This window comes from Pleurodeles waltl, chromosome 9 (genome assembly GCF_031143425.1).
Source record: "Pleurodeles waltl isolate 20211129_DDA chromosome 9, aPleWal1.hap1.20221129, whole genome shotgun sequence".
Classification (NCBI taxonomy): domain Eukaryota; kingdom Metazoa; phylum Chordata; class Amphibia; order Caudata; family Salamandridae; genus Pleurodeles; species Pleurodeles waltl.
Genome location: NC_090448.1, coordinates 677,536,085 through 677,645,688, shown reverse-complemented (window position 1 = coordinate 677,645,688; position 109,604 = coordinate 677,536,085). Strand labels below are relative to the sequence as shown.

At 48.0% G+C, this 109,604-nt stretch overlaps 1 long non-coding RNA gene across 1 annotated transcript; it reads right to left on the bottom strand.

Moving 5' to 3' along the window:
• Positions 1–13,203: 13,203 nt before the first annotated feature.
• On the bottom strand, positions 13,204–93,234 carry LOC138259849 (uncharacterized). Its single transcript, XR_011198766.1, has 3 exons — positions 92,982–93,234; positions 56,795–56,828; positions 13,204–14,016 (listed from the first exon to the last, which is right to left on the bottom strand). It is a non-coding gene; the product is annotated as an uncharacterized lncRNA (long non-coding RNA).
• Positions 93,235–109,604: the final 16,370 nt, after the last annotated feature.

The window sequence follows — 109,604 nt, the reverse complement described above, 5'->3', positions numbered from 1 at the left end:
GTGACAATTCTATTAAATGGCAAGAATGGAAAGAATATTTTCTAAATTATATTTCCACCTGTGATGAAGAAGACGAATTCACACATGCCAAGAAAAAGAAAATTCATTTGCATTGTTTAGGCCCTCAAGGTCTAAAAGTCTACAATCGTATAGAAAAAAAAAAAAAAACTAGATGGCCAAGTGTAGGAAGGTAGCCTCTTTCTAGCCTTGTTACCCTCACTTTTGGCCTGTTTGTGAGTATATGTCAGGGTGTTTTTACTGTCTCACTTGGATCCTGCAAGCCAGGACCCCAGTGCTCACAGTGGAAACCCTATTTGTCAGTGTGTTTGATATGTGTCACTGGGACCCTGCTAGCCAGGACCCCAGTGCTCATAGTTTGTGGCCTATATGTATTCCCTGTGTGGTGCCTCACTGTATCACTGAGGCTCTGCTAACCAGAACCTCAGTGTTTATGCTCTCTCTGCCTTTAAAATTGTCACTGCAGGCTAGTGACCATTTTCACCAATTCTAATTGGCACACTGGAACACCCTTGTAATTCCCTAGTAAATGGTACCTAGTTACCCAGTGTTTTGGGGTTCTAGGAGATCCCTATGGGCTGCAGCATTTCTTTTGCCACCCATAGGGAGCTCAGACAATTGTTACACAGGACTGCCACTGCAGCCTGAGTGAAATAATGTCCACGTTATTTTACAGCCACTTTACACTGCACTTAAGTAACTTATAAGTCACCTATATGTCTAAACCTCACTTGGTGAAGGTTAGGTGCAAAGTTCCTAAGTGTGAGGGCACCCTGGCACTAGCCAAGGTGCCCCCACATTGTTCAGGGCAATTTCCTCGGACTTTGGGAGTGCGGGGACACCATTAAACGCGTACACCACATATAGGTCAATACCTATATGTTGCTTCACAATGGTAACTCCGAACATGGCCATGTAACATGTCTAAGATCATGAAATTGTCCCCCCAAGCCAAATCTGGTATTGGGGTGCCAATCCCATGCATCCCCAGGGCTCCAGCATGGACCCTGGGTACTGGCAAACTAACTCTCTGGGGTTTTCTCTGCAGCTACCGCTGTTGCCAACCCTCAGACAGGTTTCTGCCCCCCTGGGGCCTGGATAGCCCAGTCCCGGGAAGGCAGAACAAAGGATTTCCTCTGAGAGAGGGTGTTACACCCTCTCCCTTTGGAAATAGGTGTTAAGGGTCTGAGAGGAGTAGCCTCTCCTTGCCTCTGGAAATGCTTTGAAGGGCACAGATGGTGCCCTCCTTGCATAAACCAGTCTACACCGGTTCAGGGATCCACCAGCCCCTGCTCTGGAGTGCCGCTAGACAAAGGAAAGGGGAGTGACCACTCCCCTGTCCATCACCACCCCAGGGGTGGTTCCCAGAGCTCCTACAGTGTGTCCCAGACCTCTGCCATCTTGAATGCAGAGTTGTGAGGGCACAATGGAGACCTCTGAGTAGCCAGTGCCAGCAGGTGATGTCAGAGACCCCTCCTGATAGGCTCTTACCTGGTTAGGTAGCCAATGCTCCTCTGAGGGCTATTTAGGGTCTCACCTGTGGGTTTATCTTCAGATAACGAATGCAAGAGCTCACCAGAGTTCCTCTGCACTTCTCTCTTCGCCTTCTGCCAAGGATCGACTGCTGACTGTTCCAGGACGCCTGCAAAACCGCAACAAAGTACCAAGAAGACTACCAGCAACATTGTAGCACCTAATCCTGCCAGCTTTCTCGACTGTTTCCTGGTGGTGCATGCTCGGAGGGCTGTCTGCCTTCACCCTGCACTGGAAGCCAAGAAGAAATCTCCTGTGGGTCGACGGAATCTTCCCCCTGCTACCGGAGGCACCAAACTTCTGCATCACCAGTCCTGTGGGTCCCCTCTCATCTTGACAAGCGTGGTCCCTGGAACACAGGAGCTGGATCCAAGTGACCCCGACAGTCCAGTGGTCCTTCTGTCCAAATTTGGTGGAGGTAAGTCCTTGCCTCCCCACGCCAGACAGTAATCCTGTGTACTGCGTGATCTGCGGCTGCTAGGACTTCTGTGCACTTTTGCAAGACTTCCTTCGTGCACAACATAGCCCAGGTCCCCAGTACTCCATCCTGCATTGCCCAACTCGCTGAGTTGACCTCCGGCTTCATGGGACCTTCTTTTGTTGTGTTGAGATGACCGCCGTGCTCAGATTTCTTGAACGCCTGTTCAAGTGCTTCTGCGGGTGCTGCCTGCTTCTGCGTGGGCTCTCTCTGTTGGTGAGCGCCCCCTCTGTCTCCTCCTCCAAGGGGTGACCTCCTGGTTCTTCCTAGGCCCTGGCATCTTCAACCGCGACTCTAGCAGCGAGCAAGGCTTGTTTGCGGTCTTTCTGCGTGGAAACAACTCTGCATCCTCCAGCACGCCGTGGGACATCTTCTGACCAAAGGAGAAGTTCCAGGCACCTTCCGTTGTTGCAGAACCTTTGGCTTCTTCCACCCGGAGGCAGCCCTTTTGCACTTTCATCCGGGTTTTAGTGGGCTCCTGGCCCCCCGGACACTTGTGTGAGTCTTGGACTTGGTCCCCTTCCTTTGCAGGTCCTCAGGTCCAGGAATCCGTCTTCAGTGCTTTGCAGTCAGTTGTTGTCTTTGCAGAATCCCCTATCTCGACTTTACTGTGTTTCTGGGGTAGTAGGGTAACTTTACTCCTACTTTTCAGGGTCTTGGGGTGGGGTTTCTTGGACACCCTTCATGCTTTCTTACACTCCCAGCGACCCTCTACACACTACACTAGGCCTGGGGTCCATTCGCAGTTTGCATTCCACTATTGGAGTATATGGTTTGTGTTGCCCCCAAGGCCTATTGTCTCCTATTGCATTTTATTGTGTTCTGCAGTGTTTGCACTACTTTCCTAAGTGTTTTACTTACCTGATTTTGGTTTGTGTGCATATTTTGTGTATTTTACTTACCTCCCAAGGGAGTATATCCTCTGAGATACTTTTGGTATATTGTCACTAAAATAAAGTACCTTTATTTTTAGTAACTCTGAGTATTGTGTTTCTTATGATATAGTGCTATATGAAATAAGTGGTATAGTAGGAGCTTTGCATGTCTCCTAGATCAGCCTAAGCTGCCGTACTATAGCTACCTCTATCAGCCTAAGCTGCTAGAACACTACTAATCTACTAATCAGGGATAACTGGACCTGGCACAAGGTGTAAGTACCACTAGGTACCCAAGATAAGCCAGGCCAGCCTCCTACACAAAGGAGATGTCTTTGCAAATGCAATTAAAGACCTGGACAAATACTTTGCACCAACGGAATGCGTCGGTATTGATAGATATAAACAATGGAAGGAGGAATCAATTGAAGATTACGTAGCTGCATTAAAGAATTTAGCATTGACTTGTGGTTTTGGAAATTTACATGATGAAATGATTAGAGACCAAATTGTAATGCATGCTGCAAACTCTTCTATACAAGATTGTCTTTGGGCTAAGGGGGAAGCATCATTATCAGAGGTTGTGGAGGTAGTGAAAAAAGCTGAACTTACTGGCAGGTGTGCGAAGGCAGTACTACTTAACGACAAAAAGGAGTCAGAAGACAAAGATCAAATTAAAAAAAATAAAAAGTGGTAAAAAAAAGTATAACAAGTTTACGAGACAATAATTCTTTACAAGACAAGTCTCTACAGTTAAAGAAAAACGAGATATACAAATCCACTGTGAAATGTTATAGATGTGGTCATTCTGGCCATTATGCGAATGACAAGAAGTGTCCTGTATGGAATCAAAAGTGCTCAGGATGTGAGATCATAGGACATTTTGTGAAGGTTTGCAAAAAAAGGAAAGAAAAGTCTATAAGAGTACTGGAGGATTCAGATCCAGAAGAGGATGACTTGAATATGTGGGTGTTCAACATTAGAGAACAATTGCAGTTGGAACAGTCCCCAAGGGAAAAACCTAAGTGTGACTTGTTGATAGAAGGAATCAAAGTTACTGTTATTGCAGATTCAGAATCACCATATACTATTATCAACCAAACTGTGTGGCTTGATAAATTTGAATCAAAATTGGGCAACAAGTAGGAGCCTCCAGACATTTCCCCAAAAAGTTTTACTGATGAACATATAGACATATTAGGGAATAAAAAAGTATGCTGTGTATTCAAAACCAGAGAAGCAGAATGTAAACTATATATTTCAAAGTTGGGACCATCAGTTTTAGGGTGGTGGGACCAAGGTAAGCTTGGAATTATTTTGAATCCTAATAGTTCTGAACCTGTTTCTGTGGTACAGGAAAGAGTTTGGACGAAGAAAAGATCAAATTAAAGTATTCTACTGTGTTTTCAGGTGAAATAGGAACGTTAACTGATTTTCAACATAACATTATATTAAAAGATGATGCTTTACCAGTTGCACATAAAGCTAGAAATATTACTATGGGGATCAGAACTGAAGTAAGCAAAGAATTAGACAAATTACTGCATGCAGGCATTATTGAGGCAGATTGAGGCGCCTGATTGGGTATCTCCCATGGTTGTCGTGAGAAAGGCCAATGATAAATTGAGACTGTGTGTAGATTTGAGAGATTTAAATAAGAATATTCTGGTGAACCAGTTTCCGTTACCAAAGATTAACGAGATGAAAGCACTCACAAAAGGTATGAATTGGTTCACCACAATTGACCTAACCGCAGCTTACCATTAAGGGTCGGTACATCCGGATAGTCTCAGGCTCACTGCATTTGTTACTCCATTTGGCTGCTACCAATTTGTAAGGGTACCATTTGGACTGGTGTCTGCTGCGGCCATGTTTCAAAGGTTGATGTTTAATTTATTTAAAGATATACAAAATGTAATGTTTTTTAAAGACGACATACTTGTTATGGGTAGTTCAAAAATGGAACATGATGAGAAGGTGGAAAAGGTTTTGGAGATCCTCATTGAGAAAGGTCTCACTGCTGAATATTCCAGGTGCAAGATTGCAAGAAATAAAGTTACATATTTGGGACATGAGATAAGTGTAAAAGGAATTGAGCCTAAAACAGAGTTGGTGGAAGCCATAAGTGGGGCACCAATTCCCACCAATAAGGATGATGTAGGAGCATTTTTAGGTTTAGCAGAAATTTATGCTAAATATGTACAAAAGTTTGCTAGTAAAACATATCCCATTAGGCAATTATTCAAAAAACAAAGTGGTATTTGAGTGGACGGAAGAGTGTCAAGAAGCTTTTCAAATGATTAAAAATGACGTTATTAGAGCACCAGCCCTTCAGGGGTTTGATCCCAATTTGCAATGTATGGTAACGACTGATGCAAGCAAGAAAGGTATAGGAGATTTCCTCACACAAGTAGACTCATATGGAAAGGAGTGTGTAATAGCTTCACTAACTGAAACAGAAGAAAAGTATTCTGTTATTGAATGGGAAACGTTGGAGTGTGTTTGGGGCTTGGAGCATTACAGACAATTAATTTGGGGTATGAAAGTAATTTTGCGCAGTGATCATAAACCACTAACAAAAATTCTCACCGTGAGTGGTTTGTTCAAAGCTTCACCACGAATAGCACGTTTATCTATAAAACTTGTGGACTATAAATATGAAATACAATATGTTCTGGGGTGAAAAACTTTATTGCAGATTTCTTAAGCAGATTGCCACTAAAGACACAGGGCTCTAATTTAGTTGAGACTGAAGGTGAGTGTGTGGCAGAAATAATGGAAGGTGTACAAAGAAATTTCAGAAGAAGAATGGTCAATGGCTATGAAGAAGGACCACGTTTCATCGAAAGTACATTCTTTGATTGTGGAAGGTTGGCCTAGTAAGAATGAGTTGGAACGTAACTTACGCATATCTTGGGAACTGAAACATGAACTATCCGTAGAGAATAATATGGTACTGCATGGGGGCAAAATAGTTCCTCCAGAAACTCTTAAAATTAAATTGTTAGACATTTGTCATGAAGGGCATTTGGGAATTTCCAAAATGAAAAATAGAGTGAAAGAATTATATTTGTGGCAGGGGATTGATCTGGCCATTGAAAGGAAAGTGAGAGATTGTGTGTTGTGTAACGAATCAGAAAATAACTTATTAACTTTTAAACCACCTCTTTGTCCGTTAATATGTCCTGATATGCCTTGGGACAGAGTAGGATTAGATATCACAGGACCAATTTATTAGAAAGGGGTTGCCAAATATATAGTGGTATTAATGGATGACTTTTCAAAATGGCCAGAGATGAAAATCACTGCAAGAATCGACTCTTCTACTATTGTGAAATTTCTAGATAAAATATTTGTGAGAGAAGGGTTACCTAAGGTTATACTGACGGATAATGGACCTCTATTTATGTCTGAAAATGTTAAAATGTTTTTGAAAAGGAATGGGGTGAGACACAGTACCACATCAGTTCATCACCCAGCTGGGAATGGTGTGGTATAACGCTTTAAGAGGGTCCTAAAAAATGCCATACAGTTAGCCAACAGCGCAAATTTACCATGGAAAAAAGAGGTATGGAAGACAGTTTGGTCATACAGAAATACACCTAGTGATAGTACAGGTCACAGTCCTTTTGAAATAATGAGAGGTAGAATTCCGTTGGGAAAGGATACTATAGGTTGGAAGATTAAGTCGAGGAGAAGTGATTGGTCTCCAGATTTAATCAAGAAAAATATAAATATCAAACAGAAGCATACAAAGAAAATGTATGATGCAAAATACAAATGCAAACAGGTAGTTGTTCGCATGGGAGATTTAGTTAGAGTGAAGATTCCTGGTTTTAAAAGTAGAGAAGAGGGAAGATTCTACCCATCACTTATGGTAAAAAAAATATTGTGCAATTTGGTTCTACTTAGTGATGGAAGAGTGAGGCATGTGAGTAGGGTTGCACCATATAAAGGTGGAAATAGATAGGGTGCAGAATAATACATGGTTGAGGAATGAAACAATTGGTAGTAAGGCACAAGTGATACAGAGATTGGATAAGGAGAGTGACACACAAGGTGTCATATTACCGCAAAGGAACAGTGCCCAGGAGTCCACATGGCAAAAACAAAGAACTGGTGTTGGTGTTTAACCTTCTAGTAATGATGATGGAGGGTTGAGAACTCACACTGATGTCAGTAAATATGGTCGAAAGAGATTTAGATCTAAAAGGCTAAAGGATTATGAATGTAAAGTGTAGATTGTACATGTACTACTCATATATTATATTGTTTTTACAATATTTGATGTATACAATGATATGTGAGAATTATTGTTCTTTAGATGTTTGTAGGAAAATGTTTATTGTAATTGTTACGTTGACTAGTAGGCAATGCATTTGTAGTTCTATGAAGGGGGGATGTGTTATGTTTATGTAGTATGGTGCACGCGGGGAATTGGAATGTGTGCACGCACGCATTAGATTGAGAATGCTGGGGTTGAGAGCCGTTGGCTGGGAGGAGACGGATCTGAATGCTGTCGGGCTGTTTTGTTGTATAATAAATAATAATCCAACTTAAAAGGAAAATCTGAACTTTATTCACAACACACCCTTGTTCCCTTCCACGTCTCTGGTGTGATACTCACTCCAAAAGCTGTTTCATGGTAACGGGCGCCTCTGCTTCCGCAACCATATAACGCTCACCAGCAGCATCACCAGTTGCTTCACGCCTCCGTGCTGTTATTTGAGTTCATTACTCACAATACGGGGCTCGCTCTTCATCGCTATCTGTGGTTGGGGGTTGTGTGAAACATGGACATGGGGTTTGTAATGTAATCAGTAACTAAGAACCTGCCATGCGTAGCCCAACAATCCTATATTTAATTAGCAACTCAACATCACAGTGTCATTTAGTGTGTCAGCAACATTAATTAGCAACATGACATCACAGTGTCAAACCAATTCAGCCAACCCAGAAGGGCAAAACCCTGACAACACCATCACTGTACCCAACATTAGCATGTGCTAATACTACAGGCAGGTGTTGTCATTAGGCCACATCTCCTCCCTATTACTCTTGCCTCCTTACTGGTGTAAAAGGGCACGTTAGACCTGGAGGAGAAACTGGTCTCTACTTATAACATAGAACAGAAAGTCAAGACTGAGCCAGTTTTTAGGCCAGTCTTGCCTCTGAGTCTCCTTTAGATGCACATTGAAAAGGTTAGCAGCTGTGCCTCCAAGTCACTGAAACTACTCTGACACCCTTACCAATGCTGTATTACCAATGGCAGCTTTTCCATCTGGGCATTGGGGTGGAACTTTACTAGCAGAGAAGTATAAGGAAATGCCTACTTTTAACATTTTCACCCCCACAGTTTTGGACTGATGCTGCTGTTTTTTTGACTCTGACAGTGCAGAGAGGCCTGCTAACCATACCTCGGTGCAGTGTTCTGACCCCATGCAAAGTATATGTCGAACTGGATACACCCCATTGGCAAGGCATGATTTATAAGTCCCTAGTATTTGATACCGAGGGCATGTAAGGCAGAGTGCCCTACATGCCATTTTTCACTGGGACTACCAAAACTGGGTCATTTGAGGTACAAAACTAATTGTGACATTAAATGCAATCTGACTCATGGGACGAAATGAATGTCACTATAAATGATTGGCCACTTTTAGAAAAGTGATCACTCGCGCTCTTCTCGTCCACAGGCTTCACAAAGGCACACACACACAGACAGGTTTTTGACCGCCTGGAGAGACTTGTGAATGACTCTTAGGTTCAGGGACAAGGGCAGTGCCGCAGCAGCAAAGTGTCACCTCTTCTGCCAGGATGACCTCTTTGGGAATTAGCCTGGATGTGTGTTTCAAAGGGAAAGACGCCTTTGATGGGATGCCTGGCCCAACACCCCTGAGCAAGATGCCTTTTGTCCCTGTAGACAAAATGGAAATATGGTCAGGGAGGGGAAACTCCCACCCACACCAGTTTCACCATGGGCATGTAAACACCCGGTAGCTACACCTCTAAGGTGGGCTACCTTGCTCCTCACTCCAGAGGAAAGGTCGAACTATCTAGAAGAGGGCAAGAATGTGGCATTCTGAGATAGCCAGATGCCACACATCACAGGACCTTTGTCACTTGGTAGGTGGGGTCCCAGTAGCCCATTGGCTAGCGACCATGTTGTCCCCTCAAGGCACTTTCTTAGTGTAAATATGGCACTCCTGGCAAGTTGACCCTCAGTACTCGCTGGACCTGGAAAGAGGTCTAAAAGAAGACCACTCTGCACTGGTTGGAAGCGCACAGAGAGGCTGTGATGCCTGAGTGACTGCACCTGCTGCACTTTGGGCTGGTGGAATTTGGACCCTGGTCTGCGTGCCTTGCTTGGGTAAATGCTGATCCCTGGCCCCAGTCCAAAGCAGAGACTCCAAGGGTCAGTTGGTTGGCCCCCCAGAACAGCACTGGGGACATTAAAGCTGAAGGAGCGCAAGTTTCCTCTCTGGTAGTCACCGCAGAAGTCTTGCCGCTACCTGACGCCAGGCAAACCCAAGGAGAATTCAGAGGTAGCCAAAAGGTGCACCTGTGTCAGCTGGACCGGTGAGTGTTGATTCTGAGTGGGTGCATCACCCGAGAGGGACACCAGTCTCCATCAAATATTTGCACAGTGACCGCTGTGTTGCAAAAGCGCAAGGCCAGAATTGACAGCCCTTGAAACCCTGCAAAGAGGACTTTGTGGGACCCCCAAATCTGTGGCCTGAGTAGTCCCCACTCACCTGTGGACCAAGGACTCAACCTGACTTCACCCCTGTGAACAACACAGCATCCGGATTATCCTTGGGCATCTTTGAGCCTGCATCCCTCAGCTTAAGGACCACTTCATTATCGCCTATAGTGGTCACCCTGTAAAATTTGTATCTTGTTCTAAAAACACTCTGGTGGCCAGGTAACTGTCCAAAGTATCATCTTTGGCCCCCGGACCACTGTCCTGCCGGACTTGGTCACCCAACTCGAGCCGGAGTTGCCGAACTAACTTTTCAAAAGTTTCTAAAGTTTTTGTTGACCATTGCTTGTTTTTTGGTTGATGCTAAATGTATTTATTCCTTCAGAAATCTATATATATCCGGAACCCTCCCGTGGACTTAGATTAACAAGGTCTCGAAAAATTCACAAAAATCAAATCTAGTTTTCTAATCTCGTGTCTTGTTTCTTTTGTGTCATGTGACTTTCTTATTCTGTTGTTTGGTGTTGGTAAATGCTTTAGACATTGTTCCTTTGTTAAGCCTTACTGCTCACAGCCACAGTTACACAGGATTGAGCTTAAGGTTGAGTAAACATACCTGACTGGACCCAAGATGGTATTTGTGAGTTTACTGCATGGTAGGGCTATCCAGCCATACTGTATAGTACACCGCAAATCCTCAAAAGGAAGGAGGATGTGAGCAGGCTGCTCTGCTATCCCATTTTGTGCCTAGAAGTCAAAGTGCAGCAGAATGGTGTACAGACGTACTTTGTATAAAGAAGTATGGAGAGAGAGAGAGAGAGAGAGAGAGAGAGAGAGAGAGAGAGAGAGAGAGAGAGAGAGAGAGAGAACAAGTGTGTGTTTGCGTGTGTGTGTGGGGGGGCACTGGCATTCTTTTTTGGAGAGGAGAATTAAATTGTATTCATTGGACTTTGACCCAGAACAAGAGGAAAGCAGCAAAAGTAGGGGGGGCAGGTGGATGAGGTAGGAAAAGATAGAAAAAACAGTGACAAAGGGAGAATGGTGGATACAAAAATTGTCTTTTCAGCTAATGCATTGTCCACTAGCATTGTCAGGTTGGACTGACCAGCTTCCACAGTGCCTTTGGTATTGAGGTGATTATGGGGTCCTCATGCGGTGCCAGCTCCTTGAAATGCCGCCACTGCAAACGAAACAGAGCGTCAGCCACCATATTATTGCATTCCGGGATGTGCCTAGCTCTCACTGCTAAGTTGTTACTGAGTTGGCATAGCACCAAATGTTGTAGTAGGCGCACCACTGCCGGGCATCTTGTGGTTCCCATAATTCAAGGCTTGTCCCACCCCGTGATTTTCCGATGACAAAGTAACCTGTTTGTTCGTGAACTCCCATATGGAAAAAGCCCCCACAATGGGAAAGAGTTCCATGAGTGCTACGTCCTTCGTTATTTCGCTCTGTACCCATTTCTTCAGTCAATGAGCTGCTACCCAGGCTGTGGCCAGGATTACTCCAAATCCTTCCTCCCATCTGCATCGGTGAACAGCTCCTGCTGCTCCGCTGTTACCTAAGGGTCCTGCCATATAACTGTGCCATTAAAGTTGGTTAGAAAGGTGAGCCACTGTTAAAGATCCTCCTTGACCCCCTGGGTGATTCTCACCCTGTGGTGTTGTTTAGCCAGACTCCTGCACAACCATGCTAACCTCCTTGCAAATGGTCTCCCAGCAGGTATCATCCTGCCTATGAAGTTGAGCCGACCAATGAGTTGTTGTAGTTCACACAGTGTTGCTTTCTTCTTTGAATTAACTCTCCTATATGCTGCTTCAGCTCAGAGACCTTACTCTGTGGTAACCTGCTTAACCCGCCTATGGTGTTGAGTTCTATCTATAAGAATGAGAGGCATGTCGTTGGGCCCTCAGTTTTCTCTCCCGCTTGTTGAACTCCGAGGTGCTCAGCCAGATCCAGAAAGCCTCACAATAGGTAAGCACAATCGGTGGTGCCTTGAGACCCAATGAACAAAAAATCATTGAGGTAGTGAGTCACCTAGCCTTTGTTATACTGCTTTCCCACTGCCCACTTCAGCAAGGTGCTAAACGTCTCAAAATATGCGCAGGAGCTGGCACAACCCATTGGCATACATCTATCAAAGTAAAATGAGCCGTCAAACTGGAAGCCTAGCAAGTGATAACTATCCGGATGCACTGCCAGTAAGAGGAAGGCTGATTCTATGTTTGTTTTTGGTCAACAGGACCCCTTTTCCCACTGCCCTGATGCAATCCAACGCATTGTCAATGCATGCATAAGACCCCGAGCAGCTGTCCTGTTCTAGATCATCATTCACTGACTCACGTGGTGGGAGCGGTGGATCAGTCTGAATTTCTCTTCTTCCGTCTTGGGAACAACCCCCAGTGAGGATACTACAAATGTACTCATAGGTGGTTGGGAATAGGGCCCCCCGACTCTGCCCAATGCAAGTTCATTCATTATCTTTTGTCAGGCAATTGCTAGGTTTTCCTTTACTGACTTTAGGTTACTGCACAAATGAAGCTCCCATAGGCCTTTGTATGGGAGTGTGAACCCATACTGGAAACCTTCCACTAGTATCTGCCTGTCCTTTACCTTAGGGTACTTGCATAATAAGCTCATCATTCGATCTAATCTAATGGGTGTGGGTAGTGGTATGGTGCCAACCTTGGTCTCGCTCTGAAGCCTCTGAGTTTTACTTCCAATTGCTGGTATCCTTTCCCTCGCTGGCCCATTTTGGTTTTCTACAATTGTGCGCCCCTGATCGTAGAGGGCACTGCCGTTCTGGCTACACGCCCGCTCTGTCCAGGGTGTTGTGAGAGGTACCAGGGCCCTCCTTGGTAGCTGTGACTCAAGCCCCTTCTGCTCCTTCCGCTGTGCTCCTTCCTACAGGCTGATCCATTTGCGCCTGCCTCTGCTGAGCCAATAGCTCCCTTGCCTCCTCCAGCAGCTTCTCCAAATCTGCGTCCAACTAAGGCCCTGCGTCGTACATGATCTCTGATTTCTGTTTTGGGGGTGGTGTGGGATCTGTGTCATCCCTAAAGCGAGCAGGGTGCTACTTTTCAGCGCCTCTGCCCCTCCCATTCCTTTCTTGATCCATTCTTTGTGAGGTCTTTGGAGCAGTTGCCCTTGTAGACAACTCTTAGTTTGGGGGTGAAGTGGGCAGAGGTCAAATAGTCTGCATTTAACTGTGCAGTATTGCACAGTACTAGACGTTCAGAGTCTGTAAAGATGGCTCTTTGTTTCCACAGATTCAGTGCCTCATCTGTCCTTGTCAACTATATTTAACGCTGTATAGCGGAAAGCTTAAATGCACACGGTCCATTTCACTTGTGTGAGGATGGCGGGCCGCAGAAATTACTATCGGGCGAAACAACGTACAAACCACCAACACTCAGACTTGGGGTTAAAAGGCTGCTTTAATAGAACAGGTCTGGGCAATAAAACCCTTGGCATTTAGCCTTACAAAACTATAAACAACTCACTAATACATGAACACATCCTAAACATCCACCCACACCCTCTACAAAACTTACCCCTCATCAATGCCCCCTTTCCATCCCCACCTTGCCCCGACCCAACCAGTACCCATCTGTCCTGCTGTCCACCTTCTGTATTATCCCCTTGCCTTTTCCTCCCTTTTGCTCCTTGTCAAAAACTCCCCGCCATCTCAACTTGGTGCATCCTTACCCTTCCCCCTCAAAGCGTATCTGTAAAGACCCCGCCACACAGGAAAACCCGACAGGCGTTTTCCTGCCCCACCAATGAGACATAATCGTAGTGATGATCCCATAACTTCTCCCCCAACAATTCTGATATCTTAATTCTAAGCTCCAGCAAGTAATACTCATTGCCCACGAATGATAAATGTACACCATCCTGTCTAAACAGATGTGGATCACCATGAACAATGTCGCTATGCTGTAAAACCGGAAAAAAATCAGCCAAACAAAAACCCTGCATCTCCCTATTCACTTTCCTCCTCTGTTTCACAATCCCTCTAAATGAATTTGCTCCCCTCCAAACCCTTCTAGGAACCAGTTCTGTCCAAACTATATGCATCGCCGCCCACTTCTATTTGATCCTCAACAGATCCATCTTCATGGCCTTCAACAGCCCTATACCTGATAAAGCTACCAAATCATTCTCTCCCAAATGCAGCAATAATAAATCAGGACACACCCCTTGAGTCAATCGTTTTGAAAGTACATACAACAATTCACCCCATCTCATACCGCTTTTACCGATCCAAGATACCCTAATTCTGGCCCCATCCAAACCCAACTGTCTTCCAAAGTGTCTTGATGATGCCTGCTTCTCCGCCCACCACGCGAACGATTGCGCCACTATCCAGACTGAACAAACTGCTCTGTGAGGGCCAGCTACACAACCTGCAAGCAGAAAAAACAGAAAAAACATTACCTACAAAATAAAACGAATTCACTACATCAGTAGTCCTCAAAAAGACTCATTCTAACATAGTACCTAAAACACTGAGACTTCCAATGCCCCAAATCCATTATTGCCCTGTCCGAGAACCCACACTGCCGAGCCTCTGTAGCAGCTCCGATTCTGAAAGAATGAGTCCCATAAAAACTTGGCTCCAAACCCAACCTCCTGAGACACATCTTCAAAACTGACAGCAACTGATGAGACTTCAATGAAGAACCATCCTCGTGGACAAATACCAACCGAGAACTTGCCGGCAACTTACCCGCAAAGGACCACCAACAATACACTGGCCCCTCAGGAGACTGCACCCCTCGCAATGCTACCTCCCTACCCCTGCCCAACTGATCCATTTTTTAAGCCCTTAACCACAAATAAACCCTACCTTGCCTTTCTTTGACCTCAGAGCACAAGATACCCTCCTTACCTCTTAAGCCCAGAAGCTCCAAAACTCTAAATACTCAGTGAAAAAGCCATGACATGCATAATGCCATTAACCTACCCTCCCACTGGGAAAAACAAACGTCCTTCAAAACCAACACAATTTCTTTTAACAACTGCGACGTTATCGAGCGTTGGAGATCTCGCAGCGCACCCCCCTCCCTAGCCCAACCCGCAATGATCCTCCTACAAATTTCACCTTCCATCGGGTCATAACCCCAAAAATACTTACCGTAAAACGAAATACCAGACAACGTACCGGATATACTTACAGCAGATAAACCCAACTCGATCTGCTGCATAATGAAACGAACAGCATCCTCCCTTCTTTCTTTCATAACCAAAACCCCACCAGCTCTTCTAACCGCCCCTGATTTTATTAATTCAGACCAAGCCTTATCATAACTTTTCTTCGTAGAAGGGGCTATAGACTGCTGAATCAGCTCCAGCATTCCCACATTCCCAACTCCCATAACGCCCCTGGAAGTGATGTCTTCAGCGCATCCGCTCCTGGTGCAAGACCACAGAATCTCTGCCACTGCAAACAAGATAGCGCATCAGCAACATCGTTATTGACACCTGGAACCTATTTGACTTTGAACATTATATTAAACTGCAAACATATCAGTAGAAATAAACGCAGAAGATGTAAAACTTTTTCGTCCTTAGCCTTCTGACCATTAACCAAGTTCACTACTGTCTGGTTGTCCATATTGAAAATCATGTTCCTATTAGCTAAGGCATGACCCCCAAATAGACAATGCCACCACCAATAGAAAAAACTCCAAGAATGCAATACTATGGTGAGCCTCCTTCCATGCTGTCGGCCAAGCCTCCGCAGCCCAATGCCGATCCCAAAAAACTCCAAAACCATGAGCGCCTGCTGCATCCGAAAAAATTTGGACTTGTCAAAACCAATCCGCATCATCCACCAGCATCGTGACTCCGTTAAACTCCCGTAAAAAGACAATCCACATCTTCAAGTCCTCCCGAACGCTTGCTCGCAATCGAACATGATGGTGAGGCAAGAACGCTCCCTTAATAGAAAAACCTAACCTCCTACAAAACGCCTTTCCAACTCTCACAACTTTGCAAGCAAAATTTAAATGCCCAAACAAGCATTAAACCTGCCTCAACTCCAACTTAGGTTTTTGTACCACCTCTTCCAGCAATCCAATCAATAACTGCACTTTGTCCGAAGGCAAGCGTTCTTCCATTTTGTGCGAATCCAATTCAATTTCTAAAAAATTCAAACAACTGGCTGGACCTCAGTCTTCTTAGGCGCTAAAGGAACTCCCAACTCCAACATGACTCTCTGAAAACCAGACAGCGCCTCCTCACAATCACTTGATTCAGAAGCACCCACAAAAAAGAAATCATCCAAACAGTGAGTCACCAGTTTATATCCTGTCCTGATCTGAAAATACCATTGAAGAAATGAACTGAACATTTCAAACAACGAACATGAAACAGAACATCCCATGGGCAACATCCTATCAACATAAACGGCACCTTCAAACTGAATGCCAAGCAAAGAAAAGTCATCAGGATGCACCAGAAGGAGCCTAAAAGCGGATTGAATGTCCGACTTTGCCATCATTGCCCCACTGCCACACCGTCTCACCAATGCAATTGCTTCATCTACCGACGGATAATATACAGCAGAGTCTTCTGTGGCAATAAAGTCATTAACGGATGCACCGACCGGCCGGGACAAGTGGTGGATCAAGCGAAATTCGCCTTGTTGTTTCTTAGGCACAACCCCTAGTGGGGAAATGATCAAATTCTCCAAAGGCCAACTATGAAATGGACCAACAATTCTGCCCAGCATAAGCTCTTTTCTCAGCTTTTCCCTCACAACCTCTGGATGGTCTAATGCTGATTTCAGATTCCTCGCCCACCTCCTGATTTTCGGCCCCTGATAACACAGCCTAAAACCAAATGAAAATCCCCACCACAGAGCCTTCACTTCAGACTCCTTCGGATAACTTTGCAACCACCAACTTAACACATCAAGGTTAATAGGTGTAGGGCCCCTTACCTGCCACGTGTTGCATGTGACCCCTCCCCCTGTCCCCTCCTCTTCCCTGCGATCCCTGCCAACCCCAGTGCAGGCCCCTCAAGCACTGGAAAACGGTATGTCTACCTCCACAACTTGAGCAGTCATGCCTAAATTTACACTGCTGCCTTGTGCACCCTCTGCTATTAAATGACCAGCAAGCCCCATTTTGTGGCAATTGACCCCTTGAGGTATTCCCCACCCCATTCTGGGTGGGACGGCTTTGAAACGGCTTGTACTGCAAAGGTAAACCGCTAGCTGTATGCATGACTGGCGCATTCCTCGCCGTCCTCAACCACTGCATCCATAATTCGTTGTCAATTTTGCCCCATTCCTTATCTGGATAGACCGCCATTCTAGCCCGAAATTCCTCATCGTAACAAAACCATCCAAAACCACCATAATCCATTTGAGCCCGTCGAACAATATCCATGTATTTAAATAAAGCCACACTCCTATCTGGAAAGAGTTCACAATATACGCTGGCAAAAATAAAAAAAGCCGAAGTCCAGTTCTCAATTGTAGTTGGTACTTTTGGCCTACGAGCCAACTCCCACTCTTCTTCCTTCAACCCTTCCTTGGCCTGAATCTCCCTGTGCAATAGTTTAAATACATCAATAAACTCACCCCTGCAGATCTTATCCTTCAAAGATTGAGTGAGATGCGCCCCCAAAGGCATAGACACTCCCTTGTAAGGAAGCTTTTTATTCTTCACACTTCCCCCGCACTTTCCACTTGACTATTGTTACCTTGATTCAGGGCCAAACGCTCCGGTTCTGCCTTACTTGAACTTGTCACCGAAACACTTACCTTCAAGTTTGCATCCTTTGGAACCACTTGATCCTTAGCAGAATTACCCGTCTGAACACCCATATCTTTGACCATTGTCCTCCCCACTGATGACCTTTTCTCCAAAATTACCCTTCTACCAATGCCCGAAATATCCATTCTCTCTTCACCTCTTGGTAAATTTCCGGGCGAGCAGTGTAACCGACTCTCTCCACTGTGACGATCGCTCCGGACCGTCGCCTTCCTCTGCTCCTGTAAAACACCAAAACTCCAAAACTTGTTATTCTCTTGCCCACCTAATCCCCCTTTGGCCCCAACCATTAAACCTTCAGACTCACTGACCTCATTGAAATCCAAAAGTTTGTCTCCAACACCGATGTCCTGGACCAAACCACCACCACTCCAGCTGGTAGTAGGCTCCTCATCAGCAACGCTCCATTTGCTTGGATGTGTTCATGAAGGTGCATCCCCCGACATCGGGTGAGCCGCTCTGGGTCTCACCCTCCCTTCTTTCCGGTGTCTTAGGGGTGTACCAACCCCCACCGCGTGTCCTTGGTTGAAGGCAGACCGCTCATGCTCTGCCCCTGCCATGTGCTCCTCGTGCCCGTCCAAGGCATGTGAATTGCCACACCCAGGTACACTAACTGAAGCACCAAGGCGCCAAAAATCCAACCTAACCTGAGCCCTGCCCGCATTGCCACTAACATCCGCTTCCCCAAATACTATACCTTTCATACCAATTTCACCTTTATCCATAAATTCAACCACCTGCCCTGTCTGAAATAATGTCCTATTTTCGACATCCCAATGTTGCACTTTGTGCAACATAGGACTGACCAACCTGGGCACAAATTGTACCTGTTCACCTTGACTACTCAAGGGGGAGGCCTCTACCATTCCCACCTCAAGCTCACTTCCAAAATCACCCCAGCAACCATCCTCATCCGAGTCTGATAAAATAAGGATCGGCTCCTGCCGATCCCCTATGTGCGCCGCCATCTTGGCGCCCACCTCTAAAACCTCCTCCCCTCGGTTGCCAACCCTTTCCGAGGGTATTGGGGCTTGTTTTTTTACTCACCTTTTTTAATGAAACCGGCGCATGCACACGCGCCTCAGCCCCCATGCGGCCAACAGCCGCCACCGCACACAACTCAGCAGCACCTCTCCCTCGAGAGGCTACTCGCTGCCTAATCGAAGCTCCTGCACGCCGCACGAACCTCGTGCCGCCCCTCCTGGCACCTACAATTCTCCAAGGTGAGTCGCTGCCTGCCAAACATTTCTCTAAAGCAAAATCACCGCCCGACTCTGTGTATTTACGCCCCATCACACTTTTTTGCTTAAACTTTTTTGAGGAGCTCAAAGGTGATGAACAGGCCATAACAGCCGCCGCCACGCCCTCCGAGGACGCCCTCTTAGGCCTCTTCAAGCCCACCCACTCCTGCTCCAACATGCCCTGCTGCAGAAGATCCTCCCTGCCCTCCTCCTGCAAAACCTTCAAAGCCTCAATAACCCAATTCGAAGCATCCATATCTGACTACACAAAAGGTGCCAATAACCAACTAACCTAGTATTAATTCTAAGGCCTACCTTGCAAGAACAGCCAAAACAACTACCCTGTGTGTGGCAAAACGACGAAAGAGGCCGCCCACACCCTGCCCCTTCCATATATAGCCCCCTAATAAGGCCCACCCTTCCGCTCCCTTACACCAATCGGACTTTGTGCGGCAGATTGTACCACCCACGCCAGATCTGCCCGAGGGGAGACCGGGCAAGCCCTCGCTCCCCCCAAGGCCCCATTCTGGGGCTGACGCCGCTGCCCACACTACCCACAAATGCTTTAATAACCGGTCGGCTCTTCCACAAACATATTGAGCGCCAATTAAACAGATTGGAGCATGGACCGCTTCAAACTGATGCACAGGGTACGCTTGCGGTACCACTTAAGGTCTAGGCAATCATGTTATGCTTAATAAAATAGCGCACTTGAGAATCTTTGACAAAGAAAGTTCCCTGAGTCTAAACATAACCAGGACTCACCTCGTTCTCCAGCATGCCGCTCACCTGGCTTCCTGGTTGGTTGGGCCCCTGGGACCTTGTGACACAGGAGAACACCACTCTCCCGTAGCGCCACTCACCTGAAAGCCTGCCGCTGCCAGGTTTGCGAGCCGATCCTTGCCCCCAGTCCTTCTCAGTCTCATGCCGCTTAACGGACTTCGAGCTGCCGCTGCTCCTCTCGTGCGCTGCTCGCCAGACTTCCTGCTACCACTGCTCCTCTGACGCCAGCTGTGGTGTTGACCGCACTGGAACATGGATCTGATAAAAATGTTCCTGGGGCCAAGCCAGAAACGATCTTCCAAAGAACGAAGTTCCAGGTGTTTGCCATGGGGTGCCCGCTGCTGCCCCCACATTTAGTCCCCAGGGTGAGCCTGGAGTGGTTTGTGTAAAGTACGCCCACCAATCCGGGTGCACCATTTTCCCAGGCTAACTTCAAACCCCCATCACATTTGGTGGAGTTGATCCATTGAGATCAGTGTGGTTTCATACCCCATCGCAAAAATTCCTGGCTGTTTAAGCCAGGTGAGCGGCATGCTGGAGAACGAGGTGAGTCCTGGTTATGTTTAGACTCGGGGAACTTTCTTTGTCAAAGATTCTCAAGTGCGCTATTTTATTAAGCATAACATGATTGCCTAGACCTTAAGTGGTACCGCAAGCGTACCCTGTGCATCAGTTTGAAGCGGTCCATGCTCCAACATAGCCTTAGTTCTCTTTATAAACGTTTGAAAGGCATCTGACACCAAACATTGGGAGTATCTTGTGACCATAATTGCACACACGAACCTCAGACAAGGATGGGACAAATGGGTCACTCTTTTATACCTGGGGACTATGCCAGGGTCCGCATGGGGCACTGTATATCTGAGACATTTGGAGTACACAGCGGCACTCAGCAGGGCTACCCTCTGTCCCCAATGCTCTTTGTGCTGGCAGTTGAGCCATTCACCTGCATAGTCCAGATGGAGATAGTCGAAGAGAAATCCCATTGGAGGACAGGGAGCATGTGGTGTCAGTGTATGCAGACATTACTCTCTTGTCCCTCAGGGATGCTGAGATGAGTATGTCATTGAGTGTTGAGCTGTTGGAAGGGCTGGGGTGAGTGTTGGCCTTCCTAGAACTGGAGTAAAACCTGTGCCTTCCTGGTAACTACTGACATACAAACCCTGCTACAGGAGGTGATGCAGGCAGGTATTAAATGAGAACCCAGAGTTCTACAATACCTGGGCATTAAACAGTATCACTCTGAGTCAGACATTATAAAGGTAAACCTGGGAGGGGCGCTGAGAGCTTTGAAGGGTAGCATACACTTTTGACAGTCTCTGAAAGTCCCCAAAATGCCACAAATTGCACTGTCAAGATGGTGATACTATTGTGCATTCTTCATTGCTTCATAAACTTGCCGATCTGGGTCCCAAAGGCTTGGTTCAGGGAGCTGAATATCTAGGTACTGGAGCAGGCCTGGAATGACGTAGTCATCAGAATTCCTTGGACATATTACGGTATGTTGTGGCTGAGGGGGGACTGGGAGTCACAGGCTTTCAGATCTACTTCCTATTGGCGCAGCTGCAGAGGTTGGCCTGATGGCTGGTGGGAATTCAGGTGGAGGAGATTGGGGGAGCTGGACAGCTTCAGAGAAAAGGGCACCTTATCATGTGGATGCTGAGAGTAGGAGTTACGCTGTTGAGGAGACCCACTCTTCTTGCAGTGGCAATCTGCAATTGGAAGGCAACAGCTAACAAAACAAAGCGATATACACTTACTGCACCTGCCATCCCCCTACCTACTGCCAGGGAAGGATATTTCACGTGTACGAGCCTGCGGAAATGGAGAAGAGTGGGGATTGAAATATCCGTACTGCTCACTATCAAATGCAGATTTTATACACATGATCTGGAGCTTCCCTAAAGTGGGGCAGCTCTGGCCATGGAATGCACACTTGCTAGGCGAGACCTGTTGGCTGTGGAAATATGCTCGGCTGGGCCGATAACCCTTGACAACCAGGAAAGAAGATGAGAAACAGATTCTAAGACCTACCGCTTGTGATAGCCCGCAAGGATATAGTACTGCACTGGCATTCAACAGAAAGACCACCACATTGCCGAGGGTGAAGAATGGTAGAGAGCTGGTAAGTGGTGGAAGGGGCAGCCTTACAAGCAAAGGAGATGAGAGGGGTACATCGACGACCAATCGAAATATTATTGCAACATATCAAAGCCGCCAGTCCTATATTAGGATTGTGCCTATGCCAACAGAGTGTTAAACCATTGCCAAGATCCAATGGTAGTGATAATACTTTACGTTGTGCTTTGATCGCGTGTAAGGGCAGAGATTCCAGCATTGTTAATGCATACGATTATTATAAGTGGTTTCACATACATGTCCCTCAATTACACAGGACAGGAAATTTCAAGAGACAAAAATGTAATCTATTGTCATCACACATCCTCTACGTTGAAAGGATGGTGGGTTTCATTCATCAATATCTGTATAGGACATAGTAGCTTCTAAATCAAACATTGCAAGTTAACCTTGGCATTTCTTCTCCTATTCAGTCACACAACAGAGTTATTTGTAATAATGTCATAATCCACACCGGACATGTTAAAAATACACTTCATGTTAAAGTCACCACAGACCACTACATTCAACTGGTTATATAGGTGCTATGCTTTTAAAGATGGAAGAAAATAAATTAAAAAAACACATACAATTGCTATTAGTATGTTCCTAAAATCATTATTGTAAAAGTCTATCAAATATATATACTGGCTTCCTTCCTCTTTACAAGAATTGCTTGATAGGCATGATGCGCAGTTGGTATCTCTTCCACATCTGGTCGTCAATTGAAGAGTCCTCAGGTGGATTCCAGCCTAGGCTTCATATATGTTGCGATAGCGTCATTCTTTTTGGCCTAAAAGCTACAGTGATAAATGCTTTATGAATACTAAAACCAGGCACCTCCAGCTCTCCCCTCCAGCTCCCCCTATACTGCTAAGAGCTACATAGCGCTTGCAACATAGTGCCTGCTACCTTTCCCAGGTTCAAGCCCCTGCAACCTCACCTTTGCCCTTCCTGCCTTTTTTCCCTCTACTTCAGGCCCCCCACGTCTGCTGTTGTTTTCCGCTCTGCTCACCCTCCTGCCCCCTGAGCCCTTCCCACTCCAGGACCTAATTAATAGCCGTTGCAGCACGACCCCACTGAGCAGGCCCTTCCAAATCCCCCCATATTGCATTATACTGATAAGCACTACATAGCGCTTGCAGCATAGCATCCGCTGCCTTCTGCATGCTACCCTTCCCAGGTTCAGGCCTCCGCTGCCTCCCCTTCATGCTTCCCACATTTTTCCTCCCCACTTCAGGGCCCAGCATCCCCCAGTTTTTTCCTGCTCTGCTCCCTCTCCCATCCCTTGTGCCCCTCCCATTCCAGGACCTACTTAATGGCAGTCGCTGCGCAACACCATTGAGCAGGCTTCTCCAGCTCCCTCTGCACTATACTGCTAGGTGCTACATAGTGCTTGCAGCATAACGACTGTTACCTTCTGCTGCCTTGTGCCTGCTGCCTTTGCCATGTTCAGGCCTCCGCCACCTCTCCTTTGCACTTCCTGCCTTTTTCCCCCAATTCAGGCCCCTGCGTCCCACAGTTTTTTCCTGCTTTGCTCCCCCTCCCACCCCTTCACACTTCAGCACCTACTTAATGGTGGTCACTGCATGACCCCATTGAGCAGGTCCCCCCAGCTCCCCTCGCACTGCACTATACAGCTAAGCGCTACATAGCGCTTGCAGCATAGCGCCTACTGCTGCCTGCTATCTTTCCCAGGTTCAGGCCCCTGCCACCTTCCCTTCATTCAGCCTGCCTTTTTTCCCCCACTTCAGGCCCCCCTTGTCCTGCCGATTTCTTCCGCTCTGCTCCCAGTCCTACCCCACCCCCACTCCAGGACCCACTCCAGCCCATCTGTGCCCATCCGCGCCTGGACCGTGTCCAGTACTCTTCCGTCGAGACCAAAAACCTCAAGCCGAAGACCCAGAACTCCAACTGCAGCCTTGCCTCACCTCGATCCACAAAAGGCCCCTTCTCCTGCCACAACCGCTATTTCTCCTGTGACGTAGAAACCACCGCAATCTCCATCCAGCAGAGCCCTGGCCACAAACTTCAACTCCACTGTACACTACTCAACGTCCGATACCTCTGCAAGCACGCCATAGAAATCTGGGACACCATTACCACCCTTGCACCGAACATAAATTTCATCACTGAAACCTGGCTCACCTCGAATCTGCAACAGACATCACCACACAACACCCCCTTGATATAAGATATTCCACCGCGACTGCCCATGCAGACACGGCGGAAGCATCGCCATCATCCACAAAGACTCCCTCTACTGCACCGCCTCGGATGACGACATAACAATAATCATGGAACACCTCAACTTCCAGAACAAACCTGATGCCAAAACCACCATCAGAGAAACCATTGCATACAGACCTCTTGGTCCCGTCACAGCTTCTGAAACTCCAACCCAGACTTCATTGCCCCACTGGCAATCGACTCCAACCACTATAGCTTCCTGGGAGACCTAGAAGAACCGGACGACACCAACTTCGCCGCACTCCTCGAAAACATAAGCATCACCAGTCTCTCTCAGCCGGTCACCGCCGCACGCACAGCACAGAACACACACTGGACCCCATTTTCTCCACCAGCGACAGAGTCAAGTTCTCACACACCACCGAGGTAACATGGACTGACCACAACATTGTCCACTTCATCATCAATGAACTACCTGAAGCCCTGATGAGACCCCAACAATCCCCTGCCGCAACTGGGGCAAAGTCATGGAAGCACCATGGATCGCTGCCCTCAAAGAAGCTAGTCCCATCCCCGCAGACACCCTCTAATGCGGAGTTCAGAACTTCTCCAATTGGGTCTCCTCAGCCGCCCACACCAGCACCCCCTCAAGAGCACTGCCAGCAGAAAGCCTACCAAGCAAGCCAAATGGTTTACCCCAGAACTCCTACAAGACCCCCACCGACCTCGATTTGTAGTGAATCCTAGTTTGTTTTAATGAGATACAGGAGTTAGCTTAGCCTTTGCCTTGCAGACTCGTGCCCCTGTCACCTAGTGACTTTTACCCTACTTAACTTGCTCGGTTTTAGCACATTTATTTAATTAAATCTTTTAAGGTGGCTGCCTTGTTAGGCCCATGTTTTAGTTTGCGTTATTAGTGCCACCGCGCTAAGGCGTCAATATCAAGCGACAAAGATAAACAAACTGTATGTGTTCACATTAGGTACTTTCCCTCCTCATGCTTTAGAGGGGATTGTTTATATAAATTACCGTCCCAAGCATGTCTTGTTATCTATTGTTTGGGAACAGACCTACGTCAGGGGGCCAAGTAGATCTGTATAAATACTCCTCACTCAAACAGATAGTCAGAGGGATTCCGACCAGATGCCATCGCTGCTATCGATGCTGCACGTCACCTTGACGCTGACCCAGTCTTCGTGTCTCTACGGAGTCTAAGCTAGAGACCTCATTCCAAGGTAACAAGGGTTGGGGGGCTCTTCTCATGGACATGGCATTGGCAGATTAGGATTAACATACCTAGCTCTCTTTTAGGTTAGAGATCAGGTACATGGCATTAGGGTATGAGGAAATCTCATACTTTATGTCATTTCATGTTTCTTGCAAGATGGTGGGGGTCTTTGTATTAATGACTCTTTTCTTTACCATTCTGTGTCTTGCACTGTTCATTATCCTAATCATTGCAGCCCATGCAATTTATCGCAGATAGCAGTTTTGCTAAAATAAAGCCTATTGAAACTTTACTGCATCTTCTTCATTGCCTGTGTTTGACTAAGACATTGTTTTCATGTGAGAAAGGGGTAATTTCTGTTTAACCGCAACACTCCCTGAGATGTCACACTTTTGAGTCCATGTGTAAAGGCTGCCACAAATCACCTTTTACTGTTTGGGTTTTTGGTGAGGTGCTGCTTGTGAGCCGGGAGGGATGGGATGACAGTTGCAACTTGTTATAGGATTGGCATAGTCATCTACAAACATAAGTACTGTCATCCTTAAATCAGCAGTCTTGCCTAGAACAGAGTCCAACTATGACAGATTCAGGTCTTCCCTCAACAGATACCACCACCTACTCATGGAGACCAAGAAAGAAGCACTCACCACTCGCATCAAGGCAAGCACCAACCACGCCAAAGAACTCTTTAGCATCGTCAGATAATTCTCCTGCCCCTCTGCCACAGAGAACACAATCCACCCCTCCCAAGCCCTCTGTGACACGCTATCGGATTACTTTCACCACAGGATCACAGACATCTACAGCAACGTTAACCCCATCCCACTGACCGCAACCACTCCTGCCCCCTAATCACTGAATGGAAGTAGCTCTCTACCGAAGACACCATCTCGATCATGACCTCCGTCCACTCCGGATCCCCTGTGGACCCATGCCCACACAGTTTCAACAACCTAGTAAGAGAAGTAATTGGAGCCTCCCTTTCACAGAAATCCTCAACACTTTCATCTCCACAGCCACCATCCCCCAAGCTTTGAAGCACGCTGACGTCAAGAAGCCCCTCCTGAAGAAACCCTCAGATGACCCCAACAAGCTCAAAAACTACCACCACATCTCGATCCTCCTATTTCCGGCAAACGTTCTGGAAAAGGCCGCCAACTGCCATCTCACAGACTACCTTGAAGACAACAACATGCTTGACCCATCTCAATCCGACTTCTAGCCTAACCACAGCACCGAGACCGCCTTGATCGCAGCAACCGTTGACATGAGATACCTCCTTGACGGGGGAACAGTGGCCCTCATCCTCCTCGACTTATCAGCATCTTTCAACACCGTCTCCCACCACCAGACTCCAAAGCATTGGCATCCAAGACAATGCCCTAAACTGGATCTCCACCTTCCTCTCCAGCCAAACACAGAGGATCTTCCTCCCTGCCTTCGTCTCTGCACCCAAAGACATCATCTGTGGTGTTCCCCTTGGATCCTCTTTCAGCCCAACCCTCTTCAACACCTGACTCCACGGGCAGATATCGCATGCACCCACAGGCACACATCATCTCCTAAGCTGACGGCACCCACCTTGTCCTATCCCTCACAGATAACACTGGCACCACTCAAACCAACTTCCAAAACACCATGACCGACATTGCCACCTAGATGAGGACCAACTGCCTCAAGCTAAATTCAGACAAAATGGAGATCCTCTTCTTCTGGAACAAGTCCTCCCCCAGGGAAGTCCCTCCAGCCTCTGTTACCCACCCATACCTACCCACCACGCATGAAACCTCTGGATTATCCTTGATACTCAACTGACCATGAAACAACAGATCAGCGCTGAAGGCTGTCTCACGTTCCTGCTTCCACATCCTCGAAATGCTCCGCAAGATCTTCTGATGGATCCCCATCTGTACCATTTGTGCCAGGCCCTCATGGCCAGCGACTCGACTACAGGAACCCGCTCGAAGCTGGAACCACGAAACAGCTCATGAACTTCCTCCTGACCATCCAGAACGAGGCAGCAAGGCTCATCCTTGACCTCCCCAGAAGAACCAGCATCAATCCCTACCTCAGGGCCATCCACTGGCTCCCCATCGAGCAATGATGCCTCTTCAACAACCGCCTCACATTCCACTGACCAACCAGAGAACTCAGCTCAGCTTCCCTCGCCTAGGCCCACATCCCCTGCATCATTAGAAAGCGCTTCGGAGGTCGCTCCTTCTCCCACCTCACCGGCAGGTCCTGAAACGACCTCTCCCTCCACCTGCGCACCTCCCCTTCTCTGAGGGACTTCAGAAAGCAGCTCAAGACTTGACTCTTCGACTGCCATCGCCAGCCGATTGAGGCCCGCAGCATCCCTCCAGCACCTGGAGACCACCTCTCTCCCCCGGGGTGACAAGTTTGTGCTCTACAAGTCCCCCTTTATTGATTGATGATTCCATACCAGCATAACAAAACATGACAAAATATAACATAACATAAGGTGAGGGTTCCTAGAATGATTATGACCATCCCCAGGCACAGCAGTTGATTTCCCTGATAAAACAGTAGCCGTCTCTCTGGCACAATGTTGTCCTTGGCACAAGGTAGCCATTCTTGGAGTGTTTTGGGCTTTCTTGACAATAGGACAGCCAAGCCTAGCACAGTGATGGTATAATGTCATAATCATAGTTATCCATGCCATAGTGATGGCTCAGGCATTAGGTGGGCATCCTTTATATATTGTGGACAACTTGCATATTGCGGTAAAGGAGTTCAGGCACCATATTAGTTACCACAGGCTTTATGCTGTGCATCCCTGTCAAATTGGTATTGAAAACATTACTCAATGTTGCCAATTGTTTCACAGTTTCTTTGGGGAGATCAACCTCATTACACCCCAGGAGATGGCAGGACTTGTTTGCACAGTATGACAGCATTGAATTATTTCATGAGAATGTCAGAGTGCAAAAAACAGTTTTTCAAATTAAGCCAGTTACATTTGGGCTCCATGGTTCAGCTTTTGGAGCGGAGTAGTTCTGATACGGACTTTAGTGCTCCCCAATTGGAATTATCACTTTAAATCAAATTGGGCCCCTATGTCACTGCTGAAACATTCTCATAAGAATGACAGACAAAATATATTTTTTAATGCTTTATGTATGTACTAAATGTAAAAATGCAAATAAAGTGCCATTGGCAAATTAGCAGCAAAGCATGTGGATCATAAGTGAAAGAAGTCAGTACAGTTCAGTATAAAACCCAGCATAGATTCGCTTTTTTTTTTTTGATAAACACATTTTTATTATTTTCAGAAGAAATAAAGAGGAAAGATTAAAGTAAAAGAAAAAGAGTGCGTAGAGCAGAGAGCGTTCATGGTACATTGTGCCAATGCAGTAAATACCAATAGCAGCAATAACAATAACAACTCCCCAGCGACAGCAATACTGGGACAGAAGTCCGGGCCAGGGGGTGGACCACAGCATAAGTTCCAGTGTGACAGTCTGAGACCTTTTCCCATCCTCTTTGATAGCATCATATCTACCCATTTTCCCCATATCTTATCAAATTTCCGGGGGCAACCTCTGGATTCGTATACCACTTTCTCCTGGCTAGCACACCAGTCAACTCCCTTTCTCCATTTTCGGAGTGATGGGCCTTCGGGAGAGCTCCAGGCCGCGGCTATCTCTCTCTTGGCGATCAACAGGGCTGTGGCTACCAGGGCCCATTGTGCCCGTGATCTTCCCATCTCATCCATCACCCCCAGCAGGACCAATTTTGCAGGTTTCTGTACCTCTTTCCCCAAGGTTCTCCCCAGCTCCTGGAGCACCCAGCCCCAGTAGGGCCGTATCACCCGACAGGACCAGACCATAAGGGAAAAATCAGCAGGCCCATTTGAGCATCGTGGGCACTGGGCAGAGGGGTGGAGGCCCGATCGATATAGCCTGGTTGGTGCTAATTAAGCACCATGTAGATAAGAGAATTGCACTGTGCGGAGCCTAGCCGACACCACCAGTGACCTGGGTGCCATCATGGCTTCCCTCCACTCTGTATCTTCCAGTGCCCCCACCCATGACTCCCATCTGGTTCTAACGGGTCCTAAATCTCCGGGAGCGTTGTTAATTAGCATTTTCTAGATTTGGGAGACACCTTTCCCCCCAGATTACCCATGAGTAGTTTGGCCTCCAAGGGATTGAATTCTGGGAGAGAGCCTGCAGCTGGTAAGTGGACCCTCAGGGCATGTCTAAGCTGGAGGTATCTGAAGAACTGTGTTTGGGCAAGTTTGAAGTCCCCCTGTAATTCTTGGAATGATTTCATAGCATCTCCCGACCACACATCCCCTACCAGGGAGATACCCACCAAGTCCCACTCTGCAAATCCCTCCAGTGCTGCAGTCGCGCTTAACCATTTCCCTCTCCACGGTGGTGTCTGGCAGTTAATAACGGCATTCCAGCGGGTGAATCTCAAGGCCGCACGCCATGCCAAGAAGACTGCCCTGGTTATTTCCCCAATTTCTCGGGGGAGGGGCCTTCCATACATCACATTTAGGAGGTGCGGGAACCCGAAGAGCTCCAACTCCACCCGATAGGCTAGGTCTCCCCATTCCCCGTTAAACCAGTTGTGGATCACTATTAATTGGGTGGCCAGATAGTACAGGTAAGGGTCTGAGGCACCCAGACCTCCATCGTATATCCCTCTTCAGCAGTGTTGGGCCGCTACTCAGTGTCTGGCCCCTTTCCAGAGAAACAGCCCTGTAGCGCTTTCAAGAGCCTTAAACCAGGAGCGGGGGATAGGTAGAGGAAAGTTCTGAAAAGTGTATAGGATCTTTGGCAGAATCATAATTTTGTATAGGGCCACTCGACCCAATACATTCAGCGGCAGAGTATGCCATCTCTGTAGGTCTGTTTTGATGCGTGTTAACAACGGCAACAGGTTTTTGGCCCACGTCATTTCAGGCAACAGGGACACCCAGATACCCAAGTATTTGAAGCTGAGTCTGCGCAGAGGTATCCTGTCCTGCCAGTCAAAGCAGACCTGAGAACCTGCCAGCGGGATCAGTATTGACTTGGCACCGTTCATCAGTAGTGCTGAAGCTTGCTCATAACGCCGTAAGAGATTAAGACTACGTGGACCCGTTATGCTGGGTTCCTCCATATATAGTAGGATGTCATCAGCATAGAGCGCTATTCTATCTTCTTGGGAGTGACCCCAGTTCCATCCTCGATTTATCGGGTCAGATCTAATCATCTGGGCTCGATAGCTAGAGTAAACGGATGGGGGGACAAGGGACATCCCTGCCATGTGCCCTGATGAACCCCCAAAGTCGAGGACAGGGTCCCATTGACCTGCACCCGGGCAGTAGGGTTGACGTATAATGCTTAAACCAGGCGACAGAACCTCGGGCCGAGGCCCGTACAACGAAGCACCAACAAGCGAAAACCCCATTCAACCAAGTCAAATGCTTTTTCAAAGTCAATGAGTAAAAGTGCAAGGTCTCGGGGTAGTCGGCGACGTTCGGCCAGGGCCAAGTGTAACCGACAGATACAGTGCTGGGTACTACGAGTGGCCATGAACCCACATTGGTCTGGGTGTATTAGTTGTGGCAGAACCCTCTTGAGACGGGCGGCGAGGATGGCGGCAAAGATTTTAATTTCAGTATTAATCAGTGAAATCGGCCTGTAATCAGCACAGTGCAGCAGGGGGGGGGTTGGGTTTTGGGGAGCACTACAATGGTAGCGTCATCTAATTCTCGAGGGAAGGTACCGTTGTTTTCTACGTCTGTAAATAGTTTTAGTAAATGTGGTGTTAACTCCTCCCTGAAAGCTTTGAAATATTCCGAGGGGAACCCGTCAGGTCCCGGAGTTTTTCCGGTACCTAGTGTTAAAATGGCTGCTTGTAGTTCCTCCGCGCTGATAGGGTCGTCCAAGACCCGCACCTCTGCCGCAGGCAACCGTGGGAGGGGGACCTCATCCAACAGTCGGCGGGCCAGACCCAGATCGACCAGTCCCGATGCTTGATATAGTGTTCGATAGTACGTGGCAAAGGCGTTCGCTATTTCGGTGTCTTTCGCGACGAGGTTACCGTCTCTGTCCTGAATTTCAGGGACGATCCTGAAGGCCTGGTGATGAGACACCAGCCAGTATAGCATTTTCCCCGTTTTGTCTCCCCACCCCGATTTTCGCCGTGTTTGCCCTCCACAAGTGTTTCGCTGCCTCTAGGGACTGGTCTCTTATTTCCTCACGGATTAGGAATAGTTGCCCCGTCACCCTGTCGCTTGGGTGGGTTTCTTCTTCGCTTTCAAGGCCCATGGCCCGAAGCTCCAAGTGTTCAATATGTTGGGCCTGCGCGTGCTCTTGGTTTCGTATCAAGTTTCTTGTCGTACCCCTCAGCACCGCTTTACTCGCCGCTCATAGAGTGCCTGCGGAGGCCACCGACCCCTCATTTAAGTCAAAGTATTCCCGTAATGCCTGTCGCTGCTGCTCAGTGTAGTTCTTATCTTGGAGGTACCAAGCGTTCAACCGCCACATAGGACGGGTCTGAGACTGCGCGGGACCCACATTAAATCGAAGCGGAGCGTGTCAGAGATTCCCCTTGCCAATATTTCAATGTGGGAGAGGGCTGTGCAGTCTGCCCGGGAGCAGCACCAGGTCTATCCTGGATTGTGAGCCATGAGCTGCTGAAGTGTGGGTGAATTGTCGCTGTCTTGGGTGCCATACCCACCAAGCATCACAGAGCCCTGTTGCTGAGAGCCACCCTGTGAGCCCCGCCACCGCCGTGGATGTTTGTCATGGGGAACAACCGGTGTAATAATATGGCCACCCCCCTCGAGCCTTGCCTGAACCCGACATGATATACCCTGTCAAAGCCTCTACGGATCAGGAAGGGGCAGCTGTCTCCCAAGAGATGAGTTTCCTGCAACAGGAGTACCTCCGGTCTATATCGGTGTATGTATGCGAACACAGCAGTGCGTTTAATCATGTCCAGGAGACCGTTAACGTTCCAGGAGATAACCTGTGTCTGACTCATGGGGGGCATGTGTTTGGAAAGCTTCTGTTGTGGCTACTAGGACTTCCCTTTGTTGGACCCGGAAGTACTGAGGAACCCTCGTCTGGGCCCTGTCCCTGAGGAGCATAGACCTCTCTGATGTCGGCGGAGTCTCTACTTTCTCTGCTCTGAATGCTAAATATAAAACAAAGACAGTGCCATAATCTAAACATAGGAACTTCGGCCTTTGGAACTAGGCCAGAACACCCTTGCCCCCCCAACTCCCTCCCCACCCCATACTTCCCCCCAGAAGCATCTGTCACCCATATACAGCATCTCACTTCTGAAACTAGTGAGATGAACCCTCAACTGATAGGGTAGCGGCGGCAGTAGTGATGGACCCCTCCATGTTTCCGGATCAAGTCTAAAAAAACACACAGTGAACGTTAGTAAGTCTCAACATAAGCCCCATCAGCCCAGCAATATCTTTCTACCTGAAAGATCCCACGCCAGCGGGATCATAGTACTGGACTGCGGGACAGGTCCATGTCCTCCAGAGGCCCCGAGCAGGTCCGTTCCTCCCCCAACGGGTCAGGATTTCTCCCGGCGTGTCCAGAGCCCCCATCCGAGCGCGGGCTTCGCGGTTCCGTCCAGGGGCCCCCCACCGGCGACCTCAAAGTAGATCTGTGTGGTGTCTTGCACCGTCGTGAGCGCATGCGACGGCGTCGGTCGGCGTAGGAAAGTACCATCTTGCCTGGCATGTTACCCCCATATTTCACTGTATATATGTTGTTTTAGTTGTATGTGTCACTGGGACCCTGCCAACCAGGGCCCCAGTGCTCATAAGTGTGCCCTGTATGTGTTCCCTGTGTGATGACTAACTGTCTCACTGAGACTCTGCTAACCAGAACCTCAGTGGTTATGCTCTCTCATTCCTTTCCAAATTGTCACTAACAGGCTAGTGACCAATTTCACCAATTTACATTGGCATACTGGAACACCCTTATAATTCCATAATATATGGTACTGAGGTACCCAGGGTATTGGGGTTCCAGGAGATCCCTATGGGCTGCAGCATTTCTTGTGCCACCCATAGGGAGCTCTGACAATTCTTACACAGGCCTGCCACTGCAGCCTGAGTGAAATAACGTCCATGTAATTTCACAGCCATTTACCACTGCACTTAAGTAACTTATAAGTCACCTATATGTCTAACCTTTACCTGGTAAAGGTTGGATGCTAAGTTACTTAGTATGTGGGCACCCTGGCACTAGCCAAGGTGCCCACACATTGTTCAGGGCAAATTCCCCGGACTTTGTGAGTGCGGGGACACCATTACACACGTGCACTATACATATGTCACTACATATGTATAGCGTCACAATGGTAACTCCGAACATGGCCATGTAACATGTCTAAGATCATGGAAATTGTCACCCCAATGCCATTCTGGCATTGGGGAGACAATTGCATGATCCCCCGAGTCTCTAGCACAGACCCAGGTACTGCCAAACTACCTTTCCCGGGGTTTCACTGCAGCTGCTGCTGCTGCCAACCCCTCAGACAGGTTTCTGCTCTCCTGGGGTCCAGCCAGGCTTGGCTCAGGAAGGCAGAACAAAGGACTTCCTCAGAGAGAGGGTGTTACACCCTCTCCCTTTGGAAAAAGGTGTCAGGGCTGGGGAGGAGTAGCCTCCCCCAGCCTCTGGAAATGTTTTGATGGGCACAGATGGTGCCCATCTCTGCATAAGCCAGTCTACACCGGTTCAGGGATCCCCCAGCCCTCCTCTGGCGCGAAACTGGACAAAGGAAAGGGGAGTGACCACTCCCCTGACCTGCACCTCCTCTGGGAGGTGCCCAGAGCTCCTCCAGTGTGCTCCAGACCTCTGCCATCTTGGAAACAGAGGTGCTGCTGGCACACTGGACTGCTCTGAGTGGCCAGTGCCAGCAAGTGACATCAGAGACTCCTTCTGATAGGCTCTTACCTTTGTTGCTAGCCTATCCTCCTTCCTAAGTAGCCAAACCTCCTTTTCTGGCTATTTAGGGTCTCTGCTTTGGGAAATTCTTTAGATAACGAATGCAAGAGCTCATCAGAGTTCCTCTGCATCTCTCTCTTCACCTTCTGCCAAGGAATCGACCGCTGACTGCTCTGGACGCCTGCAAAACCGCAACAAAGTAGCAAAGACGACTACTGCAACCTTGTATCGCTGATCCAGCCGCCTTCTCGTCTGCTTTCCTGGTGGTGCATGTTGTGGGGGTAGTCTGCCTCCTCTCTGCACTAGAAGCTCCGAAGAAATCTCCCGTGGGTCGACGGAATCTTCCCCCTGCAACTGCAGGTACCAAAAGACTGCATCACTGGTCCCCTCGATCCCCTCTCAGCACGACGAGCGTGGTCCCTGGAACTCAGCAACTCTGTCCAAGTGACTCCCACAGTCCAGTGACTCTTCAGTCCAAGTTTGGTGGAGGTAAGTCCTTGCCTCACCACGCTAGACTGCATTGCTGGGTACTGCGTGATTTGCAGCTGCTCCGGCTCCTGTGCACTCTTCCAGGATTTCCTTTGTGCACAGCCAAGCCTGGGTCCCCGACATTCTAACCTGCATTGCACGACCTCCTGAGTTGTCCTCCGGCGTCGTGGGACCTTCTTTTGTGACTTCGGGTGAGCTCCGGTTCACTCTTCTCCGTAGTGCCTGTTCCGGCACTTCTACGGGTGCTGCCTGCTGCTGAGAGGGCTCCTTGTCTTGCTGGGTGCCCCCTCTGTCTCCTCACGCAACTGGCGATATCCTGGTCCCTCCTGGGCCACAGCAGCATCCAAAAACCCTAACCGCGACCCTTGTAGCTAGCAAGGCTTGTTTGTGGTCTTGCTGCACGGAAACACCTCTGCAAGCTTCTTCGCGACGTGGGACATCCATCCTCCAAAGGGGAAGTTCCTAGTCCTCTTCGTTCTTGCAGAATCCACAGCTTCTACCATCCGGTGGCAGCTTATTTGGACCCTCAGCTGGCATTTCTCGGGCATCTGCCCACTCACGACTTGAGTGTGACTCTTGGACTTGGTCCCCTTGTTCCACAGGTACTCTCGTCTGGAAATCCATCGTTGTTGCATTGCTGGTGTTGGTCTTCCTTGCAGAATTCCCCTATCACGACTTCTGTGCTCTCTGGGGAACTTAGGTGCACTTTACACCTACTTTTCAGGGTCTTGGGGTGGGCTATTTTTCTAACCCTCACTGTTTTCTTACAGTCCCAGCGACCCTCTACAAGCTCACATAGGTTTGGGGTCCATTCGTGGTTCGCATTCCACTTTTGGAGTATATGGTTTGTGTTGCCCCTATACCTATGTGCTCTCTATTGTGACTGTACATTGCTTACATTGCTTTCTATTGCTATTACTGCATATTTTTGGTATTGTGTACATATATCTTGTGTATATTTGCTATCCTCATACTGAGGGTACTCACTGAGATACTTCTGGCATATTGTCATAAAAATAAAGTACCTTTATTTTTAGTATATCTGTGTATTGTGTTTTCTTATGACATTGTGCATATGACACCAGTGGTATAGTAGGAGCTTTACACGTCTCCTAGTTCAGCCTAAGCTGCTCTGCTAAGCTACCTTTTCTATCAGCCAAAGCTGCTAAACACCTCTTCTACACTAATAAGGGATACCTGGACCTGGTGCAGAGTGTAAGTACCCCTTGGTACTCACTACAAACCAGGCCAGCCTCCTACATTGGTTGTGCAGCAGTGGGATAAGTACTTGCAACTACTTACCACTTTGTCATTTTGTACTTTTCATAAGAGAAAAATATACAAAACAAGTTCAGTATATGTACACCTAACCAGAAAGTGTTGCTTTTCTTCTCTTACTCTATTACTAAGTGCTGAAAAGTACCTCTAAAACTTTCAAAAAGTTTCTTAAAAGTTGAAAACGTTTTTTTTCTGTTCCTTAAAAAGTTCTGAAACTTTTTCTTTCTTTTTCTGTCCCTTAAACCTTTTTCTATCATGTCTGGTACAGGTCAAAATCTGGATCTGACCAGCACTGCTTATGACCACCTTAACTGGAAAGGTGCAAGGAGTCTCTGCATTGATAGAGGTTTAGGGGTAGGGAAGAATCCCTCTAGAGAATTGTTAGTTAATATGCTCATAGAAAATGATAAGGCCTTAGCTGGCACATCAGGTGACAGATTAGCTGATGGTTCACACTCTGATTCTGGGGTAGCCCCAGCTAAAGTGTTATATGAGAATCTTCCCAACCTGCCCCTTAGGAGGCCACCTAGCATAGCTGGTACTAATGTGAGCTCTCATTACATTAGGAATATCACTCCTTTAGGCAAGGTTGTTAGAGTGCCATCTGTTAGGGACAGGTCTCCCTCTGTCCATTCACACCATTCTTCTGTGTCTAAGCATGCCCAACCCACCCACCCTGATGACAGAGTGTTAGAAAGGGAACTCAATAGATTGAGAGTGGAAGAGTCCAGGCTGAAGCTTAAAAAGCAACTGCTGGATCTAGACAGGGAAGCATTTGACTTAGAAAAAGAAAGGCAGAGGTTGGGGTTTGGACCCCATGGTGGCAGCAGCAGTATTACAGATAGTAATCCTGTGAAAGAGCATGATTCTAGGAATCTGCACAAGATAGTTCCCCCTTATAAGGAGGGGGATGACATTCACAAGTGGTTTGCTGCACTTGAGAGGGCCTGTGTTGTACAGGGGGTCCCTCAAAGGCAGTGGGCTGCTATCCTATGGCTATCTTTCAGTGGAAAGGGTAGGGATAGGCTCCTTACTGTGAAGGAAAGTGATGCCAATAATTTTACAGTTCTTAAGAATGCACTCCTAGATGGTTATGGCTTAACCACTGAACAGTACAGGATCAAGTTCAGGAAACCAAAAAGGAGTCTTCACAAGACTGGGTAGACTTTGTTGACCATTCAGTGAAGGCCTTGGAGGGGTGGTTACATGGCAGTAAAGTTTCTGACCATGAAAGCCTGTATAACTTAATCCTGAGAGAGCATACTCTTAATAACTGTGTGTCTGATTTGTTGCACCAATATCTAGTGGACTTAGATCTGACCTCTCCCGAAGAATTTGGAAAGAAGGCAGACAAATGGGTCAGAACAAGAGTGAACAGAAAAGTTCATACAGGGGGTGACAAGGATGGCTAGAAGAAGGATGGTAAGTCTTCAGACAAGGGTGGGGACAAACCTAAAAATGAGTCTTCATCAGGCCCACAAAAACACTCTGGTGGGGGTGGTGGGCCCAAATCCTCTTCTAATCAAGTAAAGAAACCATGGTGCTATTTATGTAAAGTAAAAGGCCATTGGACAACTGATGCCAGTTGTCCAAAGAAAAGCACCAAGCCTCCCACCACTACAACCCCTGCTGCTACACCTAGTGCCCCTAGTAATAGCAGTGGTGGTGGGAGCAAACCTACTAATAGCCAATCCAAGGGAGTAGCTGGGCTCACTTTTGGTAACTTAGTTGGGGTTAGTCTTGTTAGGGAGACCACAGAGGCTGTGTTAGTCTCTGAGGGGGCTATTGATTTGGCCACCTTGGTTGCTTGTCCCCTTAATATGGATAAGTACAAGCAACTTCCCCTAATAAATGGTGTTGAGGTTCAGGCCTACAGGGACACAGTTGCCAGTGTTACCATGGTAATAGAGAAACTGGTCCACCCTGAACAACACCTACTTGGTCACCAGTACCAAGTGACTGATGCTCATAACAACACTCTTAGCCACCCCATGGCTGTTGTGAATCTCAACTGGGGGGGGGGGGGGTGTTTACTGGTCCAAAGAAAGTTGTGGTTGCCTCAGATTTACCTGTAGACTGTCTACTAGGGAACGATTTAGAGACATCAGCTTGGGCAGAAGTGGAGTTGGAGGCTCATGCAGCAATGCTGGGCATTCCTGGGCATATTTTTGCTTTGACAAGGGCTCAGGCCAAAAAGCAAAAAGGACAGGGTGACTTGGATCCTGGAACAATGGACCAAGTGCTCCCTAAAGCTAGGGTTAGTAAAGGTAAATCACTACCTACTATCCCTCCCTCTACAGTGGATTCAACTTCTGAGGAAGAAGAATTTCCACCCTGTGCAGAACCTTCACCAGAGGAGCTGGAAGCAGACACTGCTGAGCTTTTGGGTGGAGGGGGGCCCGCCAGGGAGGAGCTGAGTGTGGCACAGCAGACCTGTCCCACACTAGAGGGTCTAAGACAGCAAGCTGTCAAACAGCAAAATGGGGATGTCAGTGACTCTCACAGAGTTTACTGGGAGGACAACCTCTTGTATACAGAGGCAAGGGACCCAAAACCTGGAGCTGCCAGGAGATTGGTTATTCCCCTGCAATACAGAGAGTTCCTCCTAACTCTAGCCCACGACATTCCCTTGGCTGTACATTTAGGGCAGATGAAAACATGGGATAGGCTTGTCCCCCTGTTTCATTGGCCTAGAATGTCAGAGGACCCAAAGGAATTTTGTAAGTCCTGTGAAACCTGTCAAGCCAGTGGCAAAACAGGTGGCACTCCAAAGGCTCCCCTTATTCCACTCCCTGTGGTTGGGGTCCCCTTTGAAAGGGTAGGGGTTGACATAGTTGGGCCCCTTGACCCTCGTACTGCTTCAGGCAATAGGTTTATTTTGGTGGTAGTGGACCATGCCACCAGATATCCTGAAGCAATTCCTCTAAGGACCACTACAGTTCCTGGAGTGGCAAAGGCCCTCCTGGGAATCTTTTCCAGGGTGGGCTTCCCAAAAGAGGTGGTATCAGACAGGGGTAGCAACTTTATGTCTGCTTACTTAAAGGCTATGTGGAAGGAATGTGGTGTAACATACAAATTCACCACACCCTATCATCCACAAACAAATGGACTGGCTGAGAGATTTAACAAAACTCTCAAAGGAATGATAATGGGACTCCCTGAAAAACTCAGAAGGAGATGGGATGTCCTGTTACCTTGCCTCCTTTTTGCTTACAGGGAGGTACCCCAGAAAGGAGTGGGATTCAGCCCCTTTGAACTCCTATTTGGACACCCTGTAAGAGGTCCTCTAACACTTGTGAAGGAGGGTTGGGAACAACCTTTAAAATCTCCTAAGCAAGACATAGTTGACTATGTACTTGGCCTAAGATCCAGAATGGCTGAGTACATGAAAAAGGCCAGCAAAAACCTTCAGGCCAGCCAAGAGCTCCAAAAGCAATGGCATGACCAGAAGGCTGTTCTGAATCAGTACCAACCAGGGCAGAAAGTGTGGGTCTTGGAGCCTGTGGCCCCAAGAGCACTCCAAGACAAATGGAGTGGACCCCACATTATTGTTGAGAAAAAGGGAGAAGTCATCTACTTGGTTGACTTAGGCACTGCCAGGAGTCCCCTTAGGGTGCTCCATGTCAATCGCCTGAAACCCTACTATGACAGGGCTGATCTCACCCTGCTCATGGCAACAGATGAAGGACAGGAAGAAGAGAGTGACCCTCTCCCTGATCTCTTCTCTTCCACAGAACAAGATGCTCTAGTGGAAGGTGTAGGTTTGGCAGATTGTCTTACTGCTGAGCAGAAAGACCACTGCATAAATCTCCTGGGTCAGTTTTCTGAACTCTTTTCTACTGTGCCAGGCACCACTTCTTGGTGAGAGCATACTATAGATACTGGAGACAGCTTGCCTGTCAAAAGTAAGATCTATAGGCAGCCTGACCATGTAAGGGACTGCATAAAACAAGAGGTTCAGAAAATGCTTGAACTGGGAGTGGTTGAGCACCCTGAAAGTCCATGGGCCTCTCCTGTGGTACTTGTACCAAAACCTCATTCCAAAGATGGAAAGAAGGAAATGAGATTTTGTGTTGATTACAGAGGTCTCAACCAGGTAACTAAAACTGATGCTCACCCTATACCCAGGGCAGATGAGCTAATAGATACACTGGCATCTGCCAAGTATCTAAGCACCTTTGATTTGACTGCAGGGTATTGGCAGATCAAGTTATCAGAGGATGCTAAAGCAAAAACTGCATTTTCGACTATTGGAGGGCACTGCCAATTCACAGTAATGCCCTTTGGTTTGAAAAATGCACCTGCCACTTTTCAGAGGTTGGTGAATACAGTCCTGCAAGGATTGGAGGCTTTTAGTGCAGCATATCTAGATGATATAGCTGTCTTTAGCTCCACCTGGGATGATCACCTGGTCCACCTGTGGAAAGTTTTGGAGGCCCTGCAAAAGGCAGGCCTCACTATCAAGGCTTCAAAGTGCCAGATAGGGCAGGGGAAAGTGGTTTATCTGGGACACCTGGTAGGTGGAGAACAGAGTGCACCACTTCAGGGGAAAATCCAAACTATTATAGATTGGGTTCTCCCTACAACTCAGACCCAGGTGACAGCCTTCTAAGGCCTCACTGGGTACTACAGGAGGTTCATAAAGAACTATGGCTCCATTGCAGCCCCTCTTAATGACCTCACTTCTAAGAAAATGCCTAAAAAGGTATTGTGGACAGCTAGCTGTCAGAAAGCTTTTGAGGAGCTGAAACAGGCCATGTGCTCTGCACCTGTCCTAAAAAGCCCTTGTTACTCCAAGAAATTAATTGTTCAAACTGATGCATCTGAATTAGGGCTAGGGGCAGTCTTATCACAACTCAATTCTGAGGGCCAGGATCAACCTGTTGCTTTTATCAGAAGGAGGTTGACCCCTAGAGAAAAGCGTTGGTCTGCCATAGAGAGGGAGGCCTTTGCTGTGGTCTGGCACTGAAGAAGTTGAGGCCATACCTGTTTGGCACTCACTTCATTGTTCAGACAGACCACAAACCTCTACTTTGGCTAAAACAAATGAAAGGTGAAAACCCAAAATTTTTGAGGTGGTCCATATCTCTACAGGGAATGGACTATACAGTGGAACATAGACCTGGGAGTACCCACTCCAATGTAGATGGACTCTCCAGATATTTCCACTTAGACAATGAAGACTCATCCGGTCATGGCTAGTCTTATTGTCCTTCGTTTGGGGGGGGGGGGGGGGGGGGGTTGTGTAGGAAAGTACCATCTTGCCTGGCATGTTACCCCCATATTTCACTGTATATATGTTGTTTTAGTTGTATGTGTCACTGGGACCCTGCCAACCAGGGCCCCAGTGCTCATAAGTGTGCCCTGTATGTGTTCCCTGTGTGATGACTAACTGTCTCACTGAGGCTCTGCTAACCAGAACCTCAGTGGTTATGCTCTCTCATTCCTTTCCAAATTGTCACTAACAGGCTAGTGACCAATTTCACCAATTTACATTGTCACACTCGAACACCCTTATAATTCCCTAGTATATGGTACGGAGGTACCCAGGGTATTGGGGTTCCAGGAGATCCCTATGGGCTGCAGCATTTCTTGTGCCACCCATAGGGAGCTCTGACAATTCTTACACAGGCCTGCCACTGCAGCCTGAGTGAAATAACATCCACATTATTTCAAAGCCATTACCACTGCACTTAAGTAACTTATAAGTCACCTATATGTCTAACCTTTACCTGGTAAAGGCTGGGTGCTAAGTTACTTAGTGTGTGGGCATCCTGGCACTAGCCAAGGTGCCCCCAAATTGTTCAGGGCAAATTCCCCGGACTTTGTGAGTGCGGGGACACCATTACACGCGTGCACTATACATATGTCACTACATATGTATAGCGTCACAATGGTAATTCCGAACATGGCCATGTAACATGTCTAAGATCATGGAATTGTCACCCCAATGCCATTCTGGCATTGGGGAGACAATTCCATGATCCCCCGAGTCTCTAGCACAGACCCGGGTACTGCCAAACTACCTTTCCTGGGGTTTCACTGCAGCTGCGCTGCTGTCAACCCCTCAGACAGGTTTCTGCCCTCCTGGGGTCCAGCCAGGCTTGGCCCAGGAAGGCAGAACAAAGGACTTTCTCAGAGAGAGGGTGTTACACCCTCTCCCTTTGGAAAAAGGTGTCAGGGCTGGGGAGGAGTAGCCTCCCCCAGCCTCTGGAAATGCTTTGATGGGCACAGATGGTGCCCATCTCTGCATAAGCCAGTCTACACCGGTTCAGGGATCCCCCAGCCCTGCGCTGGCGCGAAACTGGACAAAGGAAAGGGGAGTGACCACTCCCCTGACCTGCACCTCCCCTGGGAGGTGCCCAGAGCTCCTCCAATGTGCTCCAGACCCCTGCCATCTTGGAAACAGAGGTGCTGCTGGCACACTGGACTGCTCTGAGTGGCCAGTGCCAGCAGGTGACGTCAGAGACTCCTTCTGATAGGCTCTTACCTCTGTTGCTAGCCTATCCTCCTTCCTAAGTAGCCGAACCTCCTTTTCTGGCTTTTTAGGGTCTCTGCTTTGGGGAATTCTTTAGATAACGAATGCAAGAGCTCATCAGAGTTCCTCTGCATCTCTCTCTTCACCTTCTGCCAAGGAATTGACCGCTGACTGCTCTGGACGCCTGCAAAACCGCAACAAAGTAGCAAAGACGACTACTGCAACCTTGTATCGCTGATCCAGCCGCCTTCTCGTCTGCTTTCCTGGTGGTGCATGCTGTGGGGGTAGTCTGCCTCCTCTCTGCACTAGAAGCTCAGAAGAAATTTCCCGTGGGTCGACAGAATCTTCCCCCTGCAACCGCAGGCACCAAAAGACTGCATCACCGGTCCCCTGGATCCCCTCTCAGCACGACAAGCGTGGTCCCTGGAACTCAGAAACTCTGTCCAAGTGACTCCCACAGTCCAGTGACTCTTCAGTCCAAGTTTGGTGGAGGTAAGTCCTTGCCTCACCACGCTAGACTGCATTGCTGTGTACCGCATGATTTGCAGCTGCTCCGGCTCCTGTGCACTCTTCCACTTTGTGCACAGCCAAGCCTGGGTCCCCGACACTCTAACCTGCAGTGCACGACCTCCTGAGTTGTCCTCCGGCGTCGTGGGACCTTCTTTTGTGACTTCGGGTGAGCTCCGGTTCACTCTTCTTCATAGTGCCTGTTCTGGCACTTCTGCGGGTGCTGCCTGCTGCTGAGAGGGCTCCTTATCTTGCTGGTCGTCCCCTCTGTCTTCTCACGCAATTGGCGACATCCTGGTCCCTCCTGGGCCACAGCAGCATCCAAAAACCCTAACCGCGACCCCTGCAGCTAGCAAGGCTTGTTTGCGGTCTTGCCGCACGGAAACACCTCTGCAAGCTTCTTCACGACGTGGGACATCCATCCTCCAAAGGGGAAGTTCCTAGTCCTCTTCGTTCTTGCAGAATCCACAGCTTCTACCATCCGGTGGCAGCTTCTTTGCACCCTCAGCTGGCATTTCTTGGGCATCTGCCTACTCACGACTTGAGTGTGACTCTTGGACTTGGTCCCCTTCTTCCACAGGTACTCTCATCTGGAAATCCATCGTTGTTGCATTGCTGGTGTTGGTCTTCCTTGCAGAATTCCCCTATCACGACTTCTGTGCTCTCTGGGGAACTTAGGTGCACTTTATACCTACTTTTCAGGGTCTTGGGGTGGGCTATCTTTCTAACCCTCACTGTTTTCTTACAGTCCCAGCGACCCTCTACAAGCTCACATAGGTTTGGGGTCCATTCGTGGTTCGCATTCCACTTTTGGAGTATATGGTTTGTGTTGCCCCTATACCTATGTGCTCTCATTGCAATCTATTGTGACTGTACATTGCTTACATTGCTTTCTATTGCTATTACTGCATATTTTTGGTATTGTGTACATATATCTTGTGTATATTTGCTATCCTCAAACTGAGGGTACTCACTGAGATACTTTTGGCATATTGTCATAAAAATAAAGTACCTTTATTTTTACTATATCTGTGTATTGTGTTTTCTTATGACATTGTGCATATGACACCAGTGGTATAGTAGGAGCTTTACACGTCTCCTAGTTCAGCCTAAGCTGCTCTGCTAAGCTACCTTTTCTATCAGCCAAAGCTGCTAGACACCTCTTCTACACTAATAAGGGATACCTGGACCTGGTGCAGAGTGTAAGTACCCCTTGGTACTCACTACAAACCAGGCCAGCCTCCTACAGTCGGGCCGCTGATCCCTTTGTCGATTCGACTGAGACCCCCGCAGGGGTCCAGCCCCGTCTGTGCAAAGGGACCTCTTCTGTCAACCAGGTCCAAGCTGTGGTCGGGTGGTCAAAAAAGAAAAAAGTGGGTCTTGTTTCTGTCGACTACACGGAGTAGCGCTGGAAACAAGAGACGGTATTGGATGTTCATAGCTCTTAGTTTTTGTTTCACTTCGGTGAATGAGCGACATTGTTGTTGAACTTCTCTTGTGTAGTCTGGGAAAAGGAGGACTTTTGATCCGTTGCAGAGGTCTCCCTTCACCCGTGCCTCTTGCAACACCGCGTCCCTGTCTTTAAAGTTTAAAAGACGGAGTATCACTGATCTGGGTGGGGAGCCCGGAGGAGGTTTCGACTGCAAGGCCCTGTGGGCTTGTTCGATCGCAAACCATGGCGTGAGGAGATCAGTCGCCATCCAGGAGCGGAACCAATCTTCCAGGTATTGGGCCACAGAAGATTCTGCCGTGTTTTCAGGAAGGCCCACAACGCGAAGGTTGTTGCGTCTGTATCTGTTCTCTGTGTTTTCGGCTCTCAGGTGTAGCTCTGAGGTGCGAGCGGTCAGAGCAGAGACTTGAGCTTTGAGGGCGGCCATGTCGTCCTCCACCGTGGAGATCCTGGATTCGGCTTCTGTGATTCGGGCTGTGGCATTGCGGAGGTCCTGCCGAACCAGGGCCACGTCCACCCTAACCTCTCCTATTTTAGATTCAATGGCCGCTCGGGATGCTTGAATCGCTTGAAGTATCGTCGGCAGATCTCCAGACATCGCCAGTGGTTCGCCGTTCCCGCCTGGGGCACGGTCTTCTGTCCGGGACCCAGTAGCACCCATAGTAAATTGATCTTTGCCCATGGCAGTGCGATCGTGGTCTTAGTCCCGCAGGACCCTCAGTTGCTGGAAGTACAGTGCAGCCCGGTGGGATCACTGCATGTGATTACAGAGCTGGGGTGTCCCTATTTTGGGGCCAGGTCTTCTGTGCCCATCCACAATCTGTGGGTAGCCAGGCGGTCCCGGGGATCCAGGAGGCCGTAGCTCCCAGACTGTCAGCCCAGGCCAGTCAAGTAGTTGGCTTTCCCAGCAGGGACCCCGCACCGGTCAGTGTCTCAGACAGTCTTCAGGGCGACCCAAGGCTCTGACCACACACCCAGGGGGAAGGAGGGCCGACTGCCGCCCCACAGCCCGGGGGCACAGCCCCGGTCCGTGCGTCCCTTTTCAGAAGAGTTGTAAGTGGGGGGGGGAACACTACAAAAGTGCAACCGCCATCTTGACGCCTCGGCCACGCCCCCCGATTTGCTTTTTAAGATAGGGAAAAGGGGTATTCCCTTGTGAGAGAAATTCACACTATTATATAGGACTCTATACAATGGGGTTTATACATTCAGTGGGAATACATAATTCATTAAGTTTAAACAAATAGGAAATAGTCTAAAAGAAACATTTCTACACAGAATACATTCAGAGATTTTCCCAACACCCATTCCTAATGGTTCGATTATTCTCACAGTCTTGGCTGTAGAGTTTAACTGATACAATGTGAATATATTCAGGACAGCACGATTAGTCCTTGACTTAGTGCACTCAAGAAACTTTCTTTGAGAACACTGTTTGCTGACCCATATGAAACTTATAAAGTTCTCTATTGAAAGTGAATCAACAATAGTAATGTGATAGATGGTGACGTCAAGGCAAGACAAAGGACGGAGTAAACAAGGATCAATGTTTCTATGAGCTCAAATTCTAGGATGCTGTTTTTATTGACAGAAAATCAGCGCTCACTAGAACATCTTTAGAACCATTCTAAAATATATGTTGCAATAGGCAAGGACATTAAGCGGTCCATACAGAACCGGAAACATCCTTTACAATGCAGATTTAACCATGGAGTGTCTTTACCACGCACCTTTAACTACACATGCATTTTTGGGTGCTTTTACAACGCAAACCTTTACTGCGCATGCCACATCTATTTATGGTAAGTATATAGTGTGTGTGTGTGTGTGTGTGTGTGTGTGTGTGTGTGTGTGTGTGTGTGTGTGTGTGTGTGTGTGTGTGTGTGTGTGTGTGTGTGTGTGTGTGTGTGTGTGTGTGTGTGTGTGTAAATATATATATATAAATAAATATATATATATAACCTAATGGAGGTCGCTACCAGGTAGTTATAGGAGCGTTTTGTTTTGCTAATTACTTTGGTGCCATTTGATGAATCTTCATGGAATTTTTCAAGAAAATACAATGGTCACTCCAGCTGCTGTCTGGAAAGTTTATGGGTGATCCGTCTTTGGGGGATGGCGAGAAAAAAGGGAGTCCCAAAACACTTTTTCCCCATTAATTTTTCCATAGGGATTTTGAACAGCGATGGCGCCCAAAAGTACTGACGGAATTACCCCACATTTGGCAGAAAGTTAGGTCCTGGTCCAGAAAATGACCTGGTCTGTTGTGGGGCAAATCTGTTCAGTAGTTTTAGAGAAATGAAAGGAAATCCAAATTTGTATATCTAGGGACCCTGGGGACCGACTCCTGCTATGTCCCGGGGTGCCCACCCCCAGGCCACAGTTGTTTGCTGTGGCTTGCTGGAGCCAATTCACAGCAAACACTCCAGTTTCTGACCTGACAGAAGGACCTGTCAGAAAGTGAAGCTTTCATCTAGAGATAAAAGGTTTGCTTCAGCAACCACTGGGCTGCTACTTAAAGCAGCTCCTTGGTTGCTGAAGCAATGGGACCAAGGGGGAGGAATAGGCTTCCACCACGGTCCCACATAGCCCATAAAGAGCTTGTTTTACAATAAAAAATGTTTTTAAAAAAACATGTAGGGGCCGTGGGGGAGTGGTTCCAGATAGCCCATAAAGGGCTAAACAAAAGAAAGTAAAATACCTAAAAGAATAGCTCAGTGTGAAGGTCACAGACCTTCACACTGAGTGTTAAGGTTTTTTATTTATTTTTTATTAGTATTTTATTATTTTGTTTCTTTGAATTTGTAAAACAAACACAAGAGCCATCAAGCAAAACAAAGTTCCGATCACAGACAGTAAGCAGCCAGCGCAATCTGCGAAGGCTGCTGCTAGAAATAAAAACCATGTTCAGTCAGTATAGTAAATAACAGGATAAAGTAGTCCTTTGTCGGAACATTATCATCCACTAATACATGTGAACGTGAGGACAGAGCTTAGAGAAAGAGGTGAAAGAAGGTAAAACAGAGCAAGAAAAAAAGAAGAAGCAGCATTGCCATCCTAATGCCCCTGGAAAGGGGACCCACATTCCAACATTTCCCGAGGAGGCAAAGCTCAACAAAATGTTCTAGGGGTGAGGCATGGAAAGCTACTCATCTCTCTGGGCGCGGGCTGCAAGAAACGTCGTTAAAGGGGACCATATATCGCGCGGGCGGGAGCCCACCGGCATCAATTCCTAATACGTCAAAACTGTTCCTGACAATACGCAGCGTCCTTCAGCCATTCAGCACACCGGGGTGTCTGCTTCTGGTCCCAGCACATCGCCACCTTGCGTTTCGCTAGTAGCAATAACAGTCCCATCAACCGTCTAGATGTAGAGGGAACTTTTTTTACATATTCTAGAAGCACCACCTCAGGGTTGCGTGGCAGCTCCAAGCCCATCATATCATCAAGCGCACACAACACCTCAGACCAGTAATCGCGCAGTGCCCCACACTCCCACGCCAAATGCAGAAAATCCGCCTCCAAAGCCAAACAACGTTCACATCGAGCACCCACCTTTAAACCCATTCTTTTCAGTCAGCTATGCGTGTAATATAGACGCTGTAAAAAAATGTAAATGTATGAGGCGAAGCCTATAATTAGGGGAGAGTTCACTCATCTGAGCGCAGCAATAACGCCACTTTTCCTCTGAAATGGGCGCGCCTAAGTCTGCCTCCCAACGCACCCTAGCCCTGGATTCAGCAAAAGGTTCCATATTTTTCAAACAGACATACACACATGCATCAAGTCGGGGAGCGGACTGCGCCTTATACAGCAACTCCAGCGCACAACATAGCGGAGGCTCCTGGGAAAACAAGAGTATCGTGCCCTCAGCAAGGCCCGTATCCTGAAATATAATAGTCGATGAATCGCAGAGTTATTGTGGTCACCCAGTGCAGTCTCCAAGGAGACAAACATTCCCGCCAGGAACCAAGACCCCAGCGTGGTCATATCTAACTCATGAAGGCGCTCAGACAGCTGTCCATCCTCCAACGGGGACAGGCCCGCCAGATCCTGCACAGGCATCGAGGACGAAAACACCTCTCGCACCCCAGCCCGCTTTAGAAAGTAGATCCAAGCCCACGCCCAGCATGCCACAGTGTCTACTCCACATCGACAGGGCCGAGATGACCCGCCAATCACCCCATCCAAACTGTCCGGCCATGCCGAGTCATATTCAGGGGGCAGATGCAGTAAATAACGAACAGGATGCAGCCAAAAATAAGCAAAGTGGGCCTTTGCACAATAATAATAAAGTTGTAGGTCCGGGGCCGCAAGCCCGCCCTGCTCGAGTCAGAGTTTCCAATGAGATTCTGGGCTGTTTGCCGGCCCATGCCAGGGCCACAAGCGAGGATCTGAGCCATCTCAAGCTAGCATTGGCAACAAGAGGCAGGCTGACGGAAGAGGTACAAAAATGTAGGCAAAACCGCCATCTTGGCTATCGCAATACGTCCAGTCAGAGAGAGCCGAAGCGAACGCCAAACTGCTACCTTTTCCTCCAACCATGTAACCGCCGTACCATAATTAGCCAACCACAGCTCATCCACCTTTCGGCTCAGCCAGATACCCAGATACCCCACCGGTCCGTCCGCCCAGCATAGCGGGTAGCCAGAGGGACACCGCACAGTAGTATCAGATGAAGGTAGCACCACCGACTAAGACCAATTTATCATAATCCCGGATATCTGACCAAAGTGGACCACTTCATACAGCAAGAAGTCGAGATGTAACTGCAGATTGCGGACATACAGTGCAACATCGTCTGCGTAGAGAGAGATTAGGGTAGGGCGCTGACGGAACGCCAGCCTGCTATGATTATGGTGCTGGGGTAAAAGTGCAACAAGGGATCCATAGCCACGCAAAAAGTAGTGGGGAAAGAGGGCAACCCTGACGAGTGCCCCCAACAATTGGAAAAGAATCCCATTAACCCTCAATCGAGCATTCGGCTTTGAATACAGCAGACGGACCAATTGAATGAATCTAGCGCTAAGTCCCACCCTGGCCCATGCAGCAAACATGTACGACCAGGCCAGCAAGTCGAACGCCTTTGCGGCATCCAAAAAGACCCCCACCGCACGATCCTCAGGCCCAACCATATGAGAAATCACAAAAAGGTACGGAGATTATACGATGTCGAGCGACCCGGCACAAAACCCAATTGGTCTGGAAATATCAAGGACGAAAGCAGGGGCTGCAGACGCGTCGCAAAAGGTTCCGCCAAAATCTTATTGTCTATGTTTATGAGCGAGAGTGGCTGGTAAGAGTCACACCTGCTAGGATCTTTCCCAGGTTTTAAAATCGTCACTATGAGAGCCTCTTGCAGCGAAGCCGGAAGGATGCCGCCCTCAAGTGCTTCAGCGCACACCTCAAGAAGGTGCGGCACCAGGATATCTGCATATTCCTTATAAAAGGCAGGGCTCAAACTATCCAGACCTGGGGCCTTATCACTGGGTAGGCTACGTATAGCCTGAACCACACCGTCAACCGAAAAGGGGACATCAAGATATTGTCTGTGGGAGTCTTCAAGCCAAAGCAAACTAATCTCCTCAAAGTAATTGATGGCATCCAAAACATTCACCCCTGGGCGCTCGGCATACAGGTCCAAATAAAAGTCGGACATAATGCGCTGAACCTCAGCCATGCCTGTACGAAGCGTCCCCTCTGAGTCAGTAAGTTCCACGACATAATTCCCAGCCCTCGGCTTACGAAGCATAGCTGCCAGCGTCTTCCCAGCCCGTTCACCTTCCCCATAGCGCCGCGCCTTTGCCTCCTTACCCAGATAGCATCCCTTGCGCAGCGCCGCCTCTTTGTAACAGGACAGCACCTCCCTGAACTCCGCCGAAAGGCTCGCAGACCAGGCAGAAGCTAATCTCCTATCCAGACCGGCCAGTTGTGCCTCCAGCCCGGCCAGCTTCCTTCTAAGAGCTCTCAGCACCCCATGCTGTTTAGCTAGACAGATTCCCCAGATGACAACATTGAAGGCCTCCCAGAGGGTGCCCGCCGAGGACACCAAGCCTTGATTTATTTTGCAGTAGTCTAAGATAGCAGTTTGGATTTCTTCCTGGAAAACAGGATCTCTCAGCGCCCCACAAGGCAGCCGCCACGAAAACGTGCAGCCAGGGCTCCCGGGCACCTGCAGCTCCAACAGGATCGGCGAATGGTCCGACAGTGTGCGGGCATATGCTCAACTATCGTCATCCACAGTTCCACATCTCTGGTACCCAACCAGCGATCTATTGTAGACCAGCTGCCATGCGTATAATTGACTCACGTTCCCTGCCTGTCCCCACCATGCTTGGCCCTCCACAAATCCACCAGAGCGCCCTCAGCCACAATATGCGCCAGTGCCCTTGGAGCTGCTACATGTTGAGGTCTGGCCCCACTCAACGGAACCGCCACCAGGTCCAGGACCACACTGAAGTCTCCATCCCATAGTAGAGAACCAGGGCCCAGCGAGCCAATCAAGCGCCAGACCTCCGCAAAGAACTCAGGGTCGTCAACGTTGGGGCCTTAAAGGGAAACGAGGCAAAACGGCCTATCATACAAAGTGCCCTTCAGCATGACATATCAGACACACGGATCCAGGAGCACCCTACCCCTGCTCCATGGCAGCCCCTTCCTATTCAAAATCGCGATACCCCGCGCATATCACGAGTATGACGCCATGTGACTCTCACCAATCCAGCCAGCTTTTACCCTCTCTTTTGTTCCGTCAGACAGATACGTCTCCTGCTTAATACATATATCAACCGCATGGCATTGTACATAGGCTGATAACAGTCTCATCTTGCGACCATCATTCATCCCCCTAACATTCCAAGTGAGACACCTAACAGCCGGCGCACCTGTGATCACCATCCCAACAGCCACTCAAGCACATGCCATCCTACAGAAAGCAGCAGCTGAGAAAAGAGAAAAAGAGAGAGGAAGAAGAGAGACTACACCAACCATCTCAGTAAACCAAACTGCCAACCCCCACCCACGCTGGCTCCCCAATCATGCCAGCCCAATAGACCCACCCATACCCAAACTCGGAACCCATGTCAAAACAGCAAACGTCTGATTTGAACTCATCCGAGGGGCTGTCAGCGAGGCCATTCGGTAACCGCGCTGGTAGGGATGGGTGAGCAGGAGCATCAGGATACTGTTCTAAGTCCAGCACCGGCCACCACAGAACCAGCTCATCTCAAACCTGGTCCAGGCCCAGTCCGCAGGCAGAGGGGCCAGTGTGATCTACAGCGACAAATGAGAGTTTAATCGTGATCACTTCCATCAAGGAGCTCATCGCCCGACCCCTCCACGGGGGCGCAAGCTGGAGGCGCCTTCTTGGGGATGTTCTTGACATACCTGGCCGTATGTTTTGGGTCAGTAAAAAAGTGCAACTTGCCTCTGTGTAAAACGTGCAGCTTGGCAGGGTTAATGAGAGAGAACCTAGCGTCCGTCTGTCTCAGGGTGCGCTTGACCGGGAGAAACGCCCGACGCGCAGCCTGCACCCCAGGTGTATAATCCGGAAAAATACTGAGCTCATTATTGTTATAAATCACTGGGCGCTGTTCCCGAGCCAGTCGAAGTATGGTATCCCTGTCGGGTAGTTCAATAAACGCACAACGATCGGCCGCCCCGGCTCCCCTTGGAGGAGGCCGGGCCCAAGCAATTGGCGTGCCCATTCCACCACCAGCACCTGAAATAGCACGCCAGGGAACAGTGATGTAAACATAGGCAGTCATTATGAACACTGGTGGTCCGGACCGCCATGCCGGCGGTGGAGGTAATTACCGCCACCGGCATGGTAGTCCGGACCGCCATATTATGTTCATGGCAGGACCACCACAGGCGGAACTCCGCTACTGCCAGGCTACCACCACCAGGCAGCCTTGCGATGGTGGAGTTCCTTATCCAACAGGGCAGCACTGCAAGCAGCGCTGCCCGCCAGATAATGTACCTTTTTCCCCCAGCCTTTCCCTGGCGGTCTACCCCACCAGGGAAAGGCTGGTGGAATGGGTGCCTCAGGGCCCCCCTGGGGGCCCCTGCACTGCCAATGCACTTGGCATGGGCAGTGCAGGGGCCCCCGTGCACAGCCTCCGTCGCGAATGTCACTGCCCGATTTACGTGCAGGGATATGTGCGACAGGTGCTGCTGCACCCGCCACACTGCTAAATTGCCAACGGCTCCTTGTGGAGCTGTCGGCAATGTACAGGCCCTGCATTCTGCTGGGCCAGCGGGTGGAAACACTGGTTCCGCCCACCGGTCGGTTGGAATCTTGTTTATTTGGCAGGCGGGGTCTTAAACATATGGTGGTCGTTGTTTTGACCGCCAGCACCGAACTCGGCGGGATTTCCCACTGAGTTCGTAATGAGGGCCATAGTCTCCACATAGTCCTCCATGCGTCCCATGGCCGTCGACTCTAGCAAGACCCAAAATGTGAACATTATTGCGGCGGGATTTGGCCTCAAGATCTTCTTTTTTAGTACGAATGAGCTCTAACACTCATTCCATCCGCAGCAACTTTTCTCCATTCTCGCAGCGGTAACTCAGACGTCCGAGACTCCACTTGGTCAAGACGGGTGGTATGTCCATCCACCCTCTCCTTTAGGCGATCCATCTGTGCAGTCAGATGGTCCAGCTTCCCATCAATACTGGCCAGGCTATGTTTAAGATCTGCGAACATAGCCTTTACAGTGGACTATTGAATGTCTTCCTCTTGGGGTAGGTCATCTGATGATCTACCCGCCTGGCTACTTTCCTTTTTTTTTATCTGATCACTTCCACCAACCCTCGCAGGTGGTCGCCGTGAAAGTCACCTGTCCAACTGGCCACCCCAGGCCAGAAGAAGTGCAGGAGCCCCACCGGCCTCCCAGCTGGGCCAAGGGTCATGCACAGTCACTGGCAAGCGCCAGATAGAATCAGCTCGTCGCACCAGAAATGGCTTGGTTGCCAAGGCGTAGGCACAATATGCAGCAAGTCAAGTATTACCACACAGTCCCCGCAGCAAACACCACCGCTGGGGGCCTCGAGTCGCAAGGCCAGCCTTTATGCCCCCAAGACAGTGCAGTAGGGAGCCAGGCCGCGCCGTGGCAGTCAGCGGGGGGCCACCATATAGCCGCCCCCACTTGCGTCCGGGCACAGGCGCAGCAGCAGAGCAACCTCAGGCACCCTTTGCCCAAGGCAGACCTGGGTACGCAGAGCGCCAGCACAGCTCTGTCTGCCCCGCTAGGTCACCAACCAGCCAGCAGCAGCGTTCGTTGGGCCGACTCACCTGCTGACCGGACCCTGCGAGGAGCCCACCTGTCAGGGACCCGCGCAGGTTCAGTCCATGAGCCTCACTGCCACGGGCCCCCTGAATTGAAGAAGGGAGGGTGCCCCAAGCAGCATTAACCAGCTGTGGGAGCGCTGCGAACTAGGCCGCTCCTGCATTACAGCAACAAGGCGGGCACTAGGTCCAGCGCTGCCCCGACTCTCCACGCCCCAGCCGCCAGTCCTGCAAGGGAATCTGCGGCACTCCGGGTCTCCCCAGCCTCACAACGTTTCCCCACACAGGGGGGAGCCCCAGCCAGCACCTGGCTGCCGGTCCTGGAAGGAATAATGGCGGATAATATCTCCTGCTTGGCAGAGTCTCACAGAGTGGCGGCCATTTGCAGGACGGCCAAGCCACGTCCCCCACTGAGTGTTGAGGGTTCAAGTCCAGTCAGACTCGTTTCCCTCTTTTTTTTTTTTTTTAAGTACACAAATTTAAGGCTCATACTGAAAGGTGATCTTACACTTTTTAACTGACAAAATACATTTTTCTTTTCAATTAGTCCAGAAATATATATTTATTTCATATATAAAAGCCTAAAAACTCTGTTTCTCTCTCCCTCTCTTTCAATCTTTCTCCCACACCCATTCAGACATTTACGCACCCACTCACAGCCCAAGTCAGACCCTCACACACCCACTCACAGACCCACTCAGATGATAACGCACCTACTCACAAGCCCATTCAGACTCTCACACACCCACTCACAGACCCACTGACACGCTCATGCATCCACTCACGGACCCATGCACACACTGATGCACCCACTAAATCACTGATTTATGCGCTCTCATACTCAGACAGACACTCTCAAAGCCACTTTCACCCCCAGATAACCCTCTCACACCTATTCTCACACCCAGAGAGGCAACAGCCAACTTCTGTCGCGCACGGCCAAAGAGCGTGCACAGCATGGGGTTGGGTGGCTGGGGGGGTTGGCTGCAGAGTATGGCGGCAGGCCAGGTCTTGTGGACAATCTTTGCTGCGCATGAGTGAAGGCCATGCACAGTGCAAGGTTGGGTGCTCATATGGAGCCCTCACCATGCACTGCTAAGTTACCCACAAATTATGGCACTCATGAAATCTTTGATAACATCATTGATAATATCAACGTAATATTTGCAGTAAAATGTTTGATGAAAAAACTGCCTGGCGGAGGCGCAAGTTATAGTTACCTTAGGGCATGAGTTATAGTTACTTGGGGTAACTCTAACTGGTGAATTTCTACATTATAACGTCCCTGTAAACTTTGTTTTTTTCAGTTTTTGACTTGCCTATATCTTTGGCACTGTTTGACAAATCTTCACAAAATTTTCCAAAAAGTGTCCTGGGGATTCTTGTTCTACCCGGAAAGTTTTGGGGTGAGACGACAAGAAGGGGCAGAGAAAAAGGAGGGAGCCAAAAAAGTTGTGTTTCCCATAGGAATGAGACACAACTACAGCCTGTACCGCTGAACGGAATTACACCAAATTTTGTATAAAGATAGCTTTCGGTACGCAAAATGTACTTATGCTTATTTGGTGTAAAAAGAAATTTTACGAGAAATCGCGACATTGCGAATTTGCAGTTAATAAAAAAAAATAAAAAAACAAGCGCAGGCTTGTGTGCTTGTTTTTTAATAACCCCCGGGTGGGCCAGGTCCTGAGGAGATTGCTTTTTTTTTAAAATGGGGGGGCCTCCTGTGCCACAGCCTGAGAACCACCACCTCCCCAGGGCATTTGCTAAATTTTGTGTGGGGGCCTGTCTGTGCCCCAGGTACCAAAATGCTTTTATTATGTGGTAGAGGCCCAATGGCCTGCCCCACAGCCTCGGGGACCACCACCTCCACAAGGACAATATATTAACTTATGTGCAGGAGGGGGGCGTGTGGCCCAGGGAGCATCACCTCCCAGGGGCATTGCTAAATTGAATGCGGGGCGAGGCTCGCAGCCCCCCCCGCAGCCCCGGTGACCACCACCAGCATTCAGAAAAATGTGTGCACGGGCCATGCGGCCCCCTGCACCCTGGGGACCACCACCTCCTCACGGCAAAATGGATTTGTTACGTGGGGGAGGCCAGATGGCCTCTTCCATAGCTCCGGAGACCACCACCTCTCGGGGTGACATCTTAACATATGTATGGGGGATCACTACTTCCCTGGGGTATTGTTAAAATTAAAATGTGGGTGGCGCGCGACCCACCACACACCGGGGACCACCACCTCCCCGGGGAAAAATGCATTTATTATGTGGGGGGAGGCCTATTGGCCTTCCCCACAGCCCCAGGGACCACCACCTCCCTGGGGTGATATATTAACAGATGGGGGGGGCACAGCTTCAGCCAAGTCACAGTAAACATAACTCTGCTTTCTGACAGCGGGACCTGTCAAACAGGACCCGCTGTCAGAAAGCAGAGTTTTCATCTGTTTTCCCTGCACGGAAATATGAGTGCATGGAAAACAAATGAAAACATTGCTCTAGCAACCAGGGAGCTGCTGTTAAAAGCAGGTGCCTGCTTGCTGGAGTAATGGGACTGCATGGGAAGCCTTGAGACTCCCCCTGTAGTCCCAGTGTAACGGGCTAGCTATGGATCGCCCGCACATAGAACTGACTGGTGCTGGCGCTGCCTGTACTGTTCCGGACCTCCCCGGCTTCCCTTCCCGTGATTGGCTGAAGGGACCTTCGACGCAGGAAGCCGGGAGGTCAAAAGACCCAGTAGAAGAACAAGAAGAGGTCGGAGGAGACGGAAAGAAAGTCGGAGGCGGAGGCGGAACCGGAGTTGGAGGAGAAGACAACGAGGAGGAGGACAAAGAAGTTTGGAGAAGCGAGAGGCTCCTGGAGACGGAAGAGCGGTGTTCATCCAAGCGACGGGAGCGGACACCCCAGATGGGACCCCTACCAGCACGAATCCGGGAAGACGGAACGCTGCACCCCGCCACGCTTCCGGAGAAGCGTGGCAGTTCCAGCTGCGTGAGGGCCCTGCCCTGAGGGAGCGGGAGGGCGGAGAGAAGGGGGGGGAAGAAAGAGAAAGGACAAGGAAGGCTAAAGGAACGAAGGGGAACAGGGGTGGGAGAGCACTATCGCATGAAATCACTAAAACATCGAGCCCAAAACATAGAGGCAGCACCAAGGCACCGCGCACAGAAAATAACCAGCCAAGTAGGCTAATAGGAGAATACTAGATTGGTACAATTCTTTATAAAGGAAGAAAAGGGAAAAGGATAGATCTAGGAAGAATCCCAGTCGAAGGAGATAGAATAGAGTTATAGAACATGAATACAAAGAAGAAAAGATACCAAAAGTGGAGAGGAACCAAAAGAAGGAAAGACAAGAAAGGAGACAGAAAAGACAAAAAACAAAACCCCAGAGTATCTTAAATAAAGCACTTACCTCTGTTCCTCTCCACATACGCTTCCCGGGGAACCTGTGAGATGAGGAGACAAAGGAGAAGTGTGAAGAGCATAATCCGATACCTAAACATACCAAAACAAGCCAGAAGAAAGAAACACAAAAGAAGAAAGACCAACAACTACCCTGACTCTAACCCACAATATCTCAAATAAACACCTTATACATAGAACGACCGGTTCCTGTGTGATTACTACGCGCCAATACGGTTACACCCAGATAGCCCGTAAAGGGCCAAAAATAATAGTAATAAAAAAAGAACATGGACCGCAGTCCCATCTAGCCCATAAAGGACAAGAATATATATATTTTTTTTTTAAAAGGCTTTGGCCTAATGGTGTGGATCACAGATCTTTCCACTGAGAGCTGAGGTTCGACTCCTGGTGTTTCCTTAGTCATTTCATTTCATTTCCTTCCCTTAACTTATTTTCAACTGCAAATGTTTAAGGTTCATACTAAAGGGTGATCGTACTGTTTTAAATTAACAAATACATTTCTTTTTTCAATTTGGGCATACATATCTCATTCTAAGTATATCAACTATCAAAGCCTAAAAAACTATCTAATTCCCTCTCACTCTCTTTCTCTCTGTTAATCTCTTTCTCCACTCAGACCCTTATGCACCCACTCACAGACCCACTGAGACACTCATGCACCCATTCACAGACCTGCACAGACACTGACGCACCAACTAAGACACTGATTACCTCACTTGCACATCCAGACAGACTCTCACAGCCACTCTCAGCCCCAGATACACCCTCTTACAACTATTCTCACACCCAGAGAGACAGGCTGCGGCCAACTCCCACAGCGCACGGCCAAAGAGACATATCCAGAGTAGGGTTGGGTGTTTAAGGGAGTTGGCAGCAGGGACTGGATACAGGTCAGGCTTTGTGGGTAACCCCTGCTGCGCACGACGAAGGCCGTGCACAGTGAAAGGATGGGTGCTTATAGTGGGTTGGCATCAGGGCCTGGCCACTGGCCCTGTGGCCAACCGCTGCCGGGCAGGGCCAAAGGAGGTGCACGGCACTGGTTGGATTAACGTACAGTTATGAAAATTATTATACGTTAAAAAACATAGAAATTCACTGAAAAAAACAACGGTTACAGGGATGTTATAGTTGGGAAATAGAATTAAAAAACCTTAGAAATTCACACAAAAAAAAAAGGTTAGCGGGACGGTATAGTTAGGAAATAGAATTTAAAATACCTTAGAAATTCACTGAAAAAACAAAGGTTAGAGGGATGTTATAGTTAGGTTCTGAATTTACTCATACAAAACCAAAGAAATTCACCTGTTATAGTTAGAGTTATCTCAAGTAACTATAACTCATGCCCTAAGGTAACTACAACTCGCTCCCTTGCCATGCACTGCTAATTACCCAACAAATTACAGCACTCATTACATCTTTGAAACATCATTGATAAAGACACTGTAACATCTGCAGTAAAATTACTGATCAGATACCGGAGCATGGCGAGGATGGGAGGAGGTCAGACACCTGTATGGTGGTAGCAGGCTTCCTCAAACTAGTCAGCAAGCACAATCAGAGGCTGGTAGGTTTTGAGAGGGCACCTCTAGGGTGTCCTTTGGGTGCATGTATTCATAACTCCATCAATTGCATCAGTGTTGGTTTATCAATACGAGATGTTTGATACCAAACATCCCTATCTTCAATGAAGCCATCATGTAGCTGGGGAACTTGCGCTGACCAGTGTCCAGCACATGCATTTAAAATGGCTTCCCTGCCCACTTACTATGTCTAGGAAAACAAGGACATAGTAGGGGCATATCTGCTCTTGCAGATATGTCCTCACATGTAATATATTGCATTCTGCCTCAGGGCTATAAGGCCTGCTGTAGGGGAGACTTACATATATTGCATGCAGTGTTAAGACACATGGCACACAGGATGTGTCCCATGTCGTGTTTTCACTTTTATCAGCACCAAGACACACAGCCTGCAATTGCAGCCTGTCATGTACTAGGTGAGAGGTCCCTTAGGGTGGCACAATTTGTGCTGCAGCTCTTAGGGACCCTCTTTAGTATGACAGGCCCTAGGTACCAGGGTAACCATTTGCTGGGGACTCACAGAGGGTGCTAAAGGGTTTGCCAATTGGGGAAACAATTGTACAGTTTTAGGAATGAGATCTGACACAGGAGACCTGGTTGGCAGGAACCAAGTGCACTTTCAGTCAAAATCACATCAGGTACTAGGCAAAAAGTGGGCGTAACCTTGTCAGAATTGGCACTTTCCTACATGACCCCTTCCCAAAAGAGGTTGAAACTGACCTTTCCCAAGAGAGTCTTCATCTTCTAAGTGGAAAAACCTGGAAAGGCCATCTACATTGGCATGGTCAGTCCAAGGTTAGTGTTCCACGGTAAAGTCCATTTGCTGTAGGGAGATGGACCACCGTAACAGTTTGGGGTTTTCACCTTTCATTTGCATTAGCCATATGAGAATCCTGTGGTCAGTTTGAACAATGAAGTGAGAGCCAAATAAGTATGGCCTCAGCTTCTCCAGGGACTAGACCACAGCAAACACTTCCCTCTCAATGGCTCTCCAACACTGCTCTCTGGGGAGTAACCTCTTGCTAATGAAAGCAACAAGTTGGTCATGGCCATCATCATTGATTTGGGATAGGACTGCTCCTATCCCATGTTCAGAGACATCTGTCTGCACTCAGAACTGTTTTGTATAATCTGGAGCTTTCAGAATGGGTGCTGAGCACATTGTGTCCATCAGTGTCAAAAGCCTTTTGACAGCTCATTGTCTAGTTCACTTTCTTTGGCATCTGTTTGGAGCTCAGTTCTGTGAGGGTGCTACAATGGTACCACACCCCTTCACAAACCTTCAGTAGTACCCAGTCAAGCCAAGGAATGCCCTGACTTGGGTCTGCACGGTTGGCACTTCCTAGTCCAGAATTGTCTGGACCATCGATTTTAGTGGTTGAACCTGGCCTTTACCTAAAAGGTGACCCAAGCATGCAACCGTGTCCTGGCACTTGCTTACCTTGAGAATGAGGCCTGCACTCTTCAGAGCCTCCAGGACCTTTCCAAGGTGGATCAGGTGATCCTGCCAGATAGAGCTAAAGACTGCAACATCATCGAGATATGCTGCACTAAAGTCTTCCAACCCAGCCAGGACATTATTCCCCAACCTTTGGAATGTGGCAGGGGCATTCTTTAGTCCAAAAGGCATAACAGTAAACTGATAATGCCCATCTGGGGTCGAGAATGCAGATTTTTCTTTTGCTCCAGGGGTCAGACTTATCTGCCAGTAACCTGATGTGAGATCAAAAGTACTGAGATAAATGGCTGACCTAACCTGCAAATTAATTCATCAGCTCTAGGAATTGGGTGTGCATCAGTTTTGGTTACAGCATTGACTCCCATATAATCCACACAAAACCTCCACTCTTTCTTTCCACCCATGGTGTGAGGTTTGGGGACTAAGACAACTTGGCTGGCTCGGGGGCTCTCAGAGTGTTCAATGACCCCCAATTCCAGCATCTTGCTTACTTCAGCTTTGATACTCCCCTTGAGATGATCAGACTGCCTGTAGATATTATTGTTGATAGGCAGGCTGTCACCAGTGTCCACATCATGTGTATACCAGTGGGTTTAACCATGGCCAAAGAGAAAAGCTCAGCATACTGATGCAGGACATGCCTGTAATCAGCCTGCTGTTGGTCAGTGAGGGTTTCTGAAAAGACCACTCCTTCAACTGATCCATCTTTAGAGTTGTTGGAAAGGAGTCAGGGGGAGGTTCACTCTTGGCTTCTTGTCTCTCATCAGTGAGCATGAGCACGGTCATCTCAGCCTGGTAATGATAGGGTTTAAGGTGATTGATATGGATGACCCTCTTGGGGTTCCTGCAAGAGCCATTGTCCACCAGAAAGGTGACGTCCTCTTTGTTTTCTAGGCCCACTCCATTTGCCCTGGAAAGCCCTAGGAGCCACAGACTTCAAAACCCACACATTCTGCCCTGGTTGGTACTCCACTAGTGCAGCCTTTTGGCCATATCAGACCTTCTGGAGCTCTTGGACGGCCTCAAGGTTTTTGGATCCTTTCTCCATGTACTCAACCATTCTGGAGCGAACGCCAAGCACACAGTCCACAATGTCTTCTTTAATTTCTTGGATAGGCTTCTCCCTTCCTTCCTTTATTAGACACAATGGTCCCCTCACAGGATGACCAAACAGAAGTTCAAAGAGGTAAACCCCTTCTCTCTTCTGTGGCACTACTTGGTAAGCAAACAGCAGGCATGGCAGGAGGACATCCAATCTCCTGAGTTTTTCCAGGGAGTCCACTAAACAATGCTTTTTAATGTCTTGTTGAATCTTTCAACAAGGCCAATGGACTGTGGCTGATACTGGAGTAATGAACTTATAAGTCACTTCACATTCAGCCCACATGTGTTTTGGGTAACTAGACATGAAGTGTGTAACTCTGTATGACACCATCTCCTTTGGAAAGCCCACTCTGGTAAAGATACCAATGAGGACACTAGCTACTACAGGAGCAGTAGTAGTCATCAGGGGAACCACTTCAGAATACCTGGTTGCATGATTCACTACTACCAGTAGAAATCTGTTTCCTGATGCAGTTTGTTGGGCAAGCGGACTGACAATGTCAATCACTACCCTTTCAAAGGTAACCCCAACCACTGGGAGTGGAATTAAGGGGGCCTTTGGGTCACAACCTGTCTTGCCACTGGGTTGACAGGTGGCACAGGAGTTACAAAAGTCCTTCACCTCCTGGGACACACCTGACCAGTAGAAGTGGTTTACCAACCACTCCATGTTTTAGCCTAGTCAAGATGACCAGGTTGGGGGATGTCTTGGGCCAATGTGAGGAGACATTCCTTATGCAGCTGAGGCACTACCAATCTCCTAGTAGCACCAGGTTAGGGGTCTGTAGCCTCAGTGTAAAGGAGTCCCTCCTCCCAATAGGTCTTGTGGGAGCCACTGACATCTCCCTTTTCCTGATCAGCATCTTGCCATTTCAGGCTTTCAAGTGTGGGATAGGTCCTCTGCCCTTGGCACAGACCTTCCCTAGAGGGTCCCCCTGGACCTAAGAGCTCTGCCTGGTAACGCCGAAGCTCCTGGGGCTCAGTTTCCTCTGGGATTGGCAGGTCTTCTCCCCAAAGAGAGGGGACCAGATTTGGTATCTGTTTGGAAGCTGGTTTTCCAGTCTTTTTGACCTTTTTTTGGTAGGTCGGGCCACGATCCCAGGCTCTAACTCTACTTGTTCATAATGGGATCTGCACTGTGCTCTGGTTTCCACACACACACATTCAGCTATACCCAGCATAGCTGCATGGGTCTTTCGTTCAACCTCAGCCCATGCTGAGGACATCAGATCGATACCTAGCAGAAATTGTACAGAAGTTGCAGGAGGTACCACTACCTTCTTCTGGCCAGTAACCCCTCCCCATTCTAAGGACACCATCGTCATGGGATGTACCTTAGCCTGATTATTAGTGTTGAGGACTGTATATGTCTCACCAGTCAAGTAGTGATCTGAGGACACCAGTTGCTCAGTCACCATAGAGACACTAGCAACAGTCTCTCTCAGTGCTTCAACTCTAACCCCATTGATATGTGGCTGTTGTCTGAATCTCTCCAGATTACTGGGTCAGATGATTAGGGCAGCTACATCCACCGTCCCTCTGAAACTAAAGTCACCTCAGTGGGCTCACTGACATGGGCAGGGCTCACCTGGAAACCCATCTGGAGACTTATCATTGCATTTAGTGCAGGTGCACTGGAGTCATTCTTGTTGTTGGGACAGTTAGGCTCTCTAGTTCGGCGTCCATGAGCTTTGCAGTCATGACACCAAGCCTTTTTGGGACCCCAGTTCTTACTCTTGCACCCACCCTTGGAGTGGGATGAGTCTTGGGGGCCACCCTCCTGAGCAGCTTTTTGGGGGCCTTTAGAAGACTCTTTGTTTTTATCTTTTGCCTGATCACCATCTCTCCCTATGAGGTCTTTTTGGCCTCTTTCTTTTGGTCACCCCCACCAGTGGTAGTTTTGGTCACCCTTGTTTTGAACCAGTGGTCTGCCTTCTTCCCCAACTCTTGAGGAAAAAGTGGACCTAGGTCGACCAGGTACAGATGTAACCTCTTTTCAACACAATTACTTAACAGATGTTCTTTCATAATTAAATTATAAAGCCCATCATAATCATGCACATTGTACCTAGGCCCGTATTTATACTTTTTTTTGCGCCGCATTTGCGTTGTTTTTTTACGCAAAAACGGCGCAAACTTGCAAAATGCCATTGTATTTTGTAGGTTTGCGCCGTTTTGCGTCAAAAAGCGGCGCAAATGCGGCACAAAAAAAAGTATAAATACGGGCCTTAGTGTTTTCACAGAGAAGTCTAAAAAAACTACCCAGGTCTGACTCTGGGTCTTTTAAGTCTGCCTGAACCTGACCCTGTAATCTTCAGTGGTGAGTCCAAAGCCCTCAATCAGAATGCCCTTCATAAGATCATAGGACTCAGCATCTGCCTCATTCAGTGTGAGGAGCCTATTCGCAAACACTTCCCTAAGAACAGCTCTCATAGGAAGAGAGCTACAATACTTTTTGTTGAGTTGTCTCATTTTACATGACCTCTCAAAGGCTGTAAACCATTTGGTGATATCATCACACTGTGAGTATTTTGGGACAATCCCTTTTGTGAGTTTAGCGTCAAACATGTCTGTCCTATTTATAAGTTTGCTGCCACAAGAGACGGGTCCTAGCCCATCTCAGCTCTTTATTTTTCTATAGCCAAGAGTTTATCCTCTAATGCTACCTCTTTGCTAGCTTCTGTAGATCTGCATCTTCAATATCTAGTTCTTCTGAGACACTATTAGAAGTGTTCTCAGTGGAGGTATTGTCGAGGGTAGAGATCGAGTCATTGTCGACCTCATTCACCTCCGGGTTATCATCTTCTTCCCCAGTGGGGGTATTTCTACTTGTCAAGGTCTTGCTGTTTTCTGTTTTGCAACTACTGCAGATGAGCCTTTGCAGGTTTAGGTCCCACAGCAAGTTTCCATGCTTTATAGAGCTTCTTAAGTTGGGGCACTTTAAGGGGCTGATAGGGTGCCAGATTGACTTCCTGGGAAGGCCCTTGCTCAGGGCATGGTTTTTAAAGTAGTTGGGAACTTTTTAAGGAACTTACAAAAATTGCTAAGTACTTTTCTAAAATACCTAACTTACTTTACTATTTTAAATTCTAAACAGTTTTGAAAAGGGAAGTAACCAAGGCCCTCCAACTATTTTAAAACAATTTAGAAAAAAGTTGAAAAATTGAAAAAAAATGTTTATATCTAAAGACAATTTTTGGATTCTACTGTGGAATTACTTATCAATCAAGTGGTACAGTAGATGTCAAGGTTTGTATCCCAACCACGACACCTCCAATGTAGGAAGCTAGCTCTTTATGTGGTATGTCAATAACCGTGTAAAGAGTCCAGGGGTTCCCCAGTGAGTGGACAGGGGCTTGCTATGCAATCCCAAAGTGCTCTATTTGGAGCAGTGTGGTCGAGCAGCCTCACGCTTAACACAGAGGAGTGGAAGACATCCAGAAATACACAAAACAGCCAATAAATGAAACGCACGACTCAAGAAGGAGATCAATATCAGTTTATAAAGATAGGAAGTATCTTTAGATATGTTTAGGCATCAGAGAAAAAATGTTCAGGTATGTACGTTTTTACATATAAATTCTTTTTCACTTAAAAAAGTGAGCACTTTGTGCAATTTCTGAGTTCTGCAATGTTATCTGATGGAAGCAAAAACAAGTTCTTCAAACAGGTAGAGAACAGCTACTTACAAGACCAATCTCCATGAGTTAAGATGATTAATGGCCAAGGTCCAAGGCAGCACCAGCAGAACAGCACCGGCGGCACGGGTGCGTCCGGGTGCAAAACAGCATTGGGTGCCTAATGCATTTCAATGGAGATCGTTCAATGTGAAAAGAGGCTGCAGGCTTCTGGTCGGGAAGCCAGTCGGTCTGAACCACCAGCGGGGCTCAGGTCTCACAATGCTCAGGCACAGGTAAGCACCTTTGGTCCTCTTCTCCATGGCTCAGGGGCGCCAAATCCAAGGTGTCTTCAGGTGTCGTGTTTTCTTTACTGGAGCGGTCATGGTAGAGGGTGGCTGCATGCAGAGGCTGCAGGTTTCATCAGGGAGTCCAGGAGGGGTGAAACCACAATGGACTTGGACTCTGAAGGGCTGGGGAACCTTACTGGCACCTGTGGCCCACTTCAACTCAGGCCAGAGGCGACGGGTGCAAGACAGACGAGGAAAGACAGAGGAAGAGAAAAACTAAAAAAGTCACAAAGGGAGAAAACAGAAAGCTGCAAGAGTGAGCTGAAGGTGCAGTGAGTGGCTTTAAATTCTATAAAGATGCCCGAGATGGATTCAGGATTACGCTGCCTCAGTATTTTGTACTTGAACATTTAAATGCAGCAGCTGTGTGTTTCAGAAGAGGGCTGTGGGCACCAGAGCATTTTTATTTACAAATTAAGCACTGGAGCTTAGCAAATGCTGCATCTTAGCATTTAGTGGGAAAATGTCATTACTTGTTGTTCAATAGTTAAAGATATTATTTGGGCTATTTAAGGTGGTCAAAGCCATCTATTAATGGCACTAAAAAACAGATTTTTGGTGAATGTGAAGTTTGCAAATCAGTTGATATTTTATATATAGACAAAGGGGGTCATTCTGACCCCGGCGGTCTCAGACCGCCGGGGCCAGGGTCGGCGGGAGCACCGCCGACAGACCGGCGGTGCCCCGCAGGGCATTCTGACCACGGCGGTTCAGCCGCGGTCAGACTAGGAAAACCGGCGGTCTCCCGCCGGTTTTCCGCTGCCCTACAGAATCCTCCATGGCGGCGGAGCGCGCTCCGCCGCCATGGGGATTCTGACACCCCCTACCGCCATCCTGTTCCTGGCGGGTCTCCCGCCAGGAACAGGATGGCGGTAGGGGGTGCCGCGGGGCCCCTGGGGGCCCCTGCAGTGCCCATGCCAATGGCATGGGCACTGCAGGGGCCCCCGTAAGAGGGCCCCACTTTGTATTTCAGTGTCTGCTTTGCAGACACTGAAATACGCGACGGGTGCCACTGCACCCCTCGCACCTTCCCACTACGCCGGCTCAATTCTGAGCCGGGTCCTCGTGGGAAGGTTGATTTGCCCTGGGCTGGCGGGCGGCCTTTTGGCGGTCGCCCGCCAGCCCAGGGCAAATCCCAAAATACCCTCAGCGGTCTTTCGACCGCGGAGCGGTATTTTGGTGGGGGAAGTCTGGCGGGCGGCCTCCGCCGCCCGCCGGACTTAGAATGACCCCCTAATTTCTTAAATTAAACAGATCAATGTGATCAGATCAGTCACTGTTACTGCTGCAACAAAACAAGTGCTGGCTTTAGGGTGAGCGACCAGTGCCCACTCAAGGGTGCACCCTCTGCAAGACAGGCTGAACAGAGGTAAGACCAGGGTGCAGAGATGTTTGTGCCCACTGCCTTTTTCAGGGGATATCTACAATGGCATGACTACTCAGGTAGGTATTGCACATCAGGGAGAAATCTGTGATTGTTTAATCACCGGTTTGTCTCATGATATGGTAGCATAGATGGTTAATGTTCCTGCTGTAAATCACAACGTGTGATATGTAGATCACAGATTATTATTTCATAGAGATAAGTGAGTAGGTTATTGCTTTTATCACAGGGATCGTTTTCTTACTTGGAGTTCACTAGTAACAAGCCAACTGATTTAGCACACTGAGCTAAGAACTGGCATTAAAGTGCTGTATGCAAACTGAAAGGCATAGGTTTAGAACCTTATTGCGTTTTTTTGTCAATCTTTTGCTCTTCTAATATTACTAAAAAGGTTTTAAGTGGTCAGCAATATATGTTTTTTGTTTGAAACCCCAAACATTGTATTATGCTCATGGATGGATGTACTAACAAGTTGTGCCTTATCTGCAACACAAAAGTGAAGGAAACTTGGTGCAAAAGGTTGTTTTGGGCCTTACTTTCCAGTGAAAATCCTGAATTGCGTTGGACAGTAATCCCAAGGGTAACATAAAGTAGCACAATGCGCTACTTTGAGCCAAGGAGGTAGCCTGTTTGCCTTCCTCCTCCTATTTTTTCTGACCCCTATTTGTTGACGTTAGGACTCTGAACACTTTGCCACTGCTGATCAGTACTAAAGTGCATGTGCTCTGCCTTCTAAACTTGGTATGATTGGCTTACACCTGATTGGCATATTTAATTTACCTGTAAGTCCCTTCTACAGTGGTATCCCTATACTCAGGGCCTGTAAATTAAAATGCTACTAGTAGGCCTGCAGTGCACCCCCAGAAGTAGCCTTTCAAACCTGTCTCAGGCCTGCTACCACAGAGCCTGCATGCACAGTTTACTGCCACAGGGACCTGGCATCTAACTTTACTTGCTGGGCCTGGAAATCCCTTTTTGCTTCATATAAGTAACCCCTAAGCTAGCCCTATAGGCAGGGTGCTGTGTATGCAAAAGGTAGGACATATGTGTTTATGTACTACATGTCCTGGTAGTGACAAACAGCCTAACTTGTTTCTCACTACTGTGAGGATTGCATTGGAAATGCCCTAACATATGTTTAAGTGGTATTGTTTAATCTGAGGGGTGGCGCGGGCATGTTTGGTGTTGTTGTAACAGTAGTGAAAAATGCTGCTTACTGGAGTAGGTGAAGTTTTATCACCATTCTAGAGATGGCACTTTTAGAAAGTGGGCATTTCTCTATGCGTATGAATCTGGTGATTTGCAGCTGGAGTCCAATCCATGTCTGGGGCAGAGTGACAGCTGGGCTCTGTGCATACTTTTCAGACAGCCTGTACACAGGGAGGGTGGAGAGTCATATTTGCATACTGAATGGTCTTCCTGGGCTGGGAGGAGGAGAGGCGGGCAAACCTGCATTTGTAAAGGCTATCCCCTGGCCTCACACAAAGGGCTTGTTTACTTACCCCCAACTGATGTCTGGGGCCAGTGTTGGAGGAGAGAAAGGACATTCCTGGAAACGGTTAGTACTGGTTGGCACCCCTTCTCCCCCTTTTGTGGAGGCTGTGCAAAATTAGTATAAGTACAGGGGGTATTCCCCCACATTTGCAGACACTGTGTGGACTTGTAGCCGGATGCTGCTGGAAGGGGCAGTGACCGCCATTGAGGAGTTACCTGCTTGTTGTACTGACCTGCCCCCTGCTTGGTCATCAAGAGGACCGCTACTGGGCTGTCAGGACCATCTTGTGCTGGCCTGCCCTCACGCTCTCTTGGGGCCCCAATGCTCTCCCAGGGGCCAGCAGAGGATCACCCCCCAACTGATCATGCTGCTCCTGGTCCTGGAACTATAGCACCTGGGGAGTGCTGTATTTTATACTGATACGCAAGGGAGGAGGTCTTCCTGCCTTTCTAATAGGAGTGCAATGAGAGCGCTCAGCTTTGACTACCTGGGGAGTGCTACTTTCTGTGCTGGAGTGTGTGGTAAGGGCTGCATAGTGCCGTCCGTGAGGCGCTTCGCCAGCGCATGAGAAAGTGCTTTCTCCCTCATCCGAGCACGTGGTGAGCGCCATGTGCCACTTCCACAGTCTACCCTAGCATGAGCTGGGAGCCAGCGTGATCGAGCGCGCTCACTAGTGTTCCTCGGGTGCACAAGCCAGCACTTACTCCGAAGGCCAATGGGGGCTTGGGGGGAGCGAAGGGCTTGCCCTGTCTCCACCCGGGCTTATCGGGCTGCTGTGGACTGTTCCACGCGCTCGAAGGGGGATTGGGTGAGGATCCGGATAGGGAAGTGTTTAGGGCAGGAGTATAATAGGTAGGGGCTGGGTGTGGCGGCCTCTTTGGCTGTTGTCACACCCAGTGGGCGTTTGTCTTCGTGTCAGGAGTTATTAGTGAGGCGTGTCTTGAGGCAAGTTGAGGCGGTATAAAGTTTTTGGGGCGGAGTTTTGATATTGGTTAGTGGTGTTTAAAATTCTGTAGTATTATGGAGCCGAGTAAGGTGGTTAAAGCCCTTAAAGTATTGCAGGATGAAGGGCGGGAGGATTTAATTAAGGAAGGTGTGCTTGAGGAGGCTTGGGTGGGCTTACGAAGGCCTAAAAGGCTTTCAGCTGACGGAGTATCAGCTGCTGTAGCTGCGTGTGCATCACCGCTAAAGACATGTAAAAAGTTTAGGTCTAAGAGCGCTACTGGTAGAAAGGTTGCGCGCTCACCTGAAATGGAGGAGGTTGCCAGGGACGCTGTTCTGGCTCCACAGTCTTTGGGCAGCGTGCGGGGGTGTGGGGCCAGTAGCCCGCCCAGGCGGCAAGGTTCCTCGTTGCTGCGGCGTGTAACGGCGGGTGGCAGAGGCTCCGGCCTTGTGCCTGCGGTGAAGGTGGGCGGGCGCATGGGGGCACAGGTCCGATTTGCGCATGCGCGGATCCGGAAAACGAAACAAGCTCGATCGCCTCTAGAAAGAGGCGTCAAGCGCGATTTGAGTGCTTTAGAGGAAAGGCCTTTAGGAGGCACTTCCAATATGGCGGCGAACAGTGTGGATTCTCAGCCTTTTCCGGCTTTAGAAGAGAGGACGTTGGGCACGCCAGTCAAGATGGCTGCACCCGTTTTTAATGTTGAGGATGAGGTAGTGGTTATTTCTGATGAGGAGGAGGATGCTCAGGTAAGCCAAGATAGTGTTTTAGTTTAAGGTAAAAAAGGGAATGTAGGTTCCTTTAGTCAGAAGGGTGGCAGGTTTATGCAGTGGATTCCGAGGGTGGTTAGTCCATTGGTGCATAGGGTGCAGTCCTGGTAGGTAGGTAATCAGGCTGTTTTTAGGTTGGGGGAACAGATTGAATTAGTTGATAAGAGTGGTGCTGTACTTAAAGGCACAGTTTGTGGTGAGGCGAGTAGTAATGGTGCGATGGGTGGGGCATATGTTAGCCTGGATTTTTGGCAGGCAGATAGTGGTGAGGGACCCTCTTGGTGTGACACATCCCATGCTTTGAGCGGACATGGGGTGCAGGCAAGTCATCAGCAGTCTGGGCGGCCGGTTGGTGAACAGAGCCTGCCGGTGAAGGTCAGGGCGCCTTAAGAACACTGGCCTGAAGGGAAGGTTAAACCCGGAGCGGTTTACCCGACCTCGCTGGAGACAGCTGGAGTTAGACCTTGGGGTCCACTAACTGACTCCGACGATGCACAGCCATCCACTAGCCAGGGCGCTGGTGCTGGTTGGACATCTATGGATGAGGACTTGCTTGATTATGAAGACGACATGGAAGAACCAGTGAGGTCACTGCAGCGGGTTGTGATGGCTGGAGACGTGCCTGGGGTGGTCCGGGGCGGCCATTCTACGGTTCACCGCAGGGATATGTTGGCTGGCAACTTGCCAAGAGGTGAGGATGGGTTAGTTGGTTCTGTGAGGGTGAATGAGTTGCAGGATAATTTGGGGGGTTTGAGACGGACAGGTGCTTTGAATGTTAAGGGCGGTTCAAGGGAGCAAAGGATGAGTAAGGTGGATGCATCTATTCAGGTGAGTTCGGTCATGGAGGTGGATGGTAAGTTGGAGGTAAGTGGGGGTAATGGTGATGTGGTAGTAAAAAAGTCTGATTCGGGTGAGGGTGGTGTGACGGCCACAGGTGTTGATATGGGTGGTGATGGAGTGGGGGGTTGGGATTAAGTCCAAGAAGCTGCCTTATATGGGAGTGTTGATGCCTTTGGGGGCGCATCTCACTCTGAATTTGAAAGAGAAAATTTGGAAAGGGGAGTTTGTTGATGTTTTTAAATTGCTTCATAGGGAGGTTCAGGCAAAAGAAGGGTCAAAGGAAGAGGAATGGTAATTCCTAGAGTCCCAACAACGACAGAGAATTGGACGTCAGCTTTTTTGATCTACGCTAGTGTTTATAGCGAGAAACATAAAGTTTCTTGTGTGGCTTTGTTAAAGTATATGGACGTTGTGCGGAGGGCTCAAATGGATTGCGGTGGTTTTGGATGGTTTAGGTACGATGAGGAATTCAGAGCAAGGACTCGAATAAGATGTGGGGCGAAATTGATAACGAGTTATGGATGCAGTGGTTACGGACTGCAAGGAATGCGCCCACAATGCATACGGCAAGTGGATTACCGGTTCAATATAAGCCCTTTCAGGGGCGTCCCACCCAAGTTGGGGTGGGTTTTGGACATAGAGGACAATTTCAAGCTAATGGTGTGTGCTGGTCCTTCAACAGCGGACTTTGTAATAGACAACAATGCAAATTTCGACATGATTGCTCCAATTGTGGTGGGGACACCCAGCATACCAATGCTTTGGTGGTCTGCAGTGGGCTTGGCATGGGCCATCGTCAAGAGGTAACGACAGAGGTAGAGGACACATGCAGCAATTGGCAGGTAAAGGGCCCTACGCCTATTAACTTTGATGTGGTTGCCTATTGGGTGCGGTTTTATCCATATTTTGAGGATACAAAAGTTATTTTTAGCGGGTTTTCAGAAGGTTTTAGGTTGTGTTATCAAGGCCCGAGGTTGAGGAGATGGGCTACTAATTTGAAGTCCGCAAGAGAACATCCTGAAGTGGTGAGGGTTACGTTGAAAAAAGAACTGGAATTGGGCAGGATTGCTGGGCCTTTTTTAGATTGGCCGTTACCAAATTTGACTATTTCCCCTTTGGGCGTTGTCCCTAAAAAATAGGTTGGGGAGTTTCGTCTGATTCATCACCTGTCATGGCCGGCGGGTGCTTCAGTCAATGATTTTATTGCAGTGGAGGATTCGGTGGTGCATTTTGCATCGGTTGATGAAGCTATTTAGTTGGTATGAAAGTGTGGGAAAGGTGCAGAAATGGCAAAGTCAGACGTCGAGTCAGCTTTCAGACTGTTGCCGGTCCACCCAGAAGATTTTTCCTTATTGGGAATGCAGTTTGAGGGGGCCATATATGTTGATCTGATGTTGCAGATAGGGTGTTCAGTTTCCTGTTCGTTGTTTGAGATGTTTAGTTCATTTTTGGAGTGGTGTTTCCAATTTCAGGGTGGTGGCAGATTAGTGACTCATTATCTGGACGATTTTTTCTTTGTTGGACGGGCCAATTCAGGAGATTGTGGTAGAGCTTTGCGAGAGTTTGAGAGTTTGATGTCTCTTTTTTGGTGTTCCATTGGCCAGAGATAAGACAGAAGGGCCTTCAACATGCCTTAAATTCTTGGGCATTGAATTGGATTCTGAAAGAATGGAAGTGAGGTTGCCTAGGGTCAAGGTACACCAGTTGATTTCCATGTTGGACGAGTCTGTGAGGAAACCCAAGCTGGAGTTGCGTCAGGCCCAATAATTGCTTGGGCATCTGAATTTTGCTTGTAAGGTGGTGAGGGCTGGCAGGGCCTTTTGTCGCAGGCTAGGCTTCGAGATGCGGGGTGCTTTTTTGCCACATCACCATATTCGCCTTCGGGCATGTGCAAAGGATGATTTACGGGTGTGGATTGGGTTCCTGTGGGACTTTAATGGTGTGACGATGTTGGTGGAGGACGAGGATTGGTTTTGGCACATTCAGATATTTTCGGATGCGTCCGGTGCTCATGGTTTTGGTTTGTTCTGGGATGATCACTGGGCAGCAGAGGCCTGGCCCGCGAGTTGGAAGCGAGCTCAATTTAGCATTGCATTTTGGGAATTTTTTCCTTTAGTAGTGGTTTTGGCGGTTTGGGGGCGGTTTTTGGCCTATAGGAATGTCATCTTCAATGTGGACAATCAGACAGTAGTTCATTTGGTTAACTCCCAAAAGGCAAAGGATGAGAAGGTACTTAAATTATTGAGGATTTTCTTGCTGAATTGTTTGAAATTCAATATTTTGTCCAAGGCTCGACATGTGCCGGGCATTAATAATGACATCGCTGATGCCCTATCTCATTTTCAGCGGCAGAGATTCTGTGGTCTAGCGCCGGGAGCAGACGTTCAGAAGACGGTCATACCTGGGGAGTTGTGGGAAATAGGAGATTGAGGATGTTGGAGCTAGTTCAGCAGTCTATAGCTCCATCGACGAGGAGGACTTATTTTCAGGCCTGGTTGGAGTTTCAGAATACAGGTGCGGTACGAAGGTTGGGTGGGTTCGATGTGATCTCTAGGAGACAGGATGATGCTCTCCGTTTTGTTATGCAGCAGATTGAGGCTGGTTTAGCGGCGGTCATTATATCGGGTAAGTTATCTGGGGTTTCTTTTTAGGGTAAGTATTTTTGGGGTTACGATCCTGTGGAGGGTGAGATTTGTAGGAGGATTTTGGCAGAATGGGCTCGGTCAGGTGGTGTGAGGTGGGATCGGAGGCGCCCCATCACGTCTCACCTTCTGAGGGCATTGTTGGGGATAATGGTTGACATTTGTTTTTCTGCTTGGGAAGTTTGTTTGTTTTCTCTCTTCATGTCATGGTTTTTTTTCATGGGGCATTTCGTATTTCAGAGCTTTTGGGTGTGAGGGGGAAGAGACGGTATTAAACACGAGGATGTTCAGGTAGGAGCAGAAGGTATTTGCATATGGTTGCGTTTTTCCAAAGGGGATCAGTTGGGGAGGGGTCAGGAGTTTATATTAAAGGCTAAACACTCGGCCGACTGTCCAGTGCGGTGTTGGAGTTCTTTTGCAGCACTGTTGCCTCGCTCTTCAAGGTTTGTATTTGTTCATCAGGATGGTACTCATTTGTCAGCCTCACAGTTATTAGCTGTTTTGAGGATGTCTATTAAGAGGTTGGGTTTAGGTCCCAATTGCTACGGTACTCATTCATTTAGGAACGGGGCTGCCACAGAAGCGAGAAGACAAGGTAAATCAGATCAGTCGATTAAGGAATTGGGTAGGTGGAGATGGCAATGCTTTCAGCGTTACGTGCCCTCGTTTAAGTAGTAGGATGCCTTTTATGGGGACCTGAGCTAGGTGTATCTCTTCTCTTTCTGCTATTACCTGTCTTTACTTATACCCCTTTAATCCTCCTTTATGTTTCTATTCCGTTTTTTCTTTCTATGGGTTTTTTTGGTATACATGATTTGCAAGGCATGTTACTTAAGATATTTTTTCTTTTAGGTTGCGTCGGGCCCTGACAAGATGTGCGCTGTGTGGATTGTAGGACACTCATTTGTTCGCTGGGTAGAGAAGCAAGCTTCATTGCGTCATTTTGGGAGGCAAGTGGGTCAAGATGGGGCAAGGATAAAGATTAGCTGGGTAGGTAAGAGTGGTATGAGATGGGGTGAGGTACTCTACGTATTGGCGAAAAGGATGGAACAGGGGGTTTGTCCAGATTTATTGGCTGTACACTTAGGGGAAAATGACTTGGTCGCATTGTCGGGTATTGGTTTGTTGAAGGTGATGAAGTTAGATTTATGCAGGATCAAGGAACGTTGGGCAGGTACTCATATTGTCTGGACGAGCTTGGTGCCAAGAAGGGTTTGGAGGGGGGCCAATTCATTTAAAGGGATAGAGAAGCAGCGTAGAAAAATTAATCAGGAGATGAGGAGTTTTTGTAAGATGCAAGGTTTCTCGGTTCTTACACATGAGAATATAGTGGTTTCTGAGGTGGAGCTATTTTGTCAGGACGGTGTGCATTTATCCTTTTTGGGGAATTAACACTATTTGTTGGCGCTTCGGCTGTTGATTGCTGAATTGATGGGGGAACGTTTATGGGACAAGTAGATAAGTTTGGGTGGGGCAGGAAAACGCCTGCTCGTCTTTTCCTCTGTGGCCTTTCAGGGAGGAAGGGGTAGATCAGAAAAGATGAGAGGGCAGGGAGTTTTCACAGGCAAGTGTAACTGGAGAAGGTGACAGCAGAACAGATGGGTTAATGGGTTGGTCGGGTCAAGGTGCGGATGGGACATGGGGTAGTGCGGTTGGGTCAGTTTAGAGGGAGGGGGAGGGGTTAGGTAATGAATTTGTATTAGTGAGGTTTGGGTAGTTTTGTGAGGCTTTTATGCCAAGGTTGTAATTTATTGCCAGACCTGTTCTATTAAAGCGTCTTTTTATCCCTTTAAATGAGTGTTGTGGTCATTTCGCTGTTTTTAGCCCGATGGGGGCTTGGGGGGAGCAAAGGGCTTGCCCTGTCTCCCCGGGCTTATCGGGCTGCTGTGGAATGTTCCACGCGCTCGAAGGGGAATTGGTTGAGGATCCGGATAGGGCGGTGTTTAGGGCAGGAGTATAAAAGGTAGGGGCTGGGTGTGGGTGGCCTCTTTGGCCGTTGTCACACCCAGTGGGCGTTTGTCTTCGTGCCCTCCCGTGAGTTTCTTCCTTCCTTCTTTGTGTTTCCTTGGGTTAGGTTGGTCATTTCCAGTTATTCCTGGTTTTTGTTTCCCTATGTCAGCAGTTGGCTGTTTGAAGTTTTAACATGGCAGGTCTGTTTCTTGGCTGTTTTTTGTTCAGGTTGCCTACAGTGTAACGGGCATTTGAATTTATGGGGGGGTTGGTTTTGCCGCTGATAGTCAGGTCTGGTATGGGCAGGGTGGGTTAATTGTTCACTAAGGCCTTTCGGGGGGAAGGGGTAGATCAGAAAAGATGAGAGGGCAGGGAGTTTTCACAGGCAAGGGTAACTGGAGAAGGTGACAGCAGGACAGATGGGTTAATGGGTTGGTCGGGTCAAGGTGGGGATGGGACAAGGGGTAGTGCGGTGAGGTCAGTTTAGAGGGAGGGGGAGGGGTTAGGTGATGAATTTGTACTAGTGAGCTTTGGGTAGTTTTGTGAGGCTTTTGTGCCAAGGTTGTAATTTATTGCCAGACCTGTTCTATTAAAGAGGCCTTTTATCCCTTTAAATGAGTGTCGTGGTCATTTTGCCGTTTCAACCCGATCATCGCTGCGACCTGAGCTGCTCTTTTCTCCTTTTGTTCTTCTTTGATTCTTGAAGAGCTCAGGACCCGACCTGGACAGTGCAGGTCGAACGCTGTGCAGGGTCCGGAAGCCGCGGGGTGCAGGGAGAGCACCTTCGGTCTATTGACTGGTGCACCGACCAGGGAGCGCCCGGAACAAGAGGGAGTGACTGCCGCCTTGCTCACCTTCTACCGGTGTAGCGAGGCCACAGGAGAGGTGAGGCGCGGCCTGAAAGTGTTGCCTGCCAAACTCAGGAGGCTCGGCTTTAAACCTACTGTATTTCCCCTGGATGTGGAGCAGCCGCATGACAGACTGGAGTGAGGTAAACACAGCCCTGTGGTTGGTCGTGTGTTTGCAATCCGTTTTGCTTTCCCTGCAGGGTCCCCCCGTGATACTTCTACTTTGTGCAGGACCTGGGGGCATTGCTTGTTGGGGGTAAATCCTCAATGGAGAGCCCTGGGAGAGACAGGGGATTACCTCCAGGGACACCACCAGAAACTACCGTAATTAACCCAATAGGGGCGTAGTTGTGCTGCAACCCCACTTTTATTATGCTCTGGGCAGCACAGTCTTTCAAACGTGTATTCTGGCACTCATGATGACGTCTATGTATCTCTGATGTGTTTATTATGACATATGCAGAAAGTTTTACCCCATGTACACTGTGGTAATAATTATGAGGGCATGTGCCATACAGTAATGTTCCCTTGATGATTTTTCTTTCCTCAATGGGGGAAATAGGTAAAGTTTTTCCTTCCATATATACTTATGTCGGTGTTAATGATGCCCTGCCATTCGGGGAACGTTTTATTCCATACGCATTCATGACAGTGTCTTGGCATTCATGTAAACGTGTTTATTAGGGTGCATATTTTGGGTGATAATGACAACCTGACTACTGCTTAATTTTGCAGAGTACTAGTAACCTATGTAAAGGTCTGACAACTGCTTGCTTAGCAGGGTATTACTGTTACATGTCGTGTTTGGTCTAATGATGTTTTATGCAATACAGTTTATTTTACACATTGCCTCCGGGATAAGTCTGCCTGCTCATGCCAAGCTACCAAGGGGGTGAGCAAGGGTTATCTTGGGTGTGTAACTCCCTCGCCCTGACTAGAGTGAGTGGGTTCTTCCTGGCTTAGGTGCATACCCTAGCCAATCAGAAACCCAATTTCTAACATAACCTATGAGTGGTACACGGACATTCACATGCACTCGACCATAGATTTTGATGCTAATCCCTATCTCCTGTTTTTGGTGGATAGGGACTGGTGTAAAAACATTACACCCCTCGAGGTAAGTGTAATGTTGGAGAGAAGATTATGGGGGTCATTGCAAGCTTGGCGGCCGGCTACCGCCGCCCGCCAAGCGGTAACCGCTGTGCGGCCGCACTCCCGCGGACCCCATTACGACATCCCCGCTGGGCCGGTGGGCGCAAACCAAGTTTACGCCCACCGGCCCAGCAGGGATGAGGCCACAACATAGGAGCCGGCTCCTAATGGAGCCGGCGGTGTTGCGGCCATGCAACGGGTGCAGTAGCACCCGTCGTGCTTTTCACTGTCTGCTATGCAGACAGTGAAAAGCTGCCAGGGGCCCTGTTAGGGGGGCCCTGCACTGCCCATGCCACTGGCATGGGCAGTGCAGGGGACCCCAGGACACCCCTTACCGCCAGCCTCTTCATGGTGGTGCAAACCGCCAGAAACAGGCTGGCGGTAGGGGGGTCATAATCCCCAGGGCAGCGCTGCCCAGGCGGATTATCACCGCCGGGGCTAAAACGGCAGGAAACCGCCGGCCCCGGCGGTGTGACTGCGGCGCTACCATTGCGGTCGTAATACGTCTCCCCGTACCGCCAGCCTGTTGGCAGTACGGACGCCACATTACCCCTGGCGGTCTCTGACCGCCAGGGTCGTAATGACCCCCTATATTCTCCAAATGTTTCCAAATTTGCATGTGTGCGGCACTGTACAGCACACATACAAACTGGTAAAATGTTAAACTTTGACAAAGCATAGAATTTTGTGCTGGAAAACTACTTAAGCTTGACATCGCTCAAACAACCTTGTGCTACGGTGCATGTTTGTGTACACTGGTGTGAAAATATAATTGTAACCCTTTTGTTTGCTGTTGCAGTCATTTAGCATTAGTGCCTCCATTTTTAAAAGGGATTCATACTATTTTAGAACATGTGTTAAAAAGTGCACTGCTGGCAGCTTTCTGAGAGTGCCTCAAACCGCTCTGCTTCAAGCTCTTGTCTGCAAAGTTTCCTTCAACTCCCTACTGGGAAACACCTGGTAGAGATAACCTTTCACCCATGGTCTGCTTTGGAATGTGTTAGTGGGAGAGACTCTGTCCACTCACACACAATAGCTTTAACCGGTTGAAACTGGTCTGTGTTATTGAAGCTTCTTTGTCGAACAAGGTATAAAAGCTGTGTGAAATTGTATGATGTTGTGCCTGTTTTAGACACATTGTTATTTGTACCCGCTGCAGTGAATTAAATCTCAGACTCGACTATTTTGTCTCTTTGCATTCTTTTATAGACTCACTCTTATCTTGCAAGGGTAAGGAGACGGGAGATATAGAAGCCAGATTCTCAAATGGTGGCCCGTACGGGACTCGACGTGGGGAGTCTGACAGGCATTGACACTGTGGCAGAAGCAAAGCGACCTGAGACCACAGATCATGGGGGCCCCTGCACAGAAGACGTGCTCCTCGCAGCTACCATCCAAAGTCCCATACAGCTGTCCCTCTGCAAATGGGACTCTCCTGGCTGAGCCTCCAACCCGGCATTTGATCCAGAAGGCAAGTTTGCCTGAATGCAGAGACCCGGACCATCATAAGCAATTGGGTGAGGTTGTTCTGAACTAAGAAAATGTTTTATTGCATTAATGGATAAGTGACTGATTCAAGACAGGCTTCACTGGTATACTGGTTAGAGTTGCTCTAGTGATTCATTCTGCTTTTAGGAGGAACAATGAGTAAACTCAAGAAATACATTTCTCTTTGTTGTTGTTGTTTCTGGTCTCCACGTCTGGATGAGTCTCTACCCGTCCTGGCGGAAGGTAGTCCGGCTTGGATTATAGTATAAAATTATGGTATAGGACCAACACTGTGAATGGATTTATGGAATAAAAATACAAGTAAAGATAAAGACTTACAATGGCAGCTGGACGGTTCATTCGATCTTGATAAATTACGTTATTTACAGGAACAGTTATTTAAAAAGAGAGCTAGACAAGCAATGTGGGATGGTTATCAGATGTGGGAAAAACAGGCTAGACAGATAGTTATGAAAGAACAGAAAGACCAAGAAAAATAAAAATGAAAGATATTTAGGCAGAAAGCTAAGGAATATGATCAAACTGAAAGGACCAAGGGCGTGTAACAGATGGATAGAGAATTTAGAATGTCCTTCAACAAAACATATGTAACTCGAACACTAAAGGAGGATGCTGATGAACTATTGGATTCCTTGTTGAATAACCTTCCCCCATATGTACCAATTGCTCTTGTTCCTGCCCCACCACCATCACTACCCCCCCACCCTGTTCCAGTAGTAGTGCAGGCTCAGATTCAACCTCCCCTAGTTTTACTCTTGCCGGTCCTTCATTCAATACCCCATACCCTACCACCACAGAGGCCAGATTATAGTCCTAGTGTCCCCTTTGCTTCTGGCTCACCTGGCAACACTCCATGAGTTCCCCCTGCCTCTACTCCATATACACAAAGAAAGGGTAATGTGAGATGGAGTGATGGGTCACAAGGAGGTTTACCTCACCATAGAACACGTTTACTCTCAACTCCTCGAGATCAAATATATCGATTAACACAAAAATGGGTCAATGAGGTCCAACATCAGCCACTTAAGATGGTATTTCCAGAATTTGACAGACTGGACAATTTTGACAAAAACAAAATGTTGGAATATATGGGTTATAGAATAAAGGACTTATGTGACCAACATGATTTGTCATATGCTACTAATTCTGATAGAACACTGTATTACTGCTCGGAATCAATACTTTGATGATCAGCAAGCAACTGAGGCTTTCGAAGACACTTTCCAATATGCAGATATAGCTCTCCAGGGCATGTATTGTGTCAATTACCCTATTTTGGGTCATCAATTACCGATGAGTGAAATATACCCTCTGTCTCCCCCAGCTCGAGTAGCAGGTGGCGCGACCCAACACCAGTATGTGCATACCCGCTGGTCACATTCAGAATTGTTAACTATTAAGAAGGAGTTACCAGATTGTAGGAAAAACCCAACCGATTTTTATGAAGGGTTAGAATCAGCCCCCAAGCTATGTGTAATGATTTTAAAGGACATTGATATGTTCTTCGGAACACTGTTACCCTCCACCGTGTGGAACAATATTCAGAGAAATGATCACCCGGTCAGGTATCAGCAGCATGCTTGGGCCCATTTCGAGGCTAGGGAACTAGCACAGGTCCCAGGACAGCTTCCTAATCCTGACATTATAGCCGTATCGGGTCTCATTATTGCCCATTTGCAGGATATTATTCATAGGCAAAGTGTAGACTGGGACAAGATAACAGCATGTAAACAGAAGAATGATGAAGAGATTTCAGACTTCTTCACTTGCTTTGAACTGGTGTTTAAAGATCACAGTGGACAGGATTTGGGTACACAAACAGGACAGCGCATGTTGGCAGATACATTTGTTAATTTGGCTAAGGATTTGGGGGATTCTATAAAAAAAAGCCAGAAAGTAAATGGCCCTTAAAAACTCCGGCTGATCTATTGTTTATGGCCACTTAATATGAAAATTAACCTAAAGAGCAGAAACAATGACAGTTAAAAAAATGTAGGATTCTAAAACAAAAGCCTTGATGCAGCAGGCTTACCCCGATAGGGGTAGGTCTACTCAACGACAGAGGGGAGGTGGACGTGGACGAGGAGTTGGTAGGGCCAATTCAGCACCTAAGTAGCAAGGGCGTGGAGATTTAGGACAGAATCAATGTGTCTATTGTTTACAGGAGGGGCACTGGAACAAAATGTCCAAGTTTGCAAGGACAGGGTAATGATACAGGGAGAGGCCGAGGAAGGGGTGGCCAAAATAGACAGTAGTTTGACCATACCCCTAATGTATCAGGAGGATGTAGACAGAATTATTTCAATAACACATAGACAGCACTTACTACAATTGATAACATTTTGGAATAGGGATGTCAAGGAAAGGGAGGAGGAAGAGTGGAGGTGCCAGTGGATCAGTCTTGGACATATGTGATCATGGCTAAATGGTGTGAGGAGCATCCTTTCCTTGTAGACCCTGGGGCCACCTGCACCGCTATAGCACATCAAAGCCTTCCTGGGACTCCCCTTTCTGGAAAAAGAAATGGTATAGTTAACAAAATTCATGGCAGCCCATGCAATAGTCCTATACTCCTGGTCATCAAGAAAGCAGACCTTGGCTCACCTCCTCAATATAGACTAGTGATTGATTTTAGAGGTATTAATAAAATAGTAGGACCACGGTACCCTGTGGTTCCAGATATTAATTACATTTTTACCATAATAGCGCCCACAGCTAAATATTTCACTGTATTAGACCTAAAAAATGCATTTATTTAGCATCATCATCGCTCAAGAAAGTCAACATTTATTTTCATTTATACTAATAGGCACTCCCTTTGTATTTACTCGCGCTCCTCAGGGGTACACGGAGTCCCTGAGCATATATTCTTAGGCCCTTAAAAGACAGCTGGATATGATCACCCTTTCCACTGGTTCTGTTTCACTTCAATATTTTGATGATTTGTTGATAGATTCCAATACTGAGGAGCAATGTAAAGATACCACCCTAAAACTACTTCATCATTTGACTTCTCTGGGCCACAAAGGATCTCTGTCGAAATTACAATATTGTCAACAGGAGGTCTCCTATTTAGGGCACCTCCTGTCAAAGGGGGGTAGACGTTTGCATTCGAAACGCACTGCAGCTGCGCGTAACATTCAATATCCTAAAACTCAATTTGATGTGTGCATTTATTGGCTTTACTTATTTCTGTCACCAATGGATTCCTAACTTCTCACTGGTTGCTAAACGATTGCTTGATCTCACGCTTAAAGATGTTAGCATGCTTTTCAGTACAGAAAAGCTTTCGAGGAATTAAAATACGCTTTGTGTAATGCTCCAGTTCTGGGCAATTCTGATTATGACAAAGGATTTGTTTTGTTCATGCATGAAAGAGAGGGTTGTAGCTTTGCAGTATTAACAGAACTCCATGGGGGTCAGAATAGGCCATATCCCTTTTTTTCCTCTAACTTGGATCTTGGAGCTAAAGACTAGACTAAGGGGGTCATTCTGACCCTGGCGGTAATTACCGCCATGGCGGAGGTTGGCGGTAGCACCGCCAACAGGCTGGCGGTGCTCCGCCGGGCATTCTGACCGCGGCGGTACAGCCGCGGCCAGAAGCGGAAAGCCGGCGGTGTACCGCCGACTTTCCGCTGCCCATGGGAATCCGCCATGGCGGCGCAGCTTGCTGCGCCGCCATGGGGATTCTGACAGCCCATACCGCCATCCTGTTCCTGGCGGTTCGCCCGCCATGAACAGGATGGCGGTATGGGGTGTCGTGGGGCCCCTGGGGGCCCCTGCAGTGCCCATGCCAATGGCATGGGCACTGCAGGGGCCCCCGTAAGAGGGCCCCACAAAGAATTTCAGTGTCTGCTTTGCAGACACTGAAATTCGCGACGGGTGCAACTGCACCCGTCGCACCTTCCCACTCCGCCGGCTCCATTCTGAGCCGGCTTCCTCGTGGGAAGGGTGTTTCCCGCTGGGCTGGCGGGCGGACTTTCGGCGGTCGCCCGCTAGCCCAGTGGGAAAGCCAAAATGACCGCCGCGGTCTTTTGACCGCGGAGCGGTCTTTCGGCGGGAACCGCTTGGCGGGCGGCGACCGCCGTCCTCCGCGGTCAGAATCACCCCCTAAATGTTTACGTGTTGTGGCAGGAGCAGCAGCCGCAGTGAAACAATCTGAAAGTTATGTGCTGGGTCACAAATTAACAGTAATGGTGCTGCATGCAGCTGATGTCTTGCTTAATAAAACACACATCCAGCAACTAACTAATGCACAGTTGACAGGGTAAGAGCTGAGCTGACCCTGTGTGCTCCAAATATCACATTAAAAAGATGCAGTACTCTCAATCCAGCCATAGTGCTACCCCTCCCTGAAGGTTCAACTGATGATATTCATAAATGCATAATAACAACTGAAGAAGAAACAAAGGGACGGGTAGACCTTGTGGACACTCTCTTACCTGATCCCCAGGGGGAATTGTATGTGGATGGGCCTTGCTTCAAATTGCCAGATAGCATATGCAGCAGAGGTGGTGCTATCACAACATTGAAAACAGTGGTGGCATCCTGTAAAATGTCCTTTCATTCAGCTCAAGCAGCAGAACTGATAGCCCTGACCAGAGAGTGTGAATTAAGTAAAGGATTAACAGTAAATATATACTGACAGTCAAAATTCCTTTGGTGTGGTTCACTCTTTAGGAAAATTGTGGAAAGAAAGGGGATTTATGACCTCCCATGGCACAAAAATTCAGCACAGGGATTTAACTGGGAAATTGTTGAATGTACTAACTTTACCCAAAATATTAGCAGTAGTGAAATGCACTGATCACAAGAAGATTGGGAATGAGATAGGACAGGGAAATGTATTTGCAGATGAGACAGCAAAGAAAACGGTCAGATCTGAAGGGAGCCTTGATTTAATTAATGTGGTAGGGACAGCTAGATGGTTGCCAGATGCTCCAATGGTTGATCAGACTGTTGCATATGTGAAGAAGATACATGCTGCTGCCACAAATAAAGAGTTGTTAGCCTGGAATTCAGGTGCCTGGTGTAGGAGGCTGGACTGGCTTGTAGTGAGTACCAAGGGATACTTACACCTTGCACCAGGCCCAGTTATCCCTTATTAGTGTATAGGGTGTCTAGCAGCTTAGGCTGATAGATAATGGTAGCTTAGCAGAGCAGCTTAGGCTGAACTAGGAGACGAGTGAAGCTCCTACAGTACCACTAGTGTCATATGCACAATATCATAAGAAAACACAATACACAGATATACTAAAAATAAAGGTACTTTATTTTTATGACAATATGCCAAAAGTATCTCAGTGAGTACCCTCAGTATGAGGATAGCAAATATACACAAGATATATGTACACAATACCAAAATATGCAGTAATAATATTAGAAAACAGTGCAAACAATGTATAGTTACAATAGGATGCAATGGGGACACATAGGGATAGGGGCAACACAAACCATATACTCCAAAAGTGGAATGCGAACCACGAATGGACCCCAAACCTATGTGACCTTGTAGAGGGTTGCTGGGACTGTAAGAAAACAGTTAGGGTTAGAAAAATAGCCCCCCCCAAGACCCTGAAAAGTGAGTGCAAAGTGCACTAAAGTTCCCCAAAGGACATAGAAGTCGTGATAGGGGAATTCTGCAAGAAAGACACAAACCAGCAATGCAACAACGATGGATTTCCAGTCGAGGGTACCTGTGGAACAAGGAGACCAAGTCCAAAAGTCACAAGCAAGTCGGAGATGGGCAGATGCCCAGGAAATGCCAGCTGTGGATGCAAAGAAGCTACTACTGGACAGTAGAAGCTGAAGGTTCTGCAGGAACGACAAGGGCTGGAGACTTCCCCTTTGGAGGATGGATCCCCCACGCCGTGGAGAGTCGTGCAGAAGTGTTTTCCTGAAGAAAGACCGCCAACAAGCCTTGCTAGCTGCAAATCGTGCGATTAGGGTTTTTGGATGCTGCTGTGGCCCAGGAGGGACCAGGATGTCGCCAATTGCGTCTGGGGACAGAGGGGGCGTCGAGCAAGACAAGGAGCCCTCTCAGAAGCAGGCAGCGCCCGCAGAAGTGCCGGAACAGGCACTACGAAGTTGAGTGAAACGGTGCTCACCCGAAGTTGCACAAAGGAGTCCCACGCCGCCGGAGGACAACTTAGGAGGTCGTGCAATGCAGGTTAGAGTGCCGTGGACCCAGGCTGGACTGTGCACAAAGGATTTCTGCCGGAAGTGCACGGAGGCCGGAGTAGCTGCAAAAGTCGCGGTTTGCAGCAATGCAGTCTGGCGTGGGGAGGCAAGGACTTACCTCTACCAAACTTGGACTGAAGAGTCACTGGACTGTAGGAGTCACTTGGACAGAGTTGCTGGATTCAAGGGACCTCGCTCGTCATGCTGAGAGGAGACCCAGGGTACCGGTGATGCAGTTCTTTGGTGCCTGCATTTGCAGGTGGACGATTCCGTCGACCCACGGGAGATTTCTTCGGAGCTTCTAGTGCAGAGAGGAGGCAGACTACCCCCACAGCATGCACCACCAGGAAAGCAGTCGAGAAGGCGGCAGGATCAGCGTTACAGAGTTGCAGTAGTCGTCTTTGCTACTTTGTTGCAGTTTTGCAGGCTTCCAGCGCGGTCAGCAGTCGATTCCTTGGCAGAAGGTGAAGAGAGAGATGCAGAGGAACTCGGATGAGCTCTTGCATTCGTTATCTAAGGAATCCCCAAAGACAGAGACCCTAAATAGCCAGAAAAGAGGGTTTGGCTACTTAGGAGAGAGGATAGGCTAGCAACACCTGAAGGAGCCTATCAGAAGGAGTCTCTGACGTCACCTGCTGGCACTGGCCACTCAGAGCAGTCCAGTGTGCCAGCAGCACCTCTGTTTCCAAGATGGCAGAGGTCTGGAGCACACTGGAGGAGCTCTGGGCACCTCCCAGGGGAGGTGCAGGTCAGGGGAGTGGTCACTCCCCTTTCCTTTGTCCAGTTTTGCGCCAGAGCAGGGCTGAGGGGTCCCTGAACCGGTGTAGACTGGCTTATGCAGAAATGGGCACCATCTGTGCCCATGAAAGCATTTCCAGAGGCTGGGGGAGGCTACTCCTCCCTAGCCCTAACACCATTTTCCAAAGGGAGAGGGTGTAACACCCTCTCTCTGAGGAAGACCTTTGTTCTGCCTTCCTGGGCCAAGCCTGGCTGGACCCCAGGAGGGCAGAAACCTGTCTGAGGGGTTGGCAGCAGCAGCAGCTGCAGTGAAACCCCGGGAAAGGCACTTTGGCAGTACCCAGGTCTGAGCTACAGACCTGTGGGATCATGGGATTGTGCCAACTATGCCAGGATGGCATAGAGGGGGCAATTCCATGATCATAGACATGTTACATGGCCATATTCGGAGTTACCATTGTGAAGCTACATATAGGTAGTGACCTATATGTAGTGCACGCGTGTAATGGTGTCCCCGCACTCACAAAGTCCGGGGAATTGGCCCTGAACAATGTGGGGGCACCTTGGCTAGTGCCAGTGTGCCCACACACTAAGTAACTTAGCACCCAACCTTTACCAGGTAAAGGTTAGACATATAGGTGACTTATAAGTTACTTAAGTGCAGTGTAAAATGGCTGTGAAATAACGTGGACGTTATTTCACTCAGGCTGCAGTGGCAGGCCTGTGTAAGAATTGTCAGAGCTTCCTATGGGTGGCAAAAGAAATTCTGCAGCCCATAGGGATCTCCTGGAACCCCAATACCCTGGGTACCTCAGTACCATATACTAGGGAATTATATGGGTGTTCCAGTATGCCAATGTAAATTGGTAAAATTGGTCACTAGCCTGTTAGTGACAATTTGAAAGAAATGAGAGAGCATAACCACTGAGGTTCTGATTAGCAGAGCCTCAGTGAGACAGTTAGTCATAACACAGGTAACACATTCAGGCACACTTATGAGCACTGGGGCCCTGGCTGGCAGGGTCCCAGTGACACATACAACTAAAACAACATATATACAGTGAAAAATGGGGGTAACATGCCAGGCAAGATGGTACTTTCCTACACCTGGTTAGATAATGAGGGCTTTTGGGTAGATAGAACATACAAGAGAAGATGGATGCTTTCAGATGCATATGTAAATGCTATTGTTTCTTGGGCTCATATCCCAGCTCATATTAGTTCCAGAGGAATTGTGGGCACATTAGATCATGTCTGGTGCAAAGAGAAAATTCTGAAAGCAGCAGAATCACATGTTCGAAGAAGTATGGTATGCTTGACACATAACGCTGGGAAAGGTACCTCCACTCCCCCCGGTCATTTTGCACCACCTGATCTACCTTTTGAGGTAATGCAAATGGATTTTATTGAAATGGAAAGAGTGAATAAAATCAAGTATGTGTTGGTTGTGGTCTGTGCCTTCAGCAGGTGGGTGGAGGCCTACCCATTGCGGGATAATTCAGCCCTCAGTACTGCTAATGTCCTATTTGAGGAGTTCTTTCCAAGGTATGGTTTACCTCAAATTCTTTGGAGTGATAACTGACATCAAAGAAAGAGCCCTGGAATAGATCCACTCATTCCTCTCTGGGAGGAAGCAGAGGGTCAGACTCTCGCCCTACACCCCCAGACCCACAGGAGTCAATCTCAGAGTCCCCCAAGGCTCCTCACAGAGTCCCACACTGTTCAACATATGCATGACCCCTATTGCTGCCATTGTCAGAAGCCACGGTATGAACATCGTGTCATAAGCCGATGACACACAACTCATCATTTCCCTCACCGAAGACCCGGACACGACCAAAAGGAACTTTCACGCAGAAATGGAAGCTGTCACCACCTGGATGAGAGAAAGCTGCCTCAAGCTCAACTCCGACAGGACGGAGCTCATCATCTTCGGAAACGCCACCTCATGCTTGGGACAACTCCTAGTGGCCCACATCCCTCAGCACCCCCCCACCTCTGCACCGACGAGCACGCCTGCAACTTAGGTATGATCCTTGGCTCCTCCCTATCCATGACCCGCTAGGTAAACTCTGTTGCCTCCTTCTGCTGGCACACACTCCACAAACTCCGGAAGATCTTCAGATGGATCCCAGCAGACTGTCGCAGGACAGTCACTCACGCCTTAGTCACAAGCAAGCTTGACTACGGCAATGCCGGCTACGCCGGCACCTCCACTAGGAACATCCAAAAACGTCAACACATTCAGAACACCGTCGCCGCTAGACTCATTCTGGACCTCCCTCGCCGGAACACATCTCCCAAAATGTGAGGACCCTCCACTGGCTACAGGTCGAGAAGCGAATCACCTGTAATGTAAGCTTCTCACCCACACGTGCAAGGCCATACACAACGCAGGACCAGCCTACCTGAACCACTGCGTCTCCTTCCACACCCCCGCCGGATCCCTTCGCTCCACCAAGATGGCCCTGGCCACCGTCCCTTGCATCCGCTAAACCACCGCCGGAGGATAATCTTTCACCTACACTGAAGCAAAGAGCTGGAACAACCTCCCCCTGCACCTCAGACAAAGCCCATCGCTCATCATCTATAGGAAGAACCTCAAGACGTGGCTCTTCTGATGAGGGATCTCCCTTCCCCCAGCGCCTTGAGACCATCACGGGTCCACGGCGAGACAATGCAACCCTGAACAGTAAGAGAAAATTGTTGATGATTATGATTACTTTTCTGATCTGCATGTTCTTCTGCTTAGAATGGACGTATTCCGTGCGTAAAACAGTGCCTACCATTGCCCCATCATTGGAACACCAGTTTCAAACACTATCACCCCACAAACGAGTCCATCGATTTTGTTATGTTATTAACACCTTTGTCAAAACGTTGCACAATATGCATCAAGGATGCAATAAGACTGATTGCTGGATCTGTGGTTTTCTACCCTACTCAGTTGATCAGGGACTACTCTTCATACATTTGCCTTTCACCTATAATGGGTCACGGTGGGAATTTAATGTATTGTCTTATATTAAAGCCACTATTAAAGGCACTGACAAAGACACCTAAAAGACACACAAAAAGACACACAAAAAGGGCTTAGGGATTGCCTGTACCACATGTGCTGGCCTGCTGGGGACAGAGTTTATGGCACCGAGGCAGAGAGGGAGGAGTTTCATGCTGGCTATAATGATGTCTTTAGATACATTTCGTGTAATTAAAGGAATGTCTCCAAAAATGAAACAGTTACCATGCTTCAAATTAAAGCTCCCTTTTGCGTACACGCAGAGGGGACTATTGTTATGGGCAATAGTACCTGCTCCAATATTATTGAATTAAATTGTACTGACTGCCCTTCCTTCTTGTCCTCGGATTAAACTTATTTATACGTGGAACACCTGCCTATGCCTAGCTGTCCGAATGATGGTCTGGTACTTTTTATGTGGAATGTTGGTTACCTCTTGTTTATGTAGCACCATCTCAATATCATAAGACACACAGACTTGATCGGCAGGAAGAACAGGTACACCAGACAGATACTGCTTTGTAAATACTTCAAGATGTTCTGATGAGTATTGTTCCCTTATGGGGACCTGCTGTCAATAGAAGGAACATAAGGTGCCTGACAAGAAATGCAGGCCAATATATTAATAACTCTTCAACGCAGTATGATAGTAGACATCATTTTTGCCGAGAGAGGAGGGATCTGTCGTGTCATAGGGAGTTCTTCCTGTGTATATAAATATGTACACCAGATAATGCCCCTAATGTCAATGTCGCCATTCAAAAGCTACATAAAATGGCTGCCAAAATAATCCAAGATACTGGCAATTGGACCTGGTCAGGGAGGTTCTGAGGACTATAAATAACATGGGGTTGGAAAGTATAAGTGGCTATATTTGTGATAGCTGGAGTGTTGATAGGATGTTGCCTTTGCATTAATTGCTTGCCCATGATTTGTGCCTCATGTATAAATGTGTGCCGACCTTCTCCTGATTCTGTGCAGCACACTAATGCTTTGCTAGCTCAACAACAGCAGATACACGATTTCATGAAAATAGATTTGTCAGATTTGTCAGACTATAATGCTGCAAAATGTTCGGACTAATGCTAAAAAGGGCCAATTGTGAAAATATAATTGTAATGCTTTTATTCGCTGTTGCAATCGTTTAGCATTACTGCCTTCATTTGTAAAAGGGATTCATAATATTTTAGAACACGTGTTGAAAAGTACTCTGCTGGTAGTTTTCCGAGGGCACCTCAAACCACTCTGCTTCAAGGTCTTGCCTGCATGGTTTCCTTTAAAGATAACACATTCCAAAGCAGGACAATGGGTGAAAGGTTATCAGGTGAGACTCCTTCCACTTGCACACAATAGCTTAAACCTGTTGAAACTAGTCTGTGTAATCAAAGCTTCTTTGTCTGACTAGGTATAAAAGCTGTGTGAAATTGTATGTTGTTTTCACTCTGCCTGTGTGCCTGTTTTAGACACATTGGTATTTGTATCCAGTGCAGTGAATTAAAGCCCTCATTACAACCCTGGCGGTCGGTGGAGAAATGGCAGTAATACCGCCAACAGGCTGGCGGGAAAAAATGGCATTACAAGCATGACAGTGACTGCCATGCTAAACCGCCACTTCTCCACTCTGACCGCCAGGGTGGTAACGACCGCTGGGCTGGAGACTTCTGTCTCCAGACCAGTGGCTGTCACACACCGCCGGCGGTATCACAACCCTGAATACCGCCATGGATTTTGTGGGGTTCTATACCGCCACGAAATCCATGGCGGTAGGCACTATCAGTGCCAGGGAATTCCTTCCCTGGTACTGATAGGGGTCACCCCCCCCCACGCCCGAGTCCTCCCGCCACACCCCTGCCCCCTACCACCCCTCAAAGGAGGCAGGACCCCCCTCCCCACCCCCCAACATCGACACACACACCCCCTACACGCACACAGGCACTACCACTACACATACCCGCACACATACTAACAAACATTCCAGCAGACACACACACAATCATACACGCACACATACATACACATACACGCACACATACTCACATACAAACAGACACGCACCCTTTTTCAAAAACACAACACTGATTATGTACCAGGGCTCCTCATTTAGGTTAATTTGCAATTAGTCTTCTTTTAGATTAAACACCCTTGCTCCGTTCACATCTGCCCTAATGTTGTTAACGGTAGAGGAGGGAGTTCAGGGGTCTCTATCACTTGATGGCCTGATTGGGTAAGCACTTGTTCATAACGATGTGTGCCGGACCAGACTGCTTGGCCTTCTTCGTGACAATGATTAGGGGAACCCCAAGAAGTTGGTCCCTTTAACTTTTCTATGATCCCTAGTTGTTCTAAATGCCCTCTGTCTAAAATGGAATCGATGCAAGCATGTGGTATTTGTACAATGTGAACCAAGCCAAAGGCAAAGGGAGCACTACAGGTTGAAAGTCAAGAATAGTCAACAAAGGATTTCGGAGGTAGCTGGTTTATGAACTGTTACTGCCTCATGATGAAGTGAAGTGCTGATGTGGGAGTACCACCATATGCAGTGATTATTGATGTGCATTTGCTTTCCTGAGCCTCCGGCTGAACGATGCTTGAACATCAGCAAGCATGTCTTGATGGAGCAGGAGATGATGCTGAGCACAAACTGCATCAATTGCAGAACATGCAACATATGACTGCATGAAAAGGTAATAGTACTGACTCTGTAAAACACACTTTTGCCTCAGTTTCAATTTGATCATGTGTGACTTGCCCCTTAAGGACTAGTCTCAGCAGGACATGATTGAGATCCTGACAAGTAATATGTGCATTTATGAAGGCTGTAGTTTAAATGAGGGCAACTGGGCTTTATACTGTTCTATTACTAGGATGCTGAAATAGGCCCCTGGGTCAGGTTACACTCCTACCTCCACCATTATATCTTCAGTCTGTGCTATGGGTGTCTGTGCTTATTTGGGACTCCATTGTACATTCCCTTCTACTTCTTCCCACTCCTCTTCACTGTGCTTTAGGGTATTCTCTTTAGCTCCCATTACATTCCTAATAGCATTGTGTTGAGGTGTGCCTCTCTTCTGATGGCTGTTATCTGTAGATCCCAAAAATATGAAGGAGAATAAAACCACACCATATTAAAAACCAGTGTCTCTTTAAAAAATTCTGAGACCCTCAACAGCTAGTTTCTACCTGTGGTATGTTTTTTCCACTGGTATGTCCTCTACCAAGAGGAGCAGTTGTCTCTGGTTGTAAAGACATTGATTGTGGGATTTGTGAAAAGTGCAGTGCAAGTGAGTTAAAATTACCCCTTGTCCCAGGCAAGTGCTATTTATTGAAACTGGGGTATGGTAACAATAACAATAGTGTGATGTGACGAGAACAAATGACATGTCCTTCACATGAAATGGTCAATATGTTTCAGCCTACTTGTGCCTGGTTAGGTTGTTGGCTTTCTTCAGGACCTTTATATATCAGATCCCAACTGTTCCAAATTTGGACACTACCCACAGAAACGTCTTTAGTGCAAGCACATTGATTTACTGAATCTGGGTTGGCAGATGCTATTCCCTGAAAGTCAAAGCAAAGCAAAAGTGGTAATTAACAGGCAGACTTACACACTACTGACATAAGCTCAGATACTAATGGTAAGTCGGTAGTAGCAGAACCAGTTCATGCACCCTGTGAAGAAAGGGCTACACTGGCCATACTTCGTTCTGCTCCTGTTCATTCATATCATGCAGAATATGCACTTTGTGTGAGTCATGCACTGCACCATCAGCAAATATTCCCTTATGAGTAGAGACTAGTATTGTAGACAAAAATATCTATATAGTTACGACTCCTTCAGTAGTAACAAAAAAAAGGCCATCGGGAAGAGAACTTGCCTCCTGTATGTTACTGCGTTTATTTTCAAAAGAGCTCTGCTGTAAGTCCTAAAAATGCTACAGCACCATCAAAAGTTACCTCCAGTGAAATGCCCAAGAGAGTAAAATTTTACAATAACCCCTAGAGCGCCGTTTGTATTAGATAATGCAGTTCAGTGGCATGGCCCCTCTCAGAGCCCACGTAAAATTGGAAGCATACCTCAGAGGGTGGGAGGTTAGTCTCCTTTTAGAATCCAGAGAGGAGAGGGGTTGCTGTTTGGCATAATCTGTCAGGAAGGATGAAAAAAGAGTTCAAAATTGCAAAGGAAACAGGTCCAGCTTTCTTAAGAGATTCAGACCCGTTCGTAAATTAAAACTACACTCAGCGTTATCAATAGAGGCTATGTTACCGATTTACAGAAAGGCTTCTGAAACATTTATGTAGACTGACTTCTCTGGCTTAATCACCTGCATTCAGCTCCTAGTGTCCTCCCTGTCTTGTAGGTAAGGGTAGGAATGTGTGGTAGGGCTTTGGGTCTGTCTCCCAGGGGCACTGGGGGGACGTAGCTCAGTCTAGATGACGGAGCCCAATGGGTTTATAATCAGCCATATTAGGGGGGGGTTAGCCACTATTTTATGGGTGAGGTACACGGTGGCAGCCCTCCATCAAGACAGGACATTTAGCTTTTAGTTGTGGCTTTTTTCGCTGCTGGGCAGGGACCGTTACGTGCAATACACTTACTGCATTTGTTGTGGTTGAAGGGTTTTTGCTGGTAGGCCATGAGGCTGCTGGTGGAAGCAGGCCGCCGACCGCCTTGATTTAGTGATCGGAGGAGGCACGCAACCTCGACCAGCCAGGCACACCTAAAGCGGAGGGTTGGCAGCGGTCCTCGCTTGCTCACCACCTGCCAGAAGTTTCAGGAGGTGTAGGTAGGCGGAAGAGGCAGCCCGCGTGCGATGCAGCCATATAGAAAGGGAAGACTCGGGCAAGGTCGGGAAGGAGCTGCGGAGAATAAGTGGCGAGGGAGGAGGGGCAGAGTTTTGTTCAATGGCAGGCTGGGAGGCTGAGGGAGCGGGAGGAGTCAGAGCAAGGCTTGGGAGGTGCTGCAGTGAATGAGTGGTCAAAGGAGTGTTGTTTTAGGCAGCAAAGTGGCTCTACAGGGGTCGTCTGAGGCTGCGGGGGAGGACTGACAGGAAACGTGCAGGCAAAATGAAACAGAGAGCCTGCTCTTCCCCCATGTACTGGCTTAAGATAAAGTGCACCAAACATTGGCATAGTAGGCTCTGACACACAGGAACTACTGAGCACCAGGCAAAGGAGGGATGGTGGAGGTGGGGAGGGGGGAGACAATCAAGGGTGGGAGGAGTCAGGGGAGATAATAGTCTTGAGTGACCAGAGCCTGGACAGCCAAGGGTGGGAAGAGACTGGAGACCCCCAGGAGGAGATGGTATTTGGGATGTTACGGGAAGGGTATGGGGCCCACTCCAAAGTTGGGGGTAGTGAGGAGCAGAGGCAGGGTACTGGGGCAGGTTCACTTCTTGTTGGGGGAGGGAGGAATACGGGGACAGGCCCAGTACCTCTATGGTGGCTCAGGTGGGTGAGCTTCCATTGAGTGACGATGAGGAGGAGGGAAATATGACAGAGGAAAGTAGGTGACCGCCCAGGCAAGTATACTCAATGAAAAAAGGGAGCATGGCCCGGGAGCCCGGGGAGGGATGGGTGTAAATACCTATTACCAGGTCAGGATCGGAGATGGCTGCACAACGGTCTCACCAGGTTTTTTGCAGGTTCCCCACAAGGAGTCTGCTTAGGGCAGGGCGGCCAGTCCGGAGTCATTGTGAGACCCAGCTGTGAGCACCCCGCGTAGTTTGGTAACAGCCTCGCAGCAGGGAGTAGCAGAGAGTGAAAGAGCATGTTCTGGTGGAGCAGTGAGTCAGGAGTCACGAATGGGACACAGCAGCTCGAGTGGGTATGGTACGGCCCCTCCAGCTCAATGGATAATTACTCCTCAAGTGGATTTGGGGGTGCCACGTGGTGTGGCCAGTACAAGTGGCACAAGGTTGAAGGAACCAGAAGGGGGCTGTGAAGTGCCCAAAATGGCAGCTGGTGGTAGAGGCGTGGCCCAAGTGAGCTGGGTGGAGGGCATGGATTTGAATTATAACGAAGACAGTCCAGAGGCAGGGGAACTAGTAGAAGTGGATAGTGCGATGGATGATGATCGAAGGGATGTGTGGGAGCAGGGAGTGCCTAATGGTTCTCGCAGTAATATCTTGTAGGACAAGTCGTGGCCGCACCAGGGGAACAAGGAGAGGATGGAATCGCGAACGCTGGCAAGGTGGCAGGCTTTTGTGTAGGCGCCGACCTTACTGCCAGGTAAGCAAAAACATTGTTGTAATGAGGAGGATGTGGTGGAAGCATGGATGAGGTACATCTCATGAGAGGCAAGTACGTTAAAGATGCGGGAGTGGGACCTGACCAGGGAGACCAATGCGGTTGTATGAGGCTGGCTTTCTATGTAGTGTGCAAAGCTAGGCACACTGTGCAGGGAGTCCAGGCAACTACACGTTGGTTCACAGGGGTAAAACTAGACCACCTATTGCTCTAATTTTTATGTTAGCTTGGTCGAGCAGTTAGACCAATCCTGGCGAAGTGCAAAGCATTTGTTGTACTCACAGCATCAATCTTGCAAATCACACGCTCAAAGGAATAACTCAAGACCAATTTATAAAAATACGTCAGATTTTTATATAAATTTTAAGACCAAGATCATTGGAATTAGTTAAGTACGTTTTGAGATATTAATTTTTGAAGTTTAATAAAAGAAGTATTTTTGTGCGAAATCACGCACCATAGGAATCATTGGAGGATAACCTTTAAAAATACACAGAAAATCACACAGTTGGTTTACCAAGTTCTTCTTTTGCAGGTTGGTCGAGGTCATCGAGGGGCACACTGTGCCAGTTGGAGAGGTTCAGGGGCTCAGCGGGGAAAGGTGTATGGAGCTGGTGCAGGGCCACTGTGAGGGTTTACTCGGAAAAACACTGCACAGGTAAGTTTAAAGGTGAATCCTGGGGGTCCCCTTGCAGTTGGAAGGGGTGGGGGACCCATAGGGCACAGCAGGTTCTTTGGTGCACGGCACAGGGCGCCGGGTGCACAGCGAATTGGTAAGCCAGGAGCAGTGCGCAAAGGTGCCCTTAGAACCAGGAGTTAGGCTGGGTCAAGGGTCGTTTGCAGGACAATGTGGGCACTCTGGTGGGAGGTCCATTTTGTTTCTGAAGTCCCTCGACTGGGGTTTGTTTCCTCCTGGTCCTTTTTCAGCCCCGTGCTGGCTGCCTTTCCTAATGTCTGACATGGGCTGACCAATACCCCAGGTATTGGCATGGTTTGGCCGCTGGAGGTCGCAGTGCCACCAAACCTGGCACACTGGCAAGGTTTGTCCTTCGTACTCGTGGTTGTAAGGGTGCAGTTTGGTCCAGCTGCAGCATCCAGTTCAGGAGTTAGCAGCCGGTCAGGGAAGTGACCCTCACTGACTGGATTGTTTCTTGTGGTTTAGGAGTGGTACCTGGAGGTCCTATGGGGTTTTTGTAGAGTTGTCCAGTTGCCCAGCAGCTCCTCAGCAGCGATTGTCAGATCCTGGGTGCAGCCAACAGGGTTTGGCACCTTTTCTTTGTGCAGCAGGTCCACAGTTCTCGTGCCTTTGGATCTTCTTGCTGCTGGTCTTCTTCTGTCCGTTGAATCTGAGTTCTTGGTCTAGGGATACTCATTAAATACTGCATTTAGTGGGCGTTTTAGGGGAACTTGATAGTGACCAATGGGTCATCTACATAAGGGTGGCTGCACCCACTAAGTGACCACTTCTGGTGGGCAGAGGTCACATTCCTACACCTGGTTGACTATTTTCCCTCCCTCCAAGATGTAGGAAAATTAAATGGAGAGTCCACTTCGTATGCAACACCTTAGGGGTGGTGCATGCTAGGTAGGGCCACTCCTCCTGTCCTGGGTTTGAATTTCCCGCTGTTGCTCCTGCCAAAAGTGGGGGTTTGCAACAGGATGGCCCTGAGCTGCTAGCAGCAGGCCTTGAGGTTGAGTTTCAAAGGCAGTAAGCCCTTTGAAGCTCGCCAACAGGGCAGGGCACACTCCTGAGGGAGGGGGTGTTAACACCTTCACCCAGGAAGGGCTTTGTCATTTATCCCAGAGGGCCAAAGCCCTCACCGCAGGAGTACAGACTTGTGTCTGGAAGTGGCAGGCTGGTTAGGGCCAGTCAGCAACTATGCCAGGGTAGGTAGCTTTTGCAGGGGGCACCTTTAAGGTGACCACTGGGTACATTTTGCAATAAATCCAACACTGGTACCAGTTTGGATTTATCATTCTGAGTTGTTTGATAACAAACAACCCAAGGATCAGAGTGGCCATCATGTAGCTGTGAAACTCGTATTGACCAGTATCCAGCACATGTATTAAAATGGCTGCTCTGTTCACTTACAATTTCCCAGGTTTGGCAAGGACACAGTGGGGCATATTGCTCATGCAGCTATGCCATCACATACAGTATGGTGCATTCTGCTTGAAGGCTGGAAGGTCTGCCAGAGGGATGCTTACCCACAGTGCATGCAGTGTATAGTGGATAGGGCACATAGGCAGTGTGCCATGTCAAGTTTGTGTATTAAGTTTTCCACAGAGCACTCAGCCTATAATGGTATGACTGGGTGTATCTGAATGTCTGGCCCTAGAAGGTGGCACATTATTAGTGCTGCTGCCCTCAGGGGCCTACCCTTAGTACCACATGCCCTGAGTACCTAAATACCATTTACTAGGGGCTTCTAGTGGCAGCTAAAGGTATTGCCAATTGTGCCAATGCATCCCAACAATTTAGGGAAAGAGCTCTGGCACAGGGAACCTGGATAGCAGGTGCCCTGGGCACTACAACGTCTAGGCTACATCATACATCAGGTAAAACGTGGGGGAATAAAAGTGTTAAAAAGAGGCCTCTCCTCAGAGCGGTGAGACTCTATGGGTCAAGAACACGGAGGCACAGGTCAGAAAGGACAAGGGGAAAGGGGACTCTTCCCACACACGGGCAGAGGAGACAGGGAAAGAAGAAGGGGACAGTGACAAGGTAAGGGACGGTAAAGAGATCAAGGGGCTAAAGGTAAAAAAACTTCCAGATGCGAGTTACTAAGCCCTTGGGAGTGCATTTGATGCTCACCACAAAAGAAAAGATTTGGAAAGGTGAGTACGTGGAAATCCTAAAATTGTTACACAGGAAGCTGCGGCCAAAGGAGGGGTCGAAGTAGGAGGAATATGAGCTGGCTCAATGGCCATGGGGGGCAGTGACTATTGAGAACTGGACATCGACCTTCCTAATTTATGCAAGCGTGTATTGCAAAAAGTATGCAGAGTGGAGCGTGGCATTGCTTAAATATACAGATGTGATCAGAAAGTTTCAGCTCTCCTTCTGTGATAATGCATGGGCACAGTATGATGAGGAGTTTAGGGCAGGTACAGCAGTGGATCCAGAAGCAAAATGGGGGAAAAAGATACTGACCTATGGCAACAGAATATGGTCCGGCAAAGTTCGGCAATACAGTCTTTTTACAGCCAGTGGCCTACCAAAACAGTACTGGCCCTTTGAGGCACGACCCACCCGGGGAGGGGTGTGGCCAGCAACAAACAACTAGGGAGGGACCTTGAGCACGTGCTGGGACTTTAAGAAGGGTCTCTGCACGAGAGTGTACTGTAAGTTCCGCCATGAGTGCTCAAAATGCGGAGGACGACACGCTTTGGTACAGTGCTACAGTAACCAGGGAGGATCACATGGGGGGCAATCAGGTCAGTATAATGGCGGGAGGCAACAGCCAGCAGTTTCCCGAGGGTGGCAACATGGGTCGCAAGAGAATTTCAGAGGGGGTAGAGGAGACCAAGGGGCTAGGAGGAAGGGCTCATACACTGGTTACCATGGATAGCCTACATTACTGGTTGCGGCTATATCCTAAACAGGGTGATGCTGCTCAATTGGCTGAGGGTTTCACACAGGGTTTCAAGTTGGATTTAATTCCAGGGGAGGTCTCATCAGTATCCTACTCCTAGGTTGATGTGGCGATGGCTTTAATGGAGCAAGCTGGCCAAGGTGCCCTAATTGCAAAGTGTAATATCAAGTCTGCATTTCAGTTATTGCCAGTTCACCCGGATGACTTTCATTTGCTGGGCATACAATTTGAAGGGAAGTAGTATGTCAAAAAAGCTATACCTATGAGCTGTGCCATATCGTGTGCACTTTTTGAGTGCTTCAGCTCTGTTTTGGAATGGCTTTTCACATACAGTACCGGTCACAAACAGGTAACGCATTATTTGGATGACTTCTTCTTTAGCACGCATTCTGGTTCCGCAGTCTGCCAGAAGTTGAAGGACGTGGAGGTGTCTCTGGTGCCGGAAAAGACAGTTGGTCCCACTATCTCTATTTCTTTTCTCAGGATTAAGCTGGACTCAGTGAGAATGTAAGCCTGCTTGCCAAGTGAAAAGAAAGTGGCTATGCAGTTGTTGTTGGACAATATGCTGGTAAGACATAAGGTCACAGTGAGGGAGGTGCAAGTCCTTTTGGGCCTCTTGAATTTTGCTTGTAGGGTGGTCAGGGCTGGACGGACTTTTTGCAGGCATTTGGGCTGGGCACTGTCATGTTTTTTTTTTTTTTGCCTCACCATCTCTTAAGGAAAACAGGAGGTGTGAGGGAGGATTTGTGCATGTGGCACGTATTTCAGGATTTATTCAATGGCATTCCTATCTGTACTCTGCTGGAGATGGAGTGGGGGGGACAGATTTTTTCTGACACCTCAGGTGGAGTTGGTTTTGGCATTTATTGGCACGGGAATCGGTGTGCAGAGAAGTGGCCAGCAGGGCGAAAGGGAAGAGGATGCAGCATTGCCTTTTTGGAGCTCTTTCCTCTAGTGATGGGGGTATATTTGTGGAGTGACTTACTGCAACACAAGAGTCTTGTTTCATGTTTATAATATACCTGTGGTGCAGATTGTTAATTGACGTGAGACCAACAGGTGCTTAAGTTACTGTGAGTGTTTGTGCTAGGATGTCTGCAGTACGATATAATGTTCAAAGCTAAACACATAACTAGTGTGGACAATCACAGTGGGAGAGGTTCCATGAGCTTGCCACAGAGGCTGAAGGGCACTGCACCCACATGCCACAACAGTTTTGGACTGTAGGTAAGAAAGGATGCCATAGCTGGTGGTAGGGACTTTGGCGGTGTCCACAAGGAAAGCTTATGAACAGGCTTGGATGGAATTTATTGGGTCGGGCTTTAAAGGGAGTGGCAGGAAGGGACATGGTTAAAGATGTAGTAAATTTTATTTTAAGTCTTATCGAGAAGAGACAGTCCCGGGTGACAATAGCAGGTAAATTAGCAGGTGTAGCATTCATGGGCAAACTTTTGTGGGGTTATGCGCCATCAGCAGGATTGCTGGGTGCCTGCACACTAGAAGGTTCGGCAAGGGAGCAGGGTCGTTTAAATCAGGCAAGGAGGCTGGTGACTCTGGACTTATTACGAAGAATGGTGGCAGCGCTACCACAGATTTGTCATTCACTGCAGGAGCCAGTTCTGTTTGCGACATTATTGGTGTGGATGTTTTTGGGGCTTCTAGGGTATGAGAAATGTTGGGCACCACACAGGGAAAAGGCTTGTCATGGGGGGACGTTTTGCTGCAGTCACAAAGAGTGTCTATATTTTTGCGTTGTTCCAAGACAGATCAGAGATGCAAGGGATACATTTGTTGTTACCGGTACAGAAAGACAAAGAAGTTTGCCCCCTGCAGTGGGGATTGCGAATGGAAAGGCTGACATTAATGAGGGCAGGCTTAGTTTTTATGCACATGAATGGCAGAGTAGTCTTCACCTTTCATTTGTTGCAGATTCTACAGAATGCCTTGATAGGTGTAGGAATTGCAGGGCAAGATTTTGGAACTAATCAGTTTAGAATAGGGGCAGCTACGGCGGCAGGGCAGCAAGGGTGGTCCTGGGAGGGCATAAAGCAACTGGGAAGGTGGTCTTCATAGTGCTTTTAGAGACATGTGTGATAGAATGGTGGGGAGGTGTTAGTTTTTTCTAACACAATACATGGCGCTAACATCTTTTTCTTTTGTAGGTTCAGTGCCGGTCCTTTATTGGTAAAACTTAATGTGTGGATGATGGGACACTCATTCGCCAGATAGGCAGAAAAAGAAGCAGGGACATCGAATGTAGCTAATTTGGGGTTCGACAAAGCATCTGGTATGGTTTCTTGGCAAGGGGAAAGGGGCATAAAATGGAGGGAATTGCTGCCGTTTTTTAATAAATTGAAACAGGGATCTTGATGGCCAGATATCTTTATCATTCATCTAGGGAAAATGAATTAGTGCGGGAAAAAGGTTTGGCATTGGTGATACTTATGAAACGAGACTTGACAGAGATTAAGGGTCAGTGGTCTGGTTGCTTTCCGGTGTGGACTGAGATCATACCTAGGATGGTTTGGAAGGGTGCTTACAAACCAGCGGCCATAGATAGAGCTCATAGAAAGCTCCACAGTCCACAGGGAAAGAGGCGTTACTGAAGGCAACAGATTATTGGTTGCATACCGCATACAGATGTGCGCTATGATACGGCAGAGTTCTCTCATGTGGACGGGATGCACTTATCCAGATTTGGAACGAGGCTCTACCTATTGGAGGTTAGGGATTTTGTGTCACGGACTCTTAGGGGTGTGGTTTAAAGGGAGTCTGCGGGTAAGTAGGGGGCAGAAAAAAAAAGTCAGGGATGCTCATTTTTTCTGGTGGCAGATGCCCAGAAGGTTGGATGGGCCTTTACAGAAAGTCATTGGAAGTGACAAAGGGGAACCAGGCCCTAAGAGAGGAGTTCAACAAATTCTAAACGGAAAGAGAGCAGGTATTAATGTTATTTATACAGGAAGTTGCATTTAGTAATGTTCATGACTTTAAAGTTAAGCGAGGGGAAGTTCAAGTGTTATGAGTAACAGAAGTTAGTAGATCATGGTGTCGTTTTTGCAAGGTTAAAGGGAAGAGTGGCATTTTAGGGGTGGAGGGTAGGTGTTAGGCGGATGTTGAATGTATAGTGAGGCCTATAGTTTTGTAAGGCTGTATGCCAAGGCCAGTATTCTGATGCGCACCTGTTTCAATAAAGCATCCTTTTTCACACATAATTTGGATTCAGTTATCTGTCTGTGCTCATTTCACTCAATAGGGCTTTGGGGGATAGCCGTCTGACAGGCAGTCTGTCCCGGGGTGCATTGGAGGGAGGTTGAGCAGTCTAGATGACTGGGCTACGGTTGGGCTACATCTGTTAAAGGATGTAGCCCAATGGGTTTATAATCAACCATTTTAGGGTGTTAGCCACTATTTTATGAATGAGGTACAAGGTGCCAGCCCTCCATCTCGACAGGGGATTTCGTTTTTATCCCCCCCATCCCCAAGGTTTATGGGTAGGAGAGAAGAGGGAGTTGGTTTAAGGTGGCACTGCAGGAACAGGTGCATATGAGAGGTTGTATTTTGGTTGTTGCTTGAAACGGATGTGGGGTAGGCAGATGCCCAGAAGGTTGGATGGGCTTTTACAGAAGGTCATTGCAATTGACAAAGGGAATCCAGGCCCTAAGAGAGGAGTTCAACAAATTCTAAATAGAAAGAGAGCAGGTTTTAAGGTTATTTACACAGGAAGTTGCATTTAGTAATGTTCATGAGTTTAAAGTTAAGCAGGAGGCAATTCCAGTGTTCACCTGTTTTAATAAAACAGCCTATGTCTGTGCTCATTTCACCCAAAAGCGTTTTTTGCACTCCAAGAGGACTGTGAATGAAGGATGAGTACATGAAATAATCTTTCAGTAAAGTAGTTCAAAGGATTCCGAAGTTAAGCTACACTGTGAACATGTCAAATATATGCATTGGAAGTACGCTGCTACCCGGCTTCTCTGTGTTTTTAAGCATGTGTCAAATGAAACATTCACCATGTGCTAACTGATAAAAGGAAGAAGGTGTTGTGCCACTGGCATAATAAGGGGCTCCTAGAGCTTACTTTCTTGTCCAGGTCATCACCCGCGTCCTGCCTGTCCTGTGTGTTGATGCAAGAAATGCCAAGTGGCATCTCTTGTACTCACTGGAGTGGGGTTAATTAGGCACAAGTGTGGATGACCATCCACGTGCAAGTCTTTCTCTTAGGAGGTGTAAAAAGACTGTGCTTAAAAAAACACAAGCATGCAAAATTCTTCTAGAATAGATTAAAAAATACTACTACTGTGCTACTAAGGTAAAGCCTCAAACTAAAATGCCCTTCAGCCTGATCAAAAAAAGGGAGAAGGGTTAAAGGAACTGTGTGAATTTCATTTTTTATAATTATACCGAGAGGGTCAAGGGCTGTCAATCACCTGCAGTGTGCAAGTCTTTCTTTTTAAAAGGTGTAAAAAGACTATACTTAGGAAATCCCTGTATGCGATCCACTTCTGTTGTAGAAGATTATGAAATATTTCGGCTGTATTACTAAGGTAAGGCCTTGTAATGTAATCTCATCATTTTTTTAAATTATGCTGAAAGGTAGAAATGAAAATCAGAATACCCCCCAAAAATGTACACTGTTCTTATATTCAGCAATATTGGTAATGATTTGTCTATAACATTATGATGGCCAAAAAATAAGGGGTGACTGGCTGAACACAGAGGGGCTCATTCCGACCCCGGCGGTCAAGGACCGCCGGGGCCGGGGAGGCGGGAGCACCGCCAACAGGCTGGCGGTGCCCCGCAGGGCATTCTGACCGTGGCGGTTTGGCCGCGGTCAGTCCAGGAAAACCGGCGGTCTACTGCCGGTTTTCCGCTGCCCTGGGAATCCCCCATGTCGGCGCAGCTTGCTGCGCCGCCATGGGGGATTCCGACCCCCTCACCGCCATGAACCGCCAGGAACAGGATGGCCGTGAGGGTTGTCGTGGGGCCCCTGGGGGCCCCTGCAGTGCCCATGCCAATGGCATGGGCACTGCAGGGGCCCACGTCAGAGGGCCCCACTTTGAATTCCAGTGTCTGCTCTGCAGACACTGGAATTCGCGACGGGTGCAAAGGTGCAACTGCACCCGTCGCACCTTCCCACTCCGCCGGCTCCATTCGGAGCCGGCTTCCTCCTGGGAAGGGGTTTCCCGCTGGGCTGGCGGGCGGACTGCTGGCGGTCGCCCGCCAGCCCAGCGGGAAAGCCAGAATGGCCTCCGCGGTCTTTCGACCGCGGAGCGGCCATATGGCGGTTCCCTCCAGGCGGGCGGCTCCCGCCGCCCGCCGGGGTCTGAATGACCCCCAGAGTGTCTTGAGATAGGAACAGCGTTATTACCCTTCCTGTGCATCATAAAGCAATATGATGGTATTTTTGTGGCCCACCTAGTGTTTTAAAGTGGATGATATCAGCAGTTTTTTTTTATGTGAAAGGACAGTTTTTTGTGCTGTGGAATGATGCCAAGTATCCTATTCCGTGCCTCTTCGTGAGCCTGAAAATGATATATTCAAAAGGAAGGGAAGGGGTTGTCATGTAATATCACCCTAAAACATCAGGTATGCATAGAAGTTATGGGAAGGTGGCTATGTCTGATGATGCACGTCACTAGGCCAGGGTGGATATGGTCTATATGTGTGTTCAAAGTCAGGCCCCAATGGGCAATGGTGGTGATAAATCCACAAAGCATTAGTGATTATCTGAAAAGGATCCAAAAAAAACCAAGTGTTTTCCCTGAGAGGCATTAGTGGTGATAAATCCACAAAACGTTCATTATTATCTGAATAGGATCTCATAAAGGACCAAGCGTTATATTCCCTAACAGGCTATCTAACCAGGGGATATCATCATTCAGACCCCAATGAAAGGTCTGCATCACATTTCTGTCAGAATGGATGTCGACATGGTCTAAAGCATCCAAGACCACTCATTTCAAGTCATCGATGTAATGCTGTTCAGTTAAAAAATCACTGCTCTTCTTTGGTGTTGCTCTTTGTCAACTAATGTTACTCCTTTGCTCCGCAATTCGTATTCTAAGCTTTATACGTCATTCCGATGTAACTGAGGTTGCATGGGCATGCGATCATGTAAATGACATGAAATGTATTACAGTTAGTGTGATTCCGTAGGGTCCAACAGAGATTTGTGTCCATGTCTAAGGCTTTTGTTACAGTGGTATGGTGGCACAGTGCACATGAGCTGCTTGGGAAATGACCCATCACTGGTGAGAGTCCCCACACTATAGGGATTGCGCCTTCCTTTCTTTGGGCTTTCCTTGGCCGAGTGTGTTGCTTCCTTAACTTACGTTTTCTCCTGTATGCAAATTGGGGTTTGGTCCACTTTATATCTGACATTAGAATGCTTGGTAGCCTCCTATAAGAGTACAGGTCAGTGCCAAAACTAGTGTTTATTTTCAATGTAAAAAATTGCTTAGCCCAAAAATTGTTTTAAGGGGACTTGTTCGATGCACTGCAATTTATTCCATACCAAGACTGATCACTGCTGTGCCAAAGTACCCCAGCCTTAATTTATATTGCATCCAACTTTCCCAGCACATGGAACCTATACCATTCTGCTAAAGTACCTCAGTTCTAACGCACAAGCTCCAGGACATTCACCGCCGAAAACAGGCACTGCTCTACCAAATTACTTCACTCTTAGCCAACTGCAGTGTGGGCACACACCTCTGATGTGTTGTGAGAACAGTCAGAGCTAGTAGGTGAAGTCAGAGCTAGCAGGTGAAACAGATCACATTATAATACAGCACCATTTATGTTACATTTTACAGGCATTACAGGGTTACATTAACTGCCTCAGGACCGGAGTCTACCACTTACTTTTAGGTTGTATCCATGATGATTGGATGAAACTACAAGGCCACACAGTAGGATGAGGCATCGCTGCAGCACTCAGCCCATGTGTATCAGAACAATGTCTGCTGCACGAGACACTGGGCTACCTGTGCTCATACTGCTTAGACTTAAAATAACAAAACAGGCATGGCTCTTCTGATGTGGGCAAAGTGTGGCCAGGGCTGGGAGAGGGAGTGGGTGATTCTATCTTGCTGACAGTGGCTCTCAGCCAGCACCGTGGTGGTGTCCTCAATGGTTTACAGGCTACTACAGTCTCACACAGTGTAAGCCACTATCTACGTGTGATCTAATTTCTACTGTAAAAAGTCTTAATCCTAAGAGACCTAATCCTAAGAGACCACTGCCTGCTCTTAAAAATTGAAATTTAAACGTTTAATTTCCCTTTTTTAAACACATCCTAAATATTCATGAGGTAGGTCAATCTGCAACTCACTAGGAATTGCTAGCTTAAAATAAAAAGTTTCATACCTTAGGAATCGCAATTTCCTAATTGAAATTCGGTAAGAATCACATATAGGAAATCTCAATTACTAATGTCAGTACATCTGGCCCAATATGTTTTCTGGTTTTTTCAAAACTGTATTTTCAGAATTGAAGCATTTACAATTCTAATTGGTCACAATGTTGTTACCTGTTTATTTGATATTCAATAAAAATCAATGCTTACAGCTGCTTGGATAGCTAAGAGCTGTGGCTTATTTAAGGCGAAAGGGTTTGTTGCTGTGTGATGTGTTTGGATAAATCAATAGAAACGCACAGAGAGGCACCCAAATGCTTGTAAGAAGGCATGCATATATTTTAGATTACACCCTTAATCACTTAAGCTACCCCTCTTGTAAAGGACTCCTGGGTATGCTTCTTTGGCCATGCCACATTAGGAGACCACTACCTTCTTTCATGTCACGTAAAGCACTGCACAGCATTACGTGCATGCTACTTGCAGATACAATAATGTGACCGGGGCGTAACTTGATCAGTAAAGTTGGGGGGGGGGGGGCTTCAGCTTCAGATTTCCTGACAATCACACTGATATAATGTTAAAATACATTATACGATAAGCAGGGCACATAAAAGGACTTTAAAGGGCAGTGGAAAGGGAGAGGAATGTACGTTGGTAGGAATACTAAGTGAGACAAAATCGATATTTTGGAAAATAAGCAACATTTTTAGAGCTTTCAAAACAGAGATGAGAGTGTGTGTGTGTGTGAGCTTCAGATTTGATGGCAATAACACTGGCACATACTAGTAAAATACATTATACCACAAGCAAGGCACATAAAAGGACCTTAAAAGACAATGGAAAGGGAGATGAATGCACATTGGTACTAATATTAAATGAGATAAACCGAATATTTTGCAAAATAATCAACATTTTTGAGCTTACAAAACAGAGATTGGATTGTCTGTGTGCATTTTTGTTAGTGTGTGCATGCAAAAATCCCAGGTGAAATCCTTACCATACCCGACTGAAAGCAACTGTACCCAACTTTCATCAGAAAATACACTTATTAGGGGATGTAACAGCACAACAAACACCCCAAGACCCCTCCCTGAAGGGACGCCCCTGAATGCTACTCATATTATGACAAGTAATCAAGTGAAGAAAAAGCTCTCAACTCAAAAAAATATATATATGTATATATACATAAAACCACACACCATAATCCCAATCCCCACCCCACCTGCTATTGAAAGCCTCGTTAGATTTTGGCACGCCCTGCAGAAAAAAACGGAATACTGAGCTTTATTCAGTTCACCTACAAAATCAACAGAACCTTGTAGCTAAAAATAATTGTTTACTGTTATTCAAGAGGAAATATTGACAGAACCGTGACGGGATCTGAAAAATCGACATTCATGTTACAAGGTGCGGCAGGTACACTCATCCTGATATTGTACCAGATTAAAATGATTTCGCATTTTTTAACTGGATTAGCCCTAACATTTTTACAAGGAAACAGTGAGAAAATCGGAGCATTTTCACCAATGTATACACAAAATGTTTACTAAGTGGAGCCATTCCGACCGTCTGAGCCAAGGACCAACCCCACGTTGAAAAACAAACACCAAAAACACTCACGAGGGGACCCCATTTTTTGAGCGGGTGCATTCCCACGCATCTGACAGAAGAGACTCTAGTTGCTATGTTATCACAGAGTAATCGCGACTGCACTCCATTTACTCTCCAATTCATAAGAAGAGGACGAAAACACAGAAATCCATCAAAACAGGTCTAAAGAATGGGACGGATCCAGGCTGTGATTGGAGGAGCGAGGGCAGATTGCTGAGAGGCAGCATGGAGACAAGGAGCTGTCAATTAGAGCTCTTGGCAATGTGTGTGGGGGGGATGAGGGGCGGGGTTTGAAGCGGAGCTGAGGGAGGGGCAGTGGAGGAGGTAAACGGGAGTTGATTATGAGGAGCATGGCCAGTGCTGGAGACGAAGGCCAGGGCGGAGTTTAGAATGTGACAGAGTTAGGGGGGGGGGGCTAGATTAAGCAAGGAGACACGGAGCTGTCAATAGTTCTTAAAAGCTTGCAGAATGGCAGCTCTGAGATGAGGGGGGAAGCTGGTGGCACTAGTAGGGATCCAGATCGGGAAGACCAGCGTTACATTAACCCTTTAGCGTCATATAAACGCGATTGTGAACACTGAGACAGACATGCCCTGTGATCAGTGGAATTTGCACAATGAAAATATATCTAACCTCAGTGGGTGAAGCCTTCGTAATCCGTCAGCCCAACATGTGGCAAAGGAGAGGGCGGCAGTGTGAGTTGATTGTGTCTTTTTTCTTTTCTAATTGTAATAATGTAAATACAAGACGATTTCTAACCCTGTGAAATCACTCCATCTTAAACTAAAGAACAGGCAAACACCCCCACAGTTTCCACTCCGCTTTAGGCAGCACCGCCTTGGACGCTGCATTCATGCTTTTAGGCCTGAAACCGGCCTCCCATCCCCAGAGTATTGTGGGTAATATATGCAGACAGTCAATTCTATGTCAGGACCGGAGGCTTCGGATTATGCTTCTCTTAACTTTACTGACAAACACAGCAGCCAATAAAAGTGTAACAAATTCAAAAACTACAAGTCCCATGAGCCCCAGACCACCAATCATGGCTCAATACTGTCCATAAATAGCCTGAACGCTATAGTCCTTCCTCTTTCTTTGCAGCTCCAGCAGCCATATAAGTGACACACGCTTCGTGCTTTATTGTGATTTATACTTCCTTTCACTCGAACGCGAGCGCGTTGGCAAGCGTTTTTGTTCCTTTTAGGATTCTAAGTGTTAAATCAGTTTATTTTATTAAATATCGCTGTTTTCCTTAAAACCTGCCGGCGTGGAGTGGTGGCAGGCTGTTACCGGTGAGCTTGCGCTCACTCTGAAGAGGACGCTGTCCTCTTTCTATTCCCATGCTCGCGCACGTGTGCTGAGAAGGTCGGAGTTTCTTTCACAGCCGGCTTCTCAGCTCGTGTGCCTCGGTGGGAATCGGAAGGCAAATACCAATTTTACTGCCTTTTATCTCCCGACGGGGGCTGCAAAAATACCTATAGAGCCTTGCTCAGGGGGCATTGTGGAATATATGTTGTGGAATATATGTTGTAAAATATATGTTGTAAAATATATATTTTACTAACACAGTCAAGAGACTGAATTGATAAGCAGGTGGCTCCCGCCACAACAAAAAATTACCGGCTGTGCAGCTAATAGCTGTTCTAGATAAATCTTACTCACCTGCACAGGGTCTTTGCCCCCCCCCTGTTAACTCCTCCATTACCAGGTACTTTCATATGGCGTACTACGCCAATGATGATGAGCAGTATGGCGAACTGCAGGAGATGCCCTCAGAGCATCAAATGGAGGAAAGACTGGTGGAGGCACTTGGTCATCACGTGCAAGACTCCGTGAATTGGGCGCTGATTCAGGCCCTCAAACCTTTTACCCAACCTCTATCTAATTTTGCAAAAAGGGAATTTTTGGGCGAGAGTAGTCAACAACCTCGCTTACAATCGGGGGTCCCCGGCGAAACGGTGGGTTTTCACCTACAACGTTCAGGTTCTTCTGCAGAAATTTTGTCGCAAATGGCAACCTCCGTGTTGACCATGCATATAGAGGTTTTCCCCCTCCTCAAGATTCATCATCTAACTTCCTGCAATCCTCTCATTCCAGCTACCATGACCCTTCCTCCTCAAAATCAGACTCAGAGGATTCGCAGGGTGACCCCCAACCGTGCAAAAAGCAACGCAAGACGCGGCATAATATGCCTGAGGTTAACCCCCCACAAGGCAAGAATCTTTTATTCTCACCAGAGGATATTATCCACCCTCGCTCCACTGATTGGATTCCCAACCAGGAGGTTGCCAATTACGTTCAAGATAGGCTACGCAGTTTTGAGAAGGAGGTACGCAACACCCTCAGGTCAGAGTGCCCTCGCCCCTCCCTCCTCGGCAAAGTGGCAGACACGCCCGAATTAGACCC